General features: G+C 36.3%; 1 pseudogene; it reads left to right on the forward strand.

The window, feature by feature from the left end:
• Positions 1-13910: 13910 nt before the first annotated feature.
• Positions 13911-119205, forward strand: LOC100618873 (integral membrane protein GPR137B-like; annotated as a pseudogene).
• Positions 119206-144179: the final 24974 nt, after the last annotated feature.

Genomic DNA, 144179 nt, shown 5'->3' on the forward strand with positions numbered 1-144179 from the left:
TAGTAAAGGGGGAAATGTAAAAGCATTGTATATTGATAATTCCTGTGCAGAAATAATGAATGGGAGGAAAAAAGAAGTATTGTGGAAAATACAAGGACAAAGGAACAAGTTATGGACAGTTGGTGGCATGTATATATCTTTGACTACCTTGCCATAAAAGGAGGACATGGATGATAAGTTCTGGGAGCAGATCATAGAACTGGCTTGGAGGCTGGATACTATAGAGATGAGAAATTTTGATCATCTAGAACTCTGCTGTAGGTGTCTGATTAGAACGTCTTAAGAATTCTTGATTTGTGTTGCTAATAACTTGTTCCATCAGAGATAGAGGAAGTGACAAAAGAGTCCTGATATTCTGCACTCATTCTAGCCATAAAAATAAAAATTATTAGAGAAAGTAGAAACAGAAGGAACTTGGAGAATTAGCATTCCTAAATCTCGAATTTGTAATGGCTAAAGAGAAGGATGGATATGGTTCAGTGTGTGTGCTAGGCTTTGGGAAGGTGAATTTCATAGTTCAGAGAAAGAATGTTGTTCAGTCATGTGGGCAGTGTCTGACTTTTCATGACCCCATTTGGGAATTTCTTGGATATTGTGCTGATTTGTCATTTCCTTCTCTAGTTTATTTTATAGGTGGGGAAACTGAGGCCAGCAGGGTTGACTTGTCCAGGGTCACAATCTGAGGCTGTATTTGAATTCAGGTCTTCCACTTGGAATAGGGAGAATAATATTTTGATGACACAAGCCAAGTCATTTCACTAAAGAAGAAGGGGGGAAATGAAGAAACAAATTTGGTTATTAGAACAAGGAGTTCATCATTCATTGGAGATTTTAAAAAGAGAAGTATAACCATCTAAGGGTGAATTATAGCACTCTAAGATTATAGGATTATAAGGATTATATAAGAGATATATATTAGCATAGAAATATTTATAAAATAGACAAATAAAAGAATTGTTCATAAGAATTGTTTAAGCACTATATTTATAAGACTAAAAAGACAGAAGATGAGGGAAAGCAGAGACATGAGTGTGACTACAAAATAAACATCACACTCTCATAAGAGTAATATCAGGAGCTCTTAAAACCTAGAATCAATTGAGGCTTTTGATGAATACTAAAGATTCATTTTTAATATATCAATTCAGCTACCCTTTCATCCCTTTTCTTTTGCACTGAAATTATTTATTATAGTAGAATTTTGCTCTTTTTACTCTTCCTCTATATTTTGAAACTTACTGACCCATAACATCTAGTCTACATGTTAGGGTCTACTTACCTTTTTTTGAATGTTTCTGGTCTTCTCTGGCCTTTGTGCCTTACTTGATTCATTGTTTCCTAAACCTGGAATCTCCATTCTTCATCTATATGTAATTTGACTAGGGTAGCATACAGTGGGAAGATAACCTGGCTTTTCTATTTATAGAAATATACCTTAAAATCAAGCTTTTTGGATTATAGTGTGACACTATTGACTCACATTTAGCTTGAAATCCACTTGTAATTGTAGGGAGTGTGATATAGGAGTATACAGAACTCTGTGACAGAAGACTTAGGTTTAAATGTCAGTTTGACAACTTACTAGTTTTGTGTTTTTGGGCAAGCCACAGAAGATGTCCTAAAGAGGGGTCTCTAGGCCTCGTTTTCTTCCTTTCTTAAATGGGGGATGGGAGAGACTGAATAATCTTTAAGGGATCTTCTACCTTAAAATCATATGTTCCTATGAAAACCTCCTTCCAGATGGATCCCCCCCCAAGTAAACAGTTTTCTAGCCATCTTGTATTTGGGCAGTTAATTTTTTGAAACAAAATGAAGAACATTAATTTATCCCTCCTAATTTCATCTTATTTGGAGTCTTCTTCTAGCCTATTGTCCTTTTGAAGGAATGAATCATTAAAAAAGCAGTTACATTAAAAAAGCACTGGGGATGCAAACAATCTTTGCTCTTTGGAAGCTTACATTTTCATAGAGGAGAACAATACATATATGAGAGTGGTGATCAGAGAAAGAAGTGTTTGGGGATAAATAGGGCAGTTGATTGACATACAATTTCCAAATATGTTAGCTTTCCATATTAGCTTTGTGTCATCTGTAATTTAATACATGTGAAACCTACTTTAAGACAAGTCATGATAAAAAAATTTTTTTAACAGAATAAGGACTGGTATAGGACCCTGTGGCTCTTTATTAGAGTATCTCTCTTCCAGGTTTACATTAATTCACCAATCATGAGTCTTTATGTCCAGCTATTCATAGCCAAAAGATTTAGAGTAAAAGAACCTTAAAGAGCATTGAATTTTATTCACATTTTTGTAACTCAGTTTCCTCCTCTTTGAGGAAATTGAAATTAATTGTCCAAAGTTTCCCAGGTAGTATTTGTGAGACATGAGATTTGAACTCTAGTTTCCCTGATTCCAAGGCCAGAACTCTTTCCCTAATATCACTAATTCACTTAGATGTATTATTAACTAGTCTTCATCTTTCCATCTTGCCCATAAGATTATCATGAGAGAGTCTGTGAAAATCTCTCTTTCACACAACTAGCATTCTTTAAAATTTTATATTTTATTTTTAACATCCATTTTTTAGTGTCAAGTTCCAAATTCTCTCCCTCCCTTGATACCTTCCTCCTCCCATTGAGAAAGCAAACAGAGTGATTTTAATTCTAATGTGAAGTCATGAAAAACATTTCCATAGTAGTCATGTTGTGGAAGGAAGGAAGGAAGGAAGGAAGGAAGGAAGGAAGGAAGGAAGGAAGGAAGGAAGGAAGGAAGGAAGGAAGGAAGGAAGGAAGAAGGAAGGAAGGAAGGAAGAAGGAAGGAAGGAAGGAAGGAAGGAAGGAAGGAAGGAAGGAAGAAAAGATGGAAGGAAGGAAGGAAGAAAACAAGGAAGGAAGGAAGGAAGGAAGGAAGGAAGAAAGGAAGGAAGAAAGGAAGGAAGGAAGAAATGAAGGAAGGAAGAAAGGAAGGAAGGAAGAAAGGAAGGAAGGAAGGAAGGAAGAAAGAAAGGAAGTAAAGAAAGAGTGGGGGGAAGGAGGGAAGAAAAGAAGGAAGGAGCAAGGGAAGGAGGGGGAAGGAAGGAATAAAGGAAAGAGGAAAGGAAGAAAAGAAAGCAAGAAAAAGTAACATACCTAGCATTCTAAAGGAGGAATTCTTATGAACTCATTTAACAAATTGATAATTGTACTCCAATATAATTAGTTTCCTTTGTATTCCTATTATTTTATTTTATGCATTTAAAAACATTCTGAGAAGGGAGCCAAATGCTGTACCAGATGGACTGATAAAGGAAGAAGATACTCCGACGACTCCTCATCATTCCTGTAATATGTCCTATGCTTAATGTCCTCTGCATTTTTCCTAATCCTGGTCCTTATCTCTGAAACTCTCTCAGTTTGTTGAAATCTAGATCATTCTTCAAAGCCCTTCTCAAATACCAACATCTCTGTGAAGTCCTTCTTTACAATTTTCTTCCCAGGAGAAAGTGATCTCTCCTTCCTGAAATGCTCCTGTCTTACCTCATTGCACTTACCTCATTCTCTCTTATGTCAGAGTTGTTTGTTCCTGCTTTTGTCCTCCCTTCTATTAGATGGTAAGGGGCTTGAGATTGCTCTTTTATTCCCTAGGCTGATTACACATAGAACATACTTAATACCTAATCCCTTCTTTCTCTACACTCTCAATGCTTTCCCAAACTTTGTATCACTCATATCAAAATTAGGAAGTCTTTCTTAAAAAAGTGATATAATTGAAGAGCTCTGAAGTCAAAATTCTTGGGTTCAAATCCCATCTCTGATGTTTACTACCTGTGTGACCTTGGACAACTTCCCTGGACCTCAGTTCCCTCATTTAGAAAATGTTGTTCAGTTGTTTCAGTAGTGTCTGACAACTCTGTTTTATGAAACCCCAAATTTACTCTTGTTTCATGGACCTTGGCATCAAGAAAATCCCAGACTAAACCCTATTCCAGACGGAATAAGCCATCAATAACCCACTGGGTATCCTGGATAGGAGTGGTACATGTAGTCATATCTTAAGTAACCTTTTGTCTTAGTTTTTCTTATTGTGTCTAGGCTAATCCCAGGTACCCTAACCTCAGGCTACAATCTCTTTCCCAAAGCCTCCATGTGACTTGTCAATTGTCCTTCATTTCATATATTCACTAAGAGATAAATATAACCCCAAGTTCTTTAGTTCCATGGAAATTCCCATTATTGATGTCATTGCTAGAGACAGTACTCCCAGAGGCCAGAGCCAGGCTCTGTTTGGTGGCCAAAGAGCATGGTCTCTCTTGTCCTGACTACAGCCTTGCTCTATTAACTTCTTGGTAGTTTTGTGTTTTTCCAGGTTGACAGCCCCATTTGGGGTTTTCTCAGCAAAGATCCTGCCATTTCCTACTCCAGCTCTTTTTGTAGATGTAGAAACTGAGGCAAATGGTGAAATAACTTGCCCAGAGTGATACAGTTAATAAATGTCTAAGGCCTTATTTGAACCCAGGTTTTCTCTATTCAAGACCTAGTGCTCTATTCCCTGTGCCACTTAGCTGCCCTTATTTACAAAAGATGGGGGGTACAATAAATGGTTTAGGGGATCTTTCCCAACTCTATGATCTTACCATCTTTCTGTTTTGAACTCTTATAGCAATTTGTCCAAATACAACCTAAGTCAAAATTACTTCATAAGAAGTGGATTAAAAAAAACAAACACAGTAAGTGGATTTTTGCTGCATTTAGAATCAGAGAACTTGAATAAAATCCACAGTGTGGTCACTTTCTACTAGTTTGGCCTTAGGTCAGTTGCTTGATCTCTTTGGAGCCCAGAATATTTATCTGTAAAAATAAAGGGATTAAACTAAGGACTCTCTAAGATTCTTTCAGGCTCTACATCTATAACCCTGGGATCAAATGAGATGATATGCAGGAGGTGCTTTGCAAACCTTAAAGTCTTATATAAATGTCAGCTATTTTTATTATCACATGATATCATAGGACTTACACAGGAGGCGTTTTTCTATTTAGGCTCTGCGGGTGTTTGTTAGCACACATTCCCCATTTCGTCATTGTGGAGGAGGCCTCTTAGGAGTTTACTAATTAGTGCCAAATGTGATATTGATTGTATAATGTAAACACCTACATTCTAGCAATGGGATTGAAGATTGAAGGCGGGTTTACATTTCACAGGGTCTTCCCACAGCCAATGTTCAAAGACCCTTAATCTAACCAGAAAGGCCCAGATGTGACTAAAACCCCAAACTCCAAATTTCTCTGGATTAATTTAATAATCTTATTTGGAACTAGAAAACCCACAAATCTTTCTAGTACAATGGTGAGCCACTTAGTATATAAAATCAAGCAGCACATTAATACGTATTGATGGGAGGATGTCACCTTAGGAACATAATCAGACGACTCAATAAGAGTCATTCCAGTTACTTATCAAAGATAGAGATGCTCCCTTGGCGTTTGTCATGGTGTTTTTGGCATTGGGTGAAATTATTAAAGATCCAACTAGGGTGCTTTAAAAAAGATAATAGGCAACTCATGTAAAAAAGAGAATTATAAAAAGGAATTATAATCTTTTATCTTTTGTAGATTCACAGGTCTTGAACAAGGAACCTTAAAGATCAGTTAGCCCCCACTCCCTTCTATTCCATCCCTCCAACTTTAATGGGTTAAAAAAACAAACAAAATCAAAATGGAACCCAAGAGAGTTTAATGACATGTAAGATCACATGGGATGGGGGGTGGGTAGCACAATGGATAGTGTGCCACATCTGCAATTGGGAGAATCTGAGTTCAAATCTGACCTTAGACACGTTCTAGCTGTGTGACCCTGGGAAAGTCACTGAACTCTGTTTACCTAGCCCTTACCCTTTTTGTGTTAGAGATGCTACTAAGACACTGGGTAAGGATTTTTTAAAAATCGCAAAGGTGATGAGAATCAAAATCAGTATTTGAACCCAAGTTCTCTGACTTCATTTCCATTTCCATTCTTTTCAGTATGTAACCCTACCTCTCAGTATAAGAGGCCTTTTTTAATAGACAATTATCTGACAAATTTTACTTGAAATGAAATTTACAGATCATGGATGAAGACCTGGAAGGGATCTAATCCTTCCTCTTACACCAATTTTACACATGAATAAACAGAGACCAAGAGAGGCTAAATACCTCTTCCAACATCACACCTTGTTTGTCCTTCATTTCTAAGGGGACCAATGACATTATTGACTTCCTCATGAATTGGATTTAAGTGGAGCAGAGTTGCACAAAGCCATCCACTTCACTCTTTCTTCCAAAGTCATCAAAGTCATGGCAAGACAAAAGACAGGACAACAGGGGAGGCAGTGGATGACCTTAGCCTCTTTGATGTCTAAAGTTCTAAGCATTCCAGGCTTCTGCTTCAGTGACCTACATGGTGGTTAGAACAAATTGTTCTCCTCTGCCTCTCTGCTGAGGGACATCTTCCCTGGGGTAGACACCTACTGCCTCACTGACCAGTTTGAGGCCAATCTATGACCCTCAACTTGGTTTAGTCCATCTGCCTAGATGGTTTTACTGGGATGTAGCCACTGTGCATACTACTGCTTCTTGCAGCCATTGGTGAGAGTGGGGTGAAAGGGAGAAACCAAAGTTGGATGAAAAGCCCTGAGAAGGGATCATCAAGCCCTCATACCAGAGGTGCTAACCCTTCCTGAACACCCTATATACCCCAACATCAAGTGGATAATAAGTGACAGAGCTAGGATTTGAGGACTCCCCAGTTCATTCCATAGCACTACTCTGTTGACTTCTACAACTTTGGTGATATCCAATCAATAAACATTTTTGAGCATCTATATATTTTGAGGCATTGTGCTAGATGATCTAATAGAAATCAAACTATAATTTCTTCAGCACTTTAAGACTTTCACAATACTTGTGCCACAACAAATATATTACTATATATATTTCACCTCATAGGGTTGAAATGTCTTGGCTGTGGACATAAGCGTCATAGAAGGGCTTTGGATCCAGACCCAGGTCCATATTTGCATTAAATTAAATGTCTTCTAAGTTCCTTTCCAACTCTTTGGTTGCATCTGGGGTGTTGTTGACTACATAGTTGGGAATGCATGAAAGTATATAGTTATAGTCCATCCACATAAAGGATGAAAGATCTAAATATGATTTTCTTACCAATAGTATAACTTCTCCTTCTTCTAATTTGACTGTCTTTGTCTTTAGTTTGGATATTCAATAAGTCTTTTATATTTTCGAAAGCTTGTGATTGTTTTTGACTCTCTTATTCATTTCCAATAACCCATTAATTACCAAGTCCTTTTGATTTCTCCTTTGGCATCAGTCCCCTCTTTTTCTATTTCCACTGCTATCAATCCAGTATAGATTCTAATTATCAACTGCCCATATTATTACATTAAGGTTCAAATAAGTCTTTCCATTGCTATTTTATCTCTCTTTATTACATTCTTTAAAAAAAATCCTTACCTTTTCCCTTTATATCAACAGTGTGCATTAGTTCTAAAGCAGCAGAATTGTAAGGGCTAGGCAACAGGGATTAAGTTACTTGCCCAGGGTCACATAGCTAGAAACTGTCTGAGGCCAGATTTGAACCTAGATCTTGGACTACTAGGTCTGGCTCCAAACCACTGAGCAAGACTTGTGTTGAAGAAAAGGAAGTAGAAAAACTCTTTATTAATTACATTTACTCTTTGTGAGAGTCTTTTAGAAAAGTTTTCCTTGTTCCTTGTTTTAAGGAAATACAAATCAATAAGGTCATTTGCCATCTCTAATCTATTAAGCATGTCTGGTTAGTACCAAGTGCTGAAAACTAAGTTCTTAAAAATAAAGGCAAATTCACTACTGCAGGTTGATTAATACTCACAGCAGGTTTTTCACAACCAGGTAATTAGAAGGAAAAGGGAACATATTCTATGGAATAATTTGAAAACTTTTGTTAATCTGAGATGTACAATTCAAAGAATACTTTCTTATAATAATCCTGTGAAGTGGGAGGACAACTTTTATACCTATTCTGTTGATAATGAAAGAAGGACTCAGAGAAATAAAGTGATTTGTTCATGGTCATATAGCTGGTAAATGTCTGAGGTTCTCTCCACTTCTGTTGGAGATATCATTTGGCTTTGTATCACTTGACTCTAAATTCTGTCTTTATAACAGGTCTTAATATATACATATATGTATATTATATATATATATACATACATGTACACACATTTATATATTCTCTATATTTTCTCTGTTTCTCTCTCTATATATATATAGACGCACACATATACATTTGTTGTTCATCCTTTGTTTTCAAAAAGGATCAATGACATCATAGAGTGATATCTTGACTTGTGTGCACTGGATTTAAATGAGGCTGAGTTGCACAAAGTTATCTTTGTAGCCTATTTGATTTTTTCTGTATATTACAGAAGAGAGAGACGGAGGGGGAGGATAGGGGTAGAAAGAGGAAGAAGGAAAGGAAGGGGAGGAAGAGGGGGAGGAAAAGGAAAAGTAGAAGAGAAGAAGGAAGGGAAGGAGAGAGAGAGAGAGAGAGAGAGGAATTAGGAGAGACATTTAATGCATCTGAAATATGAATAATAAATTAGAAAGAGTTCTAGTGATGAGATCTATAGTTGTATACTAAATTCTAGGTCAATTCCATGACTATTTTTTGGTCAATCTTTAATTCAGTGAAAAACATTCACTCAAATTGTTATTTTGGCAACATTATATGCTTCAGTATTAAATATTTCAGGTCTTTGGGCATATTGGCACTGGACTCATCCAATGAGGCAGTCTCAGACAATAACTTATTTTATTTCTCTATGATGGAGATGCCATTTAGTTTTGATATTGTTTCTAGAAATACATTTATTAGCTTGCTTTGTAAGTTATTTTTGGTCTTCCTCTTTGTAGTAAATTCTGTTAGTGACTTACTCTGTCTTTCTTATCTGACTCATTTCATTGTTCTGGGAATGACTGGTTTTTCATAAATAGAAAACTGGATCTTTAAATTTCAATCAAAGAGCAGCAAGAGAAGTTATGGAAGAAAATGAGAAAAAAGAAACTTTTAGAAGGCAGATATCATATTTGCCAGCGTAATGGAGGGGGTGGAGGGAGAAGCAATCTTCTTATAAAAGAGTCTGTGTCCACAAAGATGTGAAGACCAAAAGAAACACTCTGCTCCTTGACTTGAATTCTGTTCAGCTAATCATGAGATGAAGAGCCAATCCTTTGTTTTGTTCTTTTTTTTTCATTTTCTTACCTGGTTGTCTGTCTGTGAGAGAGAAGATGCTGTCAAAGTAGAAGTTTTGCTTTTTTTTTGTCCTGCTTTTAGGTCATGACTATGGCCATGTGAGCTTAGAAAGTTCAGAATAAGGAGTCACTATAAATTTGGGATCCAAAGTCCATGCTGTTTGCCATCAGACCTTCCTTTCCCCCTTCCCCTCTCTCCTCTAGTAGTCAGCCCCTGAGGGACAAGTCAGCAGAGAGGCCTAGGAGAATGATTTTGCTTAACTTAAAGGACTTGTCCTCAGAGGTAGCCAAGACTAGGACACATCCAGCTGATATGCCATATCTGTAAATGAAATTGGTGGGATAAATGGCTATGCAGAAATTGCTTTCAGTCTAAACCTACTCTCCTTAGGGACAGAAGTAGTATAGGGTATGTTCCTACATATGGGGGGGAGCTTTGTAACTCCTGCTGTTATTATCTACCTGCTAATGCTATATCTGCTTGGTAAATATCCCATTGTAAAAGCTAATTTAAGTTAATTGGCTAAATGAAAACAAGGCCCTAATCCTTTACAGTTAACTCTGCAGAGAACACACCAGATAAATAACTCATTTTAAGAGAATCACCTTTACTGCCCTTCTTGGAAAACCCTGAAATGCTGAAGGGAGACCTAGCTAGCCTTGCTCTAAGAAAGTGAGTCCAGAGTCTTGCTATGCCAGCAAATGCTCAATTAGGAAAAAAAAAGAGGAAATAAGAATAGAATGGGCTTTTTGTGAATATTTGATGATTCTGGACCAATTCAGTTTTTTGAATGTTTATCAAATATACACGCTTGTGTGAGCACATTAGCATGTATATGTGGACACACAGACACAGACACACACAGGAAATGCATACCACTCTAGTGAAATAAATACCTGAGAGGTACATTAGCATAAAAGGATGTTTTTAGAGCAGTTTAAATTTTGCCATTTACCAAGCATTTTTCCCAGAGCAAACCTGTGAGCTAGAGGCATGAGTATTATTTTTCCTCATTTGACAAATGAGGAAGCTAAGGCAGGAGGCAGCTGACAGTAATAGAACTGGTCACTCTTGGAAAGAGGATTTGAATATAGGTTGACTAACTAAATCCAGAGCCTTTCCCTTTGTATTATGCTGAAATTCCTGTTTTAATTCATAGGATTATGAATTTGGAGCAAGATAAGGTCTCAGAGGTCATTTCATCAAAAGCACTTCTTTGAAAGATTTCAAAACTGAGGTCCAAAGAGGAAAAGTGTCTTTCTTAAGGGTCACTCAGGGAGTAAGTAAGCAGCTAAGCTGGTGCTGAACTCAGTATTTCAGACTCCCAGCCCAGAGCTCTTTACATTATGCCATGCTGCCTCCACTCTGCCTTGGAAATAAATTTTTGTTCACATTTACCAAAAACTTTGATATATTTCAGTTTAAAGAATTCCAAATGTTCCTTAACAATGGGCTGCTCCTTATCTTGCAACAAATATTCTTTTCTTCTTTTTTAGTTTGGGGTGGTAGGAGAAATGGCAAGGTTCTCAAAATAAAATTAATCCATTGCCACAAATTGACTACTCTATTTATCTTTGACACACTTTGCTATCAGAATTCTTATGGCCCCACAACTGACTTCAGCAAACAAATTTAACAGCCTAGTTTAAGCCTAATAGTTTTATAGAGTAGCTAGCTTCCTCTTTCTTCCTTTCTTCTTCCTTCATTCTTCCTCAGTCCCTTCCTTCCTTCCTTCCTTCCTTCCTTCCTTCCTTCCTTCCTTCCTTCCTTCCTTCCTTCCTTCCTTCCTTCCTTCCTTCCTTCCTTCCTTCCTTCCTTCCTTCCTTCCTTCCTTCCTTCCTTCCTTTCTCCCTCCCTCCCTCCTTCCTTCCTTCCCCCTTCCTTCCTCCTTCCTTCCTTCCTTCCTTCCTTCCTTCCTTCCTTCCTTCCTTCCTTCCTTCCTTCCTTCCTTCCTTCCTTCCTTCCTTCCTTCCTTCCTTCCTTCCTTCCTTCCTTCCTTCCTTCCTTCCTTCCTTCCTTCCTTCCTTCCTCCCTCCCTCCCTCCCTCCCTCCTTCCTTCCTTCCTTCCCCCTTCCTTCCTCCTTCCTTCCTTCCTTCCTTCCTTCCTTCCTTCCTTCCTTCCTTCCTTCCTTCCTTCCTTCCTTCCTTCCTTCCTTCCTTCCTTCTTTGCTTCCTTCCTTCCTTCCCTCCTTCCTTCCCTCTTTCCCTCCCTCCCTCCCTCCCTCCCTCCCTCCCATGGAACCACAGTGAGGATAGCACAGGATCTGGCTGCATCCACACTAAAGGACTGAAAGGCATGGAATATGATATTCTGGAAAGCAAGGGAACTAGGTCTATAACCAAGAATCAACTACCCAGCAAATCTGACTATATTCTTATAGGGGAAAGTATGATCATTCAACAAAATAGAAGAATTCCAAGAATTTGCAAAGAAAAGAACAGACCTGAACAGAAAATCTGACGTCCAAGCACAGAACTGAAAAGAATCATCAAAAGGTAATTAAAAAGAGGGAGAAAAGAAAAACAAAACAAAACAACAAAAAAAATCCAACTTTTTAAAAGAGACTCAATAAGCTAAAATGATATGTATCACTATAAGAAAAGTGGTCATTGGTAACCCTTAAAAACTGTTATTATCACCTGGCAGCTAGAAGAATTATGCTTAGAGGGAACAGTGACAAACTCTATAGGATGAAATAACAAGACATAAATAGGTATAAAGATATATATATAGATAAATACACATACATATATTCAACTAGAGTTTTAAAAAGAGGTTAATACTAAAAGAAATGGGAAAAGAAACAAAAGGGGGTAAATTTATATGTCACAAAGAAGCTCATGGTGGGAGGGGGGAGAACATCAATACACTGGAAGGATAAAGAGGTTGGAGATAGGAAATACTCAACTCTTACATGCATTGAAATTGAACCAAAGAGGGAAGAACAATCCAATCCATTGGGGCAGAGAATAGATTCACACCCTATAGGGGAATAGAAAGGTAACAAATGGACTGGTGGGGAGGGAAGCAGTATAAGGGATGGCGAAGGTGGGGGTAGTTTTAAAAAGACTGCAAAGAAAATAAGGGGGGATATGAAGGGGGAATAGAAAGGGAAATAAAATAAGGGTGAGTATTAGGGGGACTGATTAAAACAAACAATGGTGTAGAAGGAAATAGTGAAAGAAGAAAAGGCAGGACCAGGAGTAGAAATCAAAATGCTGGGAAATACACAGCTGACAATCATAACTCTGAATGTGAATGGAATGAACTCACCCATAAAATGCAAGTGAATAGCAGAGTGGATTGGAATCCAAAATCCTACCATATGCTGTCTACAAGAAACACACATATGAGGAAGGTAGATATACATAGGGTGAAAGTAAGAGGATGGAGCCAAATCTATTGGGCATCAACTGATAAAAAGAAGGCAGGAGTCGCAATCATGATATCTGACAAAGCCAAAGTAAAAATAAATCTAGTTAAAAGAGATAGGGAAGGTAATTACATCCTGATAAAAGGCAATATAGACAATGAGGAAATATCAGTACTCAACATGTATGCACCAAATGGCATAGCATCCAAATTTCTAAAGGAGAAACTGTGGAGCTCAAGGATGAAACAGATAGAAAAACTATACTAGTGGGAGATCCGAACCTTCCTCTATCCGAACTAGATAAGTCAAACCAAAAAATAAATAAGAAAGAGGAAAGAGAAGTGAAGGAAATCTTATAAAAATAGAGTTTGTAGAAATGTGAGAAAAATAAATATGGACAAAAAGGAATACACCTTCTTTTCAGCAGCTCATAGTCTAATGGAGGAAACAGCATGAAAAATTAATGAAGGAACTTCATTTTGAAGTATGGTATGCTTCAAACTACATTGAGACTAACAGTTTCTCTTATGGTAGTGGAACCTTTTTTAACATGTGTTTCATCAATTCCCTTGGAGTTGTCTTGGATTCTTGTTTTGCTGATAATAATTAAATTATTCACAGTTGATCATCATTGCTGTTCCTTTGTACAATGCTTTTCTGGTTCTGCTCACTTCATTTTATATTAATTCATGTAACTCCATGTTTTTTTGGTAATTATTCTATTTATTTTTAAAAATTTGAGTAATGCATCTATTAAGAGGCCATATTGTACATATTGATTGTATACTTTTGAAGTGAATTAAACATAAAAATATCTGTGCAAACTAAAAAATACATTCCATCAATGAATTCTTGGGAAAGAACTTTAATATACTTTAGCATTATCATTTAAATTATAGAAATAAGACTTCTTTAAAAGTACATATAAAAAAATTAAATTATGCTTAAGGAAATAGGCTCTTTTCTTTAGTACCAACTAAAATTACATTTATATTAGGCTGGACCCATTGGAGCCATCAGAAATCTGCAGCAAGTAACACAGTCAAATTCTATTTCTCCTATTTCTCATGTGTCCACTCCCTAAATATGAAGCTGTCCCTAAACTTTTTTTTTCTTAAAAAAAAATTAGTGGCAAAGAAATGGAAGCTGATGGGATGTCCATCAATTGGTGAATTACTAAAGAAGCTATGATATGTGATTGTAATGGAATGTTATTGTGCCAAAAAAAAAAATGAAGCATGCCAAGATCTTGTCTTGCAGAGGCCAGCACACCCAGGGAAGCCAGAGGAAATGCTAGCTTGTTTTCTTCCAGTTTGTGAATTCCTAACCCAGCAAGATGAAAGTGATCAGAGGCTGGACCTGCAGTACCTACAGTTTCCCGGATCGCAGCCTGAGGACTCCATTAAGTCGTAATAGCAACTGCAGCTCAACCCAGCCAAGTCTTTGGTTTTCTGATGGTTCAACGAGACCCACTGAGAAATAACTCCCTGCTGCTCTCTGTGACCACAGATATGCCCTGGGTACGGGAAGCTCTGCCTCTCCATCGTCTATACCGTCTTTTACTCATTCCTCTTTCAGGAAACAAGAGGCTCATCCCCAGACCATTTTCTTTTTCCTCTCCCTCATCTGGGCCTCCCGGCGGATCATTCTCTTTTCCTTCTTCAAAAACTTTGGCAGCCATTTCACTAGAGCCCCTTCGTCTTCCGGCTACTCTGTTGCTTTCCCGTGAGCCTCCAGTTCTTCCCCTTGACCTTGAATGAATGTGTACTTCACGTGGATGATTTTTCAAAGCAGAATCAAATTATTCTCCAGAATTACTGAAATACCAACGTGTTCTCTACCTGACTTCTCTCTTCTGCAGTCTTCTTTTCCAACTGGTGAATCTACTCTGTGTAGTGCTGAAAAGAGAAAATTGGGAGAGAAAGGTTATCGTCTCAGTTCGCATAGCCATTAATGATATCGCCTTTTTTTTTTCTGCACAGTCTTGCTTTCTGTCTGCCTCTACAAGATTTCCAAGAAATCCTTAATAGATATATGTACTAGGAATCTAAGGGTTCATCCCTGTGTCAAGTTACCAACATTGGAGTGACAGTTAATCCTGCTTTATACATCCAGCGCCTGTTACAACTTGTTCATGTCACCCGGTTCCCAGAATAAGAATGTCCATTCCTTTGATTACAACTGACACAATGCATCAGACCAGGCAGATCTGAACAGTCAGCTTGGAAATGCTGGAGATGTAGTGTTCAGAGTGTGTCTCTTTATGTGGGAGCTCTGCTCACTACCGCCATCTTTACTTCTTTGGAGTTAGAAAGGACTTAACAGAACCGAAGTGGTCCCAAGCCTAGATCCTCTTTCTCTGACAACTCATGAAGACATTCACCTGAAACAATGCTCTTCAAGGGCTTCAGGAAAGCTTTGCATCAGATTACAATGACCGAGACCAACAAATAGCTTCTTGGGACAAATAGGATCCCTGCAATAAGATTCTGACATTGGATCTTGACAGATCTAGCAATGAATGATGAAAGACTCGCAGGAGGAAAAGGATACTCTTGTGGTTTCAAGGCAGCTCTTGGAAAGGAGGTACTGAACTATATTGATAACATATAAGGGGATTTGGGAAGAAATAAGATAAGGAACTAGAGAAAGTGCTCAGTCAGGAGATGGAGTATGTTGTTCAAGGCACAGAAAGGTCAACATTACTGGATAGCTCTGGAGAAGTATGGGGTATAAAAAAGACTAGAAAGATGGGAAGGGGTCAGGCTATGGAGGACTTTTAAAGCCAAAAAGAGGTTTTTATATTTGTTATTCATTTTTTCTATGTTGTTTTCCATTTTAGCCTTTTTTAACCACTATTATCTCATGTAAAGAAGGCTAGTGAGTAACCTGTTCATTATTTTCATAGATAGATGATAGATGAGTCCCAAATTGATAAAAACAGTGAACAAAATCACTTGATGAGTTGATGCAATATAAAGTTTGGAACTCAGGATTCCTCAGGCCACCCAGGATTGGATGGGATGTTGTGTACTGTCTGTTACATATTGGCAGCACTTTTTTCCTCCCTCCAGACACTTAGTTGTATAACCTTGGGCAAGTTACTTAATCTCTTTGCCACAGTTGCCTCAATTGCAAAATGGGGATAGTATCACAACCTATGTCACAAGACTGTGAGCTTCAAATGAGATAATATTTATAAAACTCTTAGCACGGTGCCCAGCACACACACACACAAACATTTTCCCTTCCTCCGAAAATGGTCTTATTATAGTCAATCCACGTTCTTTGCAAAAGCTCAGTATATAGGAGGACAGATCTGGAAGAAAAATACAGAGACGGAGCATCTTAGTTTTACTTTTTTGTATCTTCTGCTTGTGTTCATATCTCTTCCAGCCTCTCCAGGATCTCACTTTATTGACAGGAAATCTACTCTTTATCAGATGGCATCTCAAAGCATCTCTGATGTGAGAGATGCTTTTGTAACTCTCATCACTCCTTAGATCTGCCCATAGAGCCTAGAATAGTCTCTATTCTCTATATAGAAAGCCTTCAGTTTAGGTAAGTGAATAATAATGTGGGCTCCTTGAGGTTAGGGTCTATCCTTTGTAATCACGACATCTGGCTCACGGTAATCTTTCATAAAAATGTGCTTGTTAATTAAAAAATCTAAATCTTTACCTTCTGTCTTGGAGTTGATATGCAGTATTGGTTCCAAGGAAGAAGTTTGGTAAGGGCTAGGCAAATGGGCTTCAGTGACTTACCCAGGGTCACATCACTAGAGAGTGCCTGAGGTCAGATTTAAACCCAAGATTACCCATCTCCAGGCTTGGCTCTCTAGCCACTGAACCACCTAGCAGCTCTTAATTCTTGAGAAATATATGTAAGTGTACACTGTGTATATAGTGTATACACACACACATATAATATAGTGTCAATATGTCTATATATTATCTATAGTGCAGATATATATCTATGTAATATATATCTTATAAAATTGATTGTCTTATAAAATATAATCTTATTTCTGTATATTTTATGTGTGTTGGCATTCTAAGCCACTTGTAGACTACCTGCTCCTTGAAAGCAGGGGCTTTGTCTTATCTAAACTTTGTATCTTCCTAAAACTTAAGAGACTCTTATTTAGTACTCTGCACATAGTAGGTGCTTAATAAGAATATGTTAAATTCAATTGCATTGTGTTATTTTAACAGTCACTAGAAGGAGCTTAAGAAAAACAATCTCTTTTCCTTTGAATAGATGCTTCATAATTGTAAATGCTGTTTTTGGCATTCAAGAAGGTATGAGCAGATTATAAGTTATGTTAGATGTGAGCACTTTTGAAAATAGTAAGAGGGAGTCTCCAGAAAGTCTGTCTAGTTATGTGTCATCTATGTTAAGAGGAAACTAGTCTCAGTTGTGTAGAGAGACTGAGAAGACATTCCCAGAACTGTTTCAGGCTTTCTACCTTGGCATATTTTCAATTTTTAAGGAATGGAGTCTTCTTCCATCTTTTTTTTTTCCTCAGTGAATGAAAGTAATGGACTTCTTAGGAAGGCTGATTAATTGAAGGATACCTTGTATATAAGATTCTCAATCATGTCTCACTCAGTGACTCCATTTAGGGTTTTCTTGACAAAAATACTTGAATGGTTTTGCCATTTCCTTCTCCGGCTCATTTTATAGATGAAGAATTGAGGCAAACAGGTTTAAGTGACTTGTTCGTAAGTATGTGAGTTCAGATTTGAACTTGGATCTTTCTGACTTTAGGACCATTCTTATTTACCTCTTGGAAGGCATGTAGTCATTTTAGGGGGAGCAGAGAGGGACAGAGAATTATGGTAGCTATTTATAGTACTTTTCAATTTGATTCAGTCATACTCACTTCACTATATTGTTATCTGTATTACTCTATTAGATTGTAAATCTTATGAGGACAAAGAAGAGCTGGACTATGTTAGTAGGTGCTAAATACATTTCATCCTATTGATTTTCTCAGTCAGCCTTCTACATAAAGCTTAGACTGTTTTTGAGTCCCTCTGCAATTAGACTTGTGTTTTGAGTCTGAGACTGAGGACAGTATATTTGACTAACTTCTTGGATGTTCTTTTCTCATAATGGGCATCATAGATGTGGGCCATATAGAGTTTAGGTTCAGCCCAAGCTCTATACACTCCTATATTGCTCATAGTCCTTCTGGGAGAAGAAGAGGCATCACTGTTGTTACTGAAAGAAAAAAAGAAAGAAATTACTCCCTAGTTCCTTTCTTTGGGAGAGAAAAATAAGCCAGGTGTTCATTTTTGGCTATTTCTAGGAATAGAACAGTGGTTATGGATCTATGTAAGCAAGTGAACTTAAGACTTTTTTTTTTAAAAGGGTATTTTATTTTCTCAGTTACAGGTAACAACAATTTCCTGCATATGTTTTCTGATGTTATAATCTCTAAATTATTTCTCCTACCCCTACCTGGGTTATAGTGTTATCATGCAAAACATCCCCATATTATTCATTGTTATAAGAGGATACTTATATAAAGCCACAACCCAAAATAAAAACACAAATCAAGAGAAAAATAGTATGTTTTGATCTTTATTTTGACTCCCAAAAGTTATTTCTCTGGATGTGGGTAGCATTCTTTGTCGTAAGTCCTTCAGAATTGAGAGTAGCATAGTCTGTCACATTTGATCATTCTACAATATTGCTGTTACTGTGTACCATGTTCTCCTGGTTCTTCTTGTTTCACTAAGCATCTGTTCATGTAGATCTTTCCAGCTTTTTCTGAAATCATCCTGCTTATCATTTCTTTTTTTATATAACACAATGGTATTTCACCATCATCAAATACCATAATTTTTTCAGCCATTCCCCAATTGATGGATATTCCTCAATTTCCAATTCTTTGCCACCACAAAATGAACTGCTATTTTTTCTCTCTGATATAGAGACACAATAGCAGTATTACTGGATCAAAGATTTTATAGTCCTTTGGGTATAGTTCCAAACTGCCCTCCAAAATGGTTGGATCAGTTCTCAGCTCCACCAACAATGCATTAGTGTCCCAATTTTGCCACATCCTCTGCAGTATTGTTTCCCTTTACTGTCATAATGGTCAATGTGATAGGTGTTCAGTTTTAAATTTGTATTTCACCAATCAAAACTGATTTAGAATATTTTTCATGTTTTCTTCATCTGATAATTGCTTATATCCTTCAACTATTTGAAGCTAAGTTTAAAAAATATTTCCCTTTTGTGATGAATGTATTCAACCTGTTCATAGTCTTTTCAGATATTATGTTCTGTGTTTTCACTTAACTCTCCATTGTTTCATTTTGGAGGACTTACTCATAAGGTTATCCATATTGAATTTGAGTGACATTTTATATAGAAACTGTGTGTATGTAGGAGATGACTTTGGGATATAAGCCTAGGAGCCAGAAGATTCTCAACTGTAACTCAGTGCTGTGTAATCTTCTTCAAACTACTTATATGTGAAGTGATAATGAATGTGAATGTACTGTATAAACTGGAAAATGTTATACAAATATAAGATACGACTATTGCAGTTGTTATCTGTGTGACTTTAACTGCTTTCATGAAACCCTGACTTCAGGTGAGACAGTACTAAAAGGGAGATGTTGGTGCCATAGATTATTTTTCTTTCCAAAGAAAGGAAAAAAAGAGACATCTCTCCATTTTGTCAAAGGCTATAGATAGAGGCTGTTTTGGAGGTGGGAGGATAAGGGAGCCTGATTGGTAGGTGCCTGGGCATAGCAGCTAGGACAATCTGAGGTGTAGGGAGGAATGGAGAGATTTGAATGAAGGGATGGGGTAGATCAAGGAGAAGGGAACAATAGCGTCCAAAGACCCCTTCACGAGTTAAACATAGGATTGGGAAGACCCTTTAGCTGAGGAACGATCAGGGAAGAGCAATACAAACAGCAGAACTATGTTGTTAAGCAGACTTAACTGACCACTCCAATTTCACCCTGGTACTTCTACTGAGCAGGTGAAATCAATGTTCCTCCTTGAATTTCTCAGCACTGTTGCTGAATCTTGGATTACCTCGATCACCTTCTACATCACATCTTCCATTGGACTTAAAGCTCAAGAGGCAAGAGACATTGCAATTTTTCTTCTTTGTATGACCAGTGCCTAGCACAGTGCCTTGTCCATAGTAAGTACTTCGTAAATATTCATCTTAAAAAAGGATTGAATTAAACCTGGAAAGCTGGCTGAGTAGAAGCACAGAACAATGATGGATGAAGGGGTGAGGAGGATTGACTTGGTCATCTGAAAGTGAAAATACTACAGTGCATTCATTCAACCTTAAGGTAGGGATTTTTGTTGTTGTTTTTGCCAGCCTAGGGCAAATCAGAGTGGTTTAGGGCAACTTTATGAGGAATATGCTTATAGTAGCCTGATGATTTTCCTTTCCCACAAACCTTGGTGGAATTTGAGGGTTTGACAATGGGTGAAGTAATTTATTTCTTTGTGCCATCCTGTTTTATTCCCCTGCCATCATTTTTGATACACATTCTTTATTTTTCTGTTCAACTTCTATTATGATCTTTCTTTGTCAAGGATGTTTTTCACAATTATGTACTTTTTATTCCTGCTGTTCCCCAATATATTTATTTGAATAGATTTAGGACAGATAAAAGTGTTAAAAATAGCCTGACTTCTTTTTACTTTAGAAACATGACCAGAGAGAGACTCAAGGAAGATTTTAAACTAATAGCATTTGATTTGTCTCAGTTATTTGAAAGCTAGATATTCTTTAGTTCTCTATTCTTCTTAAAGTCAAAACCTTTTTGAAATAAAATAAAATATGAAAAGCTGGAAATAATTGGCTAGTTCCATCTAATTGGCTTGACATATCAAAAAGTCTGAAAATAGCTAACCATTAGGGGAAACAGATTCTGAAGGAATCATAGAGCATCAGAGCTTAAAGGAACTTTTGAGGTCATCTAGTCTAACTCAATCATTTTCTTCAGAGATAGAAACTGAGTCCTGCGGCAGGAAGGGGGTGGTGGTAGAATGGAATGGAGGGGATGTGGTACAGTGGAGAAAAGCACTCAGTGGGGAGTTGATGGACCCGAAATCATATACTGATTTTGCCACTTCTTACCTGTGAGACCTTTGGAAAACCACTTCTCATCTATAAAGTAAGTAGGTTAAACTGAAAGAAGGAATAAAAAATATTCATTAAGAACTAGCGATACCAGTAAAAAAGGAGAGTCAATTCCTGACCTGAAGGAGCTTATATTATGAGTGGGAAGCAGGACATATATAGGGGAATGGTGGTTAGGGAAAGCAATTATTGTTTGGAAAGATGGAGACAATAGAGCAACCTACTAACACACTTTCCCCAGATTTAATTATAATTCTTACAGTGTGGAAGGGATTTGGGGAGAATATGTTCAGGATTTTCTACCAGCATTTATTTAACTAATCAATCAATAAACATTTATTAAGAAACTGCTATGTGCCAGGCACTGTGTTAAGCATTGGGGATACACTAAGAGGCAGACCTTATCCTGGAGGAGCTATCAGTTTAATGGGGGCAACAACATTTCAACTAACATATACAAAGAAAGATGAATACTGGGACAGCTAGGTGGTACTGTGGACAGAGTACCAGGCCTGATGTCAGGATGAGTCATCTTTATGAGTTCAAATCTGGCTTCAGATACTAGCTGTGTAACTGCACAAGTCACTTAATCCTATTTGCCTCAGTTTCCTCATCTATAAAATGGGCTGGAGAAAAAAAAAAAGGCAAGCCATGCCAGTGTCTTTGCCAAGAAAACCCCAAATAGGGTTGCAAAGAGTTGGACATGAGTGAAAATGACTGAAAAACAACAAAAGATAGGAAATAATTAACTGAGGGAAAGCACTGGAATTAAGGAGGCGTTGGGGAAGATTTCCTGAAAAGATAGGATTTTAGTTGGGACTTAAAGGAAGTCAGAGAAGTCAGTAGGTAGAGATGAAGAGGAAGAGCATTCCAGCCAGAGAAAATGTCCAGAGCTGTGACCCTCTAAGTCACTTAACCTCTATTGCCTGGTTCTTGCCACTTTTTGTCTTAGAACCAATACTTATTGTTGATTCTAAGACAGAAGGTATGGGTTTAAAAAAATTGTCCAGACTAGAGTGATTGGGGTTTCCTGTCCATGAAAGGGCCAAGAGGCCAGTGTCACTGGATTGAAGAAAGCATACCCTTATTAAGTGCTAGGTACTGTGCTACACAGTGGGACTACAAATAAAAATACCAGCCCTGCCCTCAAGGAGCTAATAAATAAAAAGGAAGCTGAAAGAGGTTAAGGAGCAAGGAATGAACCCAGCCTGGGCCATCAGAGAGAAGTTCAGAGTATAATTCTGTAGGAACTGAAGAGAATGTCATTGGCTTGAGAACCTTCCGTAAATGGAGGTTCTATGAGGGACCCTCTACCTTCCAATAAGAGAGAGGGGCCTCAGGGGCACAGGAAACTTCCCAGGAGTGAGTTTCATATTCAGGATGAAGAGGTTTGGGGGGCATGATGGTGAAGTCTAGAGTTTAGTTTCAGAGGAAGAGAAGGAAATGACCAAGGTAGGAAAAAAGAAAATGACTGAGGGGATGGTGATGGTGAGGACCACAAGATCTCATGAAGCTCAAAAGCTGAGCAGTCTAGTTGTTCCCAGCCATGGCCTCCAGTGGTCTGGTTTGGAGCATGGAAAATGGCCAGAAAGTTCGGAGCTTATGACTTGATCTTGGTGGTCCCTTCCACTTTTAGTCTATGATCTATCTTATAGCTTGCCCAAGGTTACACAGGTAGTAAGTGAGTCATACATGCTCATGAGAATCCAGATTTGAACTTAGGTTCTTTAAGAATGCATCCAGGATTTTTTCCACCACATAGTTCTTTTGTCTTTTCCCTTGGATTGAGGCAAATTATACTCTTGAGTGTTTTCTCCTCCTGCATACTTCTCACTTGATTCTGTGGTTGCAGGAAGGGGCAATGCTGATGGAGACCTCTACCAACAACTGTTTCCCACCTGTCCCCTTTCTCAACGACCACCAAGTCTCTGTTGGAAGCAGAACCCTTTAGTTGCACAGGATGCCACCTTTGTGGAAGTGAAACTTTAGTGGCAAACCATGCTACATCTATTTTGGAGATTTTTTGTTTATTGTTCATTTTACTCATTTCAGAGACTGGCTCTGCTTGGATTTATACAACACTTAAAAAAATCAAACTCATAAGAATTTAAAATAATCTTCCCACATTCTACAGAACCACAGAATTCAAGAGTTGGAATGAGATTTCAGCAATCACCTAAGATCAGAGGTATCAAGCATTCAACCCATGGGCTACATATGGCCTATAACATTCCAATGTGGTCTGAACCAGATTAAAATATAATTAAAATATTTGACAAATAATTCAATAAAAATATAGGTAATTTTTTTTTCTAAATCAGTATATGCCTGGAGGAATCTTTATGTATGATTCACTTGTCCCCATTTCTATTTGAGTTTAAAATCACTAATCTAAGCCAATATGTAAACATCCTCCCACCCCCAAAACAACCCAAACTCCTTTACAACAAAGAATCAAATTTAGTCCTTTGCCTAAAGACCTCTTGGGACAAAGGACCCATCACCTAGCAAGGTAGCCCATTCTACTTTTGGACTTCTATCTAATTATTTAAAAGTTTCTACTTGCATCAAAGCTACATTTGCTTCTTTGTGATTTCAACTCATTAATCTTAGTTGTGCTCTCTGATACCAGGCATGAGAAGAATAATCTTTTATGTGATACTAATTTAAATACTTCAAAACTGATTTCTTGTCAAGTCTCAAACGTTCCCTTCTCCATGTAAACATCCCTTGTTTCATCAACCAATCCTAATATAATGTGAATTTCACCATTGTAGATACCTTTCTCCAGCTAATCAATGGTCTTCCTAAAATGTAATTCCCCAAACTGAATTCAATTCACATTTTAATTTTGTCCTCTAGTGGCAGGGTTTCATTATCCTTTTATCCATTTATTATTTATACTGTAGCCATTATTATAATATCTATTTATTCATTATCCATTTATTGTTTAAATATCTGACACTAATGCTTAATTCTAGTTTTTGTTATACTACATTTCAGCAAAAAGCTATTAATAATAACATTTCTTCTGTAGCACTTTAATATTTTCAAAACACTTTTCTAGCAATAATTTTATCATATAGATAAAGAAATTATATGCCATTTTGGAGAGGAATAAATGACAAAAGGATTTACTAAGCACTATGTTCAAAACAGTATACTAAGCACTAGAATTATGAATAGAAAAGTTAGGTAAGTCTTTGCCTTCAAGAAGTTCACATTTTAGTAGGAGGAAGCAACATATTTAGTGATTTTAGTTGCAAATCAAATGAAAAGTTCCATTGTTCTTAGGGTAAATAGGCAAAGAAGCTGGTAATATAATCTTCTTTAATTTCATTTCCACTATTTTGAACAGTATCAAGGACTTTGGTGAAAAGAAGCCCCTTGAGATTCAGAAACTAAATGACTCGCCCAGATTCCCTAACTAGTAACTGTCAAAGATTTGAACACCGATCTCTTTTCATCTAAGCCTTGCTACCTTACATGATAATGAAGAGTCCAATATCTCAGCTCATTGACTAGGGATGGGGAACCTCAGCATTATAGGCAAGGGTGTGTTGGCAAATATTTAACGGCTAGCTCCCGGGCAAAATGTACTTATGACACACTTTTAAGTTTAATTTGCATTCTTAACATTTCCCTCACCATTTTCTGAAGTCTAAACAATTAATAAAGCAATAAACCAAGCCCCGATTTATAGTGTTTGCCAATTTCCAAGACTGAAAATTTAACAAAATTGTTCTCCTGAGTCAATATTAGCAGGCTCTAGCAGACCCCTGATCATAAGCCATTTTAGGCTAGCTTTGGTCACAAGGATCTTTCTGGGTCTCTTCCTCACTTTTCCCCCACCCTTACACACACATCCCTAGCTACATGCCCCAGGCCAATATATCCACACATATGGTGATCCCATAGGCTTGTGATTATCTCACTAAGAGCAAGCTATAAGATTTTACATATCTCATGTGATCATAGAATAGTAGAGATAGAAGGGACTTTAGAAATTATGGGTAGTGGAGCAGCTAGGTGGCTCAGGGAATTGAGAGCCAGGCTTAGAAATGGGAGGTCCCAGGTTCAAATTTGGTCTCTGACACTTCATAGCTATGTGACCCCGAGCAAGTCACTTAACCTCCATTGCCTAGCCCTTACCACTCTTCTGCCTTGGAGCCAATACACAGTATTGATTCTAAGATAGAAGGTAAGGGTTTAAAAAAATGAAATTATTGATAGTCTAAGAAATCTTAATAATACATAATTATTTGTTCTGAAATTTTAAAAGGACTAAATTTTAAAAAGTAGAATATTAAGTAGAGTACAAAACTTACTAAAAGGCTTAGAATAATGAAGAAAGTGTCAGTTTCATGTAACTTTAAAGCACCAGGGGATAAGGAAGCACTAAGTTTTCAAGAAAGGTAGTTATTAAAGTTTTTAAACATCTAAGGGACTTCCAGGCATTAATTGATAAATTAATCTGTCCCTGGAATTTAGAAGTGGAAGGAATTTATTAAAACACCAAAGTAAGACCTTAACCTTAACTCATTCTTTCATATGCTGCTAAAACCTCAGACTTTTATGGGGGGCAGAGGAGAGGAGGTTGGGGAAGGGACAGGAATGTTTTATTAAAAAAAAAAAGTCAACCTTTAAGTTTGAAAGAAAAAACCAGAAAAATGGGTTCCTAATTTAGAAAGGGGAAGCTGGAGATCTAATTGGTCTTTCAAAGACAGGTGAAAGCTGAATTTGATGCCCACAGTTCAAGGTTTACCATAGCTATTTATCCAGAGAGCGGTCCTTTTGTGTCTTGCTCTCAGAGTACTTATGGTGCAGGCTTTGTGTTTCTCTTCCTCTTTGTTAATTTATTTTCTTTGTCTCTTTCTTTCTTTCTTTCTTTCTTTCTTTCTTTCTTTCTTTCTTTCTTTCTTTCTTTCTTTCTTTCTTTCTTTCTTTCTTTCTTTCTTTCTTTCTTTCTTTCTTTCTTTCTTTCTTTCTTTCTTTCTTCCTTCCTTCCTTCCTTCCTTCCTTCCTTCCTTCCTTCCTTCCTTCCTTCCTTCCTTCCTTCCTTCCTTCCTTCCTTCCTTCCTTCCTTCCTTCCTTCCTTCCTTCCTTCCTTCCTTCCTTCCTTCCTTCCTTCCTTCCTTCCTTCCTTCCTTCCTTCCTTCCTTTCTCCCTTTTCTCTCTCTTTTCCTCTTTCTTAACTGCTATAGAAAAGAACTATACTTACTTCTGAATAGTTTCTGATGTTCCTTGTTAATAGAGATACAATGATTGAGGCTTTTAAAACTTTCTTTATCTCCTTAAAAGAACCCTCTTAAAGCAAGTTAAATTATTTTTTACCTTGTGGTCTCTCACAGAGGAAAAAGAAAATGTCCTGACTTTTGGAGCAGATTGTGTGACTTTAATTTGTTAAAACACAAATACAAGTAAGATATTTTTATTCAGAGAGATAAAAGAGTAGAAAAAATAAAGTAAAATATGGGCAACTTCTTGTAAATGGGTTCCAACTTATGTTGCTATATCCATAGATGTAGTCCATTTTCCTTTGTTAAGATATTACATAGTTAAAGAGTGTAACATCTCAAAGGGATCTGTAGATTAGATACTTAATTCCCTATTTTCAGAGGTGAGGAAACTGAAGCTCTAAGAGGTTAATGATTCGCTGAAGGTCATACAACTAGTAAGTGTCAGAGCAGTGACCTGAATTCATAGTGGTACAAGTGAAAAGATTGCTGTGTTTTGGAGTCTGGAGACCTAGGTTAAAATCCCAGTCTGTAACTTATTAGCTGCATAACCTTGGGTAAATCATTCAACCACATTGGGCTTTAGTTTCTTCATCAATAAAATGAGATTGGACTTGATATCTGAATTTCCTTACAACTCTAAATTGATGATCTATATACACCTTCAGCCTCTAGATCTCCAAAACTTTCAACTAGACCATGGTCTAGGTATTTTTAAGTGTTTTCTAAGTGCCAGGTATTTGCCTGAGATAAGTACAAAGACTACACAGTTCCTACCCTCAAGAAGTTTAACTTCTATTGGGGAAGACAACATTAAAACATGTCCAAGTCACATACATACAAAATAAATTGAAGACAATTTCAGAAGGAAGGTTTTTACATAAAGTAGGAACTGAGCTGAACCTTGAAGAAATCTAAAGAAATTTAAATTTTCCCCCTCCTTTCTTCCCTCCTCCCTGCCATTGAGAAGGAAAGGAATTTGATGTTATACATGTGTAGTCATGTAAAATATATTTATTCAAAGCATGTTGTGAAAGAAAACACAAATGAAAAACAAACAAAAAGTAATTTAAAAAGTATGTCAGTCTGCATTCAGACTCCCATCATTTATTTTTCTCTGGAGGTGGATAGCATTTTTTATCATAAGTTTTGTGGAATTATCATGGATTATTGTGTTGCTGAGAAGGATTGAGTCATTCATAGTTGATCATAGTACAATATTATTGTTACTATCTACAATGTTCTCCTGGTTCTGCACATTTCCCTTTGTGTCACTTCATGTAAGTCTTTCTAGATTTTTCTGAAAACATCCTACTTATTTCTTATAGCGTAGTTGTATTTCATCAAAATCACATGCCACAACTTGAACCATTCTCCAATTGATGAACATTCCTTTTATTTCCAATTCTTTGACACTACAAAAAGAGATGCTATAAAATTTTTTTGTCCACATAAGTCCTTTTATCTTTTTCTTTTTTAAAAAAGAATCTCTTTGGGATACAGATTTATTAAAAAGGATTCCTGAATCAAAGGATATGCATAATTTTTTAGCCCTTTGGGTATAGATCCAAATCATTCTCCAGAAAGGTTGAATAAATTCACAACTCCATCAATAGTACATTAGGATCTTAATTTTCTAACATCCCTTATAACATTTCTCATTTTCTTTTTTCTGTTATATTAGCCTATTTGATAGATGTAAGGTAATGCTTCAGAGTTGTTTTAATTTCCATTCTTCTACTCAATAATAATTTAAAACTTTTTTTCTATAGCTTTTATTACTTCATTTGAAAACTGTCTATTCATATCTTTTGACTATCAATTGGCAATTGACTTGTATTCTTAAACTTTTGACTCAGTTCTCAATATATTTGAGAAATTAGGCTTTTTTTGGATAAACTTTCTGTAATTTTTTTCACCATTATAATTACTGTGTTTTTCCATTCTGTTTTCCCTAGTGATTCTATTCTTTCTCTCCTCTCACCTTGTCCATCTTCAAAAGTATTTTGCTTCTGACTATCACCTTCCCCAATACATTTCCTTTTCTATCAGACTCCCCTTCCTTTCTCTTATACTCTGCTCCTTATATGTCCCTGTTGGGTAAGATGGATTTCTAGACTCAATTGAGTATGTATTTTATTCCCTCTTTGTGTCAATTCTTTTAAGAGTAAGGTTAAAGTACTTTCCCACAATATCTCTCATTTTCCCAACCATTGTAAAAGCTCTTTTGTACTTCTTTTATGTGTGAAAATTTATCCTATCCTACCCTCTTCTTTCCTTTTCTCCCAGTATATACCTCTTTCTCATCCCTTAATTTGTTTTTTAAGATGTCATTTTAGGTATCATACTCAATTCATTTTGAATTGTCATGCCCTCTGTTTATGTATACTCCTTCCAACTACCCTAATAATGATAAAGTTCTTAGGGGTTTCAAGTATCATCTTCTCGTATAGGATCATAAATAGTTTAACCTTATTGAATCCTTTGTGATTTCTCTTTCCTGTTTACTTTTTTACACTTATCTTGAATCTTGTATTTGCAAACCAAATTTTCTCATTTTTGTTTTTTTCATCAAAAATGTTTGAAAGCCCTCTATTTCATTGAATATTCATGTTTTCCTGGAGGGATTAGCCTTAGTTTTGCTGCTTAAGTCATTGTTGGTTGTAATCCTTGCTTCTTTGACCTCTGGAATATCTTATTAGAAGCCCTAATATTTTAATATAATATCCACAATATTTGAATTTTTTCTGGTTATTTATAATATTTTCTCCTTTACATGGGATCTCTAGAATTTGGCAATAATATTCTTGGAAGTTTTTTTTATTTCGGGTTCTCATTCAGGAGGTGATTGGGTTCTTTTAGTTCTATTTTACCCTCTAGTTTTAGAATATCAGGGCAATCTAGTCTTTTTTGTGGACCATGGCTTTCAGGTAATCCAGTAATTGTTAAACCATTTCTCCTCAACTATTTTCCATATCAATTGTTTTTCCAATGAGATATGTTATATTTTTTTCTTTTTTCATTCTTTTGACTTTATTGTTTTTTTTTAAAATGTCTTACTAAGTCATTAGCTTCTATTTAACCAATTCTGTTTTTAAGGAATTTCTTTGATAACCTTTTGCATCTACTTTTCAGATTCATCTAATTCTATTTTTCTAAATTCATCTCAATTTTAAACAATTATTTTATTCATTAAGTTTTTGCTCCTCTTTTCCCATTTGAATTATTCTGTTTTGTTTAAAAAGTTATTTTATTTAGTATATTTTTGCACTTTTTTTAACCAATACTTTGACTCTTTTTTCATTATTTTCTTAAGTCACTGTCATTTATTTTCCAAATTTTTCCTCTACTTCTGTTATTTGATTTTAAAAATTCTGTTAGAGTTCTCCCAGGAATTCTTTTTGGACTTGAGACTAATTTGCATTTTTCTTTGAGGCTCTGGATGTGGCTATTTTGACTTTGTTGTCTTCTTCTGAGTTTATGCTTTGATCTTTTTTGTCACCACAGTAATTTTCTATCATCAGGTTCTTGTTTTGTTGTTTATTCATTTTCCTAACCTATTTATCAACTTTTTACTTTACAATAAAGTTGGGTTCTCTTCCTGGGGTGAAGGGGGCACTGTTCAAACTTTAGGCTTTTTGTAGAGTTGTTTTTAGAGCTCGTTTTGGGGCTCTGTAAGTTTTTAATTCTTCTAAGGTGGTATGACCTAATAAGAGTTGTGTTTTTCCTGGTCTGTACTCTGGTCTCTGATCAAGTATATGTACTCTTTCTTCCCAAGAACTGTGACAAGCCTCCTAACTCTCCTGAGACCACAAGCTCTGGTGTGCTAGTAAACTTCTTTGCAGTCTGGGACTGTGCCCTAATACTGTCAAGTTGTTCTCTGTATGGGCAATGCAACAGAGTCCTGCACCCACTGCCAGGAAAGAGAACTCTGTAATCTCCTTCTGACTAGTTGTCTGTGTGCTGAGAACTCTGGAAACCACTGCTACCAATTTACTTTACACCAAGCTCTGTTGCTGGCTTGCCAGGGTCTTGCCTGAACTGGACTGTGCTTTACTCTCACCCTACTTTGACAGACCTTTCCTGTAAAGTATATATGTTGTCTTGGGAAGGAAAATTGCTTCAATCCCTTCCTTTTGGTTTGATTTATCCAGAACTGATAGAGGAAGGTTCAGGTCTTCCACTAGTACAGTTTTCCTATCTATTTCCTCCTAAGACCCACTAGTTTCTCTTTAAAATTTGCATGCTATACCATTTGGTTTATAGATGTTGAATACTGCTGTTTCTTCATTGTTTATACTGCCTTTTATCAGGATGTATTTACTTACCTTCTCTATCTCTTTTAATCAGATCTATTTTTACTTTGGCTTTGTCAGATATCATAATTGTGACTCCTGCCTTCTTATTCTCAGTTGATGCCCAATAGATTTTGCTCCAGACTTTTATCTTTACCCCGTGTGTGTGTACTTGCCTCATGTATGTTCCTTGTAGATAATGTATAGTAGGATTTTAGTTTCTAATCCACTCTGCTATTTGCTTCCATTTTATGGGTGAGGTCATCCCATTCACATACAGGGTTATGATTACCACTGTTGTATTCTCCAACATTTTGATTTCCTCTCCTGGTCCTGCCCTTTCATCTTTCACTATTTCCTTCTACACCAGTGTTTTGCTTTTAATCAGTCCCCCTAATCTCCACCCTTATTTTACTTCCCTTTTTCTCCTCTCCCTTCTTATTCCCCTTTTATTTTTCTTTAGGATCCTTTTAAACCTCACCCCCCCCCCCCAACACACACACACACACACACACACACACACACACATACACATTCATTCTCCTTCCCTTGTATTGCTTCCCTTCCCACCAGTACATTTGTTACCCTGCTATTTCTCTATAGGGCACAAATCAATTCTCTGCCCCAATGATTGTTCTTTTTTCTTTGAGTCAATTTCAATGCACCTATGAGGAAAGTGTTAGCTGGTTCCAACCTCTTTCACTCTTCTATTGTATTGGTCTTTTCCCTTGCTCCTGCCATGGGCTTCTTTATGAAATATAATTTTAGCCCCTTTTGTCTCTTTTCCCATTTCTCTTAGTATTAACCTCTTTTTTACCTCTCTCTCTCTCTCTCTCTCTCTCTCTCTCTCTCTCTCTCTCTCTCTCTATATATATATATATATATATATATATGGAACTTGACATTTTATCCTTTACAGTTTTTCCCTGTGCCCTCTAAGTATACTTCTTATAGCTACCCAAGTGATAATAAATACAAATCATTTGAACTTTTTGGTTCTTTAAAAAAAAAAAAGTTTTTTTTCTCCCTTTCTTAATTTCCTTTTGGTGATTCTCTTGAGTTCTCTGTTTGAGCATCAAATTTTCTGTTTAAATCTGGTCTTTTCTTTATGAATACTTGGAAGTCTTCTATTTCATTAAATGACCATACTTTCCCCTGCAAGAATATAGTTAGTTTTTCTGGGTAGTTGATTCTTGGTTGTAGACCCAGTTCCCTTGCTTTCTGGAAAATTATATTCCATGCCTTCTGGTTATTCAGTTTGATGCACCCAGATCCTGTGTTATCCTAACTGTGATTCCATGGTATCTGAATGACTTCTTCTTAGCAGCTTGTAATATTTTTTCCTTGGTCTCGTTTTTGAATTTGGTTATAACATTCCTGGGCATTGTCAGTTGGGAATTAAATGTAGGAGGTGATCTGTGGATTCTTTTTAATTTCTACTTTTCCCTCTTTTTCAAGAATATTGGGGAAATTTTCTTGGATAATTTCCTGTAGAATGATGTCCAGGCTTTTTCTTTTGTTATAATTGTCTGGTAGTTCAATAATTCTTAAATTGTCTTTCCTTGATCTGTTTTCAATGTCTACAGTTTTGTCAATGAGATATTTCATATTTTCCTCAATTTTGTTTTATAGACTTTTGCTTCCTTGTGAAGTAATTTGCTTCTAATTGTTGGTTTCTAATTTTTAAAGACTGAATTTTATCCTTGGATTTTTGGGCGTCCTTCTCCTTCTGTCTTGATTTTCTTTGTAGGTCATCTTTCACTTTGTTTCCCTTGTTTTCAAATTGGTCTATTCTGGCTTTCAAGACACTATTTTCTGTTTCCAGATGACTTATTTCACTTTTTAAGTTCTTTTCCTAATTGTCTTCATTCTCTCTTAATTTTTTTTTTAATTATGTTTTGAGTTCTTCCAAAGCCTCAGTTCAATTCACTAGAGTTTCTGTGTTTTTGTTTGGTGTTTCTTGGTCCTCCTCTGTTCCACTGGCTCTTTGTTAATTACCTGGAGAGAAGCTGTCAATTGTAATTTCTCTTTTCTTTTTCTGTTGTTTACCCATATTTTTTCCTTCTTTTACCCCTATAATTGGCTGTAATCTTGCTCCTCTGCTCTGATTATTTGCTGGATCTGTGGGTTTGGGCTATTCTGTGCTGATGGGGTTTCTTCTCTGCTCTGCTGACTGACTAGGTTAGGCTGATGATATTAATGAGTCCTGAGGTCAGATCTTCCCCATCTGGCATCAGAAACTGAAGGTGTATATAAAGGTGTGGAGGCTAAAAAGAGGTGGGCTTCACACCCTGTTATCAGGGTGTTCTCTAGTGATTGCAGCCTTTTCCCTCAGAGCTTAATCAGCTAGGCTCTCAGTGGCATTAGTGGGGGAGGAATGGTGGAGATTGAGCTTCCCTAGACTCTGAAGGGTTCCTATCTGCCCCATTGATAAGATTAAGTCCTGGTGGAGTTGATCTTCGGACCTGGATATGCCCTGAGGCCAAAACTTGAGAATGGAGATGGAGCATTTTGGCTGAGACTAGGCTGCCCTCTCTGTGCTTCTCCTCCAGCTACCTCCCTGCTGTCTATGTTGAATACTCTAAGTCTGGCATAGCTGTGCCAATAAGGCATTACCTCCAGACTAGTGCCCTTGGGTTCCCAGAGATTCTCGGGACCAGTGGAGACTCTATTACAGTAGGTTGGGGAGGGGTCTGGAGAGCTTCCTTCTTCCTTTCCCTTAAACCCGAGAGTTCAAGAATTCAGGCTTTTTTTTTTTTTGGTGTACCTTTTAAGTTGAATCCAGCAGAAGAGTCCCCCAGTTCTATCCTATTGTTAGATTTGGTTTTCTGTCCTCTCAAAGCACTTTGTTTTTGATTGTTGTGGAAGGGTTTTGAGAAAGGTCTGGACTTTTGCTGTGTCTAAGTGGCCATATTCCCAGTACCCTGGCACTAACAACTTGATGAAGACCCAACAAAAGGGAATGAGGAGATGTTATATAAGTAGGAGAACCAAGAGAAGGCAGTGCCACAAAAACCTAGAGAGGAGAAAATATTAAAAAGAGCCTTATTGGCACTGTCAAATATTGCAGAGAAAATAAGAGGAATTAAGATTGGGAAAAGGTCATTAGATCTGGTGCTTAAGAGATCATTAGCCACGAAAGAGAGGACAAAGAGCAATAGTTATTTGAAATTATTGGAACAAATAAGGGATTTTTAAAAATAAAGAATAAGGAAGTTAGTGTGTTTGTAGACATCAGGGAAACAGCCCATAGACAGGAAGAGACTGAAGATTAATGAGAAAACAGTAATGATGGAGGGCATTCTGCTGGAGAAAATGTAATGGAGGGGAACAAGAGTGTATATAAAGGGTTTTCTTTGGCAGGGAGAAAGGCTGTCACTTCATAGGAGAGTGAAAATGGAGACTGTGGGGCAATACAATTGAGTACTATAAGATCAAGAAGAGAGCAAAACAAGAATCTCTTGATGAATGACCTCAATTTTTTTCAATAAAGTACATGAATCAAGATTCTCAATTGAAAGGGTAGGGGAAGAGGTTATCTTAAGAGGTTGGAGGTGGAATGAAGAAGTTTGGAAAAGGTGTTTTAATGAGCAGGATGATGAATCAGGGAAGTAAATGAGGATGAACTTGCTTCATTGCAATACCTATTGAAATTATTTTACAAACATTTTCATTGAATGCAGCCAGCATAATTTTATGATTTTTCTCCAACTCTGCACAGTGGCACACGAACATGAATAAAGGCAACAAGTGGTATTATTAATCCAAGCTTGGAGTTTAGCTAGGCTTGGTTGGCAATAGGATAAGGGAGCAAAGAACTGGAAGGTAGAGGATAGTGCAAAATTGAACTGGTTCACTGAAATAGGCAAAGAGGGAGAATATAATCAGTGCAAGAGGGATGACTTGGGAATAATTGTGTAGTGCAGAGATTGAGAGTCATAGTGAGGATAAGGAGAAAGGTTAGGAGTTTTAAGGAAAAGGGAAGATAGAATGATTGAAATTATCATCAGATAAAGAAATTTTAGAGGTTCTCTATATGGAAGTAGAATATTTGTGGGTGATGGCAAGATTAACGATATGGTCATCTTTGTATGTATATAACTGGAGTGTAAGAGTAGATTGAGTAGATCATGGAAAATGATTAAACTGAGGAACTAGTGAGACTTCTTTTCTTTATATTGGAAAAAAACAACAACATTATAGTCATTCTCTTGCTCCCAACCCCCAAACTCACACTTAAATGTATAAAAAGGAAAATCTTATGGCCTTTTGATCTTTCTTGGCTTGACAATACTTAGACTGAGTTGGGAGAAGTCAAGATAAGTAAAAGGTACCTTAAGGGACTGTGTTGGAGCATAAAAGACAACAAGGCCATCCAATGCAGCTGAGGAAGTCTCCAGGTGTAATGACTTTTCATGCCACTGGACCCAGGCTTCCAACGCCAAGAGAGTGGGACTGTCTCTGTGCACCGACTTTTCCACTTAAATCTCCTTCATGCACAAGTGTCTTTGTGCACAGTCATCTACATCACAGAAGAAAGCGCACAAAGACAATTGCATCCTCTGTTACCCAGAGACTACTACTATACTATACCTTAAGGGACTCTAAGATAGATATCATCAATACAGAGCCCTTAATTATGAATAAATTGTAGTTTATCCCACCAAAAGAGTCTCAACTAAATAACTTATTCATGAAAGCCAAATATCACAGGGAATCAATACTAATAGAAATACAAGTCTTGATGAATATTCCTTATTTGAAATGAATCTTTAGATTATGCTAAGAATATAGTTCATCTGTAAATTCACATAGTAATTATAAAAGAACTACTTTTTAAACACCATTTGAAATCCACTGAAGTAAGAACATCCTATACATTTTAATAAGTTGAAATTCAGCCCAAAATATGAAAAATAAATATGGGCATGGCCCATCTAATGTCATTGAGTTTATCTGAGAAAAAATAAATCACCTAAGGTGAAACAATTTTATAGGGCAGTTAGTTCCAAAGAAACAATTCCATAGTGCTATAAATGTAATGTTTTTATGGTAGGATTTTTCAGTATTATGGTAAAAGGTCCCTATATTGTATTAATAATTGTATTATTAGCTGGAATATTTCTACTCATGACAACTTTTGGGAGTTCATTTCAACTTTAGCATCTGAAGGAGAGCAGAGAAGTTGATTGCACATATGAAATTTAATAAATATTTATGGAATAAATAAATAAATAGATTCAACTCCCAGAGTTATACCTATATAAAACTGAGTGGTCTGTTTGAGGAAATGCATATTGAATATGAGCCATGCAATAAAATGGATGTTGAGTATCTACAAATGACTATATATACCACAGAATTCTGTGATTTTTTTGATAATTGAACTTTGTGTATCTGTTTTTAGAATAATCTTTGGTTTTATAATCAAGAGATGACTACATTTAAAATTTCATCTGAGAATGCTCAATACTGATGGTATTTACCTCTATGTCAATATAATGTGGCTCTCAATTCAGCAAACATTTATTAAACACTTACTATGTTCTAGGCACTGTACTAAGTGCCTGAAGTACAAATAAAAGCAAAAAATATAGACGATCCCATTCCTCAGGGAGCTTATGTCCTAATGAAGGAAAAAAAAACATAAAAGAGTGCTAAAAAGAGGTAAAGGGAGAGGATGGAAGAAGGTGCCAGTTTAGTGGAACTGAAGAGAAGCTATGGATCAGGAGCAGAGTCAAGAGAAGATAAAGTAAGAAAACATAGTTGGTCTAGATCCTTCCTTAAAATGGGGGTTCTAGGAGGACCTTGTCAATATGGGGAAAAGGCCATGGGAGCAGGGAGATCTTCTAGGTTAAAAAGAATGCCTTTAGGCAAGTAGGTGACTAACTCAGTAGATAGAAATCCAGGCCAAGGGACAGGCAGTCCTGGGTTCAAATCTAACCTTAGTTACTTCCTAGCTGTGTATCCCTAGGCAAGTCACTTAACCCCATTTGCCTAGTCCTTACCACTCTTCTGCTTTGGAAACAATATGTAATATTGATTCTAAGCCAGGGTTAAAAAAAAAGAATGCCATGTAGAGTTATATTCTAGGGTGAGGGCTACAGGACAGAGTGGAGAAATCTATAGATTAAGGAATTAGTTTATTGGAGGCATGAGGTAATAGGACCTAAAACTGTGATTTCATTAGTGCCATAAACTCCTTGGTGAGTAAACATCTGCAACCAATGCATTTTGGAACCTTCTGTGCAACATATGGTCATAGAGAGTTGCTTGGGACACTGATGGGTTAAGTAACTTTCAGAGGGTGGCAGAGCCTATGCGTGACAGAGATGGGACTTGAATTCAAATCTTCCTGGCCTTGGGACTGGCTGTCTATCTACTACATTGTACTATAGCCCCTTGAGGTGACAATAAAGCATTGCTTAGATTGAAGCCCAAGAAATTTTTATTGATATCTTTTATTTTCATATTGCTTAAATTCTGCCATACTTTCAATGAATCATCATATCAAACAGAGAATTTTTTAAAGGAAAAATGGGAAAATCAACCAAAGCCTTTGATATATTGTAAAAAATGTATATATATATACATATATATATATATATTATATATATGTATATGCACACACACACAATGTTCCACACTGGTATATCTCTCACCTATGCAAAGGAGTGGATGCAGAGAGAAATGCCTTCTCATAGCTCTTCTTCTGAGTCAGCTTTGTTCAGTGTAGTTCTTAATCTGATTTAGTCTCCTAACTCGAAAGGGTTATCACTTAGAGGATGAAAAATAACCCTATTGTTCTTTGGCTATAATACAAAACCATTGCTCAAGGTAGTTGGAGAAACCCTGAGAAGGAAAACAAATAGTGATATGTCCTACCTTGGTCAGATCACATCACGAATATTGTATTCAGTTCTGAGAGACACATCTTATTAGAGATGATGTTCCTCTGACCCTGTTACCCGGTAGTGCAGACACTTATCACCTCATTTGAACTGCTGCAATAGGCTCCTGGTGGTTCTGCCAGCTTCAAAGTCTATCCCCACTTTAATTTCTCCTCCATTCAGCCACCAAAGTGATTTTCCTAAAGGACAGGTCCAATCACGTCACTCTTACTCAATAAACTCCAGTGGTTCCCCATTGTCTCTAAAATTTAACAATGATTTATTTGGCATACATAGCCCTTCACAACCTATTCCCCCACTTCTTTTTCCATTCTTCTTACACCTCACTCCAGGCCACAACTTCTTCAACCTGGTCTTCCAATAAGACATTCCATCTCTCTGCTCCCGGTATTTCCTCTGACTGTTCCCCATACCAATAAAGCTCTTCCTCATCAACTCTGCCTACTGATTTCTCTGGCTTCCTTTAAGTCCCAAGTAAAATCCCATCTTTTACTGAAAGCCATTCCCAACCCCTGCTCAATTCTAGTGTCTTCCCTAAATTAATCATTTTCTAATTATTTAGCATATATGTTGCTTTATATACATTTGTATGCCTGTTGTACTCCCAATTAGATTATAAGTTCCTTGAGGGCAGGGTTTGTCTTTTGTCTCTTTTTTTTGTTTGTTTGTTTTTTAGTCACTGGCTTAGCACTGGGCCTGGCACAAAGTAGGTGCTTAATAAATATTTATCCATTGATTAAAAAAGGTAGAGCTGGGTGGGGCTAAAGGTGCTAGACTCTGTAAGTGCCCAAAGGTCCCTCCATTAATAATAATGGGATCACAGAATTTAGAGCTCTAAGGAACTTTAGAAATAATTTAATGACTTCCTCATTTTGTTATTTTATAGATGAGGAGGCCAGGATATTGGAAGAATTTGCTCCTCTGACTTAAGAGGGAGGCAGGATTTGAACAGGGGTCCTCTCATTTGGCTCTAGGGCTCCTTTTTATGACTCAATTCAAGTCCTGTCCACTGAGAACATCATTATAATGTAAGACACAAGAGGTGTAATACTAGGAACTGGGTCCTAAGAAATCTGGATCAGCAGATGTGTACTAAATGTGGCACCCAGGCTATGTAACATCGGAAACACTAACACTAGAGATAAATAACCTTTCGCAGTGACACCCAGGGACCTACTCTTGTTCCTCTGGGCTTTAAAAGTGCTCCAATTTCTTCCCTACACTTCACATCCATCAGGAAAGAGGCCCAGCTCTCAGGAGGGACCTGTGTCTCCACTTGGTGCTGTGCTATCTTTAGGCCATGAGTACAGTTGCCCTTCCTACCTTGGCACTCTGAGTTCCTTTGGGGTCTGAAGATAATCCAATGTTGTGTGTACTTGGTTGTTTGGATGGTATCTCCCCCATTATAATGTGAGCTCCTTGAGGGAAGAGAGGGGCTGGGTTTTTGCTTTCTTTGTACCTCCAGGGCTTAGCAAAGTGCTTAATAATTGCTCCTTCCTTACCTGACAGCTGACTTAAGAACAGGAAGCCCAGAACACAATTTTAGTCCATATTCTGCCCATCAGAGTTTTTGAAGATGTTCTAGAACATCTAAGTGTTTTGGAGCAAGCTGTCTTTTTCAAACAAGCAAATATCCTATTCCCTGCCTTATATTCTAGCATTCTTGAATTCTCTTGCAGGCCTGGATTTGGCTTCTGAATAAGAACTTTAAAAGGATTATAAACTTACTAAAATAAAAAAAAAATGTAGCGGTTCATCTATTGAATAGATCTGCTTTTTCAATGACTTTCTTCAACAGACTAGGAAGATGGGGCTCACTGTGGGGGGAAGACTTGCTAACTTCTTGGGTTCATGGTCAATTGGAAGGAAAATCATTCTGTCACTGTTTCTAGAGAGTGGAAGCCCTTCAGGATTGGAACCATAGATTTTTAAATTCAACATTTCTTAATTTAAAAATAAACAACAAAGTACCATTGGCATATCCCTGAAAACTAGGTCTGAATTCCCAGTGGGGATAATGAGCAATAGCAAGAATGAGTGCTGTGAGAGAAGAATGTGATTGTATTAGGCTTTATCACAATGGGAGGCAAACCCAAATCATTTATAAAAGGTAAATGCTGGCAGAACACGGAGAGCCCTGAGCACCACGCTGCAGGTGTGATTTATGAGGCAAGGGACTGGCTATAAATCAAAGCCTTTTGTTTTAAATAGTAGTTTCAATGCAGTAGACCAATTTACATGCAGAGGGAATGAGGGGGAAAATGGAGTATATTATAGCCTGAGAACATTATAGAATCAGATTTTGAGTTTGACCAAAGTTAGTTGGGGGGTACTTGACAAATACTGCATGACCTGGTACATTCATGCTGGATTGCTCCCATAGAGCCTGAGAGGGGGGACTGTGTGAGCTGCCAGGCTAATGGGGAGGAATGCTGTATTTGAGGTTCATGAATTTCCCCTGTGTTGCTTTTTCCTGTTGCAGTTCAGAGTGGGTAGGCCATCAGTTGCCATCTACTCTGACCCACACTTAAAAGTGAACCTCCTCTTTAACATCTAACCAATGGTTATCCATCCACTGGTATTAGAGTGGGGGAAAGGAGAACCATCATCTGAGGCCACCCAAACCATCTCCAGGGGGCATGATGGTTGCCCTGTAAGTCTGTACTTACCTCTTTATAACATCCATCCAATGCTCCTAGTATTTTTCTTTGGAAATAAACAGAAAAAATCCTCTCTCTCTTCTTGAAAATCCTTCAGATATTTGAGATAGCTGTCATCCCTTCCTTGCCACACCATTCTTAGTAAAGTCTATTCTTCTCTTGATTGAACAACCCCATTTAGTCCTCCTTTGGAATGGACTCAAGGCCCTTTAACATCTTGGCTATCTTCTGGATAGTTTTTAGCTTAGAAACTTTTGAGATATCTTTAGATGCAGCTAGGTGGCACAGTGGATAGAGCACTGGTTTTAGAGTCAGAAAGCCCTGAGATCAAATCTTCCCTTAGACATTTGCTAACTGTGTGACTCAGGATAAGCCATTTATCCTCTCTTAAGTTTCACTTTTGTCATCTGTAAAATATGGAGGTCAGTAGCTGTTAGGGTTCCTTCCAGCTCTGAATCTGTGATCTTGTGGTTATCTCAATTCAATATATATGTATTGACTTCCTGAATTTTTAAAGTACATGAATACTCCATGAGATCTATTCCATCAGAACCGGTGCTCCTTACAGAGATTCAGTCTGAAACCTCTCCATGATAGATGGTAAAAAAAAAAATTGTCACCTAGTGATTTGCTTCTGCACCTAGTTAGATTGACCCTTAGAGGATGAACACTCAGCCCACATGATAAAGGATGTCCCTAAAGTCTAAGACTTTTAAGATAGTCTGTATATTATGAGAGGGTAAAATAAATGCATAGCCTTGAGGAATTCAGGGTTACCTCTATACTACAAGAAGACTTTGGAGGAGGAATTTAGTGTAGGGAAAATTCCATTATAATCTTGAACTTTGAGTTTGTGCTTCTTCATTTGAAGGACATTTATCTGAAATGTTCCTATCCTCTAAGCAACTACTGAATAAGTTGAGAATATGGAAGCTGAAGGAGCCCCAGAGGACTACCAAAGAAATCACAGAGTCTGAAAAGTTCAGTATCGCTAAAGAACTTCTGAAGACCACAAAATATCTTCAAGTACCTCAGCTAACATCTCTGCACTTACCCTGCAAATGCCCGGAAGTTCTCATTGGCTGACAATCAGTCCTTTTGATCATGGATACTCATACAACTTTGAGAAAGTCTTAAAAAAATTTGGAATATAGTAATACTCCTGAGTCACAGGAAAGATTTGCATCTTCAGGTAAATTTGACACTTCCGACTCTTCCAAGAGAGAGAGAAAGACAGAAAGACAGATGGACAGACAGATACCTTTCCTTCCCTTCCCTCCATGGCAAGTTACTTTTAAACCAAAGATTCCTTATCTGGAAAATAAGTATAATCATTATTGTGATACCTGTAACAAAGCATTATTGTGAGACTCAAATGAGATAATGTCTGTACACTGCTTTGCAAAGGTTAAAGTACATAATAATAATAGGTTCCAAAGTTATGCTATTTCAAATATGTAAATCTAATATCCCCAGAAGACTTGTGAGCTCATTGAGGGTGGGACACCACGTCTTCTCTATCGCATGTCTCTCCTGTGGTGTTTAGCACAGTGCCGAGCATATGGTGTTTGAGGAATGCAGGGTTTCCCAAGAGTCAGAGTGCAGTTAAAAAAATGTTTTAAGCTAATATTAAAACTGCACTAAGACTTTTGGGTTACCCTGTATTTTTTGGCATGATTCAAATACTTAAAGCAATAGAGGACAAGAGTATGAAAATCCAGTGGTAATCCAAACTTCATGGTTCAGTCATAAATGTCAGCATTCCTTTCCCACAAAGCTTTGAATCATGAATGTGAACTTAACTACCAGGAACAGTGACCACGACTTCCCCTTCACTATTGTTCCCTCCCCACCTCCAGGTAATGAAATGAGGGTTTGAAATGGCCAGGAGACAACTGAAGGATGACTCTCTAAAGGTCTCAGATCCTTGCTGACTGGAGACTCAGTTCCCGATTGAGTGAGAGCTGACTGTCACCTTCTAAGCACCTGCTCGCCTCTTGGGAAACTCCTACGCTGAGGGCCCCCGAATATACAGTGGTTTCTTTGTGGTTTATGATGACTTTCCCAGTCTGAACTCAGCTTTAGATGTTCACATGTGTTTTCATGTCCCACTTGCAGATTTGTTTTGAAGTCTATTCTTTCAAGGACAGCAGAGAATTCCTAAGACTGACTTTCCAGGCGTCCCAATGATAAAACAGTTGTATTCGGCCCAACCGTGGACTTCATTGAAATGTTGAAAGGGAGAATTCTAAAGCTTGGTATTCTTTCCCTCCAAGAGAAATTCTAGTGTTGAGTATGAATGTACTGTTTCTTTTTAAAAACTTATGAGAGCTTGTATCTGTCAGAAGGAAAATGCAACTGCTAAAAGAAAACAGCATTTTCCTTTGACACGGAGTTCTTGGAAGGTCAGGTCCAGTAGGATTTACCCAGTGAGTGATATTTTATGGATTTGACTTGGGAGATCAAATACATGATATAAACCCAAGAAGAAAAATGGCCGTGATCAAAGAATCTAGAACTGAAGGGACCTTAGAGGCTAACTAGTTCAAATCCTGCATTTTGTGGAGGAGAATAGTGGGGTCTGGAGTGAAGAAGTGGCTTCCGTGAGGCTGCACAGGAGTTGGGAGAATTTTCTCAGATGTCAATCACTCTTCAATAGATGTTGTCTCCAATTAGTCCAGTCTCTCTGATCAATGAAAATTGTGTTATTTTCCAGTCTTGTGGTGCCTGCAGTCATCTTTAATCTCTTAACTATTACCAACAGTTCACAAATTACATTTGCTGGTTCTTTCAATATCTAAGGATATAGTTCCATTGTTGAGCTTATGACTTGAACTCATTGATAGAAGATAAATGTTCTCCTACTACTTTATTTCCCTGTTTATATAGTATATCTGTTTTCCATGAAAGTTGTTTTTTTTTTTTCCTGGCCCGAGGATAATAATTCTTTTTGGAGGAGAAAAAAAACAAAGCAAAATAAGAGTATATCAGTTCTCTTTTCTCTTGTTTTCCTTTATCATCAACTCATCTACTCTGACCAGTGGTCCAAATCCTCTGTCCCATCCCCTAATACATATAATTTTGTTATCTTTACTAGATTCTGTGATGTCAGAACCTACATATATTGACTACATTACCACTGGTTGTGAAAATGGTTTGTTATACAAATATGGACAGATCTATTTCATTAAAAAAAATTCTGTTTCCCCTTCAGCTTTATCCTTAAATGCCTATGGGTGATCTGGCTTAATTGGATCTCTCACCAAGTTTTCTGTAAACTTGTGTTTTTTTTCATTGATTCTGTTTTATTCTCATCTCTGGGAGCCAGGTTTGTTCATTGTTATTGCACGATGCTAAGTTTTGTCTAATTATTCTTTCTGTAGTCCTTGCATATATTGTTTTCCTGAAGTTGCTTATTTCATATTCTGAAACCTTGTATTAATTCATATAGCTTCTCTTTTTTCTCTGAATTACTACATTGTATATGGCACATTAATATTGCATTACATTGCTGTACCAAAATTTGTTTAGCCATCCCAATTGATCAATATCCACTTTATTTCCACTTTGTTCATACCTCAAAAGGTACTACTATAAATATTTTTATATATACTCTATAATATTTGACAAACTAGTTTTTGCTTTTAACTAGTCTTGTCTTTAGTTGCCATGTCTGACTACTTGATAAAGAAATCACTCTTCATTTGAGATTTGTTGATTTGATTTTCTGTCATCTTTTTAATAAGGTTGGCTAAAGATTTATCAGTTTTGTTAATTTAGGTATATGCATCTGGGTGATTGAGAATGGTCTCCTGAAGATGGTACAATTTGACCTGTATGTTGAAGGAATACAGGGAAGTGAAGAGGCAGAGATGTGCAGAGGAAAACTTGTAGGTGTAGCACATAACCAGTTCAAAGACATTGAGTCAGGAGATGGAGTGTCATGTGTGAGTAATTTCAAGTAGGCCAGTATGGTTGGATCCTAGGGGACATAAAAGAGTTTTAACTGTTAAGACTGGAAATGTAGGAGGTGACTAGGCAGAGCTCTCTGAGGACCCAACAGAGGACTTTATATTTGTAAGAAAATGGGGTGCTTCTGGAGTTTATTGAGGGAACAGGTGATATGGTCAAACCTGTATTTTAGGAAAACCACTTTGACGATTCACTGAAGTATTGATTGGAGTGAAAAATTACTTGAAGTAAAGATATCAATTAGAATGCTATTGAAATATTCCAGACAAGTGATGATGAGGGCATGAACTAAGGCAGGAATGATGTGAATGGAGAGATATAACTAGAAATGCTAAAATTGGCAAGAGATTGGATATGTGGTATAAATGAGAATGAGGAGTAGAAAGTGACACTGAAATTGTGAACCTTGTTGTCAGGAAAGGTAATAATGCCTTGGCCAGTAATAAGGAAGTTTGAAAGAAGTAAAGTATTTTTTAGGGGAAAAAGGAAGACAGTTCATACTATTTTGTATATAGAATCACAGATTTAGAGTAGGAGGAAACCTTTGAGGTCATTTGATACAAACTGCTTCTTTTAAAGATTAGGAAATAGGACCAAAAAAGTTAGGTAACTCATTGAGGGTCATCTTGTTTGTAAGTGTGTGCAATGGGATTTGAACCCAAGTTTCTTACTATAAGTCAAATACTCTATCAACTATACTATATTGCTTCTGTGTTGAGTTTGAGATCCAACTAGATATGTCCAAAATGCATCTGATGATGTGGGATAGTAGTTTAGAAGAGAGAATTGGACTGTATATATAGAACTGGAAATCGTTAGCATGAAGGTAATAGTTGAACATGTGAGATCTGATGAGGTTTGCAAGTAAGATAGTATAGAGGGGTATGAGAAGAGGACACTGGGGCCTTAGAGGATACTCAGAACGAGTAGGATTGGAATGGACAAAGCATCAGTAAAGGAGTGATCAGACAGATAGGAAAACCAAGTGATATAAATATCATGTAAACCAGGAGAGGAGAGAGTATCCAGGAAAAGAAGGTGATCACCACTGTCAAGTATTACAGAGAGGTCATCCAGAAGGATAAAGACTAGGGAAGGGTCATTAGCCTTGGCAACTAGAAACCATAATTAACTTTGGAGGCTACAGTTTCATTTGAACAATGGGATCAGAAGCTAGATAGATAGTGGGAGAGTGAGAGGAGAGCAAATGTATTTATCTAGCATAGATGGCTTTTAAAAACATCTTTACCTTCTTTCTTAGAATCAATATTGAATATTAGTTCCAAGGCAGAAGAGTGTTAAAGACTGGGTAATCAAGGTTAAGTGACTTGCCCAGGGTCACACAGACAGGAAATATCTGAGGCCAAATTTGAATCTAGGATCTCTCATTTCCTTGTCTGGCTCTCTATTCTCAGGACCACCTAGCCTCCCCCATAGGTGGTTTTCTAAAGGAGATTAAATCAGAAGAATTAAGATAAGGAGAGATAAGAAGATACTACTGTAGTCTAATCAGGTGAAACGTATTTTTTTTTTTTATGGATGAGGAAAACAGAGGTTGTTGTGGGGAGCAGGGAAGGAACTACTAGATAGGGATGAGATAAGAGAATCTGGATTACAATGGGAGCAATATTCTAAAGACTGTAAGGGATAATATCAAGAGAACTTAATGTTGGTAAAGAGATTAGAGAAAATATGGCTATTATTAGGATGGGTAATGAGGTAAGCAGTGTCTCTAGAAGAGAGTCAACTCTCAAGGGATCTCCAAAGATAGAAGAAAAGAAGTTTAGGACGAAAAGAGATTTGCTGCTTATGGAGCAGTCATTTCTGAGTGCACAGTAGAAAGGGCAGGCAGATCTGAGAGGGCCATCAGTAAAGTTGAGGTAGATAGGAATAAAAGATTAGGCATCTGAGGTTGCAAAACAGGATTTTAATATTAGCCAAGGACTGAAAATCACTGGGGAGGAGAGAGAGTAAGGGGATAGAAGTATGCTAAACACTGAGGACTGGATCCAGGCCAAGTATCCCTGGTTGGAGAGAGGGCCATTGAGTGGAGCACATGATTGGTTTGTTCAAGGACCTCCATGAAGGTCCAATTTTATGGCAGGGTAGTGATCATCTGACTCCTGAGATCCTAGGAGGCTTACCAGAAGAGCAGAGAATATGAGAATCAAGTTAGAATATTGCCAAGTAGCAACTTCACTGGGGAAGACCCTGGGAAGATAGAGGTTGAGGCTATATTTTCCCATTGATTCAGCTCCAGAACAAGTCAGGGAAGCCACAGAAGTGAGAGGTAGTAGAGTTTTTTTGTTTTGTTTTTTGTTTTTCTGGAGAAGAAACCTTTTGCCTCAGCAAAGCAATAAAGAAGATCATGGAGCAAAAATGAAGGTAGCAAAGCTTTACTGATTTTAGTGCCCTAGTCCAACCAGGAACTCCAGAAGACCTGACTTGTTGCCATCCCCCCATGACTTTTGTTGTTCAGTTGAGTCCAACTCTTCCTGACTCCGTTTTGGCAAAGATATTGGAGTGGTTTGTCATTTACTTCTTCAACTCATTTTACAAATGAGGAAACTAAGGTAAACAGGAGTGACTTGCCTAGGGTCTGAGGCCATATTTGAATTCAGGAAGATGAGTCTTCCTCACTTCAGGCCCTCTACTCTCTCCACTCTATGCCACCTAGTTGCACCACCTGTAAAATAGGGGTAATAATAGCACCTACCTTCCAGGTTCTTGTGGAGATAAAATGAAAGAATATTTTTAAAATATGTTGGAAACCTTAAAGCACTATACAAATGCTAGCTATCATTATTGTTCTTATCATAGAAACCCAGGGACTAACAGTACAACTGTGAGTTTCTTAGCCTCTGGTTATAACTTCTTGATTTTACAATTTTATAAATATAACATCAATCTAATTGATAAAGAAATGTGTGTGGCATTTTCTTTTTTGTCCTATTTTCACATTGCAGCAGCTCTTTGTAAAACCATGACAGATGGATTTCGATATATATTCTCTTACAGGAGTTATAATGAGAATGGGTAGAATTTTAACTAAAGTTATCAACTGCTTCATGTGCTTTCTTATGGTTGCACGTGTGTCCTTTCTCTTAACCCAAAGCTCTGATGGATCTCTGAGCTCTTTCCCAGGATATAGATCACAGCCAGTCCATGCTGGTCATTTCAGAGTAAAATGTGGAAAGGGCAGGCAGACCTTAGTAGGACATCAGTAGAGCTGAGGTAAAGAGGAGTGAAGGATTAGTCAGGTGAGGTTGGGAAACAGGGTTTTAATATAAGTCAAGGATCTTGTTCATTACCTCTAGCAACTCTCATAGAGTATCCACCAGACCCTCATGGTCCATAAATAGCTAGTGGGCTTACATGGTTTCAAGTCCCACTGCAGACACTCACTATTTGGGTGACCCTGGACAAGTGACAGACAACCTCTCTGAACCTCAGCTCCTTCGTTTGCAGAAAGAGAGAGTCAGTGACTTCTGAGGACCCTTCCAAATCTAAATTCGTGATCCTAAGATTTAAATCCATGTGTCTCTTGACTCCAGGGCTGATGGTCTTTTAAAAAAATTTTTGTGTTATATTTTTCTTTTTCAGATTACATGCAGATATACCTTTAAATAATCATCTTCTAACATTTTACAATCCACGTTCTCTCCCTTCTTTCTCTTCACCCTTCCCCAAGATGGCAGGTGATATTATATTGATTATATATGTGCTGTCATGCAGTATGTATTTCTATATTCATCATGTTGTTTATATAAGAAAAATCTCATAAAGGAAATAAGGGGAAAAATGACAGGCTTTGATTTGCATTCATATATCATCATTTCTATGATGATGGATAACCTTTTTCATCGTGAGTCTCTGGGAGTTTGTCTTGATCATTGATTACAATGGTTAAGTCATTCACAGTTGTTTATCATACATTATTGTTGTTACTATGTGCACTATTATCCTGGTTCTGCTCATTTCACTTTGCATCACCTCATGTAAGTCTTTCCATGTTTTTTTTTTTGTGTGTGATCATCTTGTTTATTATTTCTTACAGCACAATAGTATTCCTTTACTGTTATATACCACAACTTGTTCAGTCTTTCCCCAATTAATCAACATCTCAGATTCCGACTCTTTGCCATTACAGACAGAGCTGTTATAAATATTTTTGTATAAATAAGTCCTTTCTCTTTTTCATTTTTTAATCTCTGTGACATACAGACCTTGTATTAAAATTTTTGGGTCAAAGTGTATGACAGTTTGATAGCCATTTGGACATGATTCCAAATTGCTCTCTACAAAGGTTGTTATCAATTCATGACTTCAACAGTATATTGGTGTCCTAATTTTCCCATATCCCCTACAACATTTATCATTGGCATTTTTGGTCATGTTAGCCAGTCTGATATGTGTGAGGTAGTATCTTAGAATTGTTTTAATTTGCATTTCTGTAATTGTAGTGATTTGGAGCATTTTTATATGACTAAAGATAGTTTTAACTTCTTCATCAGAGAATTGCCTGTTCATATCTTTTGGTCTTTTTTCAACTGGGATAGGAATACTTATATATTTGACTTATTTCTCTCTATATATTTGAGAACTAAGGCCTTTGTCAGAGAGATTTGTTATACATTTTTCTCCTAGTTTGTTTCCCTTCTAATCTTAGTTGCACTGATTTTGTTTGTACAAAACCTGTTTAATTTAACGTCAAAATGATCTATTTTACATTTTATAATGTTCTCTATCTCTTAGGTCATAAATCTTCTCTTATATATAGCTTTAACAAGTACACTATTTTGTCCTCCCTTGATTTGTTTGTGGTATCACTCTAGTTCTAAACCATGTATCTATTTTGACATTATAAATGGCACAAGATGTTGGTTTGTGCCTAGTTTATGCCATATTTTTTTCTAGTTTTCCCAGACATTTTTGTCAGATATTTAGTTTTTCTCCTAGAAGCTTGGGTTTAGGAATTTATGAAGCACTAAATTAGTGTTTTTTTTTACTATTAGATATTTAGTGCCTAATATATTCTATTATTCCACTATTTTATTTCTTAGCCAGTATCAGATTTTTTTTGGATGATTTCTGCTTTATAATACAGTTTGAGATCCGGTACAGCTGGGCCACCTTCCTTCATATTTTTTCCATTAATCCCATTGATAATTTTGCCTTTTTGTTCTAGATAAATTTTGTTTTTTTGTTTGAATTTTTATTATCATTTTTTCTATGAAATAATTTTTAATAGTGTTATTGGCATGGACTAAAGATATAAATTAATATAAGTAGAATTGTCACTTTTATTATTATTTATTTATTATTTATTATATTATTATATATTATATATATCATTATAATATTTATTATTTATTATAGTGGTTCATCCTACCCATGAACAATTAATGTTTCTTCAGTTGTTTAGACCTGACTCTTCATATGAAAAAGTGTTTTTTGTAGTTGTGTTCATATGGTTCCTGAGTTTATCTTGGCATGTAGATTTTCAGGTATTTTATATTATCTACAATTATTTTGAATGAGATTTTTCTTTCTGTTTCTTGCTGTTGGACTTTATTGGTAGAATAAAGAAATGCTAATGATTTATGTAGATTTATTTACATCCTGCAACACTGCTAAAATCGTTAATTGTTTCAATTAGTTTTTTGGTCGACTCTCTAAGATTCTCTAAGTATACTATTATATCATCTGCAAAGGATGACAGCTTTATTTCCTCATTGCCTATTTGAATTCTTTGAATTTCTTCTTTTTTATTGCTCTGCCTAGGCTGATATTTTCCCTACATTGTGAGAAAAAAAGAACTATCTAACCCCCACAAGGTTTTAGAGGCAGTAATGGAAAGAACACTGGATTTGAAATCAGCATTCAAAGCTCTGGAATTTACTATCTGTACGACCTTGGGAAAATATTTTCTTCTCCTTAGAACTCTTTCCTCATTTCTAATGAAGGGATTGGGTTAGATGTTCTCAGGCTCCTTTTCATGTCCACGTCCTGTGATCCCACCAGGAAGAGGGGCACAAATGATTCCCATACACACACATATGTATGTATACTTCTGTTAGCAGAAGGGCTAAGTATAAGATTATTGAACATATGCTTTGTGCCTGGCACAAGGTCAATTTGGAATTCAGAGAAAAAAGGACTTGTAGAAGTTCATGGGAAGAGTATAGTCAGAGCAATTCATTCCCTCTTCTCTGCCCTCATAACATTTCTCCTTTCCTCTTCCTAGAAACCTATTGACAATCACCATTTCATATATAGCTATTTCCTAGGTACCAGTGACTATATTTTGAAATATATGAGGCCTCACCATCCTTTATAAATAGGGAATGTTGCAGCTTGAAGGGTTGTGATAATTTTCCATCTTCACTTACCTTTTATAGAGGAGATTAAAGGACAGAATTGGCTCTCTTTAGGCCAAAGGATTGTTTATGTGAAGCTAGAAGGGACCTTAGAGGTCCTCGTTTAAACTCTTCACTTCATAGATGAGGATATTATATCCTACATTGGTGAAGAGTTTTATCCAGACTCACTCAGATAGTATCAGAGGCTAAATTTGAATCTGGCTCCTTTGAATTATCCAGTGACCCAAACTTGAGAACACTGGCCAAACAGCTGGATAGTCAAACAATTAGGACTAAAACACATATGTTATTATTCAGGCATGTTTGACTCTTTGTGAACCCACTTGGGGTTTTATTGGCAAAGATACTGGAGTGGTTTGCCATTTCCTTTTCCAGCTCATTTTACAGATGAGAAGACTGAGGAAAATAGAGTGACATACTTTGAATCACACAGCTAGTGTTTGAGGCCGACTCCAGGCTGGGCACTTCATCCACTGTACCACCTAGCTGGCCCTTCCTAGGCTAGCCATTTTCCTCTTATACAGTATCCTGCTGCCATACAGTGTTGTGCTGAAATGGTTTTGAGAGCTTTATTGAATCACTTCTCCCTGCTCCTGCTGGCAAGAAGAGGTGTTGATGGCCTTGAAAATTACCTTGTCTTGCATGGCAGTGGGTTACCTTTTAATATTTTCCTGCTGAGGGACAGGTGGCTGGAGGCATACTCTTCTGTAAGGACTGATTCCTAATTTGTTCTTTTACTTTAACAAAAGCTATAGGAGCTCTCCAGAAGTCAAGGAAGCTCCAAAAAGGATGAGGGAAGGGAAGGTGAGAGGAAATACATGGTTTGAAACATAGCTAATGATAGTAAAACATCTGTATATCTAAATCATTCACCAGACTATATAATTGCAGTTTACAAAGGTTAGCAGATTATTATAATATGTATTTTAAGGACATACAGAGGCACAAAACATGAGGTCCATAGGGAAAGAGTCTTACTAAGTAGGGGCATCAATGAAGGATTTATTAAACAGATAAAATTTGACTTGTGCCTACTATATACAAGGACTTATGCTAGGTGCTAGGGAAACAGAAGCATCTTATTGGTGTAGTAGAAAGTTTTGCATATGGAATGAGAGGATCTGAGTTGACATTCCAGTTCTCTCACTTAATATCTTTGTGAATTTGGGGGAGAAGGGCAGCATTTAATATCAGGTCTTCAATATCTCATCTTTGAAATGAAGAGGTTGGACTAGATAAGGGTTTTTAACCTGATTGTCTTACTTAGTAATCTTATATAACTTATTTTATGCATCTAAAAACACTCTGAGAAAAGGCTCATAGGTTTCACCAGATTGCCAAAGGGCCTAAGACTCTGAAAAAAGAAAATAATTCCTGGACCACTTGATCTTTGAGAATCTTTTGTCTTTTAAAGTTTATGCCATAAAGAACAATGGAAATTAGTCCCCACTCTCATGGGGTTTACATTTTACTAGGAAAGGATAATCTTAACCATTGCATTGCACAGATCTCTTTAGAACTACAAATCTCTTTGTCATCATTTCATTTGACAAGATGATTATCTCAGCTTTACATATTATAAAAATGGGGCTGAGAATAGTTGTTTTGTTAATTCAGTTAAGTAAATAGTTGAGCTAGTATAATCTGAGGCTTCTGAATTTCCTCCTTTCCCCAAGAGCTTTCCTGGACAGTACAAGGAAGAACTGCCCTCTCCTTTCCTCCTAAAGATGTTTTGAGAAGTAATCTGAGGTTATTCCAATTACCTGACAAACTTTTTGGGGAAGGTAATTGACAGAGGACAATTGATTTATAGCATTTTTTTGCATGATTTTAGAGAGCTTAAATTACTTTGCCCTAGAACTGCCTATTCATATCCTATAACTATTTATCAACTGGGGAATGATTTGTATTCTATATTCTACTCATTTATCTAGGTATTTGAGAAATGAGGCTTTTATGAGAGAGTTTTGTAAAAGAAATTTGCACCATTATGATTATTATATATAACTCTCTATCCTACTTGCCTTTATTTAATTTCTGATCTCCACATCCCCCAATTTCCCCTTTTTTTCCTATCAAATCCACCCCTCCTTCTCCTATCTCATTACCTTACAATTTTTCTGTGGGGTAAAATAGCTTTCTATACCCAATTGATCTTGAATATTCTTCCCTCATTGAGCCAAATCTGGTGAGAGTAAGGTTCACAAGCTTCCCTCCCCATTTCCCTTATCTTCCTCTTGTGTAATTTGAATCTGTTACCCTAAAAACTATGATGCCCAACAAAACTACTATCCCCAGCAAAACCACGATCCCCAGTACATGACTCTCTTTCTGTTGTTATGTGCTGATGTATACAGGATATAAATTGGGTGGAATTCCATGTCTAGCTCTTTTTCCATCCTGTGGTGGCTTTGGTGGAACAGACTTTTTTGAACAAATAGAAAACTTAGCCATGTGGTTCTTTTTTGCCGGATAATAATCTTTATAAAAATAATATTTGAAATATTCAACATTAAATCTTAAACTTTCCATTGTAAATGTTCTTTCATGCTTCTTTTATGTATGGTTTTTTACTACATTCTATTTTCCCCTTCACCTTCTTCACAATGCATTCCCCTTTCTCATGCCTTAATTAATTTTTTAAGATCGTTCTATCAGGGTGCAACCAAGATGGCAGAGTAATCCAGAGCAGCTCTGTGTCATGACAAGAATCCTCTCCCACCAAGATTAAAATATGGCCACAAAACAAATACAGGAGTGAAAGAACCAATAAGGAGACAGTGAAACAACTTACAAGAAAAGAAAAACCCAAAAGGTAGGCAGAGAACATGTGGGGAACTCGAGTGAGAGGAGAGGAGAGCAAAACAAGCCAAGGGCAACCACACTCCCACCCAACATCTACTGTCCCAGGTTTGGAACCTAAGCACAATTCAACATTCAGATCCCAAGATCCTACCTGAGCAAATAGAGGTACAAGCTAACCCATACCCCTTGATATTTCAAACCTGTGGAGAAGTCTAGAGTCCCAGCCCAGGGCAGTCTGGGCTAAGTGAGTTAATCCACGTGGACCCAGAGCAAAGCTGGGAATCCCAGACTGGGCTTTAAATGAGAAAATAGCACACATTTTGGGGTAGCTGATAGTATTAAGTACTAAGTATTGAGCTTTTTGCCTAAAGCTCAGGGCAGAGCTCTAAGATAGGGAAGTCAAGCTGTGCCTGATTGGATCAAGTACACAGTGAGACCAAAAACTTGAACCTAAGCCTGGGCTATAATTTGACCAGCCCCATACCTGATGAAGTTCAGAGTGAGATCAAAAGCTTATAACCAAGCCTGAGACAAGTCTTTAAGCTATCAGCATCTCAAAGGTCAATTGAATCATCAGGGAGAGGGGGCTCTCAGAGCTCTTAGTACTTAGACCCTCATATCATTCTTAAAGAACTGAAACTGTTAAAAAAAAACAACAGAAATTAAGCTGAAAACAGCATCAAGGAAGGACAGAAGTTTAAGAGGGTACTACAACTTCCCAGAAAAAAGAGTCTGCCTATAATTAGATAGGAAAAATGAGCAAACAACAAAAAAGGCACCTAACTAGAGAATTTTTATGGTGATAAAGAACAAGGTACAGACACAGAAGGGGACAGTGCAAGAGAAGGAAACACACACAAAGTTCAAAAGAAAAATATAGATTAGACACATATTCTGGAAGAGCTCAAAAAAGACTTCAAAAACAATTAAGAGAGGCAAAATAAAAATGGGGAAGAGAAATGAAAGTACTGTGAGGAGAAACGAGAGTGATTTAAGAATGGGCCAATTTTTTAAAAAAGGAGAAACACAAAAACAGATGGAGGAAAATCAGGTCCTAAAAATCAGAATTGACCATTTAGAAAGTAATGATCTCATGTGAAACCAAGAAATAATAAAGCAGAATCAAAAGAATGAAAAAAAAGAGGAAAAAATTAAATATCTTATTGAAAAAAATGACCTAGAAAATAGATCTAGGAGAGACAATTTGAGAATTATTGGACTACCTGAAAACCATGTTGAATAAAAATCCTTGGACATCACATTCCAAGAAATTATCAAATAAAACTGCTCAGAGATTCTCAAACCAAAAAAAAAAATTGAAATTGAAAGAATTCACAGATCACCTCCAGAAAGAAATCTTCAAATAATAACTTCCAGGAATGTAATAGCTAAATTCAAGAGCCACCAAACTAAGGAGAACATTCTTTTAGCAGCCATAAATAAACCATTCAAAAACCATGGTGCTACAGTCAGGATCACAGAGAACCTAGCAGCTCCTACATTAAAGGATTAAAAGGTATGGAATATAATATTCAGGAAGACAAAAGATTTGGGTTTACAACTCAGAGTGACTTATCCAGAGAAACTGAGTATATTCTTTCAGGGAGAAAAATGGTCATTCAATAAGATAGAATATTTCTAAACATTCCTGAGGAATAAACCAGACCTAAACAAAAAATTTGAAGTCCAAATATGAAACACAAGAGAAGCCCAAAAAGGTAATGAGAACAAGAAAATTTAAGGGACTCATTAAGGTCAAAATGTTTATTTGTCTACAGGGAAAGAGGATATCTGTAATTCTCAAAAATTACTCTTAGTAGGAGAGAAGATAGAAGGAATTTACCCAGAAAGAGGGTGTAGAAGTAAGCTGATTATGATGATATTGTGTATATTATAATATAAGATGATATGATGTGTATGTAAAGTGATGATATGAAATAATATGTATGTATGGCATGTATGCCTATGAATGATATGTAAAAAAAATCAATGGATGAAAGAGAGGGTTGCACTGAGAGAAAAGATAAGGGAGAGAGAGAATGGGGGAAATTATATAGCATAAAGAGGCATGAAAAATCATTATGGTGAGGGGAGGATAAGGGTTGTGATGGGCAATAATTAAACTTTACTCACATCGTAGCTGGCTCAGAGAGGGAAAAACAAGTATACTCAGTGGGGTATAGAATTCTATCTTACCCAGCAAAGAAGTAGAAGAGGAATAAGGCAAGAGAAGGGGAAGGTAAGTGAAGGGAGGGGAAAGTAGGTGGGGATGACAAAAAGAAAAATACTGGTGAGTAGGAACAGAATAAAAGGAAATAAAGCAGTATCTAAAGGGGATAATATGATGGAGGACAATTTACAGTTATCATAACACTGAATTTGAGTGGGATGATCTCACCCATGAAATGGAACCAGATAGAAGAATGATTTAAAAACCAGAATGCTACTATATGTTGTTTATAAGAAACTCATTTCAGGCAGGGTGACACACATAGATTAAAGGTAAAAAGCTGGAGCAGAATTTATTAGGCATCATCTGAAGTTAAAAAAAGCAGGAGTAGCAATCATGATACCAGATAAAGCTAAAGTAGAAATTAATCTGTTTAAAAGAGATAAGGAAGGAAATTACATTTGCTAAAGGGTACTATAAACAGTAAGTAATATAATTTCTAAACATTTATGCACCAAATAGCATCTAGATTTCTAAAGGAAAAATTAATGGAACTTAAGGAGAAAATAGATAGTAAGGCTATACTAGTGGGAGACCTCAAACTTCCCCTTTCAGAACTAGGTAAATTGAACCAAAACATAAATAAGAAAGAAGTAAGGGAACTGAATGAAATGTTAGAAAAATTAGAGTTAATAGATATCTGGACAAAATTGTACAGGGATAAAAAGAAATATACCTTTTTCTCAGTAGTACATGGTACATATACAAAGATCGACTATGTACTAGACACAGAAATATTGCAAACAAATGCAGAAATGAAGAAATGATAAATGCAATTTTTTCAGGTCATAATGTGAAAAAAATTATAATTAGCAAGGGTCCATGGAAAGGCAAATTTAAAATTAATTGGAAACTAAATAATCTAATTCTTCAAAATTGGTGGGTCAAAACAGAAATCATAGAAACAATTATGGTCTTCATTAAAGAGAATAACAATGAGGAGACAGCACATCAGAGTCTATGGGATACCACCAAAGCAGTACTCAGGGGAAAATTTCTATTTCTGAGTGTCTATAACAACAAAATAGAGAGGGAGGAGATCAATGAATTGGGATTGCAACTTAAAAAATGAGAAAAAAAGAACAAATTAAAAACTGCTGGATAAAAACTAAATTGGAAATCCTAAAAATTAAAGGATAAATTAATCAAATGGAAAGCAAAAGAACTTTGAAAAAACCAATAAAATAGATAAAGCACTTGTTAATTAAAAAGAAAGAAGAAAATCAAATTAACAGTATCAAAGATGAAAAGGATGATCTTACCTCTAATGAAGGAAAAATTAAGGTAATTATCAAGAAGTATTTTGCCCAATTATATGGCAATAAATAAGATGCTCTAGGAGAAATAGGTGAATGTTTACAAAAATATAAATTGCCTAGATTAACAAAAGAGTAAATAAAATACTTAAATAATCCCATCTCAGAAAAATTAAATTGAAAAAACCATCAATGAACTCCCTTAAGAAAAAATCCTCAGGGCCAGATAGATTCATAAGTGAGTTCTATTAAACATTTAAAGAAAAACACATCCCAATACTATTCAAATTATTTGACAAAATAAGCATAGAAGAAGAAGTATTACCAATTCCTTTTATGACAGAAATATAGTACTGATTCCAAAAGCCAAGCAAACCAAAACAGAGAAAGAAAACTACAGATCAATCTCCTTAATGAACAAAGATGCAAAAATCTTAAACAAAATACTAGCAAAAGGACTCTAGCAAGTAATCACAAGGATTATTCACTATGACCTGGTTGGATTTATTCTAGGAATGCAAGGATGGTTCAATATTAGGAAAACCATCCACATAATTGACCATATTAACACAAACTGATAAAAATCACATGATTATCTGAATAGATGCAGAAAAAGCCTTTGACAAAATACAACACATTACTATTGAAAACACTATAAAGTATAGAAATAGAAGGAATATTTCTCAAAAAAAAAACAGTATATATTAAAAACCATCAGCAAGTATCATCTACAATGGGGACAAGTTAGAAGCCCTCCTAATACGATCAGGAGTGAAACAAAAATGCCTATTATTACCTCTATTATTTAATATTCTACTAGAAATGCTAGTGGTAGCAATCAGAGAAGAAAAAGTAATTGAAGATATTAAAATAGACAATAAAGAAGCTATACTATCACTCTTTCCAGTGATATGTTGGTATACTTAAAGAATCCTAGAAAATCAACTAAAAGGCTAGTGGAAATAATAACAACTTCATCAAAGTTGCAGAGTACAAAATAAACCCACATAAATCATCAGCATTTCTATATATTTCCAACAAAATTCAGCAGCAGGAGTTAGAAAGAGAAACTCCATTTAAAATCACTGTGGACAATATAAAGTATTTAGAAATTTATTTGCCAAGACAAATACAGGAATTATATGAACACAACTACAAAACACTTTTCGCACAATGAAAATTGGATCTATATAATTGGAAAAACATTAATTGCTCATGGGTAGAATGAGCTAATGTAATAAAAATGACAATCCTACCTCAATTAATCTACTTATTTAATGCCATACCTATGAAAGTGCCAAAGAGTTTTTTATATAACCAGGAAAAAATTATAGCAATGTTCATCTGGAAAAACAAAAGATCAAGACTATCAAGGGAAATAATAAAGAACTTGAGATCTTGAACTGTACTAAAAGCAGTGGTCATCAGAACAATATGATACTGGCTAAGAGATAGATGGATCACTGGAATAGACTAGGGTTAAATGACCTCAGCAAGGTAGTGTATGATAAACCCAAAGATCACAGCTTTTGGGATAAGAACTCAGTATTTGACAAAAACTACTGGGAAAATTGGAAAACAGTATGGGAAAATTTAGGTTTAGATTAACATTTTATATCCTACTATCAAGATAAATTCAAAATAGGTAAATGATTTAAATATAAAAAGTAAAATCATAAATAAAATATGTGAACTTAGAATAGTATAGCTGTCAGATCTGAGGGGAAAGGAAGGAATTTAAGACCAAGTAAAAAATAGAGAATTGCAAAACATAAAATGAAAGACTTTGATTATATCAAATTAAAATGGTTTATACAAACAAAATCAATACAACCAAAATTAGAAGGAAAGCAACAAACTGAGAAAAAATTTTTACAACAAAACTTTTTGACAGAGGCTTAATTTCTCAAATATTGTACAAAAAACAAAACAAAACAAAGACCCCACAAGTCATTCCCCAATTAACAAGTGCCCAAGGGATATGAATAGGCAGTTGTCAGATGAATTAATGAAAATCATCAGTAATCACATGAAAAAGTGTTCTAAATCCCTTATAATTAGAGTAATGCAAACCAAAACAAAGTGAAAGTACCACCTTATTAGCAGATTGGCCAATATGGTAGCAAAGGAAAATGATAAATGTTGGAGGGCATTTAGCAAAATTGGGACACTAATACACTGCAGTGGAGTTGTAAATTAATCCAACCATTCTGGAGGGCAATTTAGAACTATGCCAAAAGGGTGTTAAAAGCATGCCTGCCCTTTGACCCAGCCATACCACTGCTGGGTTTGTACCCCCAAAGAGATAATAAGGAAAAATACTTGTACAAAAATATTTATAGCCATGCTCTTTGTGGTGGCAAGAAATTGGAAAATGAGGGCGTGTCCATCAATTGGGGAATGACTGAATGAATTATGGTATCTGATGGTGATGAAATACTATTGTGCTGAAAGGAATGATGATCTAGAGGAATTTTATGTTAACTGGAACAACCTCCAGGAATTGATACAGAGTGAAATGAGCAGAACCAGGAGAACATTGTCCATAGAAACTGATTCACTGTGGCACAATTGAATGTAATAGACTTTTATAATGGCAGCAATGCAATGATCCAGGACAATCCAGAGGAATTTATGTGAAAGAATGTTAGTTACATCCAGAGATAGAATTGTGGAAGTAGAGACACAAAAGAAAAACATAGGACTGATCATGTGGTTTGATGGATGTATGTTTGAGGTTTGGTATTAAAAGATCACTCTATTGCAAATACGAATAATATGGGAAAAAGTTTTGAACAATTGTACATGTATAGCCTAGTAGAATTGTTTGTCAACTCCTGAAGGAGGAAGGGAAGAGAGGTGGGAAAAATCACGAATCATGTAAGCATGGAAAAATATCCTGAATAAATAAATAAATAAAATTTAAAAATAAGATCATATTATCATATTGTAATCACACCCTTGTCCTCTGTCTATGTATTATTATTCTAACTGCTATAATAATGATAAAGTTCTTTGGGCTTATAAGAATCATCTTTCCATGTAGAGATATAAACAGTTTAAGCTTATTGTCTTTTGATTTCTTTTTCCTGTTTACCTCTTTATAATTCTTTTGAATCATATTTTGTGAAGATTGGATTTAGCTATCTCCTAAGTGTAACAATGAAGATACTTAGCTCTTCCTTTATTGGGAAGATTGAATTGTAATCCCCAGTCTATTTTTAGATTTTTAATCCCCAAAAGTGTTAACTCAGTATTTAAGGTAGAACTACCCATTTTAATCTACAAAAAGGTAACTAACCACTAAAGGTGCAAACTAGGTGATTTTGCAGAGAGTTGTTCAAGCTAGAAACAAGCAAAGGCATATACTTAGAAAGGCCATGTCAGGGCATTCTTATGTGGAGTAACAATCTTCCAAAAGCCTGTCAGAAGCTCAGTACTCTAAGCCTATGGTATAAAACTCAAATAGAAATTAGGGCCATTAAACAGTACATAAAGATCCCTGCAGGCAATATTGTGCCCTAGAAACCACATATCAACATTGTGTTTTATTGCATTTTTATTTATTTTGTTAAATATTTCTCAATTACATTTTAATCTGATTCAGGCTGCACTAGGGTGTGTTGCCTGCTGGACTACTTGCCTCGTCTGACACCACTTCCTAAGCTCCTGATCCTATATAGATATGTTGAGGGAGTACTCACTGATGGGTATCATTAATTTCTGTGGGCAATTCTATCTGTTTTCATTTGAGTGTAAATAAAACTTCTAATATTTTGAGCCTTCTGAGTCTGTGTACATGTAAAAGGAGATAATGTCCACCCTTGATGTAAAGTGGATTTGATATTGAAGTTTATAGATCATTGAGATGGAGACAAGAAGTCAGAAAAATGAGAATTTTCTCAGATTTTTGCCTGGGTAATAGATGTGGCTTAGTGTATACAGTGTTGGGCTGGGGGTGAGGGATCAGGGAGATCTGAGTTTGAATCTTATCTGTGACACTAATAATTGATCTCTTTGACCGTAGTTTTCTCTTCTAGGGACAGTTATATCTGTAATACTTATCTTGTAGATCTATTTTGAGTCTCCCATGAGATGGTGTGCATAAAATATTTTTCAACTTTTGAGAGGTCTATGGATGTTATTTTTATATGTTTAAAAAAGTACACCTGAGTCCTTTGTGTCAAGAGAAAATATCTGATAGAAGGGTTTCAGTAATGATAATTTCCTATTTTTTAGCACTTTCAGATTAACATGATGCTTTTCCTTACCTCTGAGGAAGGTAGTTCAGGTGAGATGAGGAGTGCCAAAATTATTATCATTAATCCTATTTAGTAGATGAGGAAATTGAAAATCAGGAAAATGAAGTAGGAAATGACTTTTCTGTGTCTACATTGCAAGTACATTTCAAAGGTTGGATTTGAATCCAGGCCTTCTGACTTCATGCTCCCTGGCTTTCTGCTACATCACACTCTCCTTGCAGATATGACAATCATTCCTGAATACATTATTACTAGATCCTGAAGGTCACATGAATCAGTTTTTTCTTTTGTGTGGAAGGAAATATTCTACCTTTTTTGCACAGGAGCTGGGAAGAGAAAAAAACTCTTCCCATCAAGCTAATAACATTAATGATTACAGTTCTGTGGAAATCTGGGAGAAGGGTGGATCAGACAGTACCTTAGTACTGCATTTTTTTCTTTCTCTCCAGTAGTAGCTAGTTGCTTATTCAAGTCACCTATCTGTAGGAAATAATTCTCTGAAGTTCTGATAGCTTTCAAAGGAGTCCTTGGATTCAGAGAGCTCCAAAGGGCAGAGAAAGATGGAAAAAAAAAACCTTGCTTGAATCTGTGTACCCAGACACAGAGAACTGAACCCCTGAAAGAATCAAAGGGAGAAGCTCCAATGCCCTAATACAGTATGATGCATTCTGCCTGCTTGCGACTGAGCTGAACACATTGAAAAAAATAAAATTCTCCCATACAGACTGATTCTGTTGCTATCTGATGACTTATTGACTCAGAAGTCCTTTTATTTCGAGGCATCCAGCCCTATTTCTATGAACACTATCTTATGATTAGTTACCTTGTACCTTAAAAACTCTTATCAGAAAATAGCAGCCGTCTGATTGTCTGGCCAGTGTGAAATGTGCCGTATTTTATAATTGAAGTAATGTACACATGTATATTATATATTTGAAAAGTGGATATGGGTATACTGCTTCTACTCTCATTTCACATTCCAATACAATGTCACTACTTGGAAAGTTGCAGCCTTTTGATTTCTTACAAACTGTAGCTATATTTCTTTTTTAAAAAGCAGCCTTTATTTTCTCCTTTTCCCTATTTCGATAAGGAAGCCTAGTGATTCAGAGCAGGGCTTTGGCTTCTGTATCCTTTTAAAAGCTATACTGTATATTGTATTGTTGCAATGTGCTAGTATAGGTAGGGGAAACAGCATTGATATATGACATTCAGAAAATATCACCTGGAATAAATTTTGATTTCTGTTCTTTACTACTCTATGACTTTGGGTCAGTCACTTAATATCTGGAAGCATCCATTTCCTTGTCTGCAAACTGGGGATAATAATACCTATGTTTCTTATCTGTAGGTGCTATTATGAAGATCAAAGGGGGTAATGGATGTAAAAACAACCACCTTACTCTATAGAAATGTATGCTGTTATTATTTCAGATGTCTTTTTTTTACCTTAAAGTTTATAAACTCAAGGGCCCAAACTGTATTGCATGCTTCTGCTCAGCACCCTATCATTATATATTTATTCATCTATAAGTGGTGACTTATCTTGCTCATAATAAGAACTTAAGCAATATTTATTGAATCAAATTGAATTGGACTTAATGGAAATAAATAGTATATAGGAAGCTTTGGTTCTCTTATTAGAAGTGATCTTCTTTATGTGTACATTTGTCTCTATGACTATCTCTTTGCTTCACATCTCTGTAATTTGGGGTCGATGTCTTTTATTTATTCATTTGTGAATGTGAAGGAATTTAAGATTTTTCCCTCCCCTGCGTAGGTGATACATGGATCCTTTTAAATCCTGATCAATATGTCTTGACTCAAATCCTTTTCCTATAGAGACCTGAATACTGGGGGATAAATGGGATAAGAACATAGGACACCAAGATTTATTTGCAAAGGACTCCAAGTAAATATGAGAACTCTACTCTGAAACCTTATTGTGGCACAAAGGTGACTCCATATTCTTAGAAGTTATGCCAGGAAAGTGAAAACTCTGGCAAGTTTGATCTACCTAGAAGGACTCCTGATAAGGAATTTAGAGAAAGACTGAGCTTACCTAAACAGAGAGAAGCTCATTACTAGCAAATTGGCTGCTGGGTGAATAATTTTTTGGCCATCACAATCTAGGAAACAAAGACTGCAAAAAAATGGCCCTCAATATAAAAAACCTACTTTTACTTCATGAGGTTAAGGCATAGAGTCATATTTAGAATTCCGAAGTCTTCTTTTAAATTGTTGTGGTCATTGTGTAAATTTTTCTTCTGATTCTCCTTATTTTGCTTTGCATCAGTTCATACTAATCTTCCCAATTTCCTCTGCATTCTGCATATATGTATATGCATACATACATATATGGATATATCTATAATTTCTTAATGGCATATTAATGGCATAAAACCATATGGTATTATATTCATATGCCGTAATTCATTCAGCCATTCTCCTACTTTTTGGCATTCACTTTCAGTACTTTGTTATTACAAAAAGTGGTAGTATAAATATTTTTGCATATTTGAGAGCTTTCCCTAATCTTTCACCTCTTTGGTGCATCTATTTACTAGTGGTATCATTGAATCGAAGAGCAAGTATAATTTAAAAATATAATTTCAAGTGGTTTTCTAGAATGGTTGTGCTTTACAGTCCCTACCACACTTGCCATTTTCATCTTTTCTCATTCTTGTCACTTTGAATGGTATTAGCTAAGAGCGCAGAGGTGTTTAACTGCATTTCTCTTAGTGATTTGGAGCATTCCTTTATATAAACAGATTCCATTTGTTCTCTAGAAAACTGCTTTTTAAAATATATGTATGTACATAAATGTATCATATATATATATATATATTTAAAAGCTTTACCTTTTATTTTAGAATCAGTACTGTGTGACAATAAGTGGTAAGGGCTAAGCAATGGGGGCTATGTGACTTGTCCAGAGTCACAAAGCTAGGAAGTATCTGAGGCAGGATCTGAACCCAGGACCTCCTATTCCTAGGCCTGGCTTTCTACCCAATGAGCCACATAGCAGCCCCATTATTTTATATTTTTTATAATAGTTTTGGAAGAATAGTTTTGCTTAGTAGATATTTGAATCAGTTCCCAATACATTTTGCATATCACACCATTGCCAGATACACTTTATATAAAAATCTTTGCCTAATTACAACAAATTTCTTTTCTTCTAATTTCATCTGTATTAGTTTTGTTTATATAAACCCTTTTTAAATTTTTATAGAATCAAAATTATATGTTTTATCTCCTCTGATCATCTCTATTCCTTTAGTTAAGAATTCTTCTCCAAGCCATAATTGTGTAAGGTTTGTCGATCATTTTCTTCTTTCTTCCTCCCTCTACATTATAATGATGTGATTTAAAAATATTTACATAATATGTTCATTTCAAGCTTTTTGCACTTTATGGTACAAGATGTTGCTCTAAACCCAGTTTCTGCCAAATTTATTTTCAGGTTTCCCAGAATTTTGTCCAGTATAAAGTCATCATCACATAATTTGTTGTTCTTGAGTTTCTCAAACACTAAGGTACTATGTTTGATTTCTTTGGATCTTGTTTAGCCAAAATACTAAATTGATAACATTTTTAAACAGTATGAAATACTTTTGCTATAGTTTTAGATTTGATAAGGCTGACTCCTTATTTCTGCCTCCCCCCATTATTTTCCTTAAAATTCTTGACTTTTTGTTTTTCTACATGAATATTGCTTTCATTTTGATTATTTCTTTTTCTTTAAACCCTTAACTTCCATCTTAGAATCAACACTGTGTATTGGTTTAAAGACAGATGAATGATAAGGGCTAGGCAATGGGGGTTAAGTGACTTGCCCAGGGTCACACAGCTAGTTAAGTGTCTGAGGTCAGATTTGAACCCAGGACCTCCCATCTCTAGGCATTATTCTCAATCCACTTTCATTTTGATTCTGTAGTATTAACCTGATGGTACCTGTATTGATTTGGTACTAGAATTTCACATTAATTTTGACATCTTCATCATTTGAAAAATTATATCGACATATTCCAATTATAAACAATGCATATGTCTCCAATTTTTGTTTCCCTTTTGTAAGGACTGCTTTTAGTTTTTTATTATATTAGACCTGAGTAAGTCTTCATAGCATGACTCCTAGATATTTTATTTATTTTGTAGTTATTTTGATTAGCATATTTTTTATTTCCTCTAGGTAGATTGTTAATGCTATACATAAAGGTTGATGATTCTTGTGACTGTGGTTTTTAGCTTGTAATATTTATTGGGAAAGGAAATAGGATTGGAAAAATGGGAGATAATGTGAAGTTTGTATGGGGGTATGGAGGAGAGAGGGAAGAGAAAGAATATTGCTTGGTGAGGCAAGGGAGGGAGAGATACCCCCTGCTGAGAGGAAGTAGCAGGGGTCTGATAAGGACTGTTTGTCCTGGAATGACTGAACTGAAGTTCAGCTCCCTCTATGACCAGAAAAGATAGTCCACTTATCTGACTGCGAATTCAAATAATATAAAGTTTAATAACCAGTTGGGATTGGCGTTCTTTCCTCAGCTTCAGAGTTGAGGCCAGGCCAGAGGCTGGTGGAGGGTTCTCCCACTCCTGTCTACTCTATATCAGTCCAGTTTTGTCTTTTTTAGAATCTTAGCAGTAGACAGAAAGCAAAAAAGAACAGATCTGACCTGCAGAAGTCTGTGTCTTCCAGCTGAACCAAGAAGAGCATGCCACTCCAGACTGGGCTGAACAAGCTCCTACCTCCTCCAACACCAGGAAGCAAGTCCCAACCTGGCAGGAAGGAAGTGCTAGTCACAAGACCCAACTGCCACTCCCAGTTGCCCCTTCCCCCACAAACTGTAAGTCTTGTTTCCTTTCCACAACCTCTGTCTGTGCTTATCTTTGTAATTTATTCTTCTTGTCTTATTGCTATGGCTAGCATTATTAGAACTTAAATAATGGGGGTGATAATGAACATACTTTATTAATAAATACTCACCAATCAACATTCATTAAATATAATATTTCTTTGTTTTAGTTATACTATTTTTATGTTAGACCCTTTTATATTTATGTTTTAATATTTCTTAAAAATTCAAATATCCTTATTTTTCAAATCCTTTTCCTTCATTGATAAATAAAATTTTTCTTACTTCTTCATTATTGATATGAGCAACTAATAATATCCTCAATTTACTGAATATAACCATTCTTGTGTTGCTAGTATACATTCATTATAATTATAGTGAACTTTATGAGATGTGCTCATCTTTCCTGAACAATGATGACTTGCTGAGCTCTTTTCAAGGCTACTTATCTACTTTTAGTGGCCACATTTCACCCTGTGACTGCAAGAAGCTGGCACAATGGCTATGGGCTGATGGGCTAAACTAAGTTAAGAATAACTGGCAGGCTTTATCCCCATTGGTGAGTTAGGAGGGATGCCTATGTAAGCATGGGAAAACTTTGTCCAATAGAATAGGCTGAGGAGCACAATTTGTTCCAATGGCCATGAAGGCACTGAAGCAGCCATTGTGTAGTGCTTAGAGCTTGGTTAGACATCGAAGACACCAAGGTTGTCTACTTTGCCAATTGTCTTGACTTTTGTCTTGCCACTTACCACTAGATATTGATGACTCTGGGAGAGAGAGGCTGATGATTTTGCACAATTCTGCCTCATTTAAAACCAATTTATATACAAATCAAGACACCACTCCATGATGTCATTGATCCTTTTTGAAACAAAGAATGAACAGCAAGTTCTAAGAGTTATTTCACTAAAATAATTTTAATCTAAAGGGTTTTAAAAAAATCACTTTGCTCCATCCCCAATACTAAGCCTTTTTAAAAGGAGCAGTGTGGAGAGAACTGAACCATTATTTTAAGTTTTACACATATGCTGCCCTTTTCCCCCTATTTCCTCACTTCAAGAAGATGCAGAGAGTAGTGGGAAAAGCTGCGGATTTGTCATTAAAGGGTTCTGCTGTGAGCTCATTCTTTTATGATCTGTGTGACCATGGGAAATATTAGTTCCCCTCTCTGGTCTTTGAGTTCCCCTCCATACAAGGAAGGGGTTGGACTAGATGGTCTACAGTTCTAGCACTAAATTTTCTGATATCTACCACAAATTAGCTGCTATATCTCTGCACAGCAAGTATTTCCTGACACTTGAACCTATCAGAATCCCACTGATTTCTTATTACTAGGGTACTGAACCTCTGTGAAGGAACTCAAATGATTTCTCCTTGAATGGGTGAGAATAGGTTTGGAATTGTGCAGCCATTGGTGATATGATATGCAATGCAGTAGCAATCACTAACATTTATATAGCACTTTACACAAATCATCTGATGTGATTGTTATAAAAACCCTATGAAGTAAATTAGGTAGATTTTATTATCCCCATTTTACCGATGGGGAAACTGAGGTTCGGTGAGGTTATCAGAGGCAGCTAGGTTTTATGGTAGATAGAGTGCTGGATGCTGGATGTGGAATCAGGAAGACTTGAGTTCAGATCCCACACATAGCACCTAGCTATGTGATCTTGGGCAAATAATTTAATCTCTATTTGCTTCAGTTTCTTTATCTATAAAATAGTGATAATGGCACCCATTTTCTATTGTTGTGGCAATCACAACAACTAGGTGGTGAAGTGAACAGAGCTCAGGAACCTGAGTCAGGAAGACATGCATTCAAATTTCAGTTCAGACACTCTGTAGCTATGTGACCCTGGGCAATTCACTTAGCCTCTGCCTCAGTTTCCTCAGCTGCAAAATGGGAATAATATCTCCTATCCCCCCCACCTTGGTTTATTGTGAGGATCAAATGAGATAATTATAAAGTACTTACTTAACACATAGTAAGCCACAAACATGTAAACTATTAATATTCAATATGATAGTATTTGCACTCAACAAGCCTTAAAACATGTAAATATTTGCTGTTGTTCATTCATTCAGTTGTGTCCAATTCTTTGTTATTCTTGAACTATAGCAATGCTGACCATTGGGTTTTCTTGGCAAAGATACTGAAATGATGCGCCTATTCCTTCTCCAGAGGATTAAGACAAACAGAGGTTAAGTGACTTTCCCAGCATCACACAGCTAGTGAATGAGTCCAGATTTGAACCCAAGTTTTCCTGACCCCAGATGCAGGCCCCAATCCACTGATCCATCTAGAGGATCTAAGTTAATGCTAGCTATTGCAGAAATAACCAGTTATTCTAGAGGTTCTCACAGTCAAAGCAGGATTCAAACCCAGGTGTCTCCTGGCTGGCTCCAGTTTCACCTCTCTTCTAGTACGGCACGATGTTTCCAGAGTCACCCGTGCCTGAAAGTTCCCAAGAGCCCATTTGTCTCTTACTAGACTTTCCCTTAAATTCCAACACAGGGAAACAGCCAGTGTGGTCTATTCTCATTAGGTGCTGAAGTGTGGTGCATTTTCACTGGCAGTCCTCCATGCCTGGATTTGTCTCTTTCCTTATCTCTGTCTCCTGCCCTTCCTGGCTCCCATCAAGTCTCAGCTAAAAGCCCACCTGCAATAAGCCTTAGTAGTACCTTCCCTCTCTTGATTTAACCTGCACATATCTTGTTTGTATACAATTGTTTGCATCTAGTCTCTCCCCATCAGACAAGGAACTCCTTAACAACAGGGTCTGTCTTTTGCCCATTTTGTTGTCTCCCCAGCAATTAGCACAATGTCTGAACATAGTAGGCACTAATGATTGCTGGTTGATTAATCTGACACTTGAATAAGGTATAAAGTATACAGCTGGCTCAAAGATAAACTACTTCTACTCCTTTAAGTGTCCAAAAAAAGAGGGGCTTCCATCTGCCTATATTTGAAATCTACATTCAAGTTTGCATCTGGTTATACCCCACCCAGATGGTGTTACACAAATGTATTTGTTAAAGATATTTTATATTAGTGTGGTAGGCGTGCTTTTTTTTTTACATTGACTACCATGGCAGCCAGCATATCCAACCTGCTGCTGAGAGATTTCATGTCAAAATAAAGATAAGTTGAAGGCTTATTAATGAAGGTCGATAGGAAAGGAAAATGACCACTTCTGTGGGGAGAATTTTTTTAGCCAGTCATGTGTGAGACATTTTCAGAAATGGCTTAGAGCTCTACTGGGCACTAAAAGGAAACCTTTCTAGCTAACCCGATCCATCACATGTGTAAATATTTGGCATTATTCAATATAAGTATTTATTAAAAAACACAAGACATTATTTTAAAGGATTTCTGGGCTTATTGTGCTTAATGTCAGTAAATGTTAGCATGTATAGCTTTACCTTTCAGAGAAAGGCTCTGCAGTGGGCATTTAGCTAGATCTGTACACCTACACGCTGCAGATGGTTTCGTTTTATAAGAGATGAAACTGCATTTGGTGGAACTGATTAAATATAAAAACACCACCATCTGCCATTTATTCTAATATAAAATGGTTTGGGCAGATGCTGACATCTTTCGAGATGATTGATTCATCTCTGACAAGAGAAGATTCTCAGAGGGTTCCAGCTGCCCACTGCTCAGACAATACCCATTTACAAGACCCAACGCCAATCACAGTGGTTTGATTTGGATGTAGCAGGTGAACGGAGGGCACTTTAATAACCGGCAGCCTGGAATTTCTAAGTAGGATGCCTGCCTTCTCACCCCCACCCCCTGTGGCCCCCACTTCTGGCCCACATTTAACTGTGAGAATGTTTTACACACACAATGTACTGCATTAAGCTCCCACTATCCCAGGACTAGGATAATTGGAGCCATGTCGTTTTTAGATACCAGGAATTCAGAGACTGGTGATGGCAATTTTCAAATACTCAACAAGCTTGTGGATCACAAGTTATATTTTCTGTTACTGTTCCATATATGCGCTCATGCATATTTGCAATTATATATGTTTACTAGGAACAATATCATGTGTTTGAAGAATTATGTATTCATCTGGTTTTGAAATAATTTTAAAGCATTTAGAGTCATTGTAGCTATCCTTATTACAATAGTAATAATCATTAAACCTTTTATATAACTGATATTTAATTATATAGTGCTTTAAGGTTTACAAAGTATTTTAAAAATATTATCTCATTTGATCTTCATAGCAACACTAGGGGGGAGATGCTATTATCCCTCTTTTTTGAGGAAACAAGCAAATCAAAGTTAAATGACTTGTTCAGGGTCACATTGATAGATAATAATATTTTAAAGAATGAGTGCTAAAATTTGCTTTAGTAGATTCTAGCAGGCAAAGGAACTAAATTTACAACCAAGAATCACCTATGGATTAAAATTTGATTCAGTAGAGTACATTAGTTATTCATATAGTGCTTAAAGTATACAAAACACTTTATATTAATTATGTCATTTGAGCTTCACCACAATCGTTAAGGTTAAAAAAACCCATTTTATAATTGATGAAACTGATTATTTAGAGGTTAAGTCATTTGCCTAGACTAACATAGCCTGTATATGTAAGAGGCATAACCTGAACTTGGATTTTCCTGACATGAGGTCAACTTTCTATCCATTATAACACATTACCTATCAGTTTCAACCATCCATAGTATTAAAATTATATCGGCCAAAATTTACTGCACCTCCCCTAAAACAAAAATGATTTCAATCAAACAACTCCTTGCTCAAAGCCCTGCAGCACTTCCCTATTGCATATGGAATTCTGTGTAGCATCATTTGCTACTTTTCTTTCTTATGCCCAGATTTCAGTCAAACTGAACCATTTGCTGCTTCACAAAATTTTCTTTTCTTACCTCTGCATTCTTTGCTAATACCATTCTCTCTCCCTGAAATGCTCTTCCCCCTTCCTTTTGATCTAATTTGTGTCCAACCTTCAAGGCTCAGATCAAATATAATTTCCTTCCTAAAAAAACCAAACATTTTATCTTCCTTGCCAATTCCCCTAGTTGGAATCATTTTATGCTTTATTTTAAGATTATATATTATAACTAGGAATCCTTTTTAAATGTTCCTTTTTAGTTGCTAAACTCTAAGGAAATAAGAACTATGTTTTTTCTCATCTTTGAATCATTCACATCATTCACGAATAGACATTTTCACCCAAAGTAAATGTTTGCAGAATAAAAAAATGGGTTGAGTTGATATAATGAGTATGTCACGTATAGATATCTCTAAAGCAATGACTCAGAATTAGATTAGTCTCACTTACCTGTTCTCTATCACTTATGCATCTTCCCTTAGTTCTTTCTACCAACCTAGTTCTTATTATTCTGCTGTGTACCACTTCATGCCTGGGCCCCTCTTTCCATGGAGTCTTTCTTGACTGCCCCATGACCACAGAACTCTATGCCTTTTACAGAGAATATCTGGTGAATGTTCCTTGGAACCACTACTCAGGGTGGTTGTCTAAAGAGAAGGGAAGAATTTTATAAGGTGCAAATGCCATCTAAGAGGTCTCAATCTGACAGGAAATGGGCTTGGTTCAGCCAGAAATCTACCCTTTTCTATCAGGCATTCCCATGACTGACCTGATAGCCATTACAGGCTATCCCACTTTCTTCTTTCCCTAGTTGCAAATGTAACCCAAATCTTAAAACCCATTGGTATGAGACTCTTTTCCTTGGTGGGGGCCAGTGCCCTATGCCTATGTGAAGGGAGGGGAAGAATTGGTGACAGTAGAAAAAAGGATCCAAGCTTGGGAGTCTCTTTGAATATTTAAGCTTCTTAGATTCTAGTTTCTTTGGGATGTGGGTGCTTCTGACTTCTGACTTTTGAGAAAGAAGATGGAAGATGCCGATCCCAGTCCAGGTTGATGAGGGTGAATAAGATTTTGGGAAGGAGCTGACATAGAAAAAGTTGACACTTTCTATCATGTTCCTGTTCCCAGCTTACTACTTTAAAGACTTTGGGGAACATCCTGATGGATAAGATCTGGAACTTTCCTCTCTTGGTTAAACTGTGTTATCTTATTTCCAATTGGAGGGCCCCTTCACTGTATTATTTAGTATATATTCTCCTTTATTCAGTTTTTCTGATTTCTATTTTGCTACAGATTTGGATAAAAGGGTTTCCTTGCCAAGTGGTATGTATGTTAATTTGGGTTTCTTTGCTACTTACAATGTGCATTCTATTGTAGAATTGGAATTTGGTGTGAAAGGGGGAAGCATTGAATCTACAACTTAGGTTCTCCTTTCCCTAATTAATAAATAGCAATCAGAAATTAACTTGAATCTGAAAATCACATCCCCTCGACTAACCCTCTCTCAGAAGTGAGCAGTGGTCAAGTTCTGGCTCCAACCACTTCCCTTTTCTCCTGGCAAGGAATAAAGTCTTCATTGGAGGAAGATAGAAGGAGATGCTTGAGATGACTATTTGGCTTCTTTTCAAGCTACATGCCCTTCCCATGCTACATGGGACTCCCTTCTTATATTAGACTAGTGTAGACAAGAGTAGTATTATAGACTTAGTTTTCCCAGATTTTAGCAAAGCCAGATGATGATAACACATTCAAGTTGAGTTGGACCTTGTCAAATGGCTGGACACAGAGTAGCTAGTAATGATTTTATGTCAATATGAAAAGAGCTCTCTAGTAGAGTGCTCCAAAGATCTATGTGACCTCATACTATTTTATATTTTTAATCAACAATTTAGCAATAAAGGCATAATTCTCAAACTTATTACACTTGGAACTGGCATAAATTTGTGAGAGACAATTAACCTATCGAATGAATAAATGAATATCCGAAAAGGTCTCAACTAGAACAATTCAAGCTAGAGCAATGGACCAAATATAAATAGATGAAATTTAGAGGATCAAGAAAATGTAAACTCTTATGCTTCAGTTAAAAAACTGAACTCCACAATTACAAGATGGGGCAGTCATGGCTAGAGAAGAACTCATCTGAAAATTATCTAAAAGTACTAATAAACTGAAAACTCAGTGTTTGTCCACAGCGAGATATGACTGCCCTTTTATGTCATCTCAAATCAAAGCCAAACATTTGCTTTAATAGAATTGTAGACTGCATTGTGAATCATTGATTTCAGGCCTTGGGAGGTGAAAGTCATCTCCTGTTGTTAGACTACACATTGAATATAGCATTCAGGTTTAGGCAAAATGTTAGGAAAAATGTTAAGAGTTAAGAAATATTCAGAAGATGGATATAGATCAAAGTATACTATCTTTCACATCAGTTTATTTATGGTTCTATTGGGGGGTTTTGGTTTTGTATGAGTGTGCTCTTACAGCAATGATGAATATGAAAGTGCATTTTGCATGATAATAAAAATAAAATTAAAAACAAACAAAAAACAAACACACACACACACACACACACACACACAGACAAAGATATATCCAGAAGAAGGTTACCAGGCTGGTGAAGGGCCTTGATTTCATATCACATGGAAAGTGATTTAAGAAACTGGGAATATTTAGCCTAGAAAAGAATCTTGAGGGTGAGGCTAGTTTTTGAAAGATTATAGAGTAGAGAAGAACTTAGAGATCTCATTGAGCCCAAAAGGCAAAACTGGAAAATGTTGCAGCATGTGAGATTCATTGCTTCTCTGATTTACTTTACAACGTCTAGACTATTCTATACTACTTAGAATTGAACAATTTACTATATTGTTTTCTCAAGTTATATTCTTATTTTTATTTATATCTTATATCTCTTTGTTTTCATCCTTTATAATATTTAACCAAGCCTTAGATCCACAGAGGCTTATAGGAATTTAGAAGTAAAAGGGAACTTAGAAGCCCTCATTTGACAGAGTAGGAAACAGGGGCTCAGAGAAATGATATAAGTTGTCCTAAACTATATTACATTAAAAGCAGAGCTGAAATAAATTCATGGTTTTTTTTTCAACTTTAAAATAAACCACGGGGCTGGCTAAATGAGAAATATTCTTTTTCTCTTGCTATCATTCTTATGAATAACATCTTTGTTTCATTCTCCAAATTTGTGTTTTTATATAGAAGCAGCTATTAAGAATTAGGGAAAGGGACAGAAACATAAAATGTAGTCACCATTAAGTACTTAATGAAAAAAGTCTATAGTTCTTTAGTAAATCCCCTTTTCTCATAATATCAGAGTCCTTCTCATTAATCTCAGGAACCCCTAACTTTTACGGACAGCTGCAAGAAACACCAAAAGCAGGAGTCCAGCTAAAAGCAGAACTTTTGTGTCAGATGAGCAAAGGGACAGTTGCTGATACCAGCACTGATACATGGCTGTGGAACAGCACATTCTCAGATCAGAATTGGAGATGGCAGACATAAAGAAGAGTAGAGAAATGGGGTACAAATTGGAATTTGTATGCCATTTTAAAGTTTGAAAAATACTTTGTATATTCAAGTTGTCCCCAAAGTTATACGCTTTAGTAGCTTAAAACTGCACTAAAACCCTTGGACACACTATACTTGTCAATGATCACTTGAATACACAAGACAGTACAATATACAGTAGAGGCCTGGAAAGGGATGTGGGTGGGTGGACTAGTCAGGTAATAAGAATGAAGGAAATCCAAATGCCATGTTGGCATCCATTAAATGACCTAGGGATGAGGACCTATGGCACATTGGGTAGCTCCTCCATGGATAATCTATGGGAGAATGTGGATAAGAATCATATGGGACTCAAAGGTAAGATTAGGTTGGAGACGGTTCTCACACTGATGAGGATATGGAGCTTCTCAAGTTTTGAGATTTAAGAACTGTTTTCAATTTCAAGATTACGTCTATTCACTGGGGTAATGAAAGCAGATTTCACAGTGATCTTGGCCAACACTTTCCTCCCCCTTCTTGATCCTTGCTTCCTCTGAAAAGGAAATTCTGAGTTCTGGAAAGTTCTGGAAAAAATTCTCCTTTTATAAAGATGATGTTGCTGACCTATTATGAACTGAGTAGACTTTGGAGTTGTTTTTGCATGGTGTTTAGGTTGTATGGGACAATCCATTCCCTACTTGTTCTTCATTACCATAGACAGCATGAAGCTGTTTAGCAGCTGGTCCACATTAGGGATGTGGGTATGGCCATAGAAAACAACTTTGTTTTGTTTTGCTTTGTTTTTGAAAGTAATCCTTTGCTACAGACCTCCTCTGATTTGTCTTCTTGGTATGGAGGTAGCCATTGGTTCTCATGGTCTATGCCAGTTGAATGAAGCTCTTAGAAGGTTCTGACAAGCTGGGGCTTGATTCAGTGATGCTTACTGCCGTTCTATGTGTCTCTTATTGGAATATCTACCTGAGGCTAGTGCAATCCGTTGCCAGGTGGGCCGCCTTTGCAGCAATTCTTAAAGATCACCTACTAAGTCGTTGAGAAGCTGTAGTCCACAGCAGGTAAGGAATACTCACCCCAAAGAAATCACAGGTCCTTGAGTTCTGAAGAAGTGAAAAGAATTGACCATATGGTGGTCACACTTATGGCTCTTCTATCATCAACACCATGCTAGTGTATTTGTCAGCAAATGGAAATGCCCAGGATGCACTCAGGTCCCTAGCCCCTTGTGAATAGCAGAATACAAGCTAGTTTTATTTCTAAGAGGCAAACTTATGACAACAAGGTACAACATTTTATAAACACTAACTTCTCTCTGAATAAGGTGATATTAAATGAGTATTTTTCACTTTTAACAGGAAATATCTATTTATTCTCTGGTTCTTGGCCTCAGATTTTGTATATAGAAATATGATAAACTGTATTTTGAAGCCAATTCAGTTGAAATTGAAATTAACATGGAAACATTATGCTTTCTGATTGTTTTCTTTTCTCTGCCACCGTTTAGATACCTGTAATACTGTCTGAAAAATGCATTCGTTTTTAGGTGAGCTGTCTTGTTTTCTAAAACAATGCACGTGGCATGAAATCACTGAGCAGCCAGAAGAGTTAGACTTTTAAGTTGCAGGTGGAATCCAAATGCAGAATGAATATCTAAAACGCAGCCGTATTCCCAGTGCTTGCATGTCATTTCCAAGCTGCTCTCCTGTCTCTTATTTCTTCTGTTGCTATTGCCCCTTCTATTGGCTCACTAACGACTCTCTGCCTAATTTGCGCAATTTTCCCTGTGATATTAGTTTTCATTTTTTTTCCCTGTGAGCAGATTTCTCCTGCCATATGCTCATTTAATCCTAATTGTGGTGTGTGAACATCTTGTGTGCTTAGTAGCGACGTCCCTTGAGGTTCCGCAAAGCTGAGGGCTATGTGACCCTTGAAGCCATGTCAGAGTGAGAATTTCAGCACGCCAGGCCTCCTGGCTGGACTATTTTCATTTCTGCTACGAAATCAGATAGTGGCCAATGTTTCTTTTTCCTTCTCTTAACAAGAACACCATATTGTTTGGCTGCTTCCAGATTACATCATGCTTTCACACCTGTTGGGAAAAAAAAATCGCTACGTAATGTGTTTTTTAAAAGTTTCATTTCCCTGAGTACAAGTTCCTGAAGTTTAAAATTGGCAAGTGAAAATTGATTGAAGTGATACTTGATGTCAGGCATGTTAATTTTTTAATTCCATGTAACAGGGAGTGGTAGTTTTGCGGACCTGGCTAGCTGACAAGTTGTTGACAATTCTCAACAGTAGGTCTTTATGGAAGCATCCTAGGCATGGATGCTTTAAAATGTGGATCTTGTCAGTCGAAAGTTTGTTTTCCATCTGCTAGACATTATTCTACACTATATCAGCACTCAAGGAGGAAAAAAAGAAAGGGTGGGTTGAGTAACAAATGATGAAGAATGTGATTATAAATAAGTATCACGAAGTTGACAAAGAAATAATTTAAATTAATGGTAGATATGGAGAATCTTTTATGTTAGAGCTATTTTGAACACTTTTTCTTCCTTGCCCAGTGAATGTAGATGAGCAATTATACAATTTTATTGCAGATCTGACCATGCTAGAGCAATGAGGGCATATCACCTCCTTAGTTTTTGGGAGCTGTGCTTCCCTTGATGTAACCTAAGCCTCTTCTGCTATCACATCACACTGTCAATACATGTTCAGGTTGTACTCTACCAAAGCACCTGAATATTTTTAAAAATAAGGTTTTTTTATTGAAGTCTTCTGTTTTTTATGTTGTTGTAGTTATCATTCCCCCTCTCAGATAGTTATCCCATATAATAATAAATATTTTAAAGACAAAGAAAGTAAAGAAAAAGAATACAAAAAAGTCAGCACAACTGTTCAATATACTGAAAAAAGTCTAAAAACATTTGCAATGTGTAGTACCTATGTATCTCCTGATTCCACAAAGGGGTGTATTAGGGGTGTCATCTTAGATCTCTTCATTTGAGTTAATTTGATCTTTATAATTCTGTTATATTCATTGATTTTTTTATGTGCTTATTCTTTCCATATGTATTGAAATAATTATTGTGTATATTGTTTTTGTGTCTCTACTTCATTGTCATTAGTTCATGGAGATCTTTCCATATTTCTCTGTATTCATTATATACATCATTCATTATTGCACAGTAATATTCCAATATATTTATGTACCACAGTATGCTTTGCCATTTTCCAATTGATGGGCATCTATGTTGTTTTGAATTCTTTGCAATCACAAAAAATTGACATAAATATTTTGGTGGCCATAGGGACTTTCTTATTATTAGTGGTTTCCTTGAATAATGAGTCCAAAGGAACCCTAGTAGAGACTCTGGTTCAAAGGACATGGTTATTTTACTTACACAATTCCAAATTGCTATGCAAGATTCCTATAAGATTTCACCAACAATTTATAAATGTATCATTATTCCACAATACTTCCAACATGGACTATGACCATTTTTGTCATCTTTCTTAATTTGCAGGGTGTGAGAAACATGATTTTCATTTTAGTTGTTATTAGATATTTGTAACATTCATTCATGTGATTATGATTATTTTGCAAATTTTTAGAGAACTGTTTGTTCACACTGTTTGACCATTTATCTATTGGAAAAATAATTTGTTATTTATATATTTTGGATATCAAACTCTTATTAGAGGAATTTGTTAGAGAATTTTTTCCTCTTCAAGAGATTCCCTTCTTATTCTAGGTAAATTAATTTTGTCTATGTAGAAGTCTTTTTGTTTCAAGTAATTGAAGTTATCTATTTTATCTTTTTAATTGTCTGTGTTGTTGGGTTAAGAATATATCTCTTGCCCATAGCTATGAGAGGAATATGATCTTTTTCTTTTTCTTCTTAAAAAACAAAACAAAACAAAACCTTACAGTCCAAGATCTTAAACTGTACTACAAAGCAGTAGTTATTAAAACAATATGGTACTGGCTAAAAGAAAGAAGGTTGGATCAATGGAATAGAGTAGGGGTAAATGATTTCAGTAAGCTAGTGTTCGGTAAACCCAAAGACCCCAGCTTTGGAGACAAAACCCCACTATTTGACAAAAACTGCTGGGAAAATTGGAAAACAGAATTGGAAAAATTAGGTTTAGATCAATATCTTACACCCTATACCAAGATGAATTCAAAATGGGCAAATAACTTAAATATCAAAAGTGAAATGATAAATAAACTAGGTGAATATAGAATAGTACACCTGTCAGATCTGAGGGGAAGGAAGGAACTTAAAACCAAGCAAGGATAGAAAGCATTACAAAAATTAAAATGAATGACTTTTGTGGAAAGGAATAACAAGTATTAATTTAATAATCTAGCATAACATTCTCCAACTAAAATGTCAACTGTAGTCTGGTACAAAAGACCAAAATTTTTTCAGGATATAGGGTATAAAATTATCAACCTCATATGCATATTTATATACAAAGTCTTAACATTACAGTGGTTATATATACAAGTTTTACATACAAGTCATATATATATCTTATGATATATATATATATATATATATATATATATATATATATATATACAAGGTTTATATACAAGTCTTAACATTACAGCAAATACTACACATCAATCAGCAACAACTTTTTTGTATTACAGAGGAAATATTCTGGGTACCTATGAGGCTATATTCTTTAAAAGCTATATGCAATAACAACAGGTCTTAGAAGATTCTATCCACCAATCTATTTAATAATACAAAGTTAGGTTTCTTAGAGTTTTGGATCAACTAAGTGAACACACTGCTTTTAAATAAAATATATATTACTCTAACTCAAAGCAATAATTATCACTTTTTAGTTCTAAATGCTTTCTATATAAGGAGGCAATCATGTAGGACCAAATGTAAGAATCCATATCAACACTTCTTCACATTCTCTCTTAGGCAGTTAGTAAGACTAGTTGAATAATAAGTTATCTCCTTTTACCTGATCAAAAAGTGCTTTCTTATGAGTTAAAAACAAGGCTCTATCTTATCCCATAAGGCACAGGATGAGATGGCCATAGGCAATAGCATACTAAACAGTTATCAATAGTCCTGACATTTATAAAGACCCTCCACACCGTCTCTCCTCAAACTGCTTCACTATAAACTATAACGTCTAGTATTCCATCTAACTTCTGAAGCCCTCTTAAGTCTGAGGCTACTTAGACATGCATGGCTTAATCTTTGAGACAAGCATATGCTACTAGAAGTACCGCTATTCCTGGATTGTTCTCAACTGTGTGCTCTACCTGGATACCTGTGATCTTGTCATTGAACAAAAGGATTGAAGGGGAGTGGTTTGAACTGTTAGGCTGGTCTTTGGGGGCATCAGCCCAAAGAGACGGGCCCAACAAGTGCTGAAGGTCAGAACCTTTTTTTCCTTTTGCTGTCTACTCCTAAGACTTTGAACTTAAGAAAACTAGCACAAATTAGCTTAGACAGGAATAAAAGAAACCCTCTACCAGCCTGTGAGGCCTGGCCTCAGCTCAAAAGCTGAGAGAGACTCAAACCTAATCTAGGGAAGTTCTGATTCCCTCTTCCCTGATATCTTCCCAATCAAACTTGTTATTAAATTCATCTTGAGTTAAAAAACCTGCAGTCAGATAAGAGGACTATCATTTCATGGGTATAGAGGGAGCTGAACCTAAGGACAGCCATTCAACCATAAATGGTCCTTATCAGACCCCTGCTGGGTGACCTTGATTGGGGGGGGAGCGTGGGGGGGCAGGTTTATCCCTCAGGGGAGTCCATACCTACCAGCTCTGGGGTATCTTCAACATCAATCAATAGAGAAGACATCCCCTCAGGCTATCTGAGATGGCCCATTTCTTTGGAACCCCATTTTTCAAAGACGGCCTTTCAGCAGGGGGCATCTCTCTCCTTTTACCTCACCAGCATCCATATTCCCTCTGTCCCTTCACATCCTCCATTCCCTGTTATAAAACCTTCCTCATCCCCTGTATTCAATCCTCTACAATCCCTTTAATTATTACAATTTGATTATATAAAATTAAAAAGTTTTTTGTATAAGCCAAAAAAAAAAACCTCACCTTTTATCTTAGAATCAATACTGTGCATTGGTTTCAAGGCATAAGAGTGGTTAAGAGCTAGGCAGTGGGGGTTGTGACTTGTTCAGAGTCACAGCGAGGAAGTGTCATCAGGCCAGATTTGAATACAGGTTGTCACTAGGCTGGCCTTCAAACCCCTGAGCCACATAGCTACCCTGTGTTTTTCTTCTAATTTTTTTAGTAGTATGATCTTAAGTATTAAGGTCACATATCTATTAGAATGTGTTTGTGGAATGTTTTATAAAATGTTCTTGTAAGCTTATTTCTGCCAGACTACTTTCTAGTATTCTTAGCAAGAGTTTTTCCTAGGCAATTTATATTTTCCACTTTTCAAGCACTAGGTTATTATGTTCCCTTTCTTTCTGTTTATCTTTTGCCTAGTCTTTTCCGTTGCTCTAACTCTTTTTTCTAATAATTAATTGATAGTTTTTATATCTAATAAAATTTGTATATATATATATATAAATTTTTTTTTGGTTTATAATATAATTTTTAGTCTGGAAGTACTATTCCCTCTTCATCCTTACTTCTTTTAATCATTTCCCTTCTAGTTTCTTTGTCTTCAAATGAATTTTGCTAGTATTTTATGAAGTTCTATAAAATGTCTTCTCCTTGGTAAATTAAAGGATATGCCGTTAAAAGTATAAATTAAAATATGTGGCTTTGTCATTTTTACTGTCTTGGATCAGTGTAGCTATGAGCACTGAATGTTCTTCCAGATATTTAAGTTATTCTTTTTTTTCTTTATGAAGTACTTTATAATAGGCTATATACGTTTTTGTATGTCTTGTTAGATTAATCCCCAGATATTTTAGTCACTTTGTAATTATTTGGAATTTAATTTCTCTTTCTATAATTGCTTTAATATGTATTTTAATTTTTACATATATATGTTGATTTTTGAGGGTTTAATTTGTATCCTGAAATTTAGCTGAAGCTGGTATCTCAATAAGTGTCTTCGGTGATTGTTAGGTTTTTCAAATCATATTATAATCTATCAACAAATACGGATAGTTTATTCCCTCTTTTTAAACCTATTTTTATACCTTTAAATTATTCCTTTTAATGCAATTATTAGCATTTCTAGAACTATATAAAATAATAGTAGTGAGAATGGATATCCTTGCTTCACTTCAGTATCTTTTGGGGAAAAATTAGGGAATATTTTCATTGTATAAACTTGTTTTTGGATTTAGATACTTTTTTATGATATTTTAAAAAAAGTCCCTCCATGTCTTTGCCATGTAAAGCTTTTAGAATAGATGAACACTATTCTTTGTCAAAGACTTTTTCTTTACTGATTGAGAGAAGGATGTGATTTCAAAGGTTTTGGTTTTAAATATAATTAAATATTATATTAACAGTTTTACTAATGTTAAATCATCATTGAATCCATGGTATAAATCCCAAATGGTCATAATGAATTATTTCTTGGATAAATCACAAAATTTAGAGGGTAATTGTCATTAATGATAGTTGCTTATGGTTTTTCTTCTAGGTTTTATTATTCTAATTTTTATCTAGGCATTGGGTATTTATTTGTCTCATAAGAGGTTTTTGTTCAGGTGCTTTCTTTCCCAATTTTTGAGTATAATTTGTGAAGTACAAGTCCCAATTTTTATATAAAAATTTGATTGGTTTCTCCTGCAAATCCATCAGAATATTTTTCGTTTTTAGTCCTTTTGCAAATAGACATATTTCCTTTTCCAAGTTTAATCATTTAAGATCTCTTTTTGGTTTTCTGATAGTTTGGTTTATTTCTTTTATGTTCTTGTTTTTTAAGAATAGCTATAAAAATATGTTCTGATCATTTAAAAAATTCTTCAGATTTTATTTTGATTAAACCTTGCTTGTTTATTTATGATTTTATTAATTTAGTTTTCTACTCTTTTAAAATCAGATTATCTAACAGTTTGTAGATTTTTTCAAAGAATCTATTTTTAGTTATATTGATTATTGTTTTTTGTTGCCAATTTATCCACTTTTCCTCCAAGATTTTAGTTATCTCCTCTTATTTTGAGTTTGCCCTAGTGTATGATCAATTCTTGTAAACTATCTATGTGGTGCTGAGAAATACATATATTCTTTTGTAGCCCCATTTAAAAGATATTAGAAGTCTTTTAATTCTAATTTTGTAATTTTATTTAGTTGAATATTTAAAATTTTAAATTTCTGTTAGACATCCAAAATAGAGAGAAGAATGTTAAAGCCTCCTTTTACTATTATATTATTGTCTGAATATTCTTGTAGTTCTCTTAACGTTCCTTTTATGATCTGAATGCTAAGGAATGAATAGTAAGTTTATTATCAACACTGACTAATTGTTTATCCTTTCTGGAAAACTTAATTTCCTTGTTTATACCTTTTATTTTTTGAATGCCTGTTTTTGATTTGTCAGATACCATGACTACAACTCCTGTTTTGTTTTGTTTTTGTATTCACTTGATACAGAGTAAATTTTTTTGCTCCTTCAATTTTATTTTGTGGATATTTTTTATTTTATAAATATTTTAAGCAGCAGATTGTATGATTTTGTTTTCTTATCCAATTGATCACTTTCATTTTTAAGATGTTTAATCAATTCATATTTAAATTTATGAAAGTTAGGTTTATATTTTCCTCTACTTATCTCTAATATTTTTTTCATGTTATGTTTTCCCCTCTCTTCTGTTGTAAATTCAGAACTATGTCTCCAGGTTAGCTTATTTTTAAATTTTTTAATTTTTTAGATTGCCCTTTTCCTACTGGTTTGTTTCCCCTCAACCCAAACCCTCTTCATATTTCCTATTCATTTCACTTTGGAATTTTCTCCACCCTCCACCCCTGTCTCCTACCCTTCAGCCAGTTTTAGCTATTATTTATTTTGTTGAATTTCACTTTCTGTTTCTCTTTACAGAGAGAATTTCTCACTCCATTCTTTTGTCTACTATATCTATAGACCCTCATGCTCCAGTTCATGACTCATATGATCTTCTCTAATCTCTCATTCTTCATGGAATCAAAACTTCAGAGATTGGATTCAGAAAACTCTATGTAGTTTCTTCCATTATCTAATAGAATTTGTTCCATGGATTACCATTTTCCATTGTGCCTTACTTCCAAAAAAAAAGACAATACCTACAAGTGAGAGAGAGAACATACTGCCTCATAATAAGAACCTTATCCCCAGCATATATCTCAGTTTATGCAGTTCACTCTTCATCTATACCCTCCACATGGTTCCCTTATTTCCCTATTTGCCTCAAAATCTCCTTCCTGGTTCCATGCCCTTCCACTTCTCTAGGTGCTATTTGCCCCTAGAAATTCCAACTTCTCCACTATGAAGATAAGATAAATGGTATTTTCAGGTACCAAATACCTTATATAGCATCTATCAATAGTTCTCCATCACCCTTTACAGAACATCTCTCTTCACCTATAGGATCATTCATTAATGGAACCTACCACCAAAGCAAGACCTCCTTACTACCCTTCCTTTTCCATTCTTCATTCATTCTCCTCACCCACTCCTTAATAGAGCCTTCTTTCCCTGAGACCACAGGCATCACCTTTCTCTCATTGCTAGCTCTTATTTTGGTCCCAAAATATTACACTTCTCTATTCTCCTACTTCCCTCCCTTCTTTCATGTATTCTCTTATTTTGCAATGTAGTACCACCACTTGACTTCTCTCTTTAGCCCATCTCCTTTTATACATTTAGAAAGAAATCTCCTGTCTGTATACTGTCACTCTGTTTTTATTGCTGTCCTTGGTTACTGCATTTGTTTATCCCTCCTGCATTTTTATTATATGGTGTTCAAAAAACAATCCCTTAAAGCCTGTTTTTCATTCTCAGAATGTTTCAAATAATTCTTTATTATTGAACATCCATCTTTTATTTATGGTTAAGTTCAGATTTTTAGTATAGGTTGCTTTGGGCTATATATTGAGCTCAGTTTTTCTTCAGAACATAAAATTGCATTACATCCTGTATTTTTTTGGTGGATGTAAAATAATCTTGTGTCATTCAAATTTCTTCCCTTGATATTTGAAGGTCTTTCTCCAAATTGCTCATAGAACTTGCTATTTCTGAATTTAATTGTTCAATTTAACCACTATGTGTTTTGGAGGTTGTGACATTATTATTTTTTCTGGAAGCAATCTATAAATTCTTTCAATTGATATTTCATTTTCAGTTTTCAGAAGTTCTGGGAAGTTTCCTTGTATTTGTTCTTGAATTATTGTATTCAGATTTTTTGACTATCATGTTCTTCTAGGAAATCTATAATCCTTAGAATATCTCTTGTTGTCATGCCTTTGGAGGCAGTTGGTAATTAGAGTACTAGACCTGGAATTAGGAAGACCTAAGTTCAAATCTGGCCTCAAACACTTCCTAATTGTGTGGCCTTCAGCAAGTGACTTAATATCTTTTTGCTCATTTTCATTGACTAAAACAGAAATGATAATAGTACCTATTTAGCAGGATTGTTGTGAGAATTAAGTGAGAAAATATTTGCATAAAGTGCTTAGCATGGTTACTGCCACATAGTAGTCACTAAATAAATGCTCATTCTCTCCCTTTAACTTCCATGAATCCTGTCTTCAAGGTTTATATGTTTTGCCTGAATAGAGAACATATATGTATATTTAAAAAAAACGTTTTTTGCTTCTCTTCTTCTAGAAGAGATTATCTTCTAGAATTATCCTTTAGAAAAGGATAATTTTCCTTTTAGGCAATTGTCCTCCTTTCACTCTCTGTATTTACATTTCTGATCAATTATTCTCTCACTTTATTTTTCATGAAACTTGCTTTCACATATTCAAGTTTTCCTATTCTGACAATTATTTTTCTTTTGCAGGTCACAAATTCTATTCTCATAATTCTTTTGAGCCACTCAAGAAGAATGTTTTAGGAATCCTTATTCTTTTAAAATTCAAGAGTCCTCTGTGTCATCAAAGGTAGGATAATTTTCATTAGTTTTGCATTATTTATTCTTATTTATTCATAGATACCTGAACTCAAATTCTAAATTTAGGGATAGTTTCCTTTATTGCTCTCTTTCTGACTCCCTCCTCTCTGATGTTTTTTTCCTCTTGGGAGCTGGATCTCAGTGTCTGAATATACTCTCATGAATGGCAAACAATGGTTCACAAGCCTAGGTTCTGCTCCAAGTGAATTTAGGAGAATTGAAATGGTCTCAGCTGGATGCCAATTTCTTCTTCTCAGGCTTAGTGGAGCCCATATACTCCTTACTTATTCCTTCTCTCATGGTGTTCTGTTAATTCTCTCAGTTCTTTGGCCCAGGAATTTAGAGTATTATCATTTTATCTGGGAAGTAATTTCTGTTGTTTCTAGTTTACATGTTGAAGACTATAGGAGGGAGTTGGAGTTGAATTGTAAGATTGATCCCTCTTTCATGTCTAGATATGTGTTCTACTCCATTCCCTCTATTCTTCCCCTCTCTTACAGAGATCTTTTGCACCACAGAATGCTGTTGGGGAATTATCCCCTGAAGATTCGGCAAAATCCCAAAGCCTATAACTTGTGTCTCCATAGCATTGAAAAGAAAGAGGGAGGAAGAGGATTCTGGGTTCATTTATGCAGCAAGAAAAACACTTCTTGGTTGTGTCCCTGAGTTGGCTGGTAGAACATTGCTGCCAGTAGTATTTGGTGACTTGGAAGGGGGTGTTGAATGAGTTTGAGATGGGCATCAGTTCATGATCTTTTCAATATTCCTGATGTCCTCAACCATAGAGACAGTTAAAGATGCTGTGTATTTGGTGCATAATTTTGTTTTGGAAAGTTTTAAAAGGTTGTAAGCATCACAACATATATGAGAATGTCTAGTCATCCATTTTATTGTCTAACTTTTGAAACTTTTTCAGATGGATTATTATGACTCCCCCAATGTTGTACCATGAGTCTACATATAATTCTTAACATTTATTCTTATTGAATTTCCTCTAATTAGATTCAGGCCAATATGAACTAATGTGGATCTAAACTCTTTCATCCATTGTGTTCGTTCTGTCTCAGCTTTGTGTCATTTGTAAATTTACTGAGCACGTCATCAATACGATGCAGGTGCATAATAAAAGTGCTAAATAGCACTAATTCCTGGACCACTATCCTGGACACCAGAGGCATTATGGTACAATGGAAAGACTACTGGATTTGGAGTAAGAGGTTGTAGTTGCAAATGCTGGCAATGATTACTTGTGTGACCTTGGAAAGATGGCAATTTTACTTAACTTCCCAATTTCCTCATCTATAAAATTAGGTGGTTGTTTAACTAGATGATATCAGTGGTCATGTCCTACTCTAAATCTATGATCCCATTATTTTCTGCCAAGATTACATGGAACTATTAATGACTTCTCTTGAAGAAGAGCCATTCAAATATTTTGAATCTAATTTTATCATCCACTCAGTCCACAGTTTTATATCTTATCGCATATGAATATCACATGTTTCATTGTCAAACACTTTGCTAAAATATAGGTGAAGTGATTTACAGAATTTTCCTGATCTACTCATAAATCAGTCAAATTAACTGAATATATTAATTGATTTCCATTATAAGTGCTTGGGTCACTTCTTTCTGGTAATATTTATGCAACAAAGACTCTACTCAAGCACCAGTGTGATGACTATATCAAATGATTCCTTACTAGGACATATTGATGAATGCATAGATGACCAAGTGAATGGATGAACTATTTATTACATGTTTTCTACATGCAAATTACCATACTAAGTGCTGAAGATATAACTAGGAAAAAAAAAGAAAAGCAGAGCTTTGACTCTAGCTCTCTATGAGATAACATTCTAATGAGGACTTTTGTTTGCTCTGTCCTTGTATCCCCGTGCTTATCACGGTGCCTTGTGCCCAATGGACACTTAATGGGCATTTTTAAAAATTGTGGCTCTAACACAAATAAGATATTTTCGATACAAGCCTAATGTAAATGATCCATGATCTCATGACACAATGGTGATACAAAAGATATCTCCTTTAATGTCATTTACACTGATAAAATCATCTCTATTTTTTTAAAAATATATTTTATTTGATCATTTCCAAGCATTATTCATTAAAGACATAGATCATTTTCTTTTCCTCCCCCCCACCCCCCATAGCCAACGCGTAAGTCCACTGGGCATTAGATGTTTTCTTGATTTGAACCCATTGCTTTGTTGATAGTATTTGCATTAGAGTGTTCATTTAGAGTCTATCCTCTGTCATGTCCCCTCAACCTCTGTATTCAGGCAGTTGCTTTTTCTTGGTGTTTCCACTCCCATAATTTATCCTTTGCTTATGAATGGTGTTTTTTTTCTCCTGGATCCCTGCAAGTTGTTCAGGGACATTACACCGCCACTAATGGAAAATCATCTCTATTTAATAATGCCAAGGATCTCAGTGGTGAGTACTTTCTTTTTTGGATCTTCAATAGCTGTGGATGCTGAGCAGGTAGGAGCTATAGCACTTGGCACTACCTGCACTTGGCACGCCCTATTTCCAACAGTATTGCTTCCTAGAATTATGGCTTCAGGGATAGATTGGAAGAAAGGTTGGTGACCTTGGAGGACTATGTCACTCATGGGGTCTTGGATTTGCCTTTCTACTTATGTCAGTTGGTAATTTTTGTTGTTTGTGAGCAAGATGGGTCCTTACTTCCCAGTAATTGCTCTCCTTCTTGCTGGCTTCAGGTTCCAGGCTGGAAGCAAGTTACTCTATAGCATCTATGATGACATATAAATGAGTACTCCCTCCAATAAAGTATATTGAAACCTATCTTTGCCTGTCTATCCTGGGTAGCTCTTGTCTTTGTCTTACTCGTGACAACCCATGAAACATCCAGATTTCCAAATTTGTAGTGTCTCTTTGCTTGGGTTTTTTATCATTAGATCAGATGGACCCCCCTCCCAAAAAAAGCAATTATATGAAACAGAATTATCTATGTACTCCATTTCCCCACTCTCTAATCTGGGCTCAAATTGTACCTAACCTACCAATTTGGGACTCAGAAGGATGACTGCTAGCTATTCCTCTCATGGTTCTAGGGATAACCCTATAGTTATTTGTTCTCCCAATATTATAGCTCATGAGCTTTTATTGATGAATTTCTCTTAACAATCAACAGGTACATTCAGTTTTTCAGATATTTACTTAAAAAGAATATAAGGACAATAGTTATAGAGCATTTTCCTATGCCCCATCTTGGGTGCACTTTTCCACAGATACACACAGGATCTTTGAGGGGAGGAGGAAGAGTGTGAAAAACCTTAAACTTTATAATAAGGCATATGTGTCTAGGGCAACTCACAATTCCAAAACTAGAGATCTTTCATGCCTTTTCTTTTCCAGTTGATCCTCTAGAACTTTGCTAGGGAACATGTTTTCAGTGATGAATGAGTTATTCCAATGCTTGGCTAGACTGGCTTCTCTCAGGGCACACAGTTTCCAGTGGATTGGCAATTCAACTCTGCTTGCTTCTTGTAGGGCATGGTGTTCAGCTGGTAAGGTCAATCTATTGCTAAACTGGGTCAGGCAGGTCACTCTTGCAAGGCAGCAGCTGCTGGACTCAGCCTGGAAAATTACTTTGCTGCTACTGGACAGCTGCTACTGGACCAGGAAGGTCACTGGGCTGGTAGATCACAGCTACTCAGTCTGGGCCTGGCAAATATCTTAACCACTGGGCTCCTCTCAGGCCACAGGTTCTCTGCTGGACAGATCAATCCACCATACTCCTTGGACTTGCTCTATTTTCATTTCAATTCAGTAAACCTTTTTTTCTTAGTGCCTACTGTATGCCAGAAAATGGGGATACCCATTAGAAAAAGAAAAACAGTCCCTGCCCTCAAAGGGCTTACAATTTAATGAGGAAAGGTATTATACGAAAAAGAAGCTGAAAGGTAGTGGTGGGGGGAAAGTTCAGTTCAGGGGTATGATGTTGATGAAGTCAACTATAGTCTTTCATTACTCTTGGCCATTTACTTGGTTGGATAGTACTTTACTCTCTTCAGATAGTGTTATAGTGCTCTTTTAGGGGAAAACCTCTGTTCTCTTTTAGCTATGACTACAACGCTTTACCTGAATTAGAAAAAAAAAATCTCTCCTCTGATTCCTTCAGAGCTTGAGATTTGCCACATATAGGCAGTAAGTCGGAGAGTTCTAGCCACTCCTGTTTGATAATTATTTTTTTTTCTCATTTAAGGCCAGTTCCATCAGGAAGGGACTCTTCCTTGGCTTATGGTCAACAATATTGAATCAGTCAGTTATACATTTCAGAATCTTTTGGGGTTTTTATGCAGAAGAGTGGCTAGTTACAAAGGTATAAATATAGTATGTTTCATAGAGGCAAGTTCATTGTCTCCCTGACCTTTTAAAATGAAGTTGAACTTTTAAAGTATCAGATGCCTTCTAAGGGGTGGAATATTATTTTTGTATCAGAAACTTTTTCAATTAAATTCAGTAACTATGCCTTTGGATCTTCCAAACATTTCTGCTTTACTAAAATTCTCCAGGGCACACTATTAGTGTTATACCACCACTTTAAAATGAGTTGGGGTTCAGGTACAAATTATATTCAGATCTACCAGGAATTATATAGAATAGGGAGTTGGGAGGTCTTATTACTAGTCCTTTAATTAGATTTTTGGTTTTGGACAAAACACTACTTGTCTCTGAACCTCAGTTTCCTGAAATAAATAAAGGTAGACTAGGTAAATTTTGAGCTCCCTTTTAACTCAAAAATTCTATGATCTAATAATTGTCTTATTTATTGGATGAATGAAGTTTCTAAGAGCAATAGTTAACGTATCAAATGACAGTTTCCAAAAATATCATGATAGATTTGAGCAGAGTTTTTTTTTTTTAACTTAAGATCCATGGATCTTCAAGGAGTTCATAGATAAAATTATTAATAATAATTTAGTGTACTTTATAACTTTATCTCATTTGATCCTTACAACAATTCAGAGAGAAAATTGCTATTATTATCTCCATTTTACATATGAGGAAATTGAGACAAAAGAAGTTAAATGATTTGTCACAGGGCAACAGAGATGATGTGTCCATGATTTTAACTCAGGTTTTCCTGAATTCAGGTCTGTCACTCCTACTGAGCCATTCAAATTTCAGAAAGAACTCTGAACTTGGATAGGGAAAAATTTTGCATCTTTATTTTTACTAAGTTCCAAATTAAATTTATCATTTCTTCCAATTATTTAAAAATATTAATGTTAAAAGAGGTCCAAAGGTTTCACTAGAATGCTAAACGAGTCCATGACACAAAAAAGTTAAGAACTCCTACACCTTGAGTGTTAATATGAATCTTAGAAGATGGAATTCATTTGGGGTAAAAGTAGAGTCTTGTATTTGTATTTATCCAGTCTCCCTAATAGAAAAAAGATTGGAAAAGCCAATTATGACAGAAATTTGCTTCAAAAAGATATGGGAATCAGGCATGCTGGCATACACCTTTAATCCCAGATACCAAAGGAGGTAAATCTGAGGTTGATGTATCTTCTGAGCTCAGGAGTTCTGAGATGTAGTGTGCAATTCTGACCAAATATTCTCATTAAGTTCGGCTTTAAAAATAGTAAGCCCCTGAGAATGAAGGGTTATCTGGTTGCTTTAAGAGGGGAAAACTAGTTCAGGTTGGAAATAGAGGAGGTTAAATATAAATATGAATTGGGATCAAGACGTTGAGTATATCCTGTACTTGTTTATGAAATGAAGATCCACTCTTTTTTTTTTTTTAATTAAGATATAGGAGTTTTTGATGACTCTAAGTCAATTCTGGTTAGCTGTGTAATTTGGCAAAAGAATTAAGACTTATTTCCATATTATTGATATTTGCACTAGGATGATGGTAGTAGTCTCTCAGAAGCCAAAAATGATGATTGTCTTTGTGCATGTGTGCACAAAGATACTTGTGCGTGAAGGAGATTTAAGTGGAAAAGTCAATGCACAGAGACAGGCCCACTCTCTTGGCGTTGGAAGCCTGGGCCCATTGGCACGAAAAGTCATTACACCTGGAGACTTCCTCAGCTGCATTGGATGGCCGTGTTGTCTTTTGTGCTCCAACACGCCCTAAGCACTCCACAGTGCTTCGCTGCATCGCCCTCTCAGCCGTTGAACCTTCTTGTTGGTTTCTTCAGCCTGTTCCACCGAAGCAGTCTTCACATGCTGGGTGAGCAAAGCCCTGGTTCACCAGGGGTCTACAACCCAATGGCTACCCTCACAAGGTTTAGCCGGCCTGTGGAAGCCTTTGCCTGGGGTGTGGCCACTGCCTCATGCTAGCAGCTACTGGGAGCCACAAGTGAGAGCTGGGTGTCAGGTGAGGGTCAGAGGCTAGAGAGCTGCCCTAGAAGGGCACAACAAGCCCTCCATACCAAGGTGCTACCCTTCCCTGAACACCCCATACATAGGCTATGTGATAAGTGGCTTATAAAAATGGAAACAAAACTAGTAAAGTATTAGAAGCAAATAATTTCATTTAAATTTGTGCCTGGGGAAACATCACCTATGCCAATAAGACAGTTGCCAACAGCTCATTCAAAGATAAAGGCAACTTTCTTTGGGTCAGGAATCTGGGTCCCACATTCTCTGACATAAGGGAAGCCAGAGATGTCTTTTCTTGGGGCCAACAAACAGGAAAATCAACCCAAAAAAGAAAAGTTTTACAGATTCTAGATAGCTATGGTATTGGCTCTGGTTAATCAATACTGATAACTAAGTTTTGGATGGAAAGAATATCTGACATGATTATTCAAAGCTTTCGATCCAGAATCAAAAGAAAACTTTTGCCCATATTATTCCACGAGAAATCCATTTTCATCAGAAAGTATGCCTACAGAAAGAAAGACTACCTTATGGAAATTTGGTTTGTCAGAACTATGAAGAAACTCCTTAAATGTGGATATGACTTCAGGGTAACCATAGGTAGGACATGACTTCATTTCTTTTTTTAAGGCCCCTGTATGACCTTGTACAGGGCCAAGCACACAAAGTAAGTCCTCTGAGAGCTTTGTTGAATGATTTCTGCCTCTCTAATTCAGTTTTCATTTGCCAGAAGAAGATACAAATTTTCATTCTTTCCCCAACATCACTTTATAGGTGAAGGAACCTTAAAAACCTACCTTATAACAATCTAATTGCAATTTTCCAAATCAAAATAGATGAGATCAATTTCTTAAACAAAAAAATTTCTGAGGGGCCAGTATCACAATGAATGCAGAGACACAAGCTGTCATCTATGCTTTGGATGGATATCAACATAGTCCAGAAAAGTAGCACTATATCCTCTCTAAGGCAACCAGAGCAAATATGAAGATTATAGAGATAGGAGGCTAGGATGCACTTAATAAATGTTTGTTGAATGGCTGATTTGACTACTCAGAAATTCAACCACTACAGCCAAGTCATGTGTCTCCATACGATTCAACATCAAACATCTAAGACCAAAATATAGCATTAACTGTATCAATTTAATATTAAAAGGAGATATACATGTGAACATAAATATGACTGATTATTCATCCAAAAGTTGTTGGCAGAAATTGAATCCCAAAACTTTTCTTTAAAAAGGAAAAAGTGGAAGTGAAAAAGAAGCAAACCAACAGCAGGCCCCATACTTGTGTGCATTTCTGCATTACACATTGTAAGACTACTCGGAAGTGCTGGGTATTGTCATAATATGACACATAAAATGTCACCTATAAAATGCCTTAACTACTATACTAGGATGATGATTTAGAGTCTAAATCCCCTCATATCCCCATTGATCCATGTGATCAAGCAGTTGTTTTTCTTCTGTGTTTCTACTCCCACAATTCTTCCTCTGAATGTAGATAGTGTCCTTTCTCACATGTCCCTTCAAATTGTTCTGGATCATTGCATTGCTACTAGTAGAGAAGTCCATTACATTCAATTATACCATAGTGTATTAGTCTCTGTGTACAATGTTCTCCTGGTTCTGCTTCTTTCACTCTGCATCACTTCCTGGAGGTTGTTCCAGTTCACATGGAATTCTTCCACTTTATTATTCCTTTGGGCACAATGGTATTCCATCACCAACATATACCACATTTTGTTCAACCATTCCTCAATCAGAGGGCATCCCCTCATTTTCCATTTTTTTTTTTGCCAGCACAAAGAGCGTGAGCCATAACTTTGAGAATAGTAAGGTTTTAGTGATACAAGACCTTTGAGTCCAACTCTTCAATTCGTCATGCAAATAAAATGAAGCATACAGAGGTTAATTGATTTGCCCAGGGTCACACAACTAGTAAGTATTTGAGATGGTATTTGAACTCAGGTTTTCTTTACTGCAAGGGTCCAGCGTGATCCACTATACTATGCTCTGAAGACTTCTGAGTACAGATCTCATGGTCACAGAAGGTTCTTCCAACTCTGAAATTTTGACTTCTTGTCATTCCATGAATAAGGAGGTAAGAGTTCTACTATTGATATTTGGAGTCTTATATTCTTTTCTAGGTCCTACATTTTATAGAAGACATTGATACTCTGTAGAGCAATTAGAGGAAGGCAACAAGGATGGGGAAGAATCTTGTGTCCCTATCACTGGGAACATTTAGCGTAAAAGAGGGAAGAAGGCTAAGGGGAAAGTATAATGATAACCATCTTTAGTGCTTGAAGTTCTGTAATGGAAAAGAAAAAATAGATTTGTTTGTTTGTTTGTTTTTTTGGCTCCAGAAGACAAAATTAAAAGCAGTGGATTAAAATTAAAGAGGTAGATTTAGGCTTGATGTCAGGAACAACAAACAAATAAACCAACTCCTTTGTAATTGGATATATTGATAAGTGGAAAGGACTGACTCAAGAGGTAAGTAGAGGCTGAATGGCCATAGTCAGATCTTCTGTGGGTATTCTTCTTAGGCATATGGTAGACCAGATGACCATTGAAGTACCAATTTAAAAAAATCATTTTTTAAGGATGAGGAATTTGGGATGCTTATACATACCCACTTTATCTTTTGACACATTTGTAGGCTCAATTTCTAGTCTTCATATTCATTACTATTATATATATTTTTTATTTTAAATTCTTTTCCCTCAATTGAGATCTTCAAGAAAAGACCCAATGTACATTTTTCTGGTATGATGTGTAGAGGGCATTCTTTTTCTCAGAATGAGATGGCCTGGAGAGATTATATACATATGTTTTTAAGTACTTATTGTATGGGAAGTACTGTACTAAGTGCCAGAAATATAAATACAAGAAGAAAAGAAGACAGTTACTGTTGTTAACAAGCTTAGATTCTAATGGAGAAGATACATAAAGATGAAAAGGGAAGAGGGACATGGAGGTGGGAAAAGGGGGAATGAGGTTGGGGAGTTCCTCATTTCTGGAGGGGGGGTCTCTAGATAGTACAAAGAATCAGGAATGGAATTAATATGAGACTAGACTGGAAATCCTCCTTAAAATGGAAGTTCTGGGATGAACTAGCCAATTAGAGAAAGAGACTAGAGGGCTGGAGGCTACTTCCAGTGTGAGAAGTTCAAGGATGAAGTGAACTTCCATGGACAAGAGATTCCTGTGGCATGGTAGTAGAATTTGGTTTTCAAAGCAATTCATACAGATTGTCTCATTTGATCCTCACACAAGTTCTCTGAAGTTATGTTCTTTATTCCCATTTTATGAGAGAAAACTGAGACTGAGAGGAGTTGTGAATGGCCTAGAATTACACAGCTAATACCTGTCTGAAGGAGAATTAAAATCCAAGCCTTCCTGACCCAAGTCTATCTGTCTATTCACTATTATGCTTCCACTCAGCCACTATAATCCCTTCCTACTCTGAGATTCTGGGATTCCTTTAGTTCCAAATGAAGCTACAAGCTAGGAAAAGTACTTTATATGGTTTTGTTTTCCTGTGGATGTGTCCCCCCCCCCCCTTTGCCTGTAAAGCTAATTTATAAAGCCAAATAGGTTCAATGTTACTGGGGTGGGGTTGAGCATGGTAGAATGTTCCTTTGTCCATTATCAAGCTGAAGGATAAAAACAAATTCAGAAAATGATTGGGTTTATTTCAAATACAGTGTATACTGTGCTTTAATAGTAAACTAATGTACTCTGTGTTCATTGCTAAAACACTCACTGAGAAAGATATGCCAGCACTCCTGTGGATGCAATTAGCATAAATAGGATTTAACCTATCACATTTCATACAGTCAAGTTCTCTAGCCATCAGGGTAAAACACAGCTGTTTTGTCTCCTTTGACAGTCGAAAGAAGGCTAGTGAGGTGTACATCACACACACAGTTTCTGCCTTGAAATGGATCCCCCATCCAACTCAGAATCAAAATCTCGGAGTTTTAGATTTGGGAGGGACTTTACTAATCTGATGGTCTCACCCAAACTGGAAAAAAACCTCCCCAAAATGAAACCATTCACAATCCAAGATCTCAAGTGATTGTGACTCCATTTTAGGTCTTTATATCTACAATTTGCCTGACTTAGACCCCTGCCTTGACCTTAGGACTTTGTTCTACCAAGTCTTCCTACAGTGCCTCATTGGGCTGTGGGCTTAGCTTCCAAAGGGACTGTCAGGGGAGTGCAAGGTCTGGCAGAGTACAGAGGGCTGTAGAGGGGAAAAGCCTTGAATTTGAAACGGGAGAAAATGGATAAACCACGTAATGCTTAATGGACTTGGCCTAGTCACTGCCCACCTTGGGCATTAGGTTTCCTCTCTATAAAATGAAGGAGTTTGCTTAAATTATCTCTATAGTCCCTCTCACATCAAAATCTTAATATTTGGAGTTTTACCAGATAGAAAAAATTAGGCTATGGAGCTGACCTTTGATGGCATGTCTATTAGCGAGGGTTCAGCTTACCACGTGTTCTTATCAACAGAGCATCAGTTTTAGGTGATGAATGTTGGACTCAGAAGCTCACTATCTACTTAGGTATGACTAGGTTGTCATCTCTGATGGTAGAGGGAATACTTATAATGAAGAAACCATAGCTCCTTGACAGCACCAGGCAGTTAGGTCTGCATAAAGGATAAAACCTTGGAGTCAAGAAGACCTGCATTCAAATCCAGTTTCAGACACCTACTGACTGTGTGACCTTGAGTAAGTCACATAACTTCTTTTTGCTTCAATTTTCTTAATTGTAAAGTGGGAATAACCATAGCACCTATCTCCTAGGATTGTCAAGAAGATCAAATGAGATAATATTTGTAAAAGGCATTACTAGCCTTAAAGCATTATATAAATAAGCTATTATTATATAGCTTAAAGTACTAAAATATGGAAATTTTGGAAGATAGATAATAAAATGCTTGATATTTTTGAAACGCAAAGAGTAAAACTCTCTTTACGTATATTGGCCTATTTGAACTTCAAGACAATCTTGGGAGGTGAGCAGTATGAATATTATAAGCTCCATTTTGTCGATGAAGAAACTGAAGCTCAGCATCAAAACTTCAACACTGGAACTTGGCCATGATTATTGATTTGATGAAAATCAAGAGCTTATTTTGGTACTTCCAACACTGAACCATACTGGACAGGGGCCAAGAAAGGCTTTCTTTAGACTGAATTCTCATGATAGAATTGTGTGTAATGCCATTCTGAGGTTTCCATGTATTATACTCAGAAATCTTTAGAGCTAGAAACATTCATTAGACCAGTTTAGACCAGAAGAGATATCCCACAGTATGGTATCTGTGGTCCAAACTCCCTAGCCTTCTGTCTCTAACAGTGACAGCAGAGGACAGTCTGTGGAAGGAGATGGTGGCTCTTTATGACTTCACATTCATGAGGGGATATATATTACTCTCTCAATCCCTAGATTCCCATGGACCTGCCACTAACAGTTTATCTAGTCTCGTCTGAAGGAACAAGGAATTTATACCTGGGAGGGACCATTAAAATAATTTAGTCCAGGGATTCTTAACCTTGTGTGTGTGTGTGTGTGTGTGTGTGTGTGTGTGTGTGTGTGTGTGTGTGTGAAAAATAGACCCCTTTTGACAGTATGCTGGTGACTATAGACCCCTTCTCAGAATTATATTTTTAGATTCATCCCATAAAACATGTCATTACAAAGAGAACCAATTATGATATATTACAGTTATTAAAAATGTTTTTGATTTTCATAGCTCTCATCTTAAGAACCCTTAATATAGGGGCAGCTGGGTGGCTCAGTGGATTGAGAGCCAGGCTTTGTGATGGGAGGTCCTGTGTGAAAATATGTCCTCAGATACTTCCTAACTATGTGGCCCTGGTCAAATCTCTTAATCCCCATTGCTGGCCCTTACCACTCTTCTGCCTTGGAACCAATACCCATTAATGATTCTTAGATGAAAGAAAGCTTAAAAAAAAAAGAATCCCAAAATAGTCTAATTCCTTTTTTTTAAAAATGAGGAAATAGAGAGGGACTGATATGTACAAGTCACCTCATAAAGGTAGAAGGTAGCAGAGGTAGGATTTGAATCCAATTCTTATTCCAAACCTAATGCCTTTCCATTTCACTATTTTGAAAGTTGGCCAGTGATCTCTCAAAGCTGAGGGTCTCTTCTGCCTAGGTGTGGTGGTTCAGGTGAGTAATAATGGGATGGGAGACAACTGAGTGCTCAGACCCTTGTGCTCAGGCATCACCAAGCTGTTCCATCTGACTCAGGGTTCGTGCTTATTATATAGTTCAGTGAGTACATGCTTTTCTGGCACACAGTCATTTTTCAACATACATGATCTTCTATAGACGATTGCATATGTCACACATTAACAAACTGCTTAATCAACATTCTATGATCATATACCATGTTGCTACAACAGAAAAATTACATGATAGAGATAAATGACATAGGAGGTTAGCCAGGGGGCCAGTTCCCCCTGACCTGTGGAATAATCAGCTAAGAGAATCATTGTTGCTTTTGATCAGCTTTCACAATCAATCAGAATTACTTAGGAGATGGGTAACAAAAAAATTTCACAGCTAGGTATAGGGTTAAAGGGTAATTTAATACAGACTGGAATCAGGTACCTTTTTAATTTCTAAGTTTCATTTTTCTTTATGTTTCACTCAGGCACTTAGTGTTGCTCTGGTTATTGTAAACATAACAGGTCAGTGAAGTGTTGTCAGTAGCTTGTGCTTTAGAGGAGTGATTGATGGGCCTGTGTGTTTGACTTACAATGGGTGTGGGTCATCTAAGTGTAGCTCTATTAAGAGGGAAAAGGGAGAGGTAATGGGTAATGATCTTTGGGTTTTAATTCTGTGAATGTATTCTTTTTGGGGTAATAATCTGGGGGAATTACAGTGGGACATATGTGTCAACCCTATAGGTATTTGCTCTCATTTTATTTCTCCTGTATTGGGGAGAAGACAATAATCATAGCAATTTTATTAGTAAAGGAAGGTAATGGAAGAAGTCACATAGAGGGGGACTGAATGGATGCCTCATATTTTATGAAGGCTGCCTTCATTCCCCAACTGCAACTCTGTCAGACAGCATGGATATGATGGCTCTCCACAATACTATATAACTCTTCTGAAGTATGCTTAAGTAATCCTATTTATAGTTTCTGCCAGTGCCATGTCTAGCAATAAATTTACTGTCTTCTATACAGAGTAATACTTCCTTTTGTCTTAAGATTTTCACTCTTGATCTCTGAATGCCCTTCCTACTTCACCATCTACTTCACCCTGGTATTTAAGGATTTGGAAAATGAGATTTTGTTGTTCCTCCCAAAGTCCATCATCTTACAAATATTCCTTAGTTAAGTTCCCCCTTAATACATTGTCATGAAATGATCTCTATTTAAGTTCATTTTTCAGTTTTGTTCATTTAGAAAAGGTCATAACACGGTTCACATAGACAAGATACCAGTAGATAGATTGACTGGGTTTATCACTACCTAGCAGAGCTATATTCAGATCTGAAAATTTCAATTATAGTGAATTAGAAAAAAAAGAAAAAAAACTTTTTTTCTCTTCTGCTCTACTTTGCTGTGTGACTTTGGACAAGTTATTTTAGTCTCTGTCTGACTTAGTTTCCTCAAATGTTAAAAAAAAGGATTAAAACGACATCTCTCAGGGTTGTTGTGAGGATTAAATGAGAAAATATTTGCAAAGAATTTGGTGGCACTTATGCCTGGCACACATTGTTGTTTGATCATTTCAGTCATGTCTGACTCTTCCTGACTTTTGGGGGTTTTCTTGGCAAAGATACTGGATCATGGCTTGCCATTTCCTTCTCCAGCTCATCTTATAGATGAGGAAACTGAGTCAAACAGAGTTAAGTGTCTTGTCCAGAGTCACCGAATTCGTAAATGTCTGAGGCTGGATTTGAACCTGTCCCAATGGCGAAGTATAGCTTTAATGAATAAAGAGGTGATAGTTTTTTTTTATTGTTTTCTGCCCTAGTTAAACACATTGGAATATTTGTGAATCTTTTGGTTTTGAACTTTTGGAAGATTCAATTTAGGAAACTGGAAACTTGTGTTCAATTATGGGTGCCCCAGTTGAAAAATATTGATAAAAAAGGAGATTGTTCAAAGGAGAGCAACCAGGATGACAAAGGTCCTTGACTTCATGGTATATAATTTGTTGAAAGGAACTAAAGATGTTTAACTTGGGGGAAAACAGACTCAAAGGGGTTATGAAAGTAACTTTTTTTTGCCTTTTGGATCTCATTTCTTCATCTTTCTAATACACTCATCTGGCATTATTGAATGCTATAATTATTTAAATGGTACACTGGATAGAACGCTGGGTATGAAGTCAAGAAGACCTGAGTTCAAATCCAACCTCAAACACTAGCTGTATGACCCGGGGTAAGTTCCTTAAACCATCAGTTTCTTCATCTGTGAAATGGGAAGACCAGTTTTCTTTCCAAGAAAACTCCAAGTAAGGTTATGAAGAGTTAGTCATGGCTGAAATGACTCCACAACAAAAATAATTATTTATGATTAAATATTTTTCTCCTATTAGATTGAAAATTTCCTGAGGGCAGGGCATATATTTCTTCTAACTTTGTAATTCACTCAAATCCTCTCCTAGCATTCTGTGTACAAGAGCTGCTGAATAATTGTTTTGGCAGTGTTGTATATTCTTATTGATAATTCTGATAAAGTAGAATAACATTATGCAGCATCACTTTTGAATAGAAGTATTGTTGTTTGTTAATTGTGACATTCATGAATATTAGAGAGGCATCAAAGAAATATTTGATGGACATATTTACCTGACTCTCTCCTAAATATTTTCTTAATCTGTCTCTCAGCGGCTCTCATTTCATATTCCATCACACATTTCCTCTAGATGCTGACTTCATTGCCTTCAGAACACATGATTCTCTCTTAATAACTGGGCCCTTTGAAAAGTACATTAATACTGTGAGTCTACTAGAGCTCTTTTTTATGCATTTGAGAGTTTATTTGTGCAACTCAGTCCTCAGAGTCAGTATTTCTCATTTAAGTGAGAAACTTGTGCAATTCACACTCATGATATCTGGTATTTTAAAAATGATAAATGTCCTAGATATAAGCAAGTTTGGCATAGTGGAAAGAGGTCTGACTTTGGGGTCAAGAAGACTGGATTTATATTGGTTGTTTCATTGTGTCTGACTCTTCATGATCTCATTTGGAGTTTTCTTTGGCAAAGGTACTGGAGTGGTTTGTCATTTCCTCTTCCTCATTTTATAGATGAGGAAACTGAGGTAAACAGGGTTAAGTGACTTGCCCAGGGCCACAGGGTTAGGAAGTATCTGAGTTTGAATTTGAATGTCTTTCTGATTCCAGCTCTGGAGCTCTATCCACTGTGCCACAAAGCCTACTGGCAAGGATTCACATTCTCCATCTTAAACATACTAGGTGTGTTGGCAGAAAGGGAGCTACTGAGACCCTTGGTGCCTCAAGCAACTCTCTAAGGCTAAAAGGTATATAATATAGTCACTGCTCTTCATGGGGATGGAAATTTCCTTTGATGAAATCACAGATCTGGATAAAGAAAAAAGAAGTCTTGGGCCACCTTGTTTAAAGCAGGGCATTAAAAATGTCCAGTACTACCAAGAGATCTCTATTCTAGTTTTGAGACAAATCAATTAAAATAGAACCAATGTCCAGTGGCATCAAAATCTTCAACTCAAGGTTTTTTAATTCCATTTGAAATTATTTCTTTCCTGTAATATTGAGAGGAAGGGTCAATGTTCACCTAGCACTCTAGTAGTTTGGTTTAAACGTAGCTTAGATATGATTGGAAAACATCAAGGGGAATTTCTAGAACTATAGAAGCATAGAATTCTTCAAGAGCTATAGCTTAGAATTTGATCTACTGGAATCTAATGTACTTGAATTTGCTTCTGTGGTTAGTTCTTTCAAGTTTCTCTGTCTCTGTCTCTGTGTCTCTGTGTCTCTGTGTCTCTGTGTCTCTCTTTGTCTCTCTCAATTCCTCTCTGTCTCTCTCTCTGTTTGTCTCCATGCTTCTTTAGTGCTTTCTCTCTCCTTCTGCCCTGTTCTCATTTCCTATCACTCCATTTGTGTAACAGCTGGGCCAGGGCAATGCTATAGTTCTGTACTAAGCAGCCTGCTTTTTCCTTTGGCTTTTGTTGAATGTTCTGACAAATAACAGACTGTCTCCAGCTGTTCAAATGATGTTGCTTTTTCTAAGCTACAGTTCAGCATTCATTTCCACTAATGGAGGCTTTGCTTCAGTAGGTAAATAAGATACAACAGGGCTTGCTGTTAAGTAAAATTGAACAAGTGGGCAGTGAGAACAGCTTCTGCTACTTGCCTTGCTCTGATCAAACACCGGTAGCCATTCTCCCTCTCCTGGAGCCCAAGATTCTCATTTGCCAATTGCTGAATGATCACTTTAAAATGTTTTCTTCCCCCCCCCCTTTTACCCCTTTTCCTCTTTCTTCCTCCTCCTCCTCCTCTCCTTTCTCTGTTTCTCTTCCTCTCACCTTTCTGTTCTCCACTCTCTCCTTCCTTCTCCTTTTCCCTTCCTCCTCTCTCTCCCTCTCATCCTTCTCTCCCTCTTGCCCTACCTTCCTTGCTCCCTTTCCTTCCACTGACATTCTCTGTTACATCTTTTTCTGCGAATCACATATTATACATATATGTCTCTCATATTTTTTTCATATCTGGTTGTCTCTGTTTTTTTTCTTTATTCTTTTCCTTTCCATTTCTGTTTTTCTTTCCCTCCATTTGTCTCTCTCCCCCACACTTCTCTTCTCTTCTCTTTCCTCTTTTCCTCTCTTATCACCTTCTATTTTTTTCTCTTTCCCATCTTTGTCTCTCTTGCTGTCTGTTTCTCTCTGTCTTTATACATCTTCCTATCTGCATTTTTATGTGCCTCTGAATCTGTCTTTGCCTTTTTGTCTCTTTCTCTGTGACTGCCTGGGTTTCCTTTTCTCTCCTCATTTCCCCCATTCCTATTTTCTAGAGAAATACTATTTCTTCAGTCAAATATTTAAGACTAAGGTGTTTTTTTCCAGATAGTGAGTATTTATTTTAGAGAAACACTACATTTGCAAATGTAGTTTTACCATTTTTATAAGTGTTAATTGTAGATATGTTGCTGTAGCAATGATAGCTGGGAATTCTATGAGTGATATATTTAATGCTTATTTCAGCTTCTATTCACTGGGCAGAGTGTTTTTTTGGACACTGCAAAAGTGTTTGCTTTGGTCTGAATCACAGTGTGATCAGACTGTTTTGAGGAATTCCCTAAGGAAGCTTGCAAGTTACAATAGCAAAATGAAAATAGAGTATGTTTGGGAGCACCTGAGAGCTTGTCCTTTCAAAAGATCCAGGCAGTGCTATTGCCATGAAAGGAAGGAAAACATTAGAGGAGAGTCTTAAACTTGGGGAGAAGAAATGGAGTTAATTGTAGCTACTTTTATCTTAGCCTCATTCAAATGAGCTTTGTTCTTGCAGAAATGTTTAAGTGTAAAAATAATGACAATTGAGACATATATGATTTTCACATTTGCAAAGGGCTTTCTCATATTGTCTCATTTGATCTATACAACAATTCTTAAAGATAGGTGCTATTGTTATTCCCATTTTACAGATGAAGGTACTTAGAAAGGTTAAATGATTTATCCAGTGTTATACACAGCTAGTACATTTTTGAGGTTGTGCCTGTTTTCTGTTGTTCTTTAAATTCTGACCTTCTTTCTTAGTGTCAGTACTAAGACATAAGAGTAGCAAGGGCTGGGCAGTTGGAGTTAAGTAACTTGGCCAGGTCGCACAGTTAGAAAGTAATTACCTGAGGCCAGAAGTCAGGTTCTCTAAACTCCAGTCCTGGTGCTCTATGCACTGTGTGACCTAACTGCCCCTGAGATAGTATTTGACCGTAGAATTTCTTGGATTTAAGAGTCAACTGGTCCCCAAATGATAAACGCTCAAAGGATGTGAACAGTCAGTTTTTAGGTGATGAAAGCAAAACTTTGCACAGTCATGAGACAACATGCTCCAAATCACTATTGGTTAAAGAAATGCAATGAAAACAATTCTGAGATACAACCTCACACTTATCAAATTGGCTAATATGACAGATAAGAAAGATAATGAATGTTGTAGGGGATGTGAGAAAATTGGGATGCTAATACATTGTTGGTGGAACAGTGAACTGATTTAACCGTTCTGGAGAACAATATAGAACCACATCCAAAATGGCCCATAAAAGTAGGTATACCTTTTGACAGAGCAATACCACTACTAGGTTTCTATCCCAAATAGATCAGAGATAGGGGAAAGGACCTCCTTATACAAACATATTTGAAGCAGCTCTTTTTGTAGTGGAAAAGAATTGGAAACTAAGGGGGTATCCATTAATCAGAGGATGGCTGAACAAGTTGTGGCATGTGACTGTAATGGAATACTATTGTGCCATGAGGAATGATGAACAGGTTGAGTTCAGAAAAATCTGGAAAGACATATGAACTGAAAGTAAGTAGAACCAGAAAAACACATGTGATAACAAAACTATTGTACAATGATCAACTGTGAAGGACTAAACTATTATCAGCAAAACAGGCTTCCAAGATAACCCCAAGGGACTTGAGACAAAAACTGCTATCCACAGCCGAAGAAGAAAGTGTTAGAATCTGATTGCAGATCAAAGAATGCCCCTTCCTTCATTTTATTTCCTTCGTGGGTTTTTTTTTAATTATATGTGTGATATGTGTCTTCTCTCACAGCATGAGGAATATGGAAATATGTATTGAATGACAACACTGGTATAAACCTATAACAGAACTTTTACTGCTCTGGGGAGGAATGGTGGGAAGGAGGTAGGGAGGTGGGGCAAGAGAGACAGACAGACAGACACAGAGAGAGAGAGAGGGGGTGAGGGGAGAGAGAAATGGAGAGGGAAAGAGAGAGAGGGAGAGGGAGAAGGAGAAGGAGAGGAAGACAGAGAGGGAAAGGTAGATGGAGAGATGGGAGGAGAGGGGAGAGAGATTCTGAATTGCAAAATGTCAGAAAACAATTATCAAAAATTGTTTCTACTTGTAATTGAAAAAGAAGAGTCATATTTCACAGAGGTCAGTTTTAGTAGAACAAAAGTGATATCAACACATGTTCTGCTCTAAATGTCTCTGTTTTCTGCTCTAAATATCTCTGGGGTATAAGGAAATGGAGAACATCCTGGGATTGGAGCCTCAAGCTCTAGGTTTAAACTTGGCGTCTGCTAATTATTCATTGTTTAACCCAGTTTTAGGAAGATTTGTTCTCTTCGCATTTCTAAACTCTAGTTTTCTCATCCATAGAAAAGGGGAAATTATGTTTACTGCCCAGCTCAGAGGCTGATTGTGAGGCAATAGCATGTGCAATATTGAAGATATAACAATAACTAATGTTTATATAATACTGACTTACATGATCTCATCTGAGTCCCAAGCAAAGTCTGGGGAAAGGAAAGGTAATTTATTTAGGATCTGACAACTGGTAGGTATCTGAGATAGGCCTGGACCTCAGGCCCTTCTGACTCTAAATCCTGCACTAACAATTCAATTGACCGATATTATGGTCCTTGGGAGGCAGTAGCATGAACTATTCATGATCAATTGGTTCCAAATATTAGGGAAGATAAACAAAGGGCTTGAATATTTTACCATAAGCCTTCATCATAAGCCTTAAATAAATTTATATGGGTTATCTGCTTACCACATTTCTGGTATAACTACTCTAAAGTTTTAAAACAGGCTAATAGAAAGAAAATCTGCATCATGAAGAATGTCAATTGCCAGTTTGAATAAAGCTATCCAAATAGAGGGTACTCAGAATAAAGCTCAATGTGCATGAACTTCTGGTTCCAAAGTAGTAATTCTGCAAATGTATTTTGAATTCACTGCCACTGATCAATAATTCATTTAGCTTGTAACTACTGATAACATGATTAATGTCCAGTTCAGTCTTGTTCCCATAGGAATACTTATGCATGCAAAAATTATCATAGATTTGGTAACCTTATTGGAGCAACTCAATGTGCATTCTCAAAGTGGTAATAGCCAAAAAATGATTTTATGGATTCAGTAGGAAGAGCAGAGGTTCTTAATTTGTGGTTTGTGAACTTATTTTAAAAATATTTTTATAACCGTATTTCAATATAATTGATTTCCTTTGGAATACTCTGGATTCAAATATAATTTTGGAATGAGATCCATATGATTTACCAGAGAATAAAAAGGGGCCCATTATCCAAAAAAGTTAAGAACTCTCGATATTGAGAAAAAACTACTACATAATAAATCAGCATAGTAGAGAAAGACGATCCTGATCAGCACCATCATCAACATATGCTACACTGGCTAATAGGTATCAGATCTATAACTTGCACTGGATGGACAAGCCTTTGTCCCAGGGTGACAACTTTTTTGGGGGCAAGAGCTGCCCTCCATCCCAGGAAGAATATACTCCCTCCTATAGCAACTACTGTCCCCCTACAGCCTGTATTTTTGTTATGGGGTATAATATGGGAAAGAGGATCACCTCTGGTATGAAGGCTTGCCAATCCCTTTTCAGGGATGCTCATCCACCTTTGGTGTCTACCTGCCATCCAACTTTCATATGTAGTTCCAAGGTGCTGTTGCATGAGCAGCAGCCACATCTTGCCAGATAGGCTAAACCAGATTGATGATAACTGACAGCCCTCAAACCACTTGATGAGTTAGGGGGATGCGTGTGAAGACTTCTCCTGCTGGAATGGATGGATGAGAGCAATTTATTTTAATGGCCATAAAGGTGATTGAAGCAGGTGCTATGGAGTGCCTAGAGTTTGGTCAGACATTGAAGACACCAAGACCATCCACTGCATCCTGGGCCAGCTCCAGTCACTCTGACATTTATTTTGCCACTGAACTTTGATGACTGTGGAAGAGAGAGTGAGGCTGATGACTGTGTCATCACTTAAATTCAATTCATACACAAGTCAAACATCACTCCCCATGCCATTGATCCTCTTTGAAACAAAGGACAAACAATTGTTATGTAATGCAATCTACCTTGGTGCCCAACTTCAGGGTCCCTTTTGGAAGGATTCCTCTCCTCCTGAGCTTCCACTCTGGGGGAGAAGACCTAAGTTTGTTCTCTATATGTGATTCCACTCGTAGATAATCTTCTTTGCCAATATCTCCTGACCCAAACTTTTTTTTTGTTTCAGGGAAATCATTTGTTACAGTGCTGATAGTTTTGAGTATCTAAAGTGCAAAAGTCAACACCTGCAAAGATGAGTTGATATGTAAGTGAAATTTGTTTGGACGTCTGCTCAAGCATTTTCCTGAAAACATTCTTTTTCTTTGTTTTTTCTTTTTCTTTGCAATGTTATTTTCCTTTCATGTTTTGCTTCCTTCTAAGCATCTGGGCCCTGGTTTAGCCCTTATTCCTTTCCCTTCCAAAACAATAAAGTAGATTTTTATATGTTTTTTTCCTCTTGTGTATCCCTTACCGAAAAATCCTATCCTAACAGTTGCAAATCTTATGGTTGGATGGGCAGTGATCTTGTGTATCATAGTATCATAGATTACAGTTGAAATACTTCTCCAAGTTCATACAGTCCAAACCCCTCTGTTATAGATAAGAAAACTGAGTTGAGACTCAAAGAAGTTAAATGACTTGACCAAGGTTACACAAGTAGCAAATGGCAAAATTGGGATTTTAAACTAGATCTTTTGATTCCAAATCTAGGATTTTTTTCTATGGTATGCTGGGAAACATGGTACTGAATAGTTGAACTTGTAACTAAGATGTTATGCTCAGTAGAAGAAAATTCTACGGGAAAATGAATAACACATCAGATTTAACTGCAAAATTTAGATTTCTTTCCTAACACTGCCTTAAGTTAAATGATTGAATAATATTTACTTAGATAAAAGAATACTTAGAATGGTTCAAAGTATATGTGCAGTAACTAATGAGTAACAATTCTAAAATTCCTTTTAATTCATAAGGTTGATGAAAAGGAAACATCTCCTAATTATGAGCTGGTTATCACTAGATATTACATACTGATTTTGCCTGAGTATGCTTTGAATCATTAATTATCAAGTGAATCAACAGCTGTTGATAATATCTCATAAACAAGCTATTCCAAATTGTTGTAAATGTACCATGTAATAAAAGCCAAGACCTAGAGAGGTGAAGCTTGGAAAGATGTTGATTGCCTTTGCTTAGAATTTTTTATGCTTTTGGGAACAATTTTACTTTTTATTTTTTTTTTCCTTTTTATTCTATAGCCCCTCAATTTTTCTTCTGATTTTAGGATTTTCCTCTGATCATATTTACACTTCATTATTATTAATATAGACAGCTTCTGTATGTACACTCCTGGTTAATTTGGCAATATCTGTGATCATTGAATCAAATAAATTAAATAAAAACAAATTAGGGAGAAGGAAGAATAATATAAGCTCCTTGAAGGCAGGAAAAAAATATTTGTAATTTTATCTTTGTGTACTGGGATCTGTGACTTAAGTGTGATTTCCACTGTGGGAATTCCCCTTGCCATGTAGTCCAGCACCTTTCAATCTATAGTGTTTGAAAATTGCTTGGGAGCACTGAGAGGTTATTGGATTCCTAGAGTCACAGAGGTGGTAAGGATCAGCAACACAAATTGAACACAGTTTGACTTTAAGGTTGATTATACCCACTGCCTTGTTTCTTTTCCTACAGAGTAGGATTTTTTTGAATCATTTCTTTTTTTAGTTCTGACTCTAAAACAGAATAAAAGCTAAACAAATAGGATTAGGTGACTTGTCCAGGGTCACACAGCTAGGATGCATCTGAGGGCATATTTAAATCCAGGTCTTCCTGACTCCAGACCTGGTTGGTCCTCTATCCACTATCCACAACTGTCCTTATAGTAGTTCTTAATAAATGCTTTCTGAATTAAGATGAATTAAAGGAACTTTGGCACTAAGGCTAGCATTTAATCTGAACAAGCCATTTAATGATTGAATAATTAATGTAGTTGAAAGAGCAGTGGGTTGAGAGTCAAAAAACTGGGGTTTGAATCTAATAAGCTCTGCTACTTACCAATGAAATGACTTTCAACAAGACTCTCTGGGCCTCAGTTTCCTTCTCTGTAATATCAGGAGGTAGGACTAGATAATCCACATAGTCCCTTCAGACTCTGAATTCTATAATCTTACTTACATAAAGTTCCATTTCCTGTGCTCTGTGTTAAAATTTATCCCTTGAGGGAATTCCAGACCCTAGTGTTATGGCTTCCTACTCACATTCCACTAAAGGACCATTTCTCATATAATCCTATAAAATGAATTTCGACAGCTCACATGCACGACTGCAAGAAGTCAAACCACAAACAGGATTATGCCTGTGACTCTCTTTAACCTATATTTCTCTCTAGGCATCTTAATACAGTCTTCAGCTGCCATAAAATATTTGACATGTTTATCTTCTCAGCATTGGAACTGATTTCATTTGGTCAAAAATGCTGGTGTCCTCTATATATTGCGAATTAAAAATAGAAAGGGACATTTCTGTGCATGAAAGCAAATTTCAATTGGCTTGTTTTGGTTCTTAATTGCTATGCGAAGATACATGCCCTAGATTTATAGCTTGCTTGTTTCTGTTGTTACCATATTGGGCTATATGAAAAGTCAGTGTTCTTCATTTCTTCGCGAGGGAACCCAGAGTGAAAGAGTCAGATTTATTTGGTGTCGAAACATGGATCAAATCATACATATCCAAGATATTCGACAAAAGCTTTTTGAAAAATAAAAAAATGGCATTTTAGAGCCTGTCACATGCAATAAATTCACTTGGATGAAAGGCTCGATGTGTAATAAAAATGTCTCATTTAAAGAAATTAAATGATCCTGTCATTTGTAACTAGGATTGATATAATTTTTAAATGGAACAAGCCATAATGAAGCACTATGAGTCACAATGGCCTTTCACATTTACAATATTTCTAACATAATTAATAATTAACACACTAGAAATTATTTTAATTTAACATTATGGTGTGGATTTAAACACACAAATTGAAAATGCTTCTTAATAAGGTTTTTAGTCCTTTCTTAAAATTAAAATGCTAAAGTAATTAAAACCAAAGGTACTTTAAAAACAGTTTGCTACCAAACAGATTTTTGTATGCCAAGTATAAGTTTAGAGTCTCTCCCTACCCCCTTTTAAATAAATTCTTAAATCTGTTAAAAATGAGATTTCTAATATCGAGTGAGAATCGTATAGATCTTGAAGGTGATACTTTCTGGCTTTAATTTTGTTTAAATTTGAGATGAGGAAGGGCTTTAAATATCTCCTTACACCCTCTCTTCTAGGTTCATAAGAATGGGGACTTAATTAACCCCAAGATGAGGAGTTGGGACGGAGTTTGTTTTGCCAAGGTATCTGTTATTAGGACCTCTAGCTATCCTCCATGAGTAATCAGCTTTCTTAACATTTTTCATTACTAAGAAGTATGGATACTTTCTTTCACACACTGGTATTGTCTTCCTCTTCCCTTCCCTACTATAAAGGAGAAAGGGTCATGGGAATTATGATTTAGAAGGTGACTGTTTGCCGTGTTTTGTATTTGGGGATTGTATTCTTGCTGGGGAAAAAATGTGATGGGGAAGAGAGGAGAGCCCTTCTCCATATAACTCCTGGCTTTATACTCAACCTTGTTTTGTAAGGCTTTCAGTGTCTCCTCGGTCCTGGGATGAAAGAGGTGATAATCTGTTGAGGACTCTACCAGCTAAATTAGGATTAGCCAGCAATATGTCATCTAATAGAGGATTTAGAGTCAAATTGTATATTTCTTAAGAGTGGGTAATTTAAACATAAGTTGAGTTATTGAACTTTGGGTTTTTATAGGAGCTTAAATCTGGAAAGGATCTCTTTTTCAGTCATTATTGGAATTAACTCTCTACTCTCACTAAGAGAAGTTCCCTTGGTGTGTGAATTATTTAAGTTAGAAACTAAAATTTCACAGAAATTACCAAGTTTATTGCCCATTTCTCTCCTTCACACACTCCTTGAATACTCTAGCCAAATAGATCTTTTGGTTGTTCCCCAGACACAACATTCAGTCTCCTATCTCCATACTTTCTACTAATAGTCCTTGATTTTTTGGAATTATAGAAACAGAATTTGAGGGCTAGAAGGGATCTCAGCAGCCATTTAGACTAACTCAGACTTGGAAGCATTCCCACCATCACATAATTGGCAAGTGGCTGTCTAGCATCTGCTTGAACTACTTGATGGAGGGAGAGCCCACTGCTTACCTGTCAGGTCAGCCCATCTCTCTTTTGGATATTTAGCTGTTAAAATTTTTTCCTAAGGACAAAACTAAATTGAATTCTTTAATACTTCTATCCACTGCTTTTAGTTGTGGCCTCTGTGTGCAAATGAAACAAGTCACCCTTTTCCCCTTTAAATAGAGGAAAAGAACTAACATGCTCCCCTCTGAGTCTTTTCTCTAGGATAACCATGTCCAGTTCCATCAGTATTTTCCCACACATACATTCGGATTGCCCTTCATCATCCTTTCTTTCTTTAGATACTCTTTAGCTTATCAGTGCCCTTCTTCAACTATACTGTCCAGATATGAACCAGAAGTCCTGATAAATTTCAAGGGATTATTGCCTCCTGCTTGCTGAAAGTCCTGTATTTCTCTGTGCAGTCCAAATTTGCATTAGATTTTTTGGTTGCTGTGCCATACTACTGATTCATACTGAGTTTATGATCCCTTTAGCCCACAGATCTTTTTCAGAAAAATTGCTCTTTTATATTTAGAGTTGATTTTTTTTGGTACCCAAGTATAAGACTTTTACAAACTTCACTGCACTTTACCTAATTAGATATCATTGGATTTGAATTTGCTAGATTTAAATCTTTGAAATGTATAATCTGTGCGACCTCAGGCAAGAGACTTGTTCTCTTAATTCCTGCTTCTAAGATATAGACTTTGCAGAAAGTGATAAATGTTGGAGGGGATGTGGCAAAATTGGGACACTAATGCATTGCTGGTAGAGTTGTGAATTAATCCACCATTCTACAGGGCAATTTGGAATTATGTGAAAAGGACTTTAAGTGACTGCCTGGCCTTTGATCCATTCATACCACTACTGGGTTTGTGCCCCAAAGGGATAATAAGGGAAAAGACTTGTACAAAAATATTCATAGCTGCGCTCTTTGTGGTGGCAAAAAATTGGAAAATGAGGGGATGCCCTTCAATTGGAGAATGGCTGAATAAATTGTGGTATATGTTGGTGATAGAATACTATTGTGCTAAAAGGAATAATAAAGTAGAGGAATTCCATGGAGACTGGAACAACCTCCAGGAAGTGATGCAGAGCGAGAGGAGCAGAACCAGGAGAACATTGTACACAGAGACTGATACACTGTGGCACAATCGAATGTAATGGACTTCTCTACTAGCAGCAATGCAATCTAGAGGAACTTATGAGGAAGAACACTATCCACATCTAGAGAAAGAACTGTGGGAACAGAGACACAGAAGAAAAACATATGATGATTGATCACATAGTTCAATGGAGATATGATTGGGGTTTGGGCATTAAAAGATCACTCTACTGCAAATATGAATAATATGGAAATAGGTTTTGAACAATGATAGATGTATAACCCAGTGGAATTGTTTGTCAGCTCAGGGAGGAGAGAAGAAAGGAGGGAAAGAACATGAATCATGTAACCATGGAAAAATATTGTAAATAAACAACAACAAAAAAAGATGTAGGCTTTGTACTAGATGTTCTTCAAATTTCATTTGGTCTAGGCAAGTAGTAAAAATATTAACCGTAATTTTACAAATGAGAAGACTGTGCTTCAGGGGAATCATGTGACTTGTCCAGGATTGCTTATCTATTTAATGGCTGACTTGAAATTTGAACCCAAGTCTTCTAAATAGATGGTTCTTCCCACCATACCAGCTTGTTCCTCTAAATTATTGTTATCATAATGATTTTTATAGACTTCTCTTTAACCTAGGTCACTATATTCATTTCATTACCATGTACCAAAAAAAGCAGTATGGTACAACAAGGGAGTCTATCTAGGAGGCACTGGACAGAGAGTCAGAAAGACATCAGTCAAATGCTAGTTTTGTGACCCTGGAAAAATCACTTACCCTATGTTTGCCTCAGTTTCCTCATGTGCCAAATGGGACTAATAACATCTCACTCCCAAAGTTGTTGTAGGGATCAAAGGACATTATTGTAAAGTGCTTAGCACAGTGTCTGGCATATAGTGAGTTCAGCTATTATTATAATTATTTAGGAAGAAGAGAATGCAAAAATCTGCCTCAAATGCTTACTATTTACTTGCTGTCTTCTTATTTGTGTCACCCCACGCCCCTGTGATCCTCAAGTGGTATTTAATGACTTAAAGCCATAGACAGGTTGTCATCAGCTGGAATTTCCAACATCCAAGACATCATAGATCCTTGACATATTAGCCATTGATTAAATGTATATTTTCTACTAAAATCCTACTAGGGTTAGTCATCATGACAAGTTGAGAATGTAAGCCTGGGAACTTGAAATCTTTGCTAGTACAATGTAAACTCTGATGAGTCCTCCCCAGAAAGGCTCACAGAGGCAGACTGTGCATCTTCTGTCAGAGGAACATGACAGGTCATTCTAGATGGGGTCATACTAGGCTGATCACAGGGTCATGAATATTCTGGCCAGAAAGTCTTATTGACCTTCTATTAAATTGTTGATATAGGACATGTTAAGGAAAGCAGAGACCTTTGAAATACCAAAGGGACAGCATTAAGATGTGTATCATTTGAATATGGTTCCTTTAATTTCAAAAATTGCAGTAAAAAGCTTTTGTGACCTCAAAACACTTGAAAGCTTCTGCCATAGACCACACTTTGGAAGCTACTCTTCAAAAGAAAGGAAAGTCAATGAAACATCATTAGCCATGAAATTAGCCATGAAATTGATGATTCAAATTAGCATGTTCTGGATCTCAATGGAATTAGGTAAAGCTGAAAGACATTGAAACAGTGGACTTAGATAAAGAAACTCTCCTTTCTATGACCTCATACAGATTGGTTTCCATTAGTTTCTGTGTTGATGAGGACTTTAAGGGCTATGGGGTGCGGGGGCGAGGGGGAGGAGATTTGTAATTTAACAAATGCTAGGCCTATAATATACTTCTTCCTTTTTTTGGCCTGTTGACTTCCTTCCTTCCCTTCAGGGACTAGGTCAGTTGCCACATCCTCGTCCTCCAAGAAGCTTCCTGTTAAACCATTCTCCCCACAACCCCCATAAACACTTTCTAAGCCTGAAAGGGATTTCTCCTAACAAATCTTCCTTAAGTGCTTTTCTTTCTCACCCCATTTTATGTTACACTTATTTGAATACATGTTATATCCTCCTTAGTGTCATTTTTATTCTTGCATCTCAGCCATCTGCCTGGCACATAGTAGGCACATAATATAAACTTGCTGAATTAAAATGAGTGAGTGAGAAAGAGAGCAGAATTGGAGAAATGTGGCAATAAGATGCCTGGGCTACATATTTTGTGAGCTGGTGGGAGATTTTATGTTTCCATTAAAATGTGGAAGTTATCTAGGAGTCTTTATTAAATAAACAAATTAAATGAATATAGCCAAGAAATGATGGTAATAATAGGGCAATCCCCTATTGTAGGCATCATGTTTTTGTGGATAATAATAGATAATGCTAATATAGCTATGTAAGATTTACAAAGTACTTAACATCTGTGGCCTTACTTGATCCTCTTAATGGCCCTGTGACTTAGTTATTACTGTTCTTACCTTATGGATAAAGTGAGCTTGAGGAGTTAGATGAATTTTCTGTTTCCTTTTCTTCTCACTAATTAAATATTAAAGATGAGACTTGAACTCAGCTCTCCCTGACTCTAGATTTAGTACACTATCTATTATATTACTTTTTTATTGTTTGGAGTTAGTGTGGATCAAAGATATTCCATAGTTGTTTTTTGGAAAAGGAAAATCAGTTGAGGCACTGAAAGTCAGAACTCATTTGGCCTTAATTTCTTATTTATTTTCAAGTCCATATCTCATTGTCCTTGAAAGGACTTTTGAGTATATCTATCTTTCTTCTTCTAGTTCTTTTCATATAGTTTCTAGAATGTGTATGCATTTATGTATGTATATCATATCTGCATAGGCAGATATTTATATACAAATATACATATATACAGATTCTGACATATATGCTGAAATGTATTTTTCTTCAAGCCTTTAGTGTTTATTTAGTACAGGTCCTTATACAAAATATGAAATAACCATTTATTGAAAAAAATAAAATAGGGACTCTGGGCTCTTTGTTTTGGAATTTTAATTCAAGGTTGAATCTAACTTGGAAGATTTAAAAATTCTAAGCAACATGATAGATGTACAAGAAATAATATCCTTACCAAATGGTTTCTTAATATATCCTCTTTGCTCCTTGTCCTGCATAATAGACTACAAATTCCTAAGATCAGGGGCAAGTCTCCTGATCTCTCCTGTGCTCCCTTTTCCTGTGAATTTGAAGTTAATAAGACCTGTAAATTAGTTAGGCAAGTATCACAGTGGAGAATGTGCTAGACCTGAAATTAAGAAAACTCAGGTATGCATCCCACCACAGACACTTTGATAGCTGGACAAATCACTTAATCTTATAACTCTTTATGTCCTGGGTAAGTCACTAGTCTTCTGAGGTTCCATTTCATCATCTGTGAATAATGAAATAGACCTGATAGCCTCTAAGGATACTTCCAGGTCTTAATCTATAATTCTATGGTTCAAAATATTCCTTCTGAAACTTATTAGCTCTGCAATACTGAGAACATCATAACATCTGTGAGCTTTAGTAGTATTATTATTATTATTAGTAGTAGTAGTAGTAGTAGTAGTAGTAGTAGTAGTAGTAGTAGTAGTAGTAGTGGTAGTAGTAGTAGTAGTGGTAGAAGTCGTGGTGGTGGTGGTAATAGTAGCAGATAATAATGTCTGAGGGACTATAAGCTTCTTGAGAGGAAGGATTATTTCATTTTAGTTTTTATATCTCTAGAATTTAGTGTATATCACCCAACTCATGATGGCGTGGGTTTAAAAGAAATATTGTGACCAGATGACTTAATTTCCCAGCATCCTTTACTCTTCCCGAGGTCCCCTTGTCTTGCATCCCTGTGTTGTGCCCTGGCATGGGTTTGTTCATAAATTTTGCTGAAACCCACACTGCAGGGCTTTTGGTCTTTTGCTTCGGCTTGAGCGAAGCAGGTGTGGGTCTCTGGCTCTGTGCCCTGCTTACTCGGCTGAAGGAACCCCTTTCTCTCCCACTTTGTTGTTATTAAATACTATAAATTTAAATACTTGGAGTATTCATTCATTTTTAGTCGTATAATGGCTTCTTAATTCTTACATGCTGACTGATTGATGCTAACTCAGGGTTGTTGTGAGAGTCAAATGGAATAATGAATGGAATAGTACTTTGTGGACTTAGTATTCTCATAGAATTGCCCGATTACCACACATTCAGGCTTTGAACTGGGTGCCTTTAAAAAGGGCTTATTGAAGAGGAGGACGTTTCAGAGTCGTATTCCACCAAGGCAGGGACGTCATGGAGGTAGGTGGTGAGGGGTGGGAAGAGCGGGGATGTACCCAGGCAGTAACAGACCATTTCTTTTTGTTTGTGAAGTGAGGATGAGTTTATTTAAGGTTTCTTCCAAGGTAGTCACGGTGATGTGAGATGATTCTTCTGTTCAGAGCTCTTTGGGTGTGTCCCCTTTTAGTGCTGACCACTGGCTACTTCTAGGTGAAGCGAGGTGACCGCATGTCGAAGAGATAACCATCTAGGTCACCCACTACCCGGAATGGAAGCATGTAGAGCTCAGCACTAAACATCTCTGAAGTTCTGTGGTCTTCCCTTGGTAACTGCTTTTCTGGGGCTCTGCTCCTCTTTGAAGTGTCTTGCTCCAGTTTGACAGTCCGATTCTGAAGCATTTTAATGAAATTGGCTCTCTGATGAGTTAACTGACCTTTGAGAGTCATTTTGTTAGAAGCTCCGGGCTGTAGCTGAACTGTTGGTCTGACTATTGTCAAGCCTTTTCATTGTTTGATTGAATGTGTGAAATAACTCCCAAATCCTTGCTAACTTGACTGCTTACTAAAATGAGGGGGGTAGCGTGATATATTGGGAAAGGACTGACTTTGGAGTCACAAGATTAAAAATTTTCATTTTGATTCTCTGCTCTGCTATTTACTCTCTCTCTCCGGTTAACCTTAGACAAGTTAGTTTCCTTCGCTGGTTCTCCATTCTCCACTGCAAATGAGAGGGTTAGACTAGATGATCCTGAGGTAATTTTCAATCCTAAACTCAAAGACCCTTGGAGCCCAATGGAGCTGGTCAGACAAAGCACTCCAGAAGTTTAGGGGGAGGTCTGGGATGGTATAGCAGAGTCCATATGAAATTTTAGCTCGTTTTAGCTTTAAACTTACTTGTGAAGACACAATTCTGGACTTCACTTGATTTATTTATTTGATACCAAAGGAGACAGGAAGATCACTAGACTCAATACCATCATTTAGATTGGCTTTAAGGTTATAATCTTACTAGTTTTACTGGCCGTTTGACCTCAGGCCTGTCCTCTAAACCTCTGTGTACCTCAGTTTTCTGATCTGTTACGGGGGGCTAATAATGCTTTTTTAAACCTACTATGCACAGTTGTGTTGAGAATCAAATGAAGCTTGCCAATATGAAAGATTTGTTTCTTTGTAAAGCACCAAATCCATGAAAGTTCTTATTAATAAGCAAACTTAAGACAGAATGCCACAATAAGAAAGTACCTGCAGAGATCTATTAGACCAATTGCACTTTCCAGTTGTAGTCTCTTCTCTTATATCAGTAATAGCTAGCATTTATGTATGTTTAAAATTTGTGAAGTGTTTTTATAAATATTATTTCATTTTATCCTCACAGCAACTCTGGAAGGTAGATGCTATGACTATTCACATTTTACAAATAGGGAAACTGAGGCAGAAATATGTTATATGACTTGCCTAAGGTCAGAGCTAGTAAGTTTCTGAGGCAGGTTTTGAATTCAGTTTTTTCCCTATTCCAGGTCTAGCATGCTTAGCGGTAGTCAGTGTGCCTCTGTACACAGACAATGGGGTTTGGTGGACAGAGTGCTGGATCTAGACTCAGGAGAGAACTGCCTTTGAATCCTGCTTCTGGCACTTATTAGTTGTGTGACACTATTTGTCATTTAAGTTCTCTGAACCTCAGTTTCCTCATCTGTAAAATACAAAATAAATATATTTAAAAGTCTATAAAATACAATACCTGTAGTACCTGTCTTACAACATGATTCTTAGGTTCAAATGACATAATATGTTTTCTCTGTTATAAATGTTGGCTAGTGTTACTGCTGCACCTGACTCTATTGCCTCTTCCCATTGTATTTCCTAAGTCTTTCTAACTTTCATAGTTTGCATTTTCTACTAAGAAATGTTTAAAAAATATCCTCATTGCTTATTTTCAAATTAGGCCAGAAGAGTGTGTGTGTGTGCATACCCAATCATCTTCATATGTATACATATATACCTACACTCATTTATATGGATGTATATTTATAAAAACTGGAACTGACCTCAATGGTTTTTTAAGCTAATTTAAATTTCTAATAATAATAACAGTCACATTTATAGAGAACATTAAAGTTTGAAAAACATTTCACCCGTATTATCTCATCTGATCTTCCCAACAGTACTGTGACAGAGGTGGTATTATTATCCCAGATTTCAGAGGAGGAAACTGAGGCTTGGGTGGTTAAATGATATACCCAGGGACCCAGAGTCAGAATTCCAAACTTCATGATACCGGTTCAATTAAACAGATGAAAGAACTTCAGGGATCATCCAGCCCTGGTCATCCACTTTACAAGGGGCACAACTGAGGCTTAGAGAGGGGATCTCCTTGGCCCCAAGTGACTTGGATACTCAGCACTGGACCTGATATTGCACTCTGGGTCTTTGGACACCGAATCCAATACCCTTTTACCGCACATATCTCTGTGCTTATGTTCTGTTGTGATTCTTCTACTTGCTCCTGCGCTCCTTGCTCACAGTTTGTAATTCGCTTAGCTCTTTCCAAATAATTCATCTCTGGAGAGGGTTCCATCACCACATTGTGCCCTTCACACCTAGCCAAATGCATCAGCTGCCTGGGAGCCCTTCCTGTACTTCATTGCATCCTATTAACCTTATTCTCTTTGGTTGCTCAGAGTTAGGCTTGTCCCTCTTCTGATATCAGATTATTCCTTTTAAGTTCATTAAAATCTAGGATCTCATGTTCCATGATGAATGGAGGGACATGGGGAAAGCCATGGATGTGTTCTCCCTGAACTACTGGAGAGAACATTGATGAAAGCTGGGGAAACCACTCTATAATAACTGGCAGTCAACTAGCACTACAATATCTGGAAAAACACTTTACATATATGATCTCATTTGACTCTTATGGCCTTCCTTGTCCAATTCTAACCCTATTGATGCTGTCATTTCCCATTCATAAACTCTGAGATCTGGCGACATTAGTCTACTTTCTGCTCTTCACACAAGTCCAGACTGAAATTTCCTTGGTGATTCTGCTATAATTCTTCTATTTTTATATGTATATATAGAAATAATAATTATTATAAATATAACATAACATATACTTATGTATATATGTATGATTAATACTATAATATAAATGTGATTTATATTCTATGTTATTATAATATTTCTGTGTATATGTTTGTACTTATATATGTGTATATATGTATAAATATATACATATATATATATAATCTTATTTGTATATAGTTGTTTACAAAACCATTGAATTGTGAACTCTTTGAAGGAAGGAATGGTTATAGCATTTCTTTGTATTTCTAGCCCTTAGAACCATGTCTGGCCCATAGCAGAAACTTGAAAAATGTGTATTGGCTTGACTTCCACTATCAGGACACTTTGAGTAAATCATTCGCACTTGATAAGCCTTCAGAAATGAAATAAAATTCAAACTCAAGCCACAGGCTGCTCATCTCTTGGTTCTTTCTCCTGCAGTCTTTCTTTTGTGCTATTTTTATTCTCCATCCGAATTTTCTCCTTTCCATATGCCCCCTCCTATTTTGTCTATGCTCTGTCTTGTCTCTGTTTGTTTTGTATCTTTCCCAGAGAATGTGAGAGCCTTGAAGGCAGGAGATATTTAATTTTGTCTTCAGATACCTAGGAGGGCACCTTCCACACAGTAGATGCAAAATTTTAAAAATTATTACTTGAAGTTACTTGAAGTTTCTTCCATGAGAAAATGATGAACTTTAGGATATTAATTGAATAAATGTTTAAATGATTTCTCTTGACCAGATACAGGTATAGGCCCTGGAGATACAAAGACAAAAATGTATCAGCTTCTGGGCTCAATGAGTGTGTATCCTACTTTAGGGAAAAAGAGGTAAGGAATATAAAAAGTATACCCAATGATTATAATGCAGTGACAGGACAGGGGGCATTGAAAGCACTATCCACTGTCCAGTAAGATTGGGTGAAAAGAGAAATTGGGACTAGGTAGTATTGTTCATAGGAATCTGAAACAGTTTTAGAAAGAAATTTATTAGGTTGTTTGGTAAAGGACAGTGAGCTGGAAAGGAGGTAGAGCACTGGGGCTGGGGTCTGGAAGACTCATCTTCCTGAATTCAGATCTGATCTTGGACAATTCCTAGCTGTGTGACCCTGAGCAAGTTACTTAATCCTGTTTGCCTCAGTTTCCTCATCTGTAAAATGAGCTGGAGAATGAAATAGCAAACTCTCCTATTTTCTTTGTTGGGAAAACCCCAAATGGGGTCACCAAGATTTGGACACAAATGATTGAATAAGAACAAACATTCAGCAAAATTTGGGTGAAATCAAAATCTAAGGAACCCAAAATACAAGCTTAGGGGGACCTACTGAAAGATCTGTATGTTATTATCCAAAATAAGAATGGTTTGGATGGATCAAAGACTTGGGGAACCCAAAATCCCTTCTCTGGCATTGCTAGAGAATTACTGGGGTCAGGCAGCATTCTGGATGGAGACAACCTTTAATCACATATGGTTCAATTTAAACGGTATAATAATTTTCCTCAAACAATATGTCATTTTTCCTACCGTATTATTTAGCATATTGAGCTCTCTAAAAAAAATCATTAAGTTGTCTTGTCTCTTTTCAGCAAATGCTGTGTAGCATAATGGAAAATGTTGTATGTGGAATCAGAAGTACCTGAATTCAAATCATAGTTCTGACATTTATTAGCTATGTGAACAAGGACATATGGTATAGTGGAGAGAGAATCGACCTCAAAGCTATCTAGACTTGGGGCTCAAGTCCCTCCAGGGTAAGTTGCTTAATGTCTTGTGCTTTAGGTCAATGGTGGCAAACAGATATAGGAGCTACTCATCCATACATAAAAATCTCTGTGGACCACAAAAGGACTTCATTTGATCTAGTTCTCATTGTATTTTATTTATTTTAAAAAATAATTCCTAATTACATTTTGATCTGATTCCTTTGTCTTCTCTTGTCCTAAGATTGGAAGTTTCAGAGAATGTGCTCACCTGGATTGCGTGAAGGCATTTCCTCATCTGGGAGACTGAGGGCCAGTCCCTCTCTCCTCTTCCCTATAACCTTATTCCTAAATTTCTCTGAACCTCAGTTCCCCCCTCTATAAAATAAAGGTGTGGTTGTAGGCTTTGTGGGACAATGTGTGCAAAGTGTACTGTCAATTATTAATGTTTTAAGATTTATAGACTATAGACTAAAAGAACTTTTAATTTTTTTTTTTTTGCTTATTTGAATTACTTCATGGAACCATATTGACGATTAGAAACTGTTGCTAGAATTTCAGTTGTCTTTTTTACACCAGCTGTTTTTATTCATTTGACAGCACCAGAACTTGGCCAGAAAAGGAGGGAAAAACAGTTTTATAATTGCACACATTTCTATAGGGTCTTAAGGTTTACAAAACTCTTTTCTCACAACTACCCTGTGAAATTGAGAGTTTGTGGATTATCATTTCAATTATATAAGAGTTGGAAACAAGAAAGAAAATGCCTTAATGTCACAGGCCTTGGTGATGTTGAAACTAGAATCTGAACCCAGATCTCCTGATTCTAAATCCAGCTCTTTTCCCTTAAATCTCTCTCTATATATCAATATATATATATATATATATATATATATATACATATATATCACAAGTAACAAACTTCATTTCTTACCTTACTAATTTTCTTTAGTGGCAAGGGGGGTTATTGTGAAAAGGGTATTCAGAGTACTCACACTTGTTCTAAAATGAGATTATTTTTTTTTTCCAGAGAATAAAAAGTCTCGGGATCACTACACACAACCTCTTGTCTAAGCACGGTAGGGATCTGCCATCTGTGTTATGTCTTAGCCCTCATCATTGCGTATTTCAGTTTAAATAGCTTCAGTCTCTTTAACTCTTCAAATAACGAGAACTTATGAGGGAGCTCTCTTGGCAGGGACTTGATCATGGCACTGTATTGGCATGTGGTGTGTGTGTGTGTGTGTGTGTGTGTGTGTGTGTGTGTGTGTGTGCCTGTGTACAACTGTAGGTGTTGACACTGTCAATGGACAGTTGGTCCATCAGCAACCCCTATCCATCTGCAAAGCTTTATGTGGTCAGCTGTGGCTCAGTAAACCTGTCCTGAATGGGGGGAGAAAGGGGGGGAACCATGACTAGTCCTTGTGTTAGTACACCTGTGTTTTGCTCACAGCTGTTTGCTTCACATCAGGGTTGCTGTTAGCAGTTATGAAACATTTTCACACACCCCCACCCACTAGCCATGGCTTTATAACATTTGTTGGCATATTACTGTGAGGGCAGGACCGCTTTGTTATTTTTTTAAAGGAACAGTCAGGCTTTTGGTGAAATAAGCCAAATCACCCCAATTCCATTCTGGAAAATATCCTGACTCTCTTCTATACACAATTATTTTTTTTATTTTTCCTGATCTACAACCACGATACGGCTACAGGAAGGAAATTGTTTTATTTCAATACCAATTCTCCCTTCCTGTTTATCAATTAAAAAAATGGACCATTGTCCAGCTTATTGGTTTTTCTGTGTCAATGATATGCATCATCCCCTGTTCTGCACAAAAACCTCGCATGTTGTGTGCATTTACAATATAATACCAATAACAACAACCCCATGACACTTTGGAGCCAAGACCAGACTTCTGTATTTGACCCGAAAAGTCTATGATTCATCAAAGTGGACACTTTTTCCATCAATGCTTGTCTCACCGTCTTCAGGGCTTCTTATTAGATGATCTTCTTGAGGTGTATCTAAAAATATATATCCTCTGATAGTCCCATTTCTGATGATAATCCTCTCTTCTACTTCACTGGGGGGTGGTAGAGGTAAGGAGGGTCTATGGACCGTGCATACCGAGTCTGCCACGAGATTCACTCTTGAAGCCATTTCCCTTTGGTTAGAACATGCATTCTTTTAACATAATGGAGGTTTGAGAACCTTAGGTCATTTATATGCTACCAAGGGATACTAGAGGAAAAGCAGAGGGAGATGAGATCTCCTCAGAAGACGATGCCAAGATTAGTCATTGTCAGAGGCTTAGAGCTGACAGTGACCTTGCAAGTCATCTACTCTGACTCCCTTATTTTACAGATGAAGGACTGAAGATCATGGAATTCAGATGGTTTGTCCATAGACATGGAAACAGAAAGTGACAAAGATGGGATTTGAACCCAGATCCTCTGACTCCAAGCCTAGTGCTTTTTTCATTGTGTCATCAGCCCAACTACTTCAGAGAAGTTATGGTTTTCCCATGGTCACGTATAGGATAAGTCTCAGAACCCAAGTTTTTAACCTTAAATCTAGATGTCTTTTCACTATACCCATCCCCTCTGACCTTTAGTTTCAGAGAAAGAAGCATTTACTTGAGGGATTCTTCTTTTTTGCAGTGGATGAAAACTCCAAAGAAAAGGCAAAAAAACTCTCACTATGTTCACATCTACCAGGGTCCTATTTTCTCAGTAAGGAGCGTTTTATAAAGGTTTTGTTGCTTTATTCTTTGAGAAATGGCAGCAAACAGTCTTTCCCAGTTTGTGCTTTTTCTTTCACATTAGACTATACTCCACTGAAGTCTTCCTCAGACTTAATACTGGCACAGAGATAATCTTGGCTTTTTGAAGGCAATGCTAATGGAATGCAGTCAGGAGTATTCTGCCAATGAATAAAGGCATTAGGTATGACCTGGTATGGCTGTGTATAAACTGGGAAAATAATTACCCAGAGGCTTATCACTAGGCTTTCCAGCTTGGGGTGAAGTTTTTTGAAGAATAAAAAGAGGAGAAGGTACCCCCATAAAAACACAGCTCTCTTGATATACCAAAGAAATGTAGGATAAAATCAATCACTCATGTTTATTGAGTCGAGGATAAGTTTTTTGAGGTTGGAGAACATTTCTGCCTTACCTTTATAACCCCAGTCCATAGCATGTTGTTGTCGTTCAGTCACTCTTTGTGACCCCATTTGGGATTTTCTTGGCAAAGATATTTGAGTGGTTTGCCATTTCCTCTCCAGCTCATTTTACGCATGAAGAAACTAAGGGAAACAGGGCTAAGTGACTTGCCCAGGGTCATATAGCTAATAAATGTCTAAGTTTATATTTGAGCTCATAGAGATGAGCCTTCCTGATTCCAGGTATGGTACTCTATCTATTGTTCTACCTAGCTGTCCTAGTCCACAGCAGAATGCTTAACAAAGAGTAGGAGCTCAATAAATACTTATTAGTAAACTGTGGGAGTAAAAACACCGCTGAAAAGCAACTGCTTGACTACAGGGTTGGAGGAGATAAGACAGAGGAGAGACTCTAAATGAACACTATAATGCAAACTCCAACAACAGGGAAATGGGTTCGAGTCAAGAACACATGTGATAACCAGTGGAATCATGCATCGGCTATGGGAGAGGGAAAGGCGGGGGGGGGGGGAGGGGAGGGGAGGAAAAGAAAACGATCTTTGTTTCCAGTGAATAATGTATGAAAACGACCAAATAAAATAATATATATAAAAAAAATAAATAAATACTTATTAGATAACTAAGTAAATCATTAAATGAACAAAATGTCTTATTGCCATTATCTTATTTGATCCTCACATTAATTTGTAAGATAATCAGGGATGATTTCATATCCATTTGTATAAGTAAAGAAACTGAGGTCACAATAACATCAAGTGACTTACCCAAAGTCACATGTTTAATAATTAACTAAGACAAGATTAGAATACAGCCCAGGATTTTTCCCCACCATTCCACATTGTGTCATGCTCAAGGAAAGAGTACTCTGTGTTTTCATTATGATGTGCCACTAGAAACTAGAATGATTTCTATTTAGTTCAGGGAAGAGGAGAAAGGAAGACATAATATTAGAGGTGGTTACCTAATTTTAGCCCAATCCTGGATCACTTTTGGTAAAGAGGATCCTTGTATGGTCAGACCCACTGAGGCTTAGTGAATCATGAGACAGTCTTGGAGGTGTGAAGAACTAGAATAAAATCTGAATTTTAATATATACTAAGTGAGTGACTATGGAAAAGCCAAATAATCTTTTATGTCCTCAACTGAAGATTACAATTTATAAATGAGTTGCTGTCTATAGCCATAAATGGAGGTTCTTATTCTAATGACATTACGCTTACCTTTTCCCACAAAAGGGTTGAAATGGGTTTGTTTTAAACTAAATAACCACAGAATATAACACAAACTCTTGGATTAACCACAAAGATAAACCTGGCATCTAAAGATTCCTTCAGAGTAGGGTAGGTTGGATAGCTAACCTTTTAGCCTACTTTTTTCTGGATTTAAATCCAGACTTGTTTAAATTAGACAAGACTGGGTGAGTGAAAGAGCAAGGTGGGATATTTACTTCCTCTTGAGTCTTCTCTGATTTCAGAATTGTTCTGTAGCAGAAAGAACTCCTTCCAAGGAGTCTGGAGATCTGGTCTGTCATCTTGATTCTGCCATTCAGTAGAACCAAGTTTTTCAACCTCTGTGGATCGTGAACAGTCTGTGAATTCATGGTGCTGACTTTTGCTTAAATTGAAACTTTTATTCGTACCCATAAAAGTTGTTCCTGGTCAACAGAATGTGAGAAAAGAATCAGAATCATAAAATTTTAGACTTGACAAGTGTCAAGATGATCATTTTGTTCTTCTGGAGTGACAAAGAGAACATTCCAAGAAGGGAGAAGCAGGTTGGTGGTCATTGCATATAACTTTGCATGTTGTAAAGAACACTGAATTGGATTCAAGAGGGCCCAGTTTCAAATCCTGACTTTGCCATTATGGTGATATCTTGGGTGTCTCCCCCTGAGACTTCAATTGCCACATTGGTAAATAAGTAATTTGCATTAAATAACCTCTAATGTCCCGTCTAAATATAAATCTATGATTCTGGGATTCTGGTATGTCATGACTGCTAAAGTTCCTTCTGTGATACAGTTTCTAAACCTCTCATTATCCTGAGAAAAAGAAAGAGTCATTTTCCCAGGAATAGCTTCCCCACACTTGCTTCACTAAGTTCCCCCAGCTTACCTTTCCAGTTCAAACAGAAAAGTGCAGCTGTTACTGGACACAGTTGTAAAATCATTTACCAGGAAAGGAGATGAGGGCAGGTGGATGGGAAGAAAGCAAACTGGAGGCATGTGTTTTACAGTCTAATGGGCCTGCCCCTGATGGACAAAACAATGAGATAAAGTAGACAAACCCAATTTGGCTTCACTCTGAGGTGGGAAGAGAATAATCCTTCCAACTAACTCAGCAGTTTTCTATTACTTCTCAACACTATAACATGAGGTGATTTGGCTTTCTCCATCTTGGAAACTATTGTACGAGTGCCTAAATTAGGAAGACAGCTGAAATCCTGAACTATATACAGTCTTACCAGCTGGATTGCACCTCTCTTCAGGACAACAATATGTGGCTTTTTCTCTGAAAAGCAGGACAATGTGTTTGGACAACCCCTTCGCAAATGAATAGCAGTGAGAAAAGCAAACTTAAAGGAATCTAGTTAACAGGATTTGACAGTTGTAGAGTAGAATACTTCTACATATTAATTGCTAAGATGACAAAAGTGATGTGTATATCTAAAATATATGCATTATAATTATTTGTTTCTCAATAACATGTAAAAACAATTTTAACATTTTTTAATGTTGAGTTCCAAATTTTCCCCCTTTCTCCTACTTTACCTCTCTACTACCCCATGAGATAGTAAGCAATTTAATACATATTTTACATGTGCAATCAAATAAAAATAATTCCATATTAGTCATTTTGTGGAAAAGAATTCGAACAAAAAATGAAGAAAGAACTTTAAACATAGCATGTTTTAGTCTGCATTCAGACTCCATCAGTTCTCTGGAGGCGGATGGTATTTTTCACAAAACATCTTTGGGATTTTCTTGGATCAGAGTTTTGCTGAGAATAGTTAGGTCATTCACAGCTGTTCATCATACAATATTGCTTTTTCTTGTGTATACTATTTCTACTCAATTTACTTTGCATCAGTTCATTTTATTCTTTCCAAGTTTTTCTGAAATTCTTCTTCTAGGGAGCATTTTTCATACAAAGATAAAAGGGTCTCATCAGAACTCCCATTGTTATTGGCCAAGAAAATAGTAAATTTTGTACTGGTATAATAATATAATGCAAGAAACCTAAGCCTTGTAGCTGAGTTCTATTTCTTCCATTACACGTAAGACTGTAAGCAGATCTCTTTTCCAGAATGGATCTGGGCTTCCTATTCTTCAAAAAGAGTATTTTCCCAAATCTATTTAGGCATCTTTGAGTATTACAAGATAAAAATAGGTGTAAAAGAAGAAAGAAAATGTTTATATATTATTTTCCTCTGTGAAATATTACATATGAAATTATATATCAAATATTTATTAAACAAATCAATATTTTTTAGAAAAGTCTTTTAACCTATTTTGTTTATAAAAAATTCCATTTTTTCCTTTAATTCCAGGGCTATCCCATATTTTTTTTAATTTTTGCAAAGCTTTGATATTATTGCAGACCAATGTTTAAGTTTTGTCTTTATAATTTAAGTCCATAAGCATTTTAGTGACAAATGTATTTAAAAAGAGCTAAACTTGATGATGTCCAAGTTTCCTGTCAGTTTTAATACTCTGTAATTCTCTGATCCCATATTCCATTTTCATTCATTTGAACAATGGTCACCATGTTTGAAATGTACTCCTTCTTTCCCTACACCCAATAGAATCCCAGACTTCCTTCAAAGTGCACTTTAGGTGCCATCTTCTATAAGAGGCTTTTTCCTGATCCTCCAAAATGCTAACACTATACTCCTATTGAAATTCTTTTTCATTACTGGGTATTTAATTTGTATTTACTTACCTATGTATGTATTACAATCCTACCTACCTTTCCCTCTCCCCAGTTAAATGTAAGGTACTTGAGACTATTTCATCATTTCTTTATATCTCCAAGACTTGGTAGGTGATAAATAAATGCCACATTAGTTTGAAGTCTCTGTTCCTAATTCTTGGATCTCTCTCTTAATAAATTATTAAATTTCCTACAATCTAAGTATTTCTGTTTCATCTGTAAGATAATTAATGTGGTTAGTCCTCCCAGGGGTACAGATCACAACCCACTCATGTTCTCCCACAAATCCTCTATGGGTGTCCACCCAATAGTCTTATCTCTAGGAGTTTTAACATAGTGTGGACATCATTGCACCAATGCCACCTACTACTATGTGATCTTGCTATATGACCTTCTCATCTCTTTTCCTGGTTATATATCTCTTTCATGACATTTTTAATAGCTTTTTGTGAAAAATTTCATTAGAAATATACTATAAATTATTTGCCATCAGCATGTATCTCTCCACTGCTCTCTTGGAAACTAAAGATTTTTCCTTCCTTTGTCAAAATACTGCCATTTAAAATCCTCATTCCCTCCTCAGAACTCCCCAAACAGTAGAAATAACAACTGATAAGATGTAATATATAGTGAAGCATCTTCATTTTGAAAGGTTTAATGCAGTAGATGGGCAGGTACTTTAGGAAGAACAGGTTCAGATCTTGCTTCCCTCACTTACTCTCTGTGTAATCTTTTATAATTCCATTTCCATTCTCTGAATCTCCACTTCCTCATCTATGAAATGAAGGAATTGGAAGAGATGGGACTTTTAGGACTTTTCAGCTCCAGAACTTGAAAGATTTCTTTCATCTGAGTAGATAACTCTATCAACATTGATGGCAACTATTTTATGCCTCACTAAATCATCTTTATTACTTTTGGGGGGATAAAAGTATTTTATACACCAATGACTAAGTCTCTACTGATATATTGATTTAGATTTAACCAAGTTGGTTCTCAGATGACAGACATGGTCACTGACCAGGATCTTCTCTTACTTTAAGCCTTTAAGACTTAGAGAAATTTATTAACAGTTTTTGTTTTGCTTCTGTTGCCTTCAAAAACCAGAGTAATTTCCATGTGATTCTGAGATATCTGAGGATTTTATAAATATATAATCCCATTGAACAGAACTAATTCAGGAAATTATATTCTGTATTTAAAAACTTACTGTATGGTTTTTCTTGAACTTCTGATAAAAATAGTTATAGTGATCAATACTTTCCCTTTCCATTTTAGGTCTATTTTTCCTCTCTTTATTTCATGATGAGAATAAAAAAGACTCTCCACTTCCCTGTAAAACACAGATTTTACTATCCATGTCAAAGCTGAAGGTAAATCTCTGATGATAAATATTTAAAAAATTTAAAAGTAGGTTGTCATAAGGTTATCATGAGTTTGGCCTGAGTTTTCAAATGATTAAAATTCTGAATCTTCAATATTTGTTCAGAATTTTATAAGAACCCCTGAAGCTTCCTTGACCTGCTAAATAAATAAACCGTAGAAAAGTGCAATTCTCCTGAGCTGCCCAGCCAAGTTAGGTCTGTGGTAATGGAAAGGAACCTGAATGTCATCTAGCCACCAATTCCCTAGGTGTTCTCCCTCAACCACCTCCCCCAGCATAAATTATCACCAGTTTCTGAAGGTTTCCCTCCTCCAAATACATTTTCCTGCTTGATCCAGATAATAGCCCTATAAAAACAACCAGGCTTTATTGATTTTGGTTCCCTTTTCCCAGCAGGGATTCCCACAGAACTGACCCATTTCCATCTTCCCATGGATATTGTTGTTCAGTCATTTCAGGCAAGTTCAACTCTTCCAGACCCTATTTAGGGTTTTCTTGGCAAAGATACTGACGTGGTTTCCTTCTCCAACTCATTTTACAGATGACCTGCCTAGGGTCACAGAGCTAGTAAATGTTTGAGGTCAGATTTGAACTCATGGAGATGAATCTTCCTGACTCCACTCCTGGCACTCTATTCACTGTACCACCTATTTGTCCTCTTCCCCAAGAAGGTGGCATGCCTCTTATTATATTTCCTTTGCAATAAAATTTATTTATTTTTCCTTCACTAATTCCCATTTTGTGCTGAGTTCTGTCATATGTTATCCTGCCTCCTAACCACTCTAGTTTTCTTCTCAGAAGTATCAACAATTGACCAGGGCTGGGATCTAATACTATTGGTGGTTGTCTCTACTTCCTAAGCCATGACTGGACTTGAACACCCTATTCAAGTATGTTTTGGTAAATATTTAAGTAACAGCTCTCCAAAAAGCATGATACATTTTAAAGTTTAATCTGTATTAACACCTTTTCCATCACTTTCCTAAATTGAGATTAGCCACAAAATAATAAATCAAGTCCAGATTTGTAGCAGTTGATTTCCAGAGTATAAATGCTCACTCTGAAAATTTAACACCTGGCTCTCATAACTCTAGGCAACTCTAGCATACCTCTGGCCTGACCCCACTTATCTCATCCCCTTCTCTCTGACTCCAGGGCTATGACTAAGGACTCAGCCTCAATTACATGCCCCTTAAGCTTTTCTTCCTAGAGATATATGGTATATAGGGGAGATATCTGTTTCTCTTTATACTGCTCCTTGGAACCCTGGACTTGATGTGAACTAAAAGAGCCTTCAAATATTTTTAAGATGCTTTCATAAATTATATTTTATTGAGTCCTCATAATAAACTTGTGAGATTAAGAAGATCATAGATTTACACCCAAAAGGACCTCAGAAGTTACCTCATTCAATGCCTTCCCATTTTTCAAACAGTGAAATGACTGATGCCTACAAAGGTTAAATGAGCTTGCCCAAAGGCACATAGATAATGCCAGAGGTAGAGTTTGAATACAGGACCTCTGAATTCTTATCTTGTACACATTATATTGTTTTGCATTGAAAAGGTGGCGACTACTTTCATTTCACAGATTAAGAAACTAAGGAAAGTCAATGTTTCAGCTGCTATCAGGCAATTAGGTTAGGAGGATTTTCATCTTGAAAGAGGACTTAGAAGTCAAGTAGCCTAGCCATCTTATTTCATATGTGAGGGAACTGAAGACTAGATGGGTTAAATAGCAAAGATTTGAACATCACTCAAAATGTAGGTGTCTCCCCACCACACTATGCTAGGAACCAGTTAGTGGCAGATCTTATCTTTGACCTGAATCTTAGTTTTTTCTTCTGAAAAATGGGCATTATACCTTTTCTCGAGATTTCATAGAGTGGTTATGAGAAAAATCTTTATAAGAATTAATGTGCTGTAGTGATTTTAATTATTGTTATGACTGAATTGTTGCTAAGCAGTTCTTTAAGCTTATAAATTACAGAGCAGGTACCAAAAGGAATAATTAGAGGACATTTCATCACTGCGAGTTCTCTACATCAGTAAAATCACAAAATGTATAGGACGTCTGAAAAGTTTGAAGCTTTAATACCTTAAGACTGTACTAATACCTTTGGGGCACTCTGGATATTGTGAGTCTTATGGTTTAAAAATAGGTTTTTAGTATTAGTTGATAAGGAAAAACCTAGTAGTTCTTCAAATCAAACTCATGTAAGTTGGAACTCAATACAAAGGAAGGCTTAATGTTTAATATAGTTTTGCCATTTAGCCAGCAAAGGGCTTGCCCAAATGATTTCTGGAGGTCTCTCCTAGCTCTGATTCAGCAGTTTCTGTAGAAAAGGCAAGATTCCTGTGGCAGATTAGGCTGTTGCCTTTGGAAGCTGCCTCATCCCCTACTCAGAATTCAAGGCCAAAAAGGGTCCATTATTTGTGCTGTCGATTCTGCTACTTGGTATTCACACATCCCTAATGATCTTGGAAAGTATAATGTTTTCTAACAGCTGTAAAGACAAGAGATTCTAACATTCCTAACTATACATAATATCCATGAAATTACATTGAATAATGTAATGATGTGTTATGCTGCCATTAACACATTATGAATACCTAATTTGAAAGGTTAATGAAATTGACAAACACATGTATACTATGTGTATCATCAATACTAGTTAATGACAAATCTCTTATTTTTATTGTCAAATGATTGGAATTGGAAAGAATGCATTATAATAACTTTGTTTTTGTCAGAAGTTTGGAAAAACATACAACATGTTTTTATTTTAATAGAGAGCCACTTGTATTTTAAGGGGTAAGATATTCATATTTAACTATAAAACACTTGTCATCCTTTAAAGTTATCTTATTCTTGTCCTAACACCTCCATTTATGTTTCCATCACTGTGGTCTAATAGAAGGCTCACCACCCTTCCAATGTAGAGGGAGCTAGGTGGCTCCAGTGGATCATATTAAAGTAATTTGGAGGAAGAAGAGCATTAAGAATTGGAAGAATTATGAAGATTTTCTTGTAGGAAGAGATAGTTGAAATAACCCTAGATGGAACCATGGAATCCAAAGAGGTAAAAGTGAGGAAAAAGGAAGAAAATAAACATTTTTCAAAGCTTGTTGTATTCCAGGCACTTTGTGAAGTGCTTTATACATATTATTTAATTTGATCCTCACAACAAACCTGGGAAGAAGGTGCTATTTTATTATCCCTATTTTATTTATTTATTTAATTAAAATACAACTATTACTTTCCATCTGAGAATCAATACCGTGTGTTGGTTCCAAGGCAGAAGAGCAGGGAAGGTTAGGCAGTAGGGATTAAGTGATTTACACTGGGTCACACAGGTAGGAAGTGTCTGAAAGCCATATTTGAACCCTGTCTTTAGGCTTGGCTCTCAATGTATTGAGCTACCTAGCTGCCCCCACTATCCCCATTTTTCAGTTGAGGAAACTGAGGCAAACAGAATTTAAGTAGCTTGCCCAGTGTCAAACAGTTAGTAAAGCCTGATATGAACTTAGATTTTCTTGACTCTGGACCTAGCACTCTATCCACTATATCACCTAGCTGCTGCTCAATTGGAGGAGGGAGAAAGTTCTAGTATTTCTAGAATGAGTGACAGCCTGTGCAAAGGGAGAAAAGAAAGAATTGGGAGACGTGATTTCATGTGAAATGGATAGCAAATAGGACAGTTTATTTGGAGCACAGACTGTGTGAAGGATGTGTTATCAACTTAGAAAGATAGATTGGATCCAGATTCTGAAGGACTGTGCCTGAGAGGTGAGTTTGTGTTTAACACTGGAGGTAATAGGGAATTACTAAAGTTTTTTGATTAGAGGAATGACAGTATTAGACGTACTTCGGAAATATCGATTTGGTAGCTGTGAAGGAGAGAGGATAGAGCCTATGTGTAGAGAAAGATCATGATGGATGGAACTCAAGGTAGTTGTGATGAGAGCAAAGAAAAGAGGAAAGAGAAGTGACAACTGTTTGGACTTGAAATTTGGGTAATATATTATTGAATGTTATATATATATATATATATTATGTAGTAAGAGTAATATACAGTTGAGTATCACTCATAGGTTGGAGGACCTGAGGAGCTAGGATATTGGTGGTATCTCAACAGAAAGAAGGAACTTGAGAGGAGAAGAGGATTAAGGATTTTTTATTATTTTGGGATATGTTTGAAGTATTTATGGGAATTTTAAGTGGAAATGCTGGTAGACAGTCAGAGATATAGGACTAGAGTTCAGAATAAAGATGAACATTGAATAGCTGGACCTAGAAGTCAACTTTACAGAGGCTGATTAAATCACTCAGAAAGAGAGTCTGTTTGAAAAGAGCAGAAAAGAGGGCTTAGGATAGATCCATGAGATATATCCATGGATGGGGCATTAAAGATGATCTTGAGAAGGAAACTGAGGATTCGCTGACTAGGTAAAATTAGACTGATGGGAGAATAGTATCATGAAAAAGCCAGTGAGAAGAGAACATCCAAAAGGAAAGAATGGTCAGGAGTGTCAAACACTGGAGAACGGCAAGAACTAGGACTTAGAAAGGACTTATATGGATTTATTAAGATAGATAAATAGAATGAAAGAACATTTAGTAAGTGCTTACTATGTATAGTCACTCTGCTAAGATGTATGAATACAAACAAAGGAGAATAAGAGTTCTTGTTCTCAAAGAGCTTCTTTTCTATAAAGGGGAACTGGAAAAATCAGAGGAAAGGGAGGGGGAAATCCCAGTCAATGGCAGGTTAGTTAGTATGGCGGTAAAATAGCCATAAGGGGACCATAATTTATATTCTTGGAGAGAGCAATTTCATTTGAGTCATAGAGACAACTGATTGTAAGAACCTGAGAAATGATTAAATGGTGAGAAAGTTGGAGGCAATTAGTGTAGACAGATTTTTTTTTTATATCAGATAAAGTTTAATCCATTCTTCGAGTCCTTTGAACACAGATGTTATACTTGGACTTCTTCTTTTCCTCATTCCCCTCCCCTCAGTCTTAATATCCACAGTTCGTTTGATCTATCCTCATGTTACATGATCTCATAGGGTTTTTTTTGGGGGGGGGAGGAGTGGTTTTGTTTTGGTTCCTCTTTGGGTGCTATGTAGTCTATCAATGTCCTTCCTGAAATGTGGTGCACAGAAATGGAAGTGATTCCCATGATACTGGTCTGCTCTGACTCAGACAGGAAATAATAGGACTATCACTCTCTTTGAGAAGAAATAGAAGAAAAAGAGTGAGGGGATAGGATGAAGGGAAGCATGCAATTAATAAATAAGACTGTGAATTGATAAACTCACATAAAATGGAAGACTGTTGTCTATTATTTGAAAGCAGAATCCAATATGGTATTTACAAGAAACAAACTTGAGACATGAAAACTAATGACCAGTTAAAATAAAGAGTTAGAACAAAATCTATTAGGGTTCAGTTGAATTTAACAAATACAGGGGAAGCAATAATGATCTCAGATAAGAAAACAGCAAAATTAAGGGAATTAAAAGACATAAGCAGGGAAATCACATTTTGCTGAAAGTTAATAGACAATAATGAATAATATTTAACATGTATTCACCAAAAGGCATAGCATCTAAAGTTTTAATGGAAAAATTAGACTGTTGAAATGGAGTATTATCTAAGATTGTAAGACAGAACTAAACTACAAGGAAAAATAGACAGTAGAGACAAAAATGGGGGTGGGGGCTTCAACATATCCTTTTCCTGAACTAAATGGATTTAACAAAAATACACAAGAAAAATGCTAAGTACAGAACAGAAATTTTAAAACATTAAGTGTGATGGATTTTGGGCAATTGTTGAATGACAATAGAAAGGAGTATACATATTTCTCAGCTGTGTAGAGTATCTTTACAGAAATTGACAATGTATTGGGACATAAAAACTTCACTAACAAATGCAGAAAACAGTAATAATTAAACATTTCACTAAATGAAAAGCAATGCATTGATATCATATTTAATGAGGGGATGTAGAAGAAAGGATTAACATTAAATGGAATCCAAATAACTCAATCAATTGGTTGGTCAAAGAAAAATGATAGCAATAGATAATTTCATTAAAGGCAATGACAATGAGACAACAACCTAAAATTTTTGGAATGCAATCAAAATAGTTCTTAGAAGAACATTTATATTTCTAAATACTTTTCAAGAACAATGATGAAAGAATAGATCAATGAATTGATCATAACAAAGTAACAGCAAAAACAATAACATTAACAAAACACCATTTAAAAATAGTTAAACACTAACATGAAAATCCTCAAAATTGAAGACACTAATAAAATTGAAGTCAATGGTTGAATTAATGAATAAATGTAGGATATTTTAAGAAATAATGAAATAGATAACCATTTGCTAGTTTGTTTAAAAAGAAGAGTAAAGCCAAATTCTTAGTATAAAAATAATAAAAGAATAACAAATGAAGAAGTAAAAGATATTATTAGAATCTATTTTGCCCAAAATGCTAATAAAACTGACAAATGAAATGGATGAATATTTATAAAAATAAAATACCAAGCATGACAGAACAAAAATTGAGACCTAATTAAAAAAAGAGAAATTAAACAAGCCATTAATTAATTCCTAAAGAAAGAGGGAAAACATGGAACCAGATGCATTTTACAATGAATTTCTATAAAATATGCATAGAACAATTAATTCCCATATATAGCAAACTGCTTATAAAAATAACAAAAAAAGGAATCCTATCAAATTCTGTCTGATGAAGGTATTGTCTTAATATCTAAATCAGAATCAAAACAGGCAAAGAAAACTATAGATCAATATCCATATTGAACATGGATTTAAGTTTTAAAATAAAATATTAACAAAGATACCATAATAACATAACAGAGATTTTACACTCTATAATGAGGTTGGATTTATGCCAGGAATACAAAGTTGCTTTATTATTGGGGAAACTATAAACATAATTGACTATGTTAATAAAAGGACAACAAAATATTATTATGCAAATAGATGCAGAAAAATCTTTTGACAAAATACAATATTCCTATTAAAAATTTTATAAAACACTGGAAATGGATCTTAAAATAGTAAATGTTACTTTTATATAAGCTAGAGTCTGCATTATATTTAATGGGGTTAAACTGTAGCTCTTTCCAATAAGATCAGGGATAAAGCAAGGACTATGTAGTGAAATAAAATCAAATGGATTACTGACTGAGATGCAACAGGTCACATTACAAACAAATTAGAAGGGCAAAAATGTTTCTTTACAGATTATGGATAAGGGAGAAGTATAAGAAGACAGCATTATAGAAGATAAAATATACAATTCTGAGTACAGAAAATTAAAAAGTATTTGAACAAATAAATCCAATATAGCTAAATTTAGAATGGAAATGGTTAACTGAAAAATATATTTGCAGCAAGATTTTCTGAAAAATATCTCATTTCCACAATGTATAAAAATTGATATGTTTATAATATAAGCAATTTGCCAGTTAACAAATGGTAAAAGGATATGAACATAGTCTTCAAGGGAAGAAATCCAAGCACTTGCCATATTTTGAAAAAAAAATCTTCAATCACTAATAATTAGAGAAGAACAAATTAAAGCAACTCTTAGGTCCCACAACATGCTCATGATATTGGCAAAGCTGACAAAAAAACATGAAATGACAAATGTTGGAGGACTCTGGGAAAATAGGGAAAATTTGGTGGATAGGTCATTCTGGGAAGCAATTTAAACTATACTCTCAAAGTTACTAAACTGTGCATACCTTTTGACCCTGAGATACCATTACCAGGCCTATACTACCCAAAGAAGGACAAAATATTTATAGCAGTTCTTTTCGTAGTAATAAAGAGTTGCCATTGAAGGGAGTTCCCATCAATTGGAGAATGGCTGAGCACATTTTTCTATGCATATATAATGGAATACTAAAGAGTTGAAGAAAGAAATGGCTTCAAAGAAACTTGGGAAGACTTGCATAATCTGGTGCAGAGTGAAATGAGCAGAGTTTGGAGGATAATTAATCCTATAATAGCAACATTAATAAAAAAAAGCAACAATCCAGAATTGAAAGACTTAAGAACTCTGATCAGTGCAGTGACCAACCATTTTTAGAGAACCAATGCTGAAAAAGATTACCTACCCCTGGATGGAGAAGTGATTGACATATATATATATGTGTGTGTGTGTGTGTGTGTGTGTATGTATATATATACATATAATACATATTTTTGAATATGGCAATATTGGAATGTTTTTCTTGATTATGCTCATTTGTTAAAGGATTTTGTATTTTTTTGTTTCTCATCTCCCTACTACTATTCGCTATGAGTATGAAGGAGATGGAAGGGAGAAAATAAAATTCCTTATTATTGAAAAAATAATTAAAGTATACATAGCTAATCAATAAAAGAATTCAGACTATGATCTAGGATTCTTAAATCTTTCAGTGCTCTTTTTATTATACTGTATGAAAGTATACACATTCACTTCTAATATTAAGATCTAAAGGCCCTATTTATTTTTAGTTACATTGAATTCTGGTGATTAAAAGAATAAAATGAAACACCATCTCTTCCAAAAATATTCCCACAATATTTGAAAAGATGGCAACATATATTAAAAATTAATTACATTTCTGGGGATGAATTCATGAATATAACCTAGTATTTCTAGCTTTTTAAAAATTACAAAAATTTATCGGCAGTATCTCATTTAATACTGAAAAAACTCTGTCAAGATGGTGCAGGAATTATTCTCATTTTTCATATGAGGGTACCTAGAGTCAGAGTTGTAATAATTTGAGCAAGTCACAAGACTCTAATATAGGGGTCAGACTTTAATTCAGTTCATATAATTAAATGATTTATCAAAGAAAGAATCAAAGAAAACATGCACAACAAAATTTATTCTGCAGATAAACAAATTGAGGGTTAGAGAAGTTAAGAGACAAAGTCAAATGCTTGATAAGTTTCAAACAAGGGAGTAGAGAGGGCTTTGTCAGGAGCAGAAAGCACAAACACCTTGTATGGCTGTTGATGAATCATTTAACCTTTGAGGGGAGCTATTTTCTACAGTTCTAAAATGTGTGATCTGTGATTTGAACAGAATCTTATTTCTTATCCAGTTACACCATGGCAGTCTCTTACGTCATCTCCTCCCAAATTTAACATTCTTCCTGTTCTACAACTTTCCCTCACAACATGGAAACCTAACTTGGAGTCACCATGCCTCGTGGGTCTATTGGTGTCTGTATTGATTTAGCTGAAATGAAACGATCCAGACTGCCGGTTTTTCTTTATTATTTTCCTCATTGTCTGACAGACAGTGGTCCACCAGGCAGGGCTATAGCCATCTTAACCGGATTTGCTTTGATAGCCAGGATTTGGCAAACACCTTCCTGACACAACAGCTGTGCTCCTCACCACCTTTATTGCACGTTTTGAGCAATATTGTTTATAGAGGCATCCATGGTGCACTCTCAGATTCTGAATACTTTAATTTTGTGTTTTCCTCCCCAACAACCCAATGCTGGTTTGGAAGGTACCATTATGTTGATGACAGTTTAGTATCTAGAGCAAATTGCAGAGACCATGATACATGGTTATATGCTGTGCTGAAAAGGATTTCAGCAAGTAGGTTGACACTGAATGACAAATTTTGGTTTGAGGAGGAAGTCATATTTTATTTTATGTGATGTTTAGTGCCAGGTGGGCAAAAGCCAGTATGGGGAAGAATTGAATTAGCTTAAGAAGACAGTGTTAAAGCCTGAAGAATCGGAATGTACCTTCAGAACCTGTGAAACACAAGAAGTTTGCTTCTGATTTCAACCAAATTCCCAGGTGGAAGAATACTCCTTTTCTCCCATTCCCTACATAATAAAATCTAGGAGAAATGATAAATTATTTCAAAACAGTTTGAAATTTTGATTTGTTTATATTGTACTTTTCTATATTTATCTTGGTCGTAGTCCTCTAATATATGTATGGAGGAGCAAGATTGACCTAAGTCTTAAAAAAAATCCTGTGAAATCTAGGGCCAAGGTTACCAAAAATATTTTCTAGGGAACATAATTTATTTCAATAAATATTCATTAAATGCCTAACACTTTGCCCAACAGTGGTGATTCACAGAAGAAAAGCAACATAGATCTTCCCCTTAAGGAGGTTGCATTTTGATAGAGGTGATGGTGGTGTGTACAAAACCAAACATGACTCAGGAAAGTTAATGACACCTGAGGGAAGGGAATGATCTGTGTTAAGTGCGTTGTGGTAGGTACTGGGCAAGGCATATTGCTGACTAAGACACATTGCCTGCCATATATGACTGCTAAGTCTGTGGAAGACTAGTATTACTAAAATGGAGGCTAGACCATGGAAAGAGAAGAAGAGATTGATAAATGTGCTACGAAAATTCCAAGGAACAAGAGGGCACACTTGGTTGATCTCTGGACCATGTTCTTCCAATCTTCCACCCCAGCATATGACACAGAGCTTGTCCGACATATTTGTGTTTTTCCCTGACTATGTGGCATATCTGTTTCTCTATCACTGAATAAACGTTAGTTATGACTACATCTTTGGGACTGTATCTGAGTTGAAAACATGTCAATTTTCTTGACTTCATCTCTAACAGATTCCCTAATTAACCTGTTGATGGAATCAATAATGTGATTCATCTTTGATTCTGAAACTGGCATATAGGTACATATATATATATATATGTATATATACACATATATATATTTAAAAACTCTTACATTCTATTTTAGAATCAATACTATGTATTGATTCCAAGGCAGAAGAGTAGCAAGGGCTAGGCAATGGGGGCTAAGTGACTTGCCCAGGGTCACACCACTAGAAAGTGTCTGAGGCTAGATTTGAACCCCAAATCTTCCATTTTTAGACCTCGCTCTCAATCCACTGCTCCCTATAGGTCTACTTCTAATGCTTTTGGGGAAAGACAACTTGATCATTCAGCTAATATATGTTAACTCCAATGGGATTTGTGGAGAGAACATTAATTCTAATGACATGACCCTAGCAGCAAAGGAAATTCTAGTTTAGAGTAAGGGTTAATCTGTTGAAAGAGAGAACAACAGGTTTCTTAGAAACTACGGAGTTTAGAAAAATGTTTGATGAGGATTCTTTAAAACAAAGACTGGAACATGTTTTCTAACATTACATAGATTCTAAAAGATTCTTCCCCAAAATTATGAATTACTATAGAACTAAGTCTAAATCACACAGTATATAGATCATCCTCACATAATATTAGAACTTAGACTTAAAAATCATAAAGTCCATGCCATGCCCTTATTTCTTCAGACTGTGCCTCAAAGGAGCCACATGACTTGGACAAAGTTGTATTAAAAGTTAATAGCAAAGCTGGAACTAGAAACTAGGTTTTTTGACTCCTATTTCCCTGTTCATTGTATTCACAGAGCCATATATTTCCTCTTGGACTATACTTTTATCTTCTCAACTAGATTCTAAGTTTCTTAAGTACATTAGAAGGATTTTGTCTTAAATTTCTTTTTTTGCCACCTCCTTCCCATAGCTTTGAACTTGGATATGGACACAAAATCTGCTTTGTAAAAATAACATTTAATTGAAATACAAAATAATTATGTCCATTTTTAATAATATTATTTTTCCTTGTCTGTGATGCCATTAATAATAATATGATTTCCAAGTTTATGGCTTTTGACCTATTCAACTTTATTGTGCCTTTATTTGAAATTATGATGGCAACTCCAACCATTTTTAGTTAATTTAAACAAAATAGATCGTATTCTGTGTCCTAATATTTCATGTGTGTCTTTGTTTTTAAACTTGTTTCTTTTTTATTGCTTTTCTTTTAAAGTTCATTTAATTAATTAATTTGGAATATTTTTCCATGGTTAAATGAATCATGTTCTTTCTCTCCCCTCCTCTCCCCTACTTCCAGAGGACAATGAGCAATTCCACTGGGTTTTACATATGTCATTGATCAAAACCTATTTACAAAATATCAATATATTTGCACTAGGATGATCGTTTAGAATCCATATCCCCAATCATATCACCATTGAACCATATGATCAAGCAGTTGTTTTTCTTTTGTGTTTCTACTTCCACAGTTCTTCCTCTGGATGTGGATAGCTTCTTTCTCATAAGTCCCTCAGAATTGTCCTGGCTCACTGCATTGCTGCCAGTAGAGAAGTCTATTACATTCAGTTGTACCACAGTGTATCAGTCTCTGTGTAGGAGGTTCTACTCCTTTCACTCTGTATCACTTCCTGGAGGTTGTTCCAGTTCACATGGAATTCCTCCAGTTCATCATTCATTTGGACACAATAGTATTCCGTCACCAACAGATACCACAATTTGTTCAGCCATTCATTCCCCAGTCAAAGGACATCTCATTTTCTAATTTTTTGCTACCACAAAGAGCACATCTACACATATTTTTGAACAAGTCTTTTTCCTTATTGCCTCTTTGGGGTACAAACCCAACAGTGGTATGCTGAGTCAAAGGACAGGCAGTCTTTTAAAGCCCTTTGGGTATAGTTCCAAATTGCCCTCCAGAATGGTTGGAGGAATTCAGAACTCCACCAAGTATGTATTAGTTTCTAGGTTTTGTCATACCCCCTCCAACATTTATCACTTTCCTTTGCTATCATATTGGCCAGTCTGCTAGGTGTGAGGTGGTACCTCAGAGTGGTTAAACTTGCTTCTTTCAGATAGTAAAATGTTGTTTAAATACAGCCTTCCATTCTTTTTAATGAAGATTTTGATTCATTCACTTATAGGGTAAAATTGTAAAGTTTCTGATTTGTTCTATTTGATACTTGTTTTGTGTTTTTAAATGTATTTCTGTACATACATATAATTAGAAACTAATATATATGGGTCAGGATGTAGAGGAAGGATTCAAAGATCACTCTTTGAGACTGGGTCTTCCAGTAGAGAGGGGAGAGGGAAGGTTATATTTAATTGGGAAAACATTCTGGGTCTTTTAGGATATACTGAAATAGATATGTCTATAGAATTTCCCGGGAAGATATAGGCTAATAATTGTTCCCTGGTAACTGAATTTCGGGGGGGGGGGAGATTTTTTCACTTCTACACAGATAAAATAAAATCTGAATGTGTAGCCCTAACCTTTATTATGAGTTCCAGACCTTTATTTCCAGGAGTCTATCACAGAGTTGTCAAGGACCTACAACACTCCTTAATGTGGATCAAACTAGATTAAAATGTAATTGGTAACAAAATAAATGAAAGCAGCCAAATGCATTTAATATTACATTTTAAAACAAAGTCAATATACAGCCCACAGGGATCCTTATCTATGGTTTACTGGCCCTCATTTTTATTTGTTTGACACTTATAGTCTATAAGACATCTCCCCTTAAATGTCCCACTGGTGTCTCAAACTTGGAAATGTGAATCGGTAGCGGAGGAGAAAATTAAGGCAAAGACGTTCAGGTTTGGAAGACATCTACATAGAAGCAAAGTCTTAGGAGTGACTGATATTGCCAAAGGAGAGTATAGAGAAGAAGAATAGATAAAGCCATGGTAAATACCATTGTCAAGAAGAGAAAGGAGAGCCGGTAAAACAAAGATAATAAATACCCTTGTCTTCAAGGGCCTCACATTCTAGTATAATGGCAACACAATAGAAAGAATACTGGCTCAGAATTATTTGGAAGACCAGTTCTGTGACCTTAGGCAAGGAAGTTACTGAAGTTCTCTACGATTCAGGCACTCTTTAAATCTGTAAAATGAGGCTAAAATACTTTTATCACAGAATTCATGACATATTGAATATGAATAGGAATACTTATGTAATAAATAGGAAATTTTATGTGAAACATTTGATAAACTACAAAGTGATATATATGTAAAATTCTAATTATAAACTAGTGTGTACAGATCAATATATATCTCTCTAAAGCACATATATACCTATACTTATGTATAGATTTACTTTACTGTACAACATATACTGGTACTGTATAATTCATGATATTTATAAAGATCAAATAAAATCACTTAATTAAAACTCTGTAAACAGAGAGATAATTTATTCATTTCAGCTATAATATGAGTAGTCTATTACCTTAGAATATCCCTGTGAAACAAGGAGGCTAAATAACCCCATTTTACAGATGACAAAATTGTGATTGAGGAAAGGAAATTGATATTCAGGAATAGTAAAGTCAGTTATTAGCTATTCCATAATTTGAAAAGAATTTTTTTCAGTATTCTATCTGAAAGAAGCAGTATAGCTGGCCACAGCTGTGCCAGAGTCTACTATAATTGCATAATGTTGGGGAGGCAGTTAGGATATTTAAGGTGGAAGGATAATTAAGACTGCCAGTAGATAACTGGCTTATTTCACCAAGTCACCAATAGAGATTGTAGTTTCCACATCTGTAAAATGAAGATCAAGATATCCTTCTTACAGAGACATTGTAAATAAAATGAGATGACTCATATAAGATACTTTAGAAACTTTAAAATATAACATAGAAGTCAACTCTTCTTATTATTGTGGAGTATCCCCCAAGTCTCAGTGGATTTTGAAGATATTAAAATTATTAAAATTTAAAACTTAAAAAAATTAAAACAAAAATTAAAAGTTTTCCCCTGTATAGTACATTCAACACTCTTGGGGAAGAGAGAGGGTCCCTACTATATAAAAAAATGTCAAACATGTAGACCAT

Source organism: Monodelphis domestica, chromosome 1 (genome assembly GCF_027887165.1).
Source record: "Monodelphis domestica isolate mMonDom1 chromosome 1, mMonDom1.pri, whole genome shotgun sequence".
Taxonomy (NCBI): domain Eukaryota; kingdom Metazoa; phylum Chordata; class Mammalia; order Didelphimorphia; family Didelphidae; genus Monodelphis; species Monodelphis domestica.